Source organism: Patella vulgata, chromosome 6 (assembly GCF_932274485.2).
Source record: "Patella vulgata chromosome 6, xgPatVulg1.2, whole genome shotgun sequence".
Classification (NCBI taxonomy): Eukaryota; Metazoa; Mollusca; class Gastropoda; family Patellidae; genus Patella; species Patella vulgata.
Genome location: NC_065884.2, coordinates 57,555,702 through 57,656,904, shown reverse-complemented (window position 1 = coordinate 57,656,904; position 101,203 = coordinate 57,555,702). Strand labels below are relative to the sequence as shown.

Genomic DNA, 101,203 nt, shown 5'->3' with positions numbered 1-101,203 from the left:
TGAGTAAAACGACGAAGCCCATTAAATTTCAGAAATTTCCGTTAATTACATCTAGAGTTATGACCCTTGTTTCACTTTGTTGAACCTTGTGAATGTTCGAATGAATAAAGTTATCCGATCTGTATGAAATTTATATGCATACTTCCAGAGTTAAGGTCCTTGTTTCAGTTTGTAGAACCTTATGAACCTTGAATTAATGACAAAAATCATAATCTGATCTGAATGAAATTGTCTTGTAAATACCACCAATTACCCACAAAAAAATAAATATGCGACAACCCTTGTCGACGGCTCCGTTGATTTAACTGCTGTGGGTGTATGTTTTGTTGCCTGGCAACCTATCTTATTTCAATAACTCATTTCTAAGAAGTTGCAGGATTCCCTGGAGAAAACGCCACAAGGTCGGGCCTTATGTATAAAATTAGACCACTCAGCCAATCACCCTCACAAGTTTGAACCATAATGTCTTAAAACATGGAATGCATTAATTGACCTATCTGAAAGCAGGTTGTTAATGACCTTTAGAGCACACTACTCACACCAATGATATCCCCTAGCAAATAAAGATATAGAACAAATCTCTTTAGCCCTTATTTCTCTTACCTGGATGCAGATTCAGAGACCAGCTGCCACCTACTTTTGCATTTTCATAATCCAATGCCTCTTCCCGGCACCCTCGTTTGTAAATATTGTAATCACTGGTCATATATGAGACCATGGTGATCAGTTGGTTAAAGCAGTGCTTCCCATGTGGGGTAGCTGATATTAGAGTCACAATAATAGAAATGGTCATCTTGCTGTGGGTTCATGTACCATGTTATTGTTGGGGCTTTATATTGGAAGTTGTGGTACATGTCCCATATCCTAAAGACCCCAATATGGGAAATTTGACTGAACAAAGTAAATACAGATGTGGGGTTCTCTGAGAAGAAAAGTTGGGAAACACTGAGCACTGGATTCCCTAATAGAAAATGGTCTAGGTTCAAGAAGGAAGACAATGAAATGAGAATGTTTTGACATTTTTATTGCATCTAAAATTCATTTGATTCAATAACAACAAATAATAATAACATAACTGTACATGTAATATATTCATATCCTTGTAGCACAGAACAAGTTATACCACTTATACATTTTATTACACAATAACTTAACATTGTAACATAACATCTGCTACTTGGGACTTCATTCACAAAAATTTAAATCTTTTGAAATTGATTGCTCACCTATATTATCAAGAATACTATTCTTAAAATAAACACAACAGTTCTATGAATAACAATTACTATATTTCTATAGTTGTTGAAACGTAGCTTTATAGAAATATAGTAATTGTTATCCATAGAACTGTTGTGTTTATTTTAATGTGTTCAATTACTAAATGCCATTCAAACAGTATATGAATACTATTCTTACTATGGTTTTGAAAATGTTCTTTCATTATAGTATAAATGTGCTAACTTACTATGGTTTAACTTTTGAAGAGTGCTATGCTTACTATAGCTTAAAGAAGGCTATACTTACTATGGTTTTAAGAGTGCTATGTTTATTTTGGTTTTAAAAATGCTATACTTACTATGGCTTGAAGAATACTGTACTTATTATGGTTTTAAGAGTGCTATGTTTATTTGGGTTTTAAGAATGCCAAAAGATTGCTATAGGTACTATGGTTTTAAGAGTGCTACATTTATTATGGTTTCGAGAGTGTCTGCTATAATTTTATGAGTGCTATGGTTACTACAGTTTTAAGTATACTATCTTACTATGATTACAACTTACTGTGATTTTAAGAATGCTTATAGTTTTAAGAGTACAGTTTTAAGAATACTTACTTACAATCAATTTTAGAAGATTTCAAAGTTTGTGAAATAAGGACTCCAGTAAATTAATAAGCTGGTTTAGCGGGACAAGATGAATTAAGGGTTTTAATATGGGAATAGAACACCTTTGAACAATCATGGAACTACTTACTCAGATAAGTGTTTTATAAGGTAATCAAATATAAATTTAACACTGTACAAAATCTTGCAGCGTTTGTACAAGCTTGAATTAAGAGAGAATTCAGATTAAGCAGGAGCAGCACCATAGAAACTCAGCACTATAGTAAAATACAAAAGTACAACAAACATTTGTTAGCTATTTGAACTTCAAAATGAGAAACATACACGGTCTGATGTATAATAACAAGCTAAACACAGCATCATTTATACACATGGTAAGGTAATGGGTTATCGTCAAACTAATTTCACCTAGTTTTCTTGTTGAAGCTATCAAAATTATCACTCAATTACATAGGCTACTTGTATGTCACAAACTATCTATAAATGACAATAGCTGCTATATATTCTAGTCCTACAGTCCTAATTAATCCCACATCAATATCCTCTTTAAATTTATCAGTCTATCAATATAGAAAGATATTGATATATTTTTTGTATTTCTAGCTGAGGTCCATTGCGTGATGCACCATACAGTTGCATCCATGTAAGTTCAGTTTGGATTTTTATTAAGCCTAGGGTATTATGTACCCTTAATACAAAACTTACATCTACAGGCATGTAAGTTTAATTTCGGCTTTGAACAAGGGTACAATGTACCCTACAATATACAGAACTTACATATGCTTGTTTTTTTAATATTAAACATATCTTAAATACAGTCAGTAATAAAGTAATTGTTGAACTACAATAAACAAACAAACAAATAGATATATGATTATATTAATATATCACTCAACACAAATATAAGTTATAATAATAGCACAAAATGTATTGGAAATAATGAATGCCCTTTTATCAATCTTAATACAATGATACTGAAGTTAAAACAAACACAATAGGCTACATATCAATTTCATTCTACATCTAGTCTTAAAGATAATGTTGATTATGTTCAATGATAGTCTACTTCGCATCAATAGTTTGTTAACAAACTTGTCATAGTAATTAGTGTGTAGATGTCACTGATTACTAATCATTGAGCCTCAGCACTAATTACTGTGTTGTCGAGAACAATGATTACCACTAATTACTGTGTTGTCAAGATGATTGCTTTGGACTGATTAATCTGAAGAAATCACTCACCAGTACTATTTAATATGCGACTGAAACTGCTCAGCATTAATTACTGGGCATATAAATTAAATCAGCAATAAAATTTTAAAGACTGGACCTAGATTTACCCAAAGTTAACCAAGCTTATTTTGCTAAACTTCAAGTTGTTGTCTTTAATATCTATAGATCGTCTATATTCTATTTCAATCATACTGGTAAAAATTAATCAAATTAAAAGAATTACCTTTAATTATCTAAGAAAACTACAAAACTAAAACAATACTGATAGGATAATAAATACTACATTTAATACCATAATGAGTCAGACATTTTTAATGTATAATTCACAATAAATAATATCATTATTATATGTTTATGGTTACTACAACTACACTAGGGTTTAACGTCTGCTTCCATACAGGGTGATATTTCAGACAACATAGCCTATGTGAATCTTTCTTGCATTTCGTCTACTTCAACCTTCTTGCAAATAAACTGGTAAAATTAGAAATCATCATAATAAATGCCCTTTATAAAATTTTAAGATAAGGAGGAATTCATAAATAGATTTGGAGCTGCTGTGGATCAGTGTCTAAGGCGCTAGCTCACTAAGCAGGAAGTCTGCAGTTTGATTTTGGTGTTGGTCCTGAAAGTTACTCAGGATTTCCAGCATGATTTCCACTTGTCAGTGGTGCAGGACAGAGGGCCTGGAAAGGACACCGTGTAGCTGTTCGGATGCGACAAAAAGCTGAAATCCAGTGTACATGTGTGTATGTAAATGAAGCCTTGACAGTTGTCCAGACAAAATTTCACTCATAGCACACTGTATGGCATACGTCTGTCTTCATTAGCCCAGTGGGTGCAGAAAAGTAGGACGTTAAACCCCATTTCATTTCATACATAGATTAAATATTTATCTGTAGTGCCTTATCATTACTCACATCTGAAAGCCAACAATGAGGCATATTTTGATTGTATGATTTTGATTATGAGATATACATTAAGCAATATTCATTCACAGCATTTTAACAGAGCCAAAATTTTCCTTAAACATTTCAATTTGCTGCCCGTCTGAATTGATAATATATATAGCAAACACAACTAGGCAGTTTACAGTCTGTATTTGTTACGAAAAAAAAGGGGAACATTTTCATTTTCATTTTTAATTTAATTTAATTCTTTTTTGATTTTCATTCAATTTTTATAAATATATCTCTCTAGATCAGACTCGGTGTTTGTCAAAACATACACAGGTGAAAGAAAGTTTTTGTTTCCTAATGGAAATAATAATTTTGTTGTACTACTGAAATATTTCTGGCCATTGTGAACTTCGTGCTGGACACATGTTTAAAATATTGATAAAAACACTGAAAACAGACATCAGCTATGGGTCAAGGTGACAGGCACCAGAGGAAATGTGCCTGAAAATGTCTAAATTTGGGTCTGACGAAATCTGTTATATGTGCCTTATTTCAATATGTATGACAAGTTCCATGTTTCACAAATTTAAGATTGTTTTAAAACCAGGCTTAACAAACTTGCAATACAAATAATAATGACCCACAAACATTATTCTCAGAATTGATCTCCGTTCTTATTTCTGTGATTTGTCAATAAATAGTTAGAGTTAAACAAATAAATAATAACAAACACACACTACTATAAATTATCTAATGAATTTAAACCACAGACATCATTAGGCAGATCAAACGAACCCTGGCTACCCATATGTTGTAATTTACCTCGTGTTCTAACATTTACTTCACCACGTAAAAACTGTTCTAATTTATCGACACATGCGTCTTGATAATCATGAATCCACCTGAAACAAAAACATAGGCTACAATGACAGATAGTAAATAATGAAATGGTAAAAAAAGTAACAGAATTAGGAAATGGGTTCAATCATAGTTCTTTCAGCAATATGAAGAAAACCGGAGAACTAGGGGTATTAGTGATCATCTAATTGGAAATGTACACAGTGTTGAAGTTGATGAGATGAAGAATCTATTTGGGAGCCGTGGTGGCTCAGTGAGTAAGAAGTTAACTCATTAACCTGGAGGTCCCATGCTCGATCCTGGTGTTGACCGAGAAAGTTCATTGGCATATTCCGGCATGGTTCTCCCTTGTCAGTGATGCAGGACAGATTGCCTGGCAAGGGACAAAGTATAGTCGTTTAGATGTGATGTAGAAATGAGGTCCTGTGTACACATCGGTGTGCACGTAAAAGAACCCTTGGTAATTGGAAAACGATATAAGAGTAGACTGTAGCGCTGCTGTCTGAGCAAAATTTCCCTCTTAGGACCCTGTATGGCGTAAGCCGATCTGCATTAGATCAGTTGGAGTAGAACAGTAGGACGTTAAACCCCATTTCATTTCTGATGAACCTATTGATTTTCACCGATTTCCAACAATTATCAGCAACAGGATGACAGGTGAGAACCATGTCCATGTAGTTGTGCTGGCAACTATTATTTCATATGATTGGCTTGCTTGGTTCCCTCAAAGAATGCGGATGAAATGATCACTAAATCAATCAGCAGTCGTTAGCAACTGCAGTTTCTCAATACGATTATTCATTAAATTGTTAAATATTCAGACCAATGCAAACTAGTCTAACATTTATAGAGTATAACTTCTACATAAAGTACCCCAGTACGTTTTATAAGCTGTGTGGGAAAGTTATCCATAGGTAACAGACTTGGGAGGAAAATCATTCCCTGTATCTTATCAGTTCAACTGTTTTATAATAACACAGTTATGCTGTATGGGAGACTATTCCGTAAGTAATGGCCTTGGGCGGTAGGAAGATCATTCCCTGTATCTTATCAGTTCAACTGTTTTATAATAACACAGTTATGCTGTATGGGAGACTATTCCGTAAGTAATGGCCTTGGGCGGTAGGAAGATCATTCCCCATATCTTATCAGCTGAACTGTTTTTCTAACTAATCTTAAGAATGTCAAAAGATGATCTTAAAATATGAGTAAGTGTATAAAATCAAACCAAATGGATTACATTAAATTCTCCCTTAGCAAATACTATTTATATTATCAAAATTTATACCTAATTCCATTAAAAAACACAATATTTTTCATGTCTGCTGGTAATTTATCTGCTGGTGGCCAATCAAAATTGTCCATTAATGGTATGATATTACAACCTCCTTCTATAGCTGCTGCTATTTCCTATAAAATAAATAATCAAACTGATAGACACAACAGAAATTTATATAAGAGTTATCTCCCCTTTAATGTGCTTTCTTGAAAGTCTAATCTGACCCATTAAAACATCCTTCCATCTTATGTGAGTATACTGTAAAAACTTGTATCTCTCTCAACCAGGACTCCCCCTTGTCAGTGATGCAGGACGGAGGGCCTGACAAGGACAGCTGTCTAGTCCCTCAGATGGTACGAAAAACCGAGGTCCCGTGTATACGTTTGAATGCACGTAAAAGATCCCTTGGCAGTTGGAATTCGATATAAGAGTAGGCGATAATGTCGCTGCCCGGGCAAAAATTTCCCTCATAACACACTGTATGGCGTATGCCCGTCTTCATTAGCCCAGTAAAGGAGCAAAACAGTAGGACGTTAAACCCCATTTCATTTCATTTCTCAACCAGGACAGTTGCGCTAAACATTATCAGACTATTTTTCATTACCGGGTATTTGTTTTAAACTTGTGTCATGCAAATGAATTCTGGTAATTTTGAAAACTCAGTAGATTGAAAGCCACCTCATATTTAACAAGCAATCAAATGACTCGAACTTAATTATCCCAAATTTTACAGATAACCCTTTAAACTGAATAAAACACAGCATTAAATCAAAAAGTCTCAAGCAGATTTTTACAATTTGACTGGATGTTGGAAATCGCTTGTTTTGATCAATATTTGTAATAAATACATGAAAGTACGTACCTTATGTACCCAATCTTTACTCTCCTGATCATCAATACATCGATCTAGAGCATTAGGTGTTAATACAAGTAGAAAGTTTTTAGCTAGTTTAATACTCTTTAATAAATTCTCATCAAATTTACCAGCTGATAATCTCTCTATATCAATAAACACAGAAAAACCTCGTAACTGTAGATGAACTTTTAATAAACTGAAAGTAGAGAAATTACTTAGTAATTGATATGAAACTGAAAGTAGACAAATTACTAAATATTAGTAATCGATATGAAACTGAAAGTAGACAAATTACTACATATAAGTGCCTTTAACACTGCCCTGCCTGCTGTGGTGATCTCTCTTCATGCAAGGGGCTTGGACGAGAGAAAATGCTCCAGTAAAACTATTCTTCTACAAATACCAACTGTCAAGGATTCTTTTATGTACAGTACAGAACCTGAGGGCCATCCAAACAACTAGACACTATTCCTTGCAGGCCCTCTGTCATGCACCACCGACAAGGGGGAACCATGCTAGAAAATCCTGAGGAACTTTCTTTGTATTGAAGCCAAGACCTAGTTAGTGAGCAAGCACCTTACTCACTGAGCCACTGCAACTCCTGGAATATTATAGAAGAGATATACCATACCTGGCTAATTGAGAACCGTTTGATCTTCTATAACTAATGAAACAATCAATTGTCTTCATGACAGATTCTAATCCATCAGTAATATCACCAGCTATTTCTGTCATACCATCACACTTTTTTTTAAGTTCTGTATAAAAAACCCAAAACACAATATTACTACAATTAATACACAAAAGTACAAGTAATTAATGGAAATTACTGAAAACTCATCAATGTAAATATCATATAAATTTCAAAGCAATCGGATGATAAATATAATCTGCACAGTGGTTACAATAAATTGTGGATGATGGATGGATGGATGGATGGATGGATGGATGGAAAGAAATGGGGTTCAATGTTCACTCGACACAAACCAGGCCATTTCGGGACTAACACATGGTTCAACTTTATTTCAATAATTCGCTAAGTGTAGGGGTCTTTAGCAGTGGGAGGAAAACAGAGAACCGGGAGAAAACCCACGAGGTTGGACAGGGGACTCTACTCCTTGTCACATACAACCGGGAATCGAAACCATGCCAGTTGACACAATGACAGACCTTATGATACAGCGCGCACGTGCTAACCATTTGGCCATCCAACCTCCCCACTTAGTTTTCTATGTATGCTGATTCTTTCTAGAATACCAGATACCACTTCTCATTTGAGTAGCATTGATAAATCTAACGATTTTTAAACCACTAGACGGGTCATTCTGTTAGTGCATCCCTGACAAGGCAAAACCATGTTGGAAAGTATTGATGAACTTTCTCAGGCAATACCTTGATCAAATCTGTGAACCTCTGGTTAGCAGGGGGGTTGGGTGGTCTACTGGTTAAATGTGTGAACGTGAAACCATAAGGTCTGTCATTGAGTCAATTGTCGTGGTTTCGATTCCCCACCTGTACGTGACAAGGAGTAGGGTCACCTGTCCAACCTCATGGGTATATCTTTGTGAATTTGATTTCAGATACCATAATCGAGTTAATGGTAAAGATGAACGCTGGATAAAGTGACTGTTTATCATTGAATAAATATCATTATTTATCGACTATGACTCAAGTTTTCTTGAAAATAATTCCAAAATTTCCAAACTTACTTCTAACTTTTTCTAGAAGTTTCATCCTATGGACACCATTATAGATACCACAGTCGTATCTGAGATGATCATCCGTTAAGAACTGTAATGATTGACGATCTACACCACAGCTTAACATACTGTACGTATGCTGGGCAAACTCAGGTGATATTTCTTCTAACCATTCAGCTAGCTTATACGGATCACATGACGTGTAATCAGCAGTAATTTTTAAATCTTTCAACTCTCTTAAAAATCTGAAAAGATTTCATTTAAATCATTATATTTATTTGATATGTAAATTCACCAAAACATATATATATGTAAATGGCATGAATATATGTATCAAGCTTACACGCATAGTTCAATTAAAACAGTCCAAATTTCCTTCATACTACCCTATAGTCCTCCAGTGGTGATTTCATATTGCCCTATTCTACAGTGGAGATTTCATATTGCCCTATACTCCTCACATTGTGGATTTATACTGCTTTATACTCCCCACATTGGGGATTTCAAACTACCTATACTCCTACAGTGCAGATTTCATATTGCCCTATACTCCCCATATTATGGATTTCATACTGCTCTATACTCCCAAATTTCATATTGCCCTGTACTCCCCACATTGTGGATTTCATATTGCCCTATACTCCCAAATTGGTAATTTCACATTGCCCTATACTCTTATAGTGGAGATTTCATACTGCCCTACATTCATACAGTGAAGATTTCATACTGCCTTACTCTTATTATAGTGATAATTTCAAACAGCCATTACAATGATGATTTCAAGTAACCTAGCTACCTTTTTTGTGCTATTCTACAAGTCATATCTAAACTTTCTGCTAATTCTAGATCTGTTAGTTGTAATAAAATATCACCATCAACATGACAATCTTCGAACCTTTCACAATATTCACCATAACCAACCTGAAATTACACCCAAAACAAGTAACATACAAAAAAACCTAGAAAGAGAGAATGGAAACAAAATCAACCATACATTAGGCTTTCGCTTATGTATGACTAAAAGTAGGATGGAGGAAATTTGAATGAAATACATTCAATAAAGTAGGAAAGCATATTTCAAGTGTGACTGAATACATGAAAATGATTTGACCCTTTGTAAAAGATAGTTTGCCAGGCAATGAAACATACACCTGCAGTAACTACATGTAATTAAGAAGTCACCTGTGCTGTCCACAAAGGTCGCAAAAGAGAGAGAGAGAAATGGGGTTTAACATCCACTCGACACAGACTAGGTTATTTCGGGACTAACATGGTTTTAATTTTATTTCAATAATTCGCTTGTGCGTAGGGGTCTTTAGCATTGGGAGGAAACTGGAGGACCCGGAGAAAACCCACGAGGTTGGACAGGCGACCCTACTCCTTGTCACGTACAACCAGGGATTCGAAAGAGAGAGAGAAATGGGGTTTAACGTCCACTCGACACAAACTAGGTCATTTCGGAATTAACACATGGTTCAATTTTATTTCAATAATTCGCTTGCGCGTAGGGGTCTTTGGCAGTGGGAGGAAACCAGAGGACCCAGAAATAACCCACGCGGTTGGACAGACGACCCTACTCCTTGTCACGTACAACCGGGGAATCAAAACCCTGCCAGTTGACTCAATGACAGACGGTATGATACAGCGCGCCTGTACTAACCATTTGGCCATCCACCCACCCCCCGGGGATTCGAAACCCCGCCAGTTGACTCAATGACAGGTCTTATGATACAGCACGCACGTGCTAACCATTCAGCCATCCAACCCCCCTCACAAAGGTCGCATATTTATTCTTTTGTAGGTAATGGGAGCATCTACAAAAACTGCTAGGGTTTTTCATCTGAATCATCTCATGAACATAAACACAGTGTATGAATTGAAAGTCTATTGGTTGATAATTTTAGCCTCTCGAGTGTCCATAACCAATTGTGGATGATGGAGGAGGGTTACCACAAAATACTACCATATTTCAATGTGGGTGTATAATAAGCAACTCACTAGTGAGGCTGATCTCATCTACCTCAATACAGCAATATATTGATGAAACTTATTAATTAACAAACTTAGTTTGAGCATTCTATACCTGGATACCAAGCTTGAACATTCTACTTTAATAAGAAGCAGAGTTATTGTTTTCCAAAAGGTGTAACGGACAGAGAGACAGACGGATGTACGAACCAATTTAAATAGTTCCCTGCTTTCTCTGAAAGGCATAGGACAAAAATATATGACAACAGCCAATTAATATCTTTAATTAAATTGTAACCACCATGTCTATCACTGTCAGTATGTTTACCTGTACTGGGAAGCCATATGTCAATCAGTGTCAACGTATTTAAAACACTATGTTAGTTGTTCAATAACAGATCAAGGTTATACTATGACAAGGGAGATAATTCAATCATTGGCACATATTTATTTTGCCTCAGGGGGTAGACAGGTACATGAGTATGATATACTGTACAGGCACACAGTGATTGTTTTTATTTGACTTTTAGTCAGAGTGTAATAAGAGGACATCTATTTTCAGTAATAGCATCAATAATAGCATAACACAGATAAACAAAACATTGTTTCAGATCTGGTGCCAATTGTGCTAAGTTACTTAAACCAAATAAATTGAATAGGGTTAACTTGTTATGCAGTCTGCACAATTTTGCTGTCAAAAATTGTATGTATTTTCCCTTCATACGAACAGGTAAAAAACTGAGCTCCTGTGTACACATTGGCATGCACGTAAAAGAATTAACCCTTGACAGTTGGAATTCGATATATAAGAGTAGGCAGGCCATATCCGGGCAAATTTTTCTTTATAACACTATGCATGGCTATGCCTACTTTTATTAGCCCAGTCAGTGCAGAATTGTAGGACATTAAACCCTATTTCATTTCATTTCTTCATGAACAATCTACTCATATTCTCCAAGTGCAACAAAAGACATTCTCAGAAATTTGGCTTGGAATAATTTCACAGGAAAACAATTTCAGCCTGATGAAGATCTTGCTGGTAGCGCAAGGAATAATTTTTGACTAGATAGTTACATTGCCAGTGTTGAAATTAGATTATATATGTATATTGTGGTTAAATGGTTTTTTCTAGTAATTATTACTGACTGTTGATGACAGTTAACACTTAACACTAGACAGGCCTTATCAGGCTGATGTTGCCAGAACTTGGCTTGTGTGTACAGCTATTATAGCCTTAAGTGATTTCAAGATATTCAGCAAATCCTCATTTAGAATGCTTTGCTCAAACCAGGCCAGTGTTCCGATTTTCGATAATTAGGCAGGTCTATTGTTATTAGGGTTTCACACTGCGTAGCCAGTGTGAAACACTAATGTCAACATTTTTTGTCACCGTATTTTTCCTTGGCCCCCATTGGGTAATACGTTTTTCAGTCCTGGATTAATTATTTATTGTTCGATTTCTATAAAACAAAGTTCATATGTTCCGCGGTCCAAAATGTCATTTTTTTTGTTACCGGTACATTTTCCTTTCGATAGCGAAAGTAACATAAATTTAGCAAAAACTGCAATTTTGAGAGTTCGGTACCACTTTTTGAAAGCAAATTTTATTTTTTTCAAATCTGCTATGACTGAAAGAGTTTGCCCTGTTAATGCGCAAAAATCATCGCGCTCAGTTTTTTAAATTTTTATTTCGTTTTCGGATCATTTCGATTTAAAGGTGAAAAAAGATGAAAAAATGAGCTATTCACAACCCATTCAGGCTTTTCATATTTTAAAATATTTCTTCGCAACTTTCATAAACTAGTAGCAATAATCCATACGAAGAGAATGTATGTGAAAATTAATTTGTAGTATGAACAGTTGCCGAGAAATGGGCAATTTTGTATGAGTCGCTTTTTACGCTAGTTTGCCTCAATGTCACCGGAAATGACGTAATTTGGGCAAAAATTGTATTTATAACCTTCAAAACCAGTAATTTATTCAAATGAGTCCTATTTGTTACTTGTTTAAAATTTTGATATTTGATTCCAATCAACTAATAGAATGAACCCAAACGATCATATAGATATCACAAAATGGTTACTAACTTGTTCAGTTGCGGAGAAATAGACGATTTTCAACAGGTAACTTTTCAAGGTTTTTGGTCCATAAAGTGTCAATTATCATTCGATTTTCATAAAATTCCCCGTGTGTGATACCTAATGCCATTTACGATTTCATACAAGTAATTTAACACTTTTACTTTTACCGGAAGTAACGTCATAGTGGCAAAAACTGTATTTTTAGCCTTCAAAACAGATATTTTATTCAAATCAGTCTGATTTGTATTGTTTTTAAAATTATGATATTTGATTCCAATCAACAAATAGATTAAACCCACGCGACCATACAGATACCAAAAATGGACGATTTTCTACAGGTCACTTTTCAAGGTTTTTGTTCTATAAAAGTGGCAAATATTATTTGATTTACATAAAAAATTTCACCATGTGATGCCTTATGCCATCTATGATTTCATAAAACTAATTTAGAATTTTCATTATCACCGGAAGTAATGTAATTTTGTCAGGATCACTTACATGTAACAAATGTATACAATGAATTGATATTGCCGGATTTGGTTGATTCTGCGTACATTTTATTTGATGTGTGAAATGCTTACATGGAAACCTGTTTAAAAGTTTCATCGGTACAGGAAGTGACATGTGTTCAAGGGTAACGGGGCACCGGTGAAACCCGTCATTACTGCGTCGCAGTTCTAGTTTTGAATATGATTTTATATTAATTTAATCTATATATTTATTACTGTCTGTTAGTTCATCTGTTCGGGGTTGGTGGCTACACTAGTGCTGCCCCAAGGCAACTCAAGCCAGGGAGTGACATAGGCTTGATAGCATAGCGCTGCCACCTCCGGTTTCCTAGTAGTTATAATACTTCCTACTCTAATGTGCAACGCCATAGCCTATTAATATATACATGTATTCTTTAGCTGAGAGAGAGATAGATTGGTTCAACGTCTACTCGACACAAACTAGGGAATTTCGGGAATAACATATGGTTCAATTTTATTTCAACTATTCACTTGCGTGTAGGGGTCTTTACCAGTGGGAGGAAACCGGAGGACCCGGAAAAAACCCACGAGGTTGGACAGGTGACCCTACTCCTTGTCACATACAACTGGGGAATCGAAACCACATCAGCTGATTCAATGACAGACCCTATGCTACAACGCGCATGCACTAACCATTCGGCCATCCAACCCCCCAAGCTGAAAAAGATAATGTCTCTTTAACATGTAAATTACCTGTGCAACCCAGTGAGAGACATCTTCAACTGACCATAATGGAACTTGTTTAGAAAGTTTTTTCGGAACTTCTTCACCCATTATTTTAAGGGCTTGTGCTGCCAGCCTGGAAGCTGTACAATTAGGAGAACTGGCAAGTTGTTTTAAAGGCTCTATCACACCAATATCATACAAAATCTGAAGAAAACACAGAGTCAAATAAGAGGACACTACAGACTAGGACTGTTGAAATCCATCTAGTTAGGGTTATTGACCAGGAGCCCAGAGGGTCAACCTAGCTTAAAAATGTACCAATTTTCTCCTATATGGTATCAATGTATGTATATCTGGTTACCCCTAACAGACACGCCCCAAAATGTCACACCCCCAACTAGGCTAGCTTTGCAGGCACTGTTCCCGTGTTCTAAAAAATTAGATTTTTAGCCAGGATGCGTAGGATACTAATACCTTGCACGTATGGAAGAGGCGATAAACTGCGATTGCAAGAAATTGATTTTTGGGCAAAATACATTTTATGGGGCTAAAAATGCGTTTTTGAAAAATAAAATTGTTCCTACAACCACAGTTTATCGCCTTTTCCATATGTGCTAGGTATCAGTATTCTACGCATCCTGGCACAATTTTTAATTTTTGGGACCACAGGAACAGTGCCGATTAATCTGTCATAGTTGGGGGTCGTGTTATTTTGGGCATGTCTGTTAGGGGCAACCCACCGCAAAAACTGTCTGGCAATGGTCATTCATGATTCCTGTGGTGGTACTGAACAACTCCAAAGCTGTTTTAGGTGGTGCAGACTTGAGCTAATCTAGCCTAGCTTTGGTCTGGAAATTAGATAACTCTTGTCAGGGATACTCCATCACTACAAATGGCAATTAAAAAGCTCTGTCAGGTGTACCCCACCACTAGAAATGTCTGTCAGAGTGTTTTTGTAATACCTGAAGATGTACGGTACATTGCTGTGCGATTTTCATGTGGTACACTTTTGAGCTAATCTAGACTAGTTGGGGGGCATGGCATTTTGGGCGTGGAATACCACACCCACCACCAGAAACCCGGCAGACTTACATTCTGATGATACCAGATATACATACATTGATACCATATAGGAGAAAATTGGTACACTTTTCAGCTAGGTTAACCCCCTGGGCTCCTGCTCTATTAGGGTGGGGGTTAGAAAATAAAAAACTTGGTTGGCCAAAATGTCCGATATTCCTCACCAGATTCATTCATAATGCTTAAAGATACATTATGGAAGATAAGATAAAGAGCTGGCAGTTCTCACTTTAATAGTTAAAAACTAGATAATGTAAAGGCAATTTGCTGAAAATTTCAGTCAAATTGATCCACTATGAACCGAGAATTAGGCGATTGAAATTTTGGCCTAGCCTCGATCTGTACAATAAACCAGCGGCTGCCAGGCAGGATACGCCCACATTTTCGAGAGATGGATAGAAAACAAGCTAAAACGAAAGTGATTTTTCCTATAATCAAGGGCCATAATTCAGGAAATTACAATTCGATATGCGCAAATATCGAAAGGAACCAAGATCTTTGGGTTATAAACTTACATTTCAAGTTTCAACAAAATCGGATAAAAATTGTGACCTCTATAGGGTCCACAACCTTGATATACCATATTTTTACGCTATTTGAGAACGGACGGCGGCCATTTTGTCTGTCAGTTTTGGGGCGATTTTCACGAAATTCGAACTCAACCGTCCTTAGGGTTAAACGGTGATATAATAATACGTTTTTTTTAAATCGGATAAAAATTATGACCTCTATAGGGTCACAAGCCAAAAACGCGTTTTTGCGTACAATCAGGGGCCATAATTCAGGAAGTTACGGTCCGATATGCGCAAATATCGAAAGGAACCGAGATCTTTGGGTTATAAACTTACATTTAAAGTTTCAACAAAATCGGATAAAAATTGTGACCTCTACAGTGTTCACAAGCCAAAAACGTGATTTTTCGTACAATCAGGGGCCATAATCCATGAAGTTATGGTCCGATAGATGCCAATATAGAAAGGAACCGAGATCTTAAGGTGATAAACCTATATTTCAATTGTGGACGGACGGACGGACAGGGGCGACGACAATATACGTTCACATGAAAATGTGGGCGTATAAAACCATAGTCTCGATCATCCATTTCATGATTAAATTATGAATGGAAATCGAGAGTTGATTATGGTCTGGATCAGTTAATTAATGTCTAATTAATAATTTAGATAACATTTCAGGCCTAAAGAAAGACCTGCAATTGGCAGATTTAGCTCTTGCATAATGTATGTTTAAAGGATTTCCTCAAATTACAATTAGTCCGGCAGAACTATGACTGAACCTGGAAATTGTATACAAAGTTTTTTTTATGATTGATTTAGTAGTCTAGGGTGTCCTCTTTCAGAATCTGCTGGTTGAACCTCAGTCACCCTTGAGCATTTTGAGAAATTAAAGATGGCGTCCAAGATGGCCGCCACATCAAATAATTCCCTATACCTCCAATAGTATTTATTCTAGGACTAGGTTGATAATTTTGGTGTCTAACCGTATGTTTCTGGGGTCAAGGAATACACTGAAATTGTTTATTATGTTGTGGGGTGATTAGATGATAGTAAAATCAAACATGCCAGACAATATGGCCCTTTAACTCGTTAGCGGCGGTTGGGGGCGATTATTTCACCAAACCAAACTATATCTGGAGACAAACTATATATTTCTGGACATAGGAGCATGTGAGTGATGGGATAACACCACATACATCCCTATCAGGGGCTCCAGAGTCACATGGGTCGGTCCTGAAAAGGGAGACACAAGCTGTTTGTTGAATATTTAAAAAACCAAATTCTACATGCAAAACAGGAACATAACCTCCACAAAACTAGGTAATATCCAGTTTAATCCTTTCGTCGTGTTTCTGTTTGCAACCTGTGACAGCAAAAGCGCAAAATACTGTATATTCTGTGCCATCCCTAGTGCAGCTACAAGCACACATACTACATGAGCTGTCACTCTTGTATCCACATCTAATGAGCCACATGACAGACTCCGGAGCAAGTTGTCCAGTTGTAATGTTCTCAATTTAGTATCCTTCTCCCAACAAAACTGTTCCAGATCAAGTTCCGGTGGATTACGATCTTCCAGTGAACACCACACAATAGCTTGGTGATGAGCTCTTTTTGCGTTCTCTGCAAATGTATCATTCGTTGAGCAAGACTACATGGTTTGGGTGGGGAATAATGACGATGCATTTACAGTTTTAGATGTCCAAGCCCTCCAGCGTGTTTCAGACAACTCTGTCCATAACAAGCTGACATAAATAGAGTGGCCTGTATAAGCAATGATTCTATTGGAGTGTCTTTTACTCCGACGAGTGAGAAAGAATACAATCAAGCTCTAACCACTTTCAAAGCTGTTCCTTTCCCCACGACGTAGCCACATGTAACCATGTCACATCCAGTAAGAGCATGAGCTGGCAGGATTTCAATGATAATTCATGTGAGTTTCTCCGTAGTATGACCAATGTCAACGGTTGTTCTTTCCTCAATTGGCAATTCCACTGTAAGCTTGTTATGGACAGAGCTCTTGCAAATCTATGACTTAAACACACTGGGGTATAGGCATCCAAAACTGGAAATGTATCGTCATCATCTCCACCTAAACCATGTAGTCTAGCTCCAACCAATGATGCATTTGTAGTGAACGCCAAAAAAAGGGTTCGCAAAGCTACTGTGTGGCGTTCACTAGAAGATCCGAATCCGCCGGAACTTGATCCAGAACTGTGCTTGTGCTGTCACAGGTTGCAGCCAGAAACACGACTAAAGGATTAAACAGAATATTACCTAGTTTTGTGGAGGTTATGTTCCTGTTTTGCAGGTAGAATTTTTTTTTTTTTTAAATGTTCAACAAACAGCTTGTGTCTCCCTTTTCAGGACCGACCCATGTGACTCTGGAGCCCCTGATAGGGATGTATGTGGTGTTATCCTATCACTCACATGCTCCTATGTCCAGAAATATATATTCCTTGACCCCAGAAACATATGGTTAGACACCAAAATTATCATCCTAGAATAAATACTATGGGAGCTATAGGGGATTATTTGATGTGGCGGCTGTCTTGGACGCCATCTTGAATTTCTCAAAACGCTCAAGGAGGCCAAGGTTCACCCATCAGATTCTGAAAGAGGACACCCTAGGCTACTAAAATCAATCATAAAAAAAACTTTGTATACACTTTCCAGGTTCACTCGAAATATTGGGTTTGGCAACCGGAATAAATGGGATATCCATTGATATAAGTGGGTTTAGATAATGTTTCAGTTCAAATACTTTAGCCTTTGGTAATTAACTGATGAGCCATCATTTAACAGTGCTTTTACAGTTATTTGACAAGTATGTAACAATAAATGCTAATACTGCTGGCCTAGTTAGCTGGTGTCCTATTTTGTCCCTGAGAAGTTTGGAGTTCAAAGGGTAGCACATCAAATAACCTTGAATCTACTTACATCTCTTCTTTCTTGCTCTGCTTTGATTCCTGCCTCCATCGCAAAATGGAAGGCAGCCAGCGTCTGGGCTTCCTCTCGTTTACTGGATAAAACTGGCACTAGTCTTTTTAACCAGCCCGTTGATCGACCATGACGATGTGTTATATCCATTTGTGCAAATTCGTCTGGACTATGACTCTCGATAAATGGAAGAACTAGTTCCAAAGTCCCAGAATTTAACACGGACATTTCTATTTCTTTATTCGCAACAAGCACTGCTAAAGCTAAACATGCGTAATATCGTACACTGTCATCGTCACTGAAAGCAAGGGGAAATAACCACTCTGGTACTTTACGCTTTGTCATTTCCTGTTGATTTTCAGAGCCTCCATACAAGGCAAGATTAGATAATGCTATTGCACAATGTCGCAGAATCATTATATCACTACAACGACACCAATGAATGATCACGTCCAAACCGCCTAAATAAATAACACGTGAGCACGTTTCTTCTGAGGTTTTGAATAAACTTTCCAAAATGCCTGTTGTAGTCTCTGCTATTCCATTGTCAGATTTTGTATCGACTGTCATTTTCACCACAGTTTCTAATCCTGTATCTGCAACTTGAATACGATTCCCTGTTGTCAACGTCTGCTCCAAAAGCAAAGCAGACGCTTGTAATAATTCCCTGTTTGTCGAGGCACAGTTGTTCACAATAATTTCAAAAGCGTGTTCCTCACGTAAAATATCGCACAGACCATATGCTACCTCACGACCATATATAGGCATGGACCATGCCTGCTCCATTAACGTGTTCATCTCCTGCATAGCTATAATCTGCTCCGGCACAGATCCCATTTGTAGCTGTCGGATTTTCTGTTTCAAGGAATGTGCATAAATCTGGAAACTAGATTTAACAGATGCTTTTGATTTCGACATTTCTTGTATTTTCGTCGTCTTTGTGACTTTTATTGACGATGATGATGATGATGTGCTGACCTCTTTAGTAGTTGTCACCCCTTTATAATTATAACCAATATCATTAACGTCACCACTCCCGTTACTGGACGTGCTATCGTTAGATATTGAACGCTGACTAGCATAAATATGAGATAAATCTCCAGTCTGAAGTTCTTCATCTTGCGGAATTGGTTCCAGAGTTCTTCCAGAGTAAACCTGCTTCATGCTTGTTGTACTTTCACAATGCTGAACCTTTTCATATGGTTCAGCTCTTGATAGATCAAAATACACTTTCGTACATTCAGATACATTGTGACCACTGTGAGCAGCCTCAAAATCACGTAGACTGGTAGGAAAATCGAAGGCGCCATCGCATTCTGAATTCCAGGGCAGAGTTGCCTCAGACTGAGAACGTTCTAAAGCTTTATAAGGATCATTTTTACTACTAATATTGTCTTTTTCTTCCTCATAGAACGAAACCTCTGAGTTAATTCGTCTGACAGTGGCGCCCTCTCCACGAATGTCCGCTTCCTTCCTCGGTAATTCCACTTCTGCCATATCTGGATTTTCTTTACTCACTTTTTCATAAACAACATTTTCTTTCTTGTTGCCAAATCTATTCTGACCTGAAATGACAAAGAAAATCAAATTTATTTAATGTCTTAATACATTCATCATGTGATCTGCAGAATACCACATATCTTATCTCTGGAAATACACAGACCAAGATCTAGTCTGAATGACTGACATTACTCTCGACCATTTCCAATTTTCATTAAAATCACTATTTTTCAAATTAATAAAATACAAATAAAACCATCCTTAGTAAATCAAGAGTCACATTAACTGATTTTAGATTAAGGTATTAGGGTTTGTTAAAGACTTAAGTGAAAAGTGGAACATGCCCTTAAGTCAGTTACTAAATGGGATTTAAATAATTTAGTCAAGAGTATGTATGACTGTAATTTTTTATGGTGGGTTTTGTCGGAATACAGATGGTCTAGTACAGTGGTTCTAAAACAGACTGCATGGAGAAAGATAGGTTGCAAGGTAACAAAACATATGACCACAGCAGCTAAATTGTCCGAGCAGTCGACAAGGGTTGTCACATATTTATGAGGTAATAGGAGCATTTACAAGACACTGATATCGATTTCATACACATCGAATGTTCGCAAGTTTCAACAAAGTGAAATAAGGGACATAATTGTAGAAGTTATAAACAGATATTGCTTAAATTCAAAAGGCTTCTTCGTTTTACTAATCTCAATAATGCTTTTAAATCTAATACAGTTCAGATGATGACTTTTGTCATTTGAGCTTCACAAGGCGTTCAACAAAGTGAAACAAGGGCCATAACTCCAGAATTAATTAACAGAAATTGCTGAAATTCAATAGTCTTATTCGTTTTACTGATCTAAATAATGCAAATAACTTTCATACATATCGGAGGATAACTTTTGTCGATTGAGTGTTCACAAGGTTCAACAAAGAAAAACAAGGGCCATGACTATAGAAGTAATTAATTGAAATTGTTAAAATTCAATAGCCTTCTTTGATTTAGTGATCTAAATAATACATAAAAATTTCATACAGATCGGATGATAACATTTGTCCATAGAGCGCTCACAAGGTTTAACAAATTGAAACAAGGGACATAATTCTAGAAGTTATTAACGGAAATTGATGAAATTTAACAGGCCTTATCATTTTATTAATTCAAATAATACAGATCGGATGATAACTTAAGTTGTTAGAGTGTTCACAAGGTTCAACAAAGTAAAACAAGGGCCATAACTCTAGAAGTTATAAACGGAAATTGCAAAGATGGAAATTGTTGAAATTTGTATTTATTTTTAATAACATTATTGTCTGTGATACTTGTTTTTATTTATGTATATAAATATATTTATGTGATATTGGTTTAATTTGTCTCGTCAAAATCACCATGTGTTTGGCACCATATAGCCTGGTTAGAGCTGACATGCCATTAAATTCCATTCATTTCATTTCATTTCCTTCATCTCACTAATGTAAACAACATATATAAATTTCAAACTGATCAGATAATAAATGTAGTCTGTAGAGTGTTCACAATAAATCAAAGTAAAATTCATTATAAAGTTGTTCGTATTCGGACAATGAATTTCAGTTGTTGATGAATGAGTCACATTAAATGACTTCAGATTAAGGTGGCCCATATTAGGGTTAATAAAAGATTTATGTGAAAAGTAGTGGCATGCGCTACAAGTCTCAACGCCCCATACATGTATATGGAACATCTCATTGAACGAGTAAAAGCAGATAAGGAGATTCTCAGAGATTTATAAAATGTTCCAAGGGTTCAGCGAGTGGGGAAAAAGGATTGGCAGTTGGCACCACTGTTCTAGTATAAAGTGATCATTATAAATAGATGATTGATTTGAGAGCACTCTTAAAATGTCACAACTTGTAAACCCTGCGGTGCAGATATTATGTTCAAGTTAAAACATAATGTCTGTTTACACACAAATTATTGTGTTATGAAATACTTCGATCAATACTGAACCTAACTAACACATTGATTGTTAATTATCAAAATGATGATCTAATAATGCTACAAGAATTAGTTACTCATAATATATGTACCTACAAGTAATAATGGGCATCATGCTAGAACCAGGACATGCTCAGTTTTTCATGAAAATCCTATACCACTCACAATCGATGAAATGTTTTCTGTAGGTCTATCCTACAGGGCCCTCACAAGCCTATGTGGTCCCTAAGGGCAAAAGTATCAGTGATGCCGCCCCCCCCCCCACACCACCTCTCCCACCTCTCCCACCTGCATACTGTCACTGCTTTGTTCAGTGCCTGCGCTCAGTTGACTTTTTATGATTAAAGAAACTTTTTATACTTTTAACACTTTATCTAAATAACTATGTATTAAATCAAATCATGTAAAAATTTTATGTTAATTTCCCCTTGAACTCTCCATTTGATCGAAAAAACCTGTATCTTGGAAAAATCCTAATTCTGCCCTTTCTATTTGCTTAAATATGAACTGGTTTACACAGGTTTAGGGAAATCAAAGGCCGGTGATTTGCTATCTCAGACTCCAAGGAGGCTAGTCCATAAAAATTTAAAGGGATCTTCCTTTGAATATTTCTGGTATTTGCCAGCCTCCCCTAAGAAGTGGCGCCCCAGGAATATGCCCCTCTCACCTCCACCTATGTGAGGGCCCTGATTTCAACAGTTTGTATTAAATGTTTCGTTTTACGTTTTTGTTGGGGAGGCAGTTAGTTAAATAGAGAGAGAGAGAGAGAGAGAGAGAGATGGGGTTTAACTTCCACTCGACTCAAACTAGGTCATTTCGGTACTAACATATGGTTAAATTTCATTTTTATAATTCACTTGCGCATAGGGGTCTTTAGCACAATTGGAGGTAACCGGAGGACCCGGAAAAAACCCACGAGGTTGGACAGGCGACCCTACTCCTTGTCACGTACAACTGGGGAATTGAAACCACACCAGTTGACCCAATGACAGACCTTATGATTCAGCCATCCAACCCCACTAGTTAAATATTTAACTCATACAATTCTATACTATTTGTATATTCTTCCATATAAACATTTTTTCCTTAAGGCAAAGAGTAAGATACTGGTATGTAATTATTGAAGAGTGTAAACCTCACTAGCTGGCAGCTGGATCTAATTTTTAATTAGTTTACAAATATATAAGAACCAAACAACATAATTCAATTGAAAACAATCGCTTCCCTTCTACCACGCCCCCGTTATCCAACAATTACATGTAAAATGTCTCATACAATATTCATTTTATTTTATCAACAGTTCTTAAAGATACCTTCCCACGTACTTTCCATTTACATGTACACCAAATATGCCATACTTTTATTGGAAATAATTACCATTTAAATACTTTCATGGGAATATATATTTAAATTATTTAAGAAAGATGAGAATGATTGATATTTCATGAGTAAATCTAAAAACTAGAAATAATTTTTTTTTTTATTTTGATATGCATGTTCGTCTCACTAATGTAAATGTAGTCCTTAGATTTTCTCTGGGTCCTCCGGTTTCCTCCCACTGCTAAAGACCCCTACGCGCTAGCGAATTATGGAAAAAAAATTGAACCATATGTTAGTCCTGAAATGACCTAGTTTGTGTCGAGTGGACGTTAAACCCCATTTCTCTCTCTCTCTCACAATCTTATTAATTCTTTGTCACCACAGTATTCAGGTATATAAACCAATTGTCAGTCTGTGTCTCACCGTATGCTATATGTTTAACTCACTCAGTTTTTCTTTTGGCTTGCAGAAATCTGCTGCCAAGAACTAGTTTATGTCTACAGGCATGCCAAATATTGGTGGTTACAGCGAATGTTGATTTTACTATTCGAATATCTCAAGTCATTATTCAAATGATATTCAAATATCTCAAGTCATTATTTAAATCCTATTCGAATAAAGCTTTGGTCCATTTTTGATGCATTTTCTGATGTGTAAAAAATCTGTCAAATCAAGATATTTTTATTATGTGTTTATTTCCTAACATTAGCTGATTTCATGGAATCAATATTAGTAAATATTTCATGGGAGACAAAAAACAGATCAACTTCCGTTTTAATTGACATGGAATAACGAATAGTAAACAATCAGTTTAAACAGCTTTAAAACTATTCAAATATGAATATTTATGTATTTGTGTGAGCATTATCAAATATCATATAGTATACATGTAACTTTTAGATGTTTACTGGAATTGGGGTGAATGTCTTGTCTAGACACAATATTTCCATTATTTTGAGACTAACATGGGTTCAATATCTTGTCTACACAATACTTCCATTATTTTAAGACTAACATATAGGTTAATGTCTTGTCTACACAATACTTCCATTATTTTAAGACTAACATATAGGTTTAATATCTTGTCTACACAATACTTCCATTATTTTAAGACTAACATATAGGTTTGATGTCTTGTCTACACAATACTTCCATTATGTTAAGACTAACATATAGGTTTAATGTCTTGTGTAGACAATACTTTCATAATTTCAAGACTAACATATGGTTTTAATGTCTTGTCTACACAATACTTCCATTATTTTGAGACTAACATATAGAAGTTTTATTTTTCGGGTTATGTATGCAATGGGAGGTGGAAGAATTTTGCCTGAACAGTGCTTGACTAGACACAATACTTCCATTATTTTGAGACTAACATATAGGTTTAATGTCTTGTGTACACAATACTTCCATTAAGACTAACATATGGAAGTTTTATTTCTCAGGTTATGTATACAATGGGAGTTGGACGAATTTTTGAACAGTGCTTGACTACCCCTCCAGCTCCTGTGATACCTACACCTTTAGACAGATGTTTATACTCAAAAGATGACAGATCATCTAGCCACCTAATCTCCAAGCCCTTATATCAGTCAAGTATGAAAGAATATGATAATATCAAGAGTAAGAAGATGATATTCTATGGTTATATTGATCATATATTGATCTGGGTTTATCATAATCTCGATGTCGATCAGTAAAATTATTTTCTACTTGATGAATTTATAAACAGTTTGTCTTTCATCTGGTTCCATCATCTTCTATAATAATCAATAAAATATCTTTTATCTCGGATAAAAACTCTTGTCAATATTACATTCCATAATTTATATATAGTTTTCAATATGGAAAGAATTTTCATATTATTGATTAAAGCTTTGGAAAGATTTCGTGGTTCATTAAAAAAATATTAAGCACAAGAATACCAAAAACAAGAATTGTTTGCAACTTGACAACTGGAAAATTGTTTAAATTGTATTATTGAAAAGGCTTTGACTTGGCTTCTCTAGGAGTTTTATTGTGTGTGAAATAGCTTTATTTAACGTCCGCTTCCATCAAAGTGATATCACCGACAATGGATTTCATGTTCTTATCTTTACTTATATATAGGTCATTTGAAAATTTTTGTTCCATTTGTCGACCCTGGCATTCGACTACCGAGTCCAGTGCAGCTTTCTAGATACAAAATGTCAAAAGATAAAACAAATATGCAAATGATCAAATAAGGTGAGTGAATAGTAATAATATGGATGGCATATTTCAAAGGAATTTCATTGTAATAATTAAATATCCCATATTACTAGACATCTTACTGATTTCCTCATTGTGATTTAATATGTCTTAAATTCACCACCATAGAATTGACACTTTCCGTTTCAAGGTATAGTTTTTAACGGCTATCAACTAGTTCACAAGGAACAAATGCAGAATCAATGTGATTTCACCTTGGCAGAGTAATCACACCTCCCCAAAATCAAATGCACTATCAAGGTGATCACCCCTTCCTAAAATTAAATGCAGAATCAAGGTAATCACCTCTTCCCAAAATCAAATCCAGAATCAATGTGATTTCGCCTCCACAAAATCCAAGGCAGAGTCAAGGTGATCACCCCTCCCAAGCTTCTGTCTGGGTAGTTAGTATACACAAGTCAATTTTGACTTTCATAGTGCACCCGCTATATATTTTGGAGTGTGAACAGACCTTTTTCAAAATTTCGATATCGTTATCCCTAGTATTATATTGTCAAGAATAAAGGACAAGTCAAATAGAAAATGGAAATCTTTTACTTTGAGTCTGCCATCTTCCAATCCAAAGTTGGCAAGCCGTTAAAGAAAAGACTAGACAGGGTAATTTAATTAGCATTCAGTAACATTGACAAGTTATATATATACAACAACTTTGATCAATATTGTACACAACTAAGAGAAATAAGCATGAATACAATGGGCATAAAAAAATCTATAAAGTTAAATAAATGTACCTACAGATGGTTAAAAATACGTATAAAATTGACGTAGTTGCCGTCAATATAAACGTTGCCACAATGACTTGATCTTCAAGAACTGTCACGAAAAGCTCTGCCAGGAATGCCAACATTCTTGAATGCCGTCATGAATACAAGTACGAACTGTGGGTATGTAAAATACCAGCCTGTAACACAGTCAGCTGACGCTATTTCCGTCAATATCTCACACAGAAAAATCCAACACGCAGGTTTACACACACACACACAGTACACAGTTCTGGTAGAATGGCACAGAATACAAACTCCAGGTAAAAACCCTTGAGAGGCTAACACCTATTGTTCCGACAGTGTGTAATCCGATCGAACTTGATCTCTTTGATTCTACTGGCAAGCAGACAGCTTAGAGTCAGTTTAAAGTGTTGAGTGTATCAAGAATAGTGTGTGTTGAGTTGAGGTAATCTACAGTACGATGTAGGATAATATTAAATATATGTATGTATGTAAGTAATTATGTAAACAGCAGTTACAGTATTAATATGTACTATGTTATATATACAGTATATTACATATACACTATATTAACAATATAGGTTAAAGATAGGTTATTATAATATTCAAGGAAACATGTGTGATATATTAAGGATTTCTGATAATTTGAATGTAAAAATTGGTGGGGACTGCTCGGAAAAATGTGTGATGCATTAAAGATACATTGTCCTGAAAGTATTTATCGGGTGGTTATTTCGAATAAAAGTATGGTAAATTTGGTATATATGGAAAGCATAGACACCCAATCTTACTTGGAAAATACTGGATTACCAGAAAAACACCCATGGGGCAAACACTGGGCAAAAATGTCAGGGTATCACTAACTGGCAACCTGACTCTTGTCTGCCAGCTTATTGTGTACTAGTTTGACTGAGCGTTTGTTATTTTTTGATCAAATCAAATGGTTAGACGGTTTTGGGAACATTGAGGGGTGTTAATGTACAAAAGACTCTGCAACTAAACGGCCAAAAAAGATGTTGACAGAAAATAATTAAGAATTTACTTAGGCCTCAATATGTATGATAAATTGACAGTAAGTAATGACAAATACATTTTGAAAAATGAACCCTCCCTCAATGAACTGAGGTGGCAGACATGGTGTCTAACAACAGTTTATTTATAGCCTGAGGTATCTCCCCGCGAAAACAAAGTTTGGAGAGGGATTTGAAACAAATTTTTGATAGATTAATTAGTTTGATTATGTTTTTAGTCTGAATATATCATCAAATCACACAGTTTGTACCTAGCAAACAAAATAATAAAACACCTCCTTCAATATTATACTACAGGTGGCTCAGTGGGAAAGGTGTTGACTCACAAACCAGGAGATCCTGGTTTTGGTCCTCCAGATTTTAGAGTGTGGTTTTCCCTTGTCATTGGTGCAGAGTAGAGGGCCTGGAACTGAACAGCATCTAGTAATTCAGATGGGACAGAAAATAGAGGACCCATGAGCACATATGAGAACACTTGACTGTATGAATTTGATATAAAAGATGCAGAAACACAGCTGTCTGAACAAAATTTCCCTTGTTCCTCACTGCATGGATGCCCATTTTCATTATACATGTACCAATTGTTGTAGAAATTAGGCTAGCATGTAATATGGGGGTCTTCGATTGTCAATTACATGACAGTTGAAAGAATGGCATATGGCCCATAAATGTGCACAATTAATATCTATCAGAAAACTTTTATTCCAGGAAAAATACACTAAACAGTTTCACAACAAACATGCCCCTCATCCATACATTTGTTACATTTTTATGTTGCAGCTTCATGAAAATATCAGGAGATTTTATCAGTCATACACATAAAATGTTATTATATTGACATTAAAAAAAACAAAACAATTTGCATTATAATATATACATATTTAAACTAATTACTGATAGTGTAACATTTCAATGTTTCCCACCTCCACCATCATTTGTGTCCTATAAACATAAAAAAATACTTTGCATTACCAGAAACATGTTTAAACTAGTTACCAATAATCTAAAAATTTAATATGTCTCCCACCTTCACCATCATGTTACCATGGTAACAGTTGTGTCCTATGCCAAGTGATCTATTAGATAAGGCACCATTAGGTGCAACAGCTAAACAGATTATAAACATTCATGAGATATACCTTGCTGCTGTTTTATTCCTACTCGCATGTATTTCTTTCATCTTCCTAATGCAAACACGTAAGTTATACCTATGATAAATATTCTATGGGTTGGGATTCATAGCAATTTCAGAAATAAACATTGTCCTGTGTTGCATAATTTTCATGCTGTGTTTTATTCCTGCAGAATATTTTTTTTCCTTTTTTTTAGTTTTATCAAAATCTGACTTTTGAATACTGTTACCATACTCATGTATCCTAACCAATAGGTTGCCATGCAACAAAACTAAGCTAAATAATAGGTTGCCAGGCAACAAAACTAAGCTAAATAATCCAAGCAAACCATTGTGGTTTTCATGTATCTTTAGGTAAATAAAAAGAAAAATCTATATACTGTCAGAAATGATGCATTCACAAGGTTCTATTACATATATTTAAGGCATTCACAAGTTTTATACAAATTCAGGAGACATAACTCTAGATTAAATAACATTATTCAAATTCAATTGGCTGCCTTGCTCCAGTAATCTGATACACATAAATTATAAGAAAATCCAGTTCTCACTTTTGTCAAAAGAACATTCACAAGATTCTATAAATTGAACAAGGGTAATAACTCTATATTTAATAGAATTAACAATGCATATAAATTTTAAGCAGATTCAATGATAACTATTCATCATAAAGCTGATTATAAAACAAAATGATTTACCACCAGTAAATATTCAGTTGATGTGACATTAAAACACCAATCCTTAGTTTACTTTCCTTAATAATGTATAGAACGGATTACACAGTACACTTGAATTGTACATTAATGATAAATGTCAGATAGAACATTAGCCAGCCTTAATTCAATTCTCTTTTAATTTCAGATGATAATCAACCTGTCGTAGATTGTTATAGCTTTAATGCTAGACATGTGTTCAGACTACCACAATGCCTACAGCCTAGATTTAGTCGATCTACAAGATATCATTAAATTACAAAATCCTCTTGCCTCTAATCTCGTCTTCAGGCTGTAGCTACCGTGTACGTTTGATGATTGTATCTCGATTGTACGAACATGACCATTAAATTGCAAAATCATTTTCTTGCCGCTAATCTGGTCTTGAGGCTATAGCTATGGTTATATGGATGTAGATTAGATCATAACAGAAACTACATTAATTTATATCTGTACATGTTTTTAGGAGATTTTTCTATCAGTAACTATATTGTCTCCTTGGGATTAATTACTATCAATTTGTAGGAAATCTAAATCTCGAGAGCTTGTGGCTGTTCCAACAAATCTGTCCATACTCTCCCTGAGGAATCAGACGTCCTCAACCCATATGCCAAATTTAGGATATTATCACCATTTATATAAATAATTCAATGAAAATAAATGGTGTTTAAAGCACTGTCAAACGCTAAAAGCTTCCATTGTTTGATTTGAAACAAATATTGAAACATACGGTTTGTACAAATACTTAAATAATCGAAGTGGAATAGTTATTGACAGCTGTTCGTTTGATATTTGTTTTTGTTATTTGATGTCATCTAATGAAAAATTAAAATTTAAAAGTTTGAATATAATCAATATTGCATGTTCCATATCAAATATTTAATCATTGATTCAGTGAAATCTACCAATCCAATATTTCAAAATACCTGAACTGAACTGTTATGATCAGGTAGATATATATCTGTCTGCCTCTAAAATTTTCATTTTACAGATAGAGCAATCCTATTCCTGCCTCCTACTTCTGCCTAATTTTTTGAAACAACAAAAATTTGATATGTAGGTTATTGTACCACAGCACAGTAGATCAAGTTAATATAATCATATTGAGGTTACTGTACTATAACACATTAGATCAACCTAATTCAATACTTTATTTGGACTTAATGCTAGGTTCCCCACTATCAGTATCACGATTCGTGCTGCGATTGGAATACTTTATTTTGACTTAATGCTAGGTTCCCCACTATCAGTATCACGATTCGTGCTGCGATTGGAATACTTTATTTTGACTTAATGCTAGGTTCCCCACTATCAGTATCACGATTCGTGCTGCGATTGAAATACTTTATTTTGACTTAATGCTAGGTTCCCCACTATCAGTATCATGATTCGTGCTGCGATTGGAATACTTTATTTTGACTTAATGCTAGGTTCCCCACTATCAGTATCATGATTCGTGCTGCGATTGGAATACTTTATTTTGACTTAATGCTAGGTTCTCACTATCATGATTCGTGTTGCGATATCTTGATTTGTGCTGCAATTTGAATCATGGTTTTAGTCGCGGAGTAATCGTGGTGATCCAATCAGGTCTTAGCATAGCATATAATGAGGGACCGATAGGAACAACTCTATCATAACACATCACGCAACAGTGGGACCTTAGCATAAATGTACATTATGCAAGAGACAAATGCAGTTCTTTCTTTAGGCCTTAAATGTTATATAAATTATTAATTAGACATTTATTGACATGAAAAAACCCTAATCAACTCATGATGCCATCAGATTTTTCTGATAATAAGTAGATTAGAACAGTTCAGTCATTTAATGATTTAATTTAAAAATAGAGAAGCTAGACTAAGCTTCGAACAACCAGTATGGTGGTTACAATTTATGCACAAATCTTGTCAAATCTTCAAAGGCTAATATCTTTGAATGGAATTTTCAATATATTCATTTTGCATTGTCTATATTTGAACTATTATTGTAAGAATGGCCAGCTCTGTATCTACATCTTACATAATGTATCTTGAAATCAAAGAGATTTCGCTTCTTTACAACAAATGGAGTTTAGCTTTACTCCATCATATTTCCTCACATATTTTCAAAGACCAATTATAGTAATTTTGATCAGTTTTTAACATTTTCACACTGGAGTTCACGTAAAAATACCCTTGAAAGTTAGAATTAGATGAACAGAAGGTGAGTAAAATTATCTTCCCTGGCATTTCACACAGGAATATAGTGATTTTTATCAGTTTGTAACATTTTCACACTGTAGCGCACGTAACAAAACCCTTGCAATGCACAGGTGAATATAGACAAAAATAACAGTGTGTTAGTGTCAAAATGATCAGAGTAAAGTTAAACTCCATTCCTTTCTTATAATCCATGTGATAAATCTTATAGCTATTGCTTCAGTGTAATATGGAATGTGAGCTGTTTCGTACTTAAGTTCAATCATACCTCACATGGTTAATTTCCAGAGAACAAGAGAACTTTTACATGCACTTAAGCTTAACCCTACTCCTTTTGCACCCTGGCTTGGGACCGGCAGAATGGGTTCAATAATCAACACCAGATTAAATATTTAACAGTCGTTTTTTAAACTGCTTTAACAATCGCCGATCAATCATATTTAATAATCACACCTCAACAGAACGGGTTCAATAATCAACACCAGATTAAAAACAACAAAAAGGCATGTAAAAGTGTTTGTTTTTTTTTTAATCGTTTATTATTTCAGTTTATTTCAACAACATATATGTTTATTTCAGTTTATTTGAACTTATTTCAACATATAGAAAAAAAGTACAAATCAATTTAAGGTATAAATCACGTGTGCGTTCTAATTCTGGTTCGGCAGCCATTTTTATAAATTTTGTGTAGCAATTTGATTTTATCACATCAGTTAATTATGTTTCACCTTTATTTAAATTTATTTCAACAACATATAGGAAAAGGTATGAATCAATTTGAGATACAAATCACGTGTGTGTTCTATTTCTGGCTCGGCAGCCATTTTTATAAATTTCACGTAGTAGTAGGATTTTATCAAATCGATTATGTTTCACCTTTATTTCAATTTCTTTCAACTAATTTTAATTTATTTCAACAACATATAGGAAAAGGTATGAAGTGAGGTACAATAAACTAAGAACGAAACAGCCAGGTTATGAAACAGCTTGCACCCATAATATGAACTAAATGTTACATACTGTCAAACTCTGCACATTATTTTGAGACTAGCTTTTAGCAAATTTTTCTTTTTACGAGAACCCACCTCATAAAAATAACGAAAAAGTTGAGTTCATGGCGTAGACACATTGTAGGCCCAGACAAGTATATAGAAAAACACACTACACCATGTGTGTTGGTCACATTAATCTGGTATTATGGTACCTATTTCATAATCACATTAAACAGGTTCCATTTCATAATCAGATTACATGATCCTTACACATCAAAAATTAATACCATTATCATTAAAGTGTCATTAAAGCCTATTATTGATGTCATAAATTCTTATCTCTACACCTGCAGCTAGCCACAATAGTTAATCCACACGACAGCTGCAATCATTGTGGAGTATTGGCTTATTTCCTGAAATTGGAAATAACAGGTTGCTTTTTGTCTCAAGGCTGTATTTAGCATTCATTACAACTACAATATATTTCTGTTTTTTTTACTGATATTTGTATACCAATCTACATATTTATTAGTAAAAAAAATTATAGTAATGCTGCATCAGACAAATTGCTACTCAGTAATTAAGTCATAGTTGCTTTGGTTGCTTTGGAAACAGAGATGAATGCTTTCCTTAACACCCTGAGAAATTACCAATAACGAAATTATCAATACTTGAAAATCCCATGTTTAAAGCGTAATCACTATAAAATTTGATGTTTAAAAACACCCAGTTCACAGATTTTCAAAATTATCTTTCCGGTGAGTGAAGAATACCTGCTCATGTACAAAGGTGTGAACATGTCTTTCATTCAATTTAGAGTTGTGAAAATAACCCAGATGATTATCATGGCATGTAATTTGATGACATATGACTAGCATTTGTTTCTGTTTGGTACTACATGTACCAAAACACGTCAGTACTGCCTTGAGAGTCTAGATTTTTTTTTTAAAGTATTGGATGTGTAGGTAGCCTATACTGTTTTTAGTATATTCTTTATTGAATTATATTTGGGTGGAATTTGATATTTATCATAAAATTCTTCACACTTGTTACAATGATTGTAGACAATTTGAGAAATTACAACATCGTGCTAAATATAATTATTTTCAATATAAAAAATAATATCAAATTGTCCCTTTAAAAGTTTTTTTCATTTATAGTTTATAGTTTAAGTTCCTCTATTTCTGAGCAAAAACAATTAAAGATGAAACAAATCATTGTGTCTTGTCATTTATTTTGATGGAATACTTTCTAGCCTGAAAACTTGGCACCATTTTTCATCTCAACAAAAAGATGATTGATGATATATGTGGCACTACATCTGTCACGGAATGGATTCAAGAATAATTTGCTTTAGAAATCATCAACAACATTAACTGTGGTATAAAGAAATGGAATGAAAAGGGGTTTAGTGTCTTACTTTTGTGCAGCAACTGGGCTAATGAATACACAAGACTATAGATAAGCCTATTTGAAATGTTGCTCAGCAATAAATGACATGACCGGACTAATGACAACAATGCTTACAATCTAATTAGAATACAGATCTGTATTTCGTTTCGTTTTTTATACTTTCGATGGCCTCCTACATGAAGATCTGACCTGTTGTAGTGGAAGGTCGTGTCAGGGGTCATACAAGTGGCTTTTGACCCTATGACGTGACACATTGATGTTACTAGTGGATTACCCACAGTTCCGTGCAAAACATGCCTAAAGCTCGCCATAACAGACTGTTTCTTTGGGTAATCCCTCACACCATTCAGAACACGTCAATGATCACAACTCTTCCAGATCCTAGTGTAGTAAAGAAAGGTAAAACGAAATTTTGAACTTAAAAACGAAACGAAATAGGATCTGTGTTTTAATGAGATTGCAGTGCTTATAATAATAAACAGAAATGGTATTCTATAGAATTTTATGGTATTTCCAGTTCCATTACTAAATGCCACTGAAACAATGCGCCATGCAGTGTGCTATTTTATCCTGACAATGGCGCTACTGCCTACCCTTTTTGGGGGGATTTTTAACATGTTACTAAAGGAATAAACAGAACCTCCATTTTCCATATGATCCAAGTATGATGCTATTTCCTACACTATTGAAACAGAGAAACCAGGCTGGATAATCCTGACGAATAAACAGAACAAAGGTTTTCCATATAATCCAATTGACTAGACGCTATTTCTGGCAGGGTCCTATAATCCTATACACTATTGAAACAGAGAAATCAGACTGGATAATCCTGAGAAATGTTCTCGGCTACCATTGTGATCAATGGTTAAAAAGTACCATGTTCACTACCATAATGGTAATTTTTGTTTCTATCATTAGGTGAGAAATACAAGGGGAAAGTTTGGACTGACAGCAGCATTTCCACTAATTCTTCTTCAGGCTCTGCTAATGTTTTCAAACATTCTTCGTCCTACTGGAACAGATTAAACATATACTCTCTTTGAACCAGCATTTTCCATTTGATTTTAAAAGTTCTTGGGACCCAAGACTTGGGTATAATTTCTGACCATTGAATTTTAACATGGTCAAAACGATGACCAGTCAGAATCCTGACAGCACTTGTTTGTCTGTATCATATCAGGTCATGGAGAAACTATGTACTCTAGATAGGAATGTGGAAAACACATTAACTCAGGTACATTCACCAGTGATAGTAACAGATTTAACGGATTTCACTGACAACTGATTGAATAAACATAAACCTACATATCAAAACATACTTATATATTTCTGTCAGAGAGAGAGCGAGAGAGAGAGAGAGAGAGAGAGAGGGGGAGAGGTCATTTTGAGACTGCTTTGCATGCCAGGGTGTTTGGAAACTGGAGGAAACCAGAGAACTCTGAGAAAGCATAGATAACAAGCTTTATAAGTAATGTTGGAATCAGACCAGTCAGTCATCCAACCTTCCTCATGGTTTTAGTGAAAATGAAAAATGTACAAAATAAATTATTAGTTAACATTTTAATAACATTTTTGAAGTTTTAGTTCAGGAAGAAACAGGTTAATCAGTTTTTGCACATTTTCTCATTATTTTCATAGGTTAACCCAGGCTAAAATGTACTCAGATTTATCTAAATATACACAATAGACAATCTCCCAGCTTGCACTCATTGTTCAGGTTTGTTTTGCAAAGATGTGGATCATTACAGAATATCAATAGATCATAGATACAGATCAATGTTGACCTGTAACAGATTATTTGTTCAAAAATTTATTGTTAGTAAAAAACTTTCTATAATAAAAGTAAATTTTTACCTTCAAGCACCAAACTACTAGATATATGTATACCAATAATATTTCAAGGCTAACATCTACAAATATTCCACTTTTAGAAATTGTCCAAATTCAGAAGCTCAAAGCTAGATATCATCTCTTTGAAAATGTCAACAAGGATTGGCATTAACCAAATACCCTAAAACGTCTATCTATCTGTTGACATTCAGATGCCCAAATACAACCCACTCTCTACTTAACCCTCGTTATAATAAGAAAGCTTTTGGGGGCAAAATGTTTCAGAAATTCTTGTATCTCTATGATATTGACATAAATCAATTGTAATTCAATGATGTAGTTCTCTCTTTATTTATTTATTGATGATTTATTCTGAATAAACAAAACTGGAAATAACTCACTATTCATCATCACTAACGAGCAAACATTTTCACTTGTTCATTTTCTGATCGTTAAACGTTTTTTGGTAAAACACATACAGTATCATCGTACTAAATAAATACTGACTGTGGGGCTGTATTTTTGGTCATTTTTGTATCAAAAAAATCCTAGAAAGAAGTAGTAATACTGTTGTGACAGTTGAGAGAGAGAGAGAGAGAGAGAGAGAGAGAGATGGGTTAACCTCCACTTGAAACAAAGTATGTTTTAGGTCTTTTGCAGTAGGATGAAGCCAGAGGACCTGGAGAAAACTCATGAGGTTGGACAAGCGACTCTACTCCTTGTCACAGGGAATCGAAACCACACCACTTGACTCAATAACAAGACCTTGTGAACTAATGTGCATGAGTTTAACCATTCGGCCACAAGACAGCTTTTCTCTGATATTTCAATTTTTCTTGTTCATTAAAAATATTGTATACAATGGCGAACATTTTAATATTTCGTTGAAATAACAGTGCCTCTTTAAAATAAATTTGATGAATTATAAAATAAACAATAGTTTATTGTTAGATGGCTAACTGACAACTTCTTTGTTAACCTAAATAAAATTCCTACTGAAATTAGTGAAGTGTAGCTTGATTGGCTCTCGGAATATTGACAAATGTCATTGTGTAAGTTGACGGTCGTGGATAACATGACAAGCTGTATGGATAGACATTTAAACAGTTGAGATATAATTCATTTTATCTATTATATAACAAAATAATTCAATTAAAGGGAAAAGGTTGGGGGAAGTACCCTTGATAATAATTAATATGTTTCCTTTTTGTCTGTCTCTATAAAATAACAGGCAGATGATAATAAATATATTTCCTTAAAACCAACAGTCACTCTTTCTAGAGAAGTAGGGGGGTGGCCAAATGGTTAACAGGCATGTGTTGGATCAGAAGGTCTGTCATTGAGTCATGTGGTGTGGTTTTGATTCCCTGCTTGTACGTGACAAGCAGTAGGGTTGCCTTCCAACCTTGTGGGTTTTCTCCGGGTTTACTCCCACTGCTAAAGACACTCCCCTCTCCCTTTAAGTGCAAGCGAATTATTGAAATAAAATTTAATCATACATTAGTCCTGAAATGAACTGGTTTGTGTTGAGTGAAGTTAAACCCCCATCTCTCTCTCTCTTTTCTCTCTCTCTAAGTCCAGGCTGAACAACATTATGATTTATCTTTGAATTTGACAAATAGCTGAGAGTTGTGAATCTTTTAAAACTGCAAAAAATCTAGAAATACCTAAATAAGAAAATGTTCATGCCAATTTACACAAGTATCAGCAGACACAGGGTTTTACATTCAGCCACTGTCAGGGCAGAATTTCCCCTCATAGCACACTGTATGCCATATGCCAATCTTCATTAGCCCAGTCAGAGCAGAACAATAGGACGTTAAACCCCATTTCATTACATATTTTAAAATCCACTGTATTCAAATTTTATGTACAGTACAAAATTTGATAGCTCTATAATAGAGTAAGAAATTGAATTATTTGGCCTATTCTCTAATTCTACACAATAACTCATTGATTTCTTTTACGCATGATTTAATTTAGTAATTTTATTAGGAATCTATAGAATTCTATTTGAATGATTAAAGGGTTAGTGATGGAGGCTGTATCTTTAAGTGTAGTGATGTACAAACCTAATGGCTCTCTGCTTTATCATTTCTCCAATTTTATTATGACTAAAATAGAACTACATATTGATCGGTAGACCGGGGTTACATACTTTTTTCATCACCGAATACTCTGATAATGTTCTGTCAGGAAGTGATTAAAGTGATAAAAAATCTCCATCAAATTACTGCACTGTTGTGCTCCCACCTAGACAGAAAAGTATTCCTGCCTTATCAGTGTGGCATCAGGAACCAAATTACAAATTTTAACTTCCAGACTAATAAAGAAATCTTAAAGGATATTACTTACACAATCAACCAGCCGTCTGCATCGAAAGTGCTTGACAGAGAACAGTGCCAGTCAATTTTTATACCAAAGAATTCTGTTAGTCTTTCAACTAGAGAATTCTTTAAGTCTTTAAACTAGAGGATTTTGTAGTCTTTAAATAAGAGAATTCTGTTAGTCTTTAAATTAGAACATTCTGTAACTAGAGAATTCTCTAAGTCCTTAAACTAGAGAATTCTCTTAGTCCTTAAACTAGAGAATTCTCTTAAACTGGAGAATTCTGTTAGTCTTGATACTAGAGAATTCTGCTACTAAGTATTGATTAGTTTATCAGATAACCTGGACTACATTTAATGTTGCATGATCAAAGGATAATGGCAAAAGGGAACCATAAATCAATTTTACTTCATTGGGTTAATGAAGATGGGCATACACCATGCAATGTGGTGTTAAGGACAGTAAAGCTACAGCCTACTCTTATTTTGTATTCCAACTGTCAAGGGTTTACGTGCACAAGACCTCCATTTTTCATCCCATCCAAATAACTTTACAATGTTCCTTGTCAGGCCCTCTGTCCTGCACCACTGACAAGGAGGAATCTCACCAGAAAATCTTGATGAACTTCCTCTTTAAACACCGGCAGCAAACACTCAACCTTCAGGTTACCGAGCCAATGTCTTACTCCCTAAGCCATCACGGCTCCCTTGTGCCTTATATGTTGAAACATTAGTTAATGGAAGACAGTGGTGTGCATAATCGTGTAGTATTTTCCCCACTTGACGATGTGAAAATGTTTATAGGCCGACACTTATCAGAGTAGCAAATCACAACAAGAAACAAACAAATTATAGCCTACCAAAGAATCATAATAAACACGAATAACAAGGTTTAAACATATGGAGTGTTTTATTTCAAAGGAAATTCAAAGGTTGAATAGCAGGAACTTAAGGATAGCCAAGATACTTAACCAATCAGCCCAGCTGGTTTAGATAACAGTAAGAGCCACTTACAACCTATTCGAATGTTTGGATAAGAATTATACTGTCACAAATTACTACCATTACCTATCCAGTTGAATCTTTGATACAGACAGGCCCCAGATGAACGGTTAATACACCCACTTATACTAATTAGACTGGTCGATGGTTCTATTGACAGTCTGTGTCCCTATTGGCTTGTTGGTCACTGATTATTGATCTCTTGAGAGATCACCAGAGAGAATAAGTAGCCACTAGTTCAGGTCTGATTCTATCACGAATACCAACTGCTGTCAACTACATCACTAAAGTTTAAAGAAATTCCATTATTTGGATTTCTTGTTAAATTGTGCTGATTGCTTTTTAACGACTTTAGGTCTTATTTACTGAATGTCAATAACAATTTACAAATCCATTCAAAATATTTCCATTAATTTCTATGCCTGTCTCAACCACAGTGAATTCTTTCAATCTAATAGTTTCACTGAAAGAATTTATAACTGTTTTTCCCAAGAAAACTTCAACTTGCAGGCGATGTTTCCTCTAAGCTATGGACCTGTCTGCAAGCTATGGACCTGTCTGCCAAAAATTTCGGGGGATCATGTGGCTAAGTGGGTAAGACGCTAGCTCGCTAGCCTGCAGGTCGGGTGTTCGATCCCTGCATTGGCCGAGAAAGTTCATCCAGATTTTCCGGTGTGGTTCTCCCTTGTCAGTGATGTAGGACGGAGGGGCTGACAAGGAAAGCTGTCTAGTCGTTCGGATGGGACGAAAAAACAAGGTCCCGTGTACACATTGGCGTGCACGTAAAAGATCCCTTGGCAGTTGGAATTCGATATAAGAGTAGGCCGTAGTGCTGCTGTCCGGGCAAAATTTCCCTCATAGCACACTGTATGGCGTATGCCCGTCTTCATTAGCCCAGGTTAGGAGCAGAAAAGTAGGACGTTAAACTCCATTTCATTTCATTTCATTTCCAAAAATATTCTGGTTCTTAGTTATTACCGCATGACTTGAAAGGGGTTATTATAGTGTATCAAAATTATCTTAAATTGTACAAATATCTTGCGCACATTGCGCGCACTAAAAATTATAAACTGTCTGGCCAAATATTTACCAAGTTTTGGTCAATTAGAAGTCAGTTAAACTTTATCTAACTTTCACTGATAAAAACGCTCAAATATATTGCAAGTTATTTTCCAAAAAATTTAATTTTAGCAGGTTTTAGATTTAACTGATCATACCTTAGAAACTGTTCAGATGCAAACAGCTGCTACTTCCAATAAATTAAAATTCTTTTTACCTGGTTTCAATTTCAGTTCCTTCTGCCTCCTAGTATACAGGCAAGATCTATAAACATGTTCACTGGTATTTCATTCACTTTGTTTGAAATAATGTGACATGTTAGGTTTAAATTCCTGTGATGCTCAGTTTGTTCTAAACTTTGACACATACCATACCATCAGGTTGTCAAATTGTCAAAATTGTTGACTTTAAATTAATAGTATAGGTCAAAGGTTAAAGTTCATTAGTGTAGTACAGTACTCCATATAAGGGTACTCAGAAACAATGGTAAACATAAACCAAGGCCAGTCTTATCAGGATAATACTAATTGATGTAAATTACAATAATGATTGACAGATAAGATTGAGATAATATTCTATTTACTTGCAGAAACATTATGCAATACAGCCGAAAAAAATCTTGAATTGATGTAATAATAAAATAAAACCAAGTACGAACAATGCAAACCATTAGACAAAATTCGAAGTCCTAAAAAAACGGTATAGGCAAAATAGTGTAATAAGGCAAAATAGTGTAATCAGCATATGGACTGTTCACCGTGTACAAAATACAGACAAACAGTGGTAACAGGTGTCCGGAAGAGTAAGCTTACCCTGCCTGGCGCCACACCCGCCATAGCTGCATCCAATTTATTAGGCGAAATCTCGGTAAAATAGCGTGATTGGCCAATGAACTATCGGTATGCAAAATGCACGTGATGAACAGTGTTAACGATGTAGTAGACAGACATTATCAGGGCAAATGTGCAAATGTGCAAATAAAATAAACATATAGGGATATTTTAGCACGAAGAGCCATATTTCATTCTAAATACTATTGATCAGTGAAATATATTCATCCAGGATTTGCAAATGGGCCGAGAGGCGGGGTGGATTCGACATGCAAAAGTGCAATTCTGTACATTCAATATAAACTCTTCCAAAAAAGTAGGGGATATTGGAATGCAAATACCTATGCAGGTTGTGATATAATCAATAGTCATGGACACTTGACATGCTTTGAGAGTATGTTCAAAGATGAAGAACTTATTGCCCCAACAGAACCACTGAACTTCATGTGCGACACGCAATAGCGCCATACACGTGGGAGGGGTTCATTGCCAAATTTGACACTTCAAGGAAGGGTTGATGAAAACTGCCGCTTGCTGGTTTATCCTATGCATGTTTGCTTTCCTATCGCTTCTTGCATAAGATTTACTGTTTAGCATATCTTTGCTTTAGTGTGTTACGTTTAATTTGATCGGGAGATGTGTTCGTCGACTTCAACATCAACTGACAACACTGCAAGAACTGGTCGTGGCATTGCAAGAGGAGTAGGTCAGATTGCCCCGAATCGTGATTGGACGGTTGATTAGGAGCATGCCACAACGAATTGCTGAATGTCTGAGGATTGGTGGAGCAATTACTCATTATTGAGACAAAAATCAAAAACGTCCATTTACACTTTTCACAGTGTATCCCTTTGCGAGTGAAATGGGGCCGTCAAATAAGCTACCCATGATGAACTGTTTATGTTCATGTGTAGGCAATTGGCCAGTTATTAACATACACTGGTTACCTCTAATAAAAACAACAGTGCATTTCTGTAGTTTTGTATTGTTTCTAAATATCCCCTACTTTTTTGGAAGAGTATATGTTAAGTCAGTAGAAGTATGGTTATCAACCATTCTCCCATGTGGGTTGTTCATGCACTTTATCTGCCTTGACCTGGTCATTATCACATGATTTGAACCCCTGCTTGTATTTTATTCAGAAGTATTTAGTTACAGAAATTAGATATTTCATTTACATACATATCACTAATTCACTCTATCCAGTGGCGGATTAAGCTCCACCAAGGCCTGAGGCGGCAGTTGCTGGAGGGCCTATTTAGTTTTTAAAGTTAGAGCAAAGGTAGTTGCTAACATTAAAAACGGGATTCGTTACTGAGGTTATAATATTATTAAAATATTAGTTATAACTAATTTGTCGTACAAAATGCTTTGACAGCAGAAACGTCAACCGAAACCAACTGTACATACACCTATTTTCAAGGATAATATTTTCTCATGATGGGGTGTTAATTTACATCGAAATTAGCACAAGATCTTTTGCTAGATATTTTTTCTTAAGCCAAAGTCGTTTGATATTGGTAATGTAACTTTATATGCCCATAAATGTTGTCACGTGGGTACAATATATTAAGCAAGACATAACCGAAAACTTACAAGGATTTAACGTACATTGTAGGCCTACATTTAAAAAATAAGATCAGATCTCCAAACAATAGGACCTATTCAAAATGGCATGGGCCTAATTAATTTCGGGTCAGGGCCTATGTTGATTCCCGTTGGGCCTAAACCCCACCCCCCTAACATTCATTGTCTATGCGTTTTTAATCATATCAGACAAGTCTAACAAAATTTTTTTTACAAAATCTTTGGGCCTGAGGCTGCAGCCTCATCAGCCTCATCGATAATCCGCTACTGACTCTATCACATCATGAAAAACAGTGTATAGTAAAGAGAGCCGTTATTAGTGTGGTTTGTAAAGAAAGACAACTCTGTATATGGGCATGCCTTTAAAAACAAGAATGATGGACCAGGATGGACCAGGAACCGAGCATGACATCATCACAGCCGTATTTGGAATTGTGACTTCATATAAAAAATTAAGTATGTTAATCAATGTGCAAATGCCAATGGAAGAAACATGCCTAGTTGTGTGTCGATCTTAGTTGTTGTTTTCCGAAAAGTGTTGCTCCCAAGAGTATGTCACTGCTAGTATTATATATTCATGTTTCATCCAGAAAATGGTAGACTACCATACAGAAATGTTAACAATATTCTGCCACCTTTCATAACATTGTTTTGTCAAGTTCTTGTAACTAGCTACCATTGTACTAGATTTATTGGCTTTTAGATCAACAGTAAAATAAATGCCATCAAGCTAACATACCAATCTAACATAAACTAGACATTAATGGAAGCTGCCACCAATAACTAACTAATCTTCAATCTAGAATCCTTATTAGTAGTATTCATTCCAAAACTACTCGCATTTAAGTACAGCTTAATACCCAATTGTCTCTGAAATCAATTAAGACAAGCCCTAGACACAACAAGACCTTGACAGGACAAGACCTAGACATAACAAGACCACGACAAGATAAGACTTTGACAAAACAGAGGGAAGTGTCCAATCAACAATTAAACAATTTATTTCTGAACTATTTCCCCCTATATTTGGTGTAGTGTGTGAGGAGGACCTGATGGCTGAGATCCATGTAATGAAAAGGTTAACTAAACATCAGTTTTTAAAGTACCAGGTATTTCTTATTTTGAAGCATTTATTAAGATGTATAGGATGCTTTAGAAAGAGACAGATTACATTGGCTTATACATGACACCTGTGACAGGACTTGAATTTCAGAAGCTCAAGCTATTGTATTCACAACATTTCACACCCATACTTTCTTTTCCTTTCCCAAAACTACAATTTTTAAATCAGGAATTACTGTTTCTAAACACATGTCAATTTTCTTGGTTCTTGTTCAGAAAAATCTTCATAAAAAGTCTAAGGTTCCTCCAAGTCAAGTATGATCGACATGAAACCTAGCATCATCTGGTTCTTGCATATGAAGAGGTTTTTTTTGATGTCATAATTCCAAAATAGCATACAGAACTCAAGGCAAAAAAACCCAATAACCTTGAAAAAATGATAAAATCAATCTGTGCCAGTCTGAACTAAAATCATTCTACTCCAATGATAACAAAAACATCACCAAATTAATTCTGCTTCAAGGCAAATTTGTTTCTACCCTATTTTTTTTTGTTTTTTTGTTATTCTAGCCATCATGTTAATCAAGCTTAGGGCCAATAAAAAGGTCAAAACAGATTTCCTCAATCAAACTTTTCTGCCAGCCAAATTTATTCCATAAAGCTTCTATTCATAAAATGTCCGACTCCATCTAGAACAATCCTGTGATTTTTAGCGAGCTTCCTCAATTTGAGAAATTGAGATCATGATTGGTTCATTTCAGTCATAAACAACCTGTCCACAAGAAGGGAACGGAAGAGAAGACGCAAAAAAAATAGTGGAATGTATTAGTAGATATGAGATTTCTCTTGGAACTGGTTCTGCTGTAGAGATGTGACATTCTGACAATTTGACTCAATGGCATGCGTTAAACCATTCAGCCAATAACTTTAACTTAGCATGAGCGTGCTGTATCATGAAGTCTGTCCTTGAGTCAACTGGCGTGGTTTTGAATCCCCGGTTGTACGTGACAAGGAGTAGGGTCGCCTGTCCAACCTTGTGGGTTTTCCCCACATCCTCCGGTTTCCTCCCACTGCTAAAGACCCCTACGCGCAAGTGAATTATTAAATAAAATTAAACCATATGTTAGTCCCGAGTGGACGATAAACACCATTTCTCTCTCTCTCTCTTTAACTGTATATATATAAGTAGATATCAGATTTCTCTTGTAACTGGTTCCACTGTAGAGATGTGACATTATACTCCTTGGAATCAAAACCCTGCCACCTGACTCGATGACAGACCTTATGATCTAAAGTGAATGTGTTAATCTATTCGGCCAATACTTTATGTGTATAAGTAGACTTAAAGATACATTGTCCCAAAAGTATTCATCGGGTGGTTATTTCCAATAAAAGTATGGCAAATGTGGTATATATGGAAAGTATAGACACCCAATCTTACTAGACAAATTCTGGACTACCCGAAAAACACCCACGGAGCAATCACTGGGTATCACTAACTTGCAACTCGACTGTTGTCTGCTAGGTTAATTTTATTGAAGGGTGAATGGGCCAATTTGGCCCACTGAAGTGAGGTGGTCTCGGCAAGTGCAGGCAAGTGCAGGTACGGTTAAATTTTCATATTGTAAATGCCAGTCGGGTCTCAGTAGGATTACTGTGCATGCGCCAAATGAACCTTAACCTTTCCTGTCATCAGTTCTGACAAAATGGCTGCCCTAACTAAATAAACCGCCATAATTGTTTTCATCTGGGTAATTGGCATAGGGACTGAAATTAATTTTCTGTGAAGAATTCCACATTTGGTGTGCCTGGCATGGTTCTGAAACCGGTTATTGTAGAGTAATGTAAACGGGTCAATTTCTTAAAATTTATTGCTGCCTAGTACCGTGCCGAGAACGGCACGCTTATCGCGACCAAGTGTAAACGGGGCTATAGTATCTGGACATGTTTGTTATTTGCCCTGGATCTATTTACAACATTAAGAGAGGACTTAAGAATTCGGCTTCCATCAATACAGAAGAGCCATTAATAATACAATAAATAAATAAATAAGTTTGAATGAAAAGGTTTAAAGTTCATCCTTTGAGAATAAAGTCAGACACATTTATTTAAGATTTAATCAGCTGACAGTTAAACTTCAAGTCAGTTCCTGTTGTCCCTGTGATATATATCTACAGTACTTAACCTTTGAACTTTGAAGAACTTTAACAAGAGTAAAGATCAAATCAACAATGTGCATAGTTCAATTTATGTCACTATTTTTGGAATCCACTTAGCCAATTATTTATATCTATTGTCTATAACCTTTTTTCTTTTCTGATCTAAAAATATATAGGGAAAGATAAAGAAATGGGGTTTAATGTCCACTCGAGACAAACCAGGTTATTTTGGAACTAACATGGTATAATCTTATTTTAATGATTCGCTTTTAATAAGTCTTTAACTGAAGTAGGAAACCAGAGCAACCAAAGAAAACCCTTTAGGTTAGGCAAGTGACCTTACTCCTTGTCAGGTACATGCTTGGGATCGAAATCACTCCACTTGAATCAATGACAGACCTTATGATCTAAAGCACATGTTAGACCACTCCACCACCGATATCAAAATCTAAGTCGATAAATTAGAAATATCCAAGGCTACGAAATTACCAATGATAATCGAGATGGGTATAGTAGTTATACACTCACTAAAGTCAATATATTTTGGAATTTTAAATATTGTTCACCATATCTTGATGTCCGTTTGGGCATATTCCTGGTCGGAAGTTTGGAAAATGGCACAGCACATATCTTGAATACATCAAACCAAACCAATTCAACACTTTATTTTCACCCAAATCAAAGAAGCTTTGTTTCATTAAATCACCCTTTAAGCTAAATCTCTATTTGACAATTAGAAGTGGACACAAATTGGTCTAAATCTCCATTTGGCAATTAGAAATGGACACAAATGGGTCGCAACACATATAATAATGTAATAAGAATGTATATAAACTGATTTACATTCAATGGTTTCTGTTTTTACTGAAATTTCTTATCAGTTATGTTCAGTGAAATATGCGGAAAGTCAAATTGAATGGCTTCTTTGGCGTCTGGTTATTCCATCTTTTCTCTCTTCTCTCTCCTCTCTCTCTCTCAGAAGTAGATCGAAAAATATACTAGATGTTTCATAGTAGAAATAAAATATAAATTATTTAGTGGAGAAGACTTATAAATACGGTAAACCTCAAATACTAATTTATTTTCTCCTAGTGCAGCGAGTCTCCTTGGGTTACTATATACAACAAGTGTCCACATGGTTTATGGGTTTGATCAGATGATTAATTTCTGTTACTGTGGAGACATTTTCTCAAATTACAATTTTTATCCCTTGCAGGCCAAATTACTGGTTGCTAGCTGAAATATATTTCAGCTGTATCATGTTAGTAGTTTAAAGAAGCTAAATCGCTAATATTTGGGACCTAGAAATTAACACAAATGGGTCGCAACGCATATAATAATGTAACATGAATGTATATAAACTGATTTACATGCGATCCTTTCTTTTTTTTTCTCTAATTTCAAATCAGTTATCTTCAGCGAGTGACAATCTCTAGCGTCTGGTTATTCCAGTCTACATTGAGGGAGATTCGATAATGAGCTGGCAGTTCTCACTATAATAGTTAAAAACTAGATAATGTAAAGGCAATTGCTGAAAATTTCATTCAAATTGATCCACTATGAACTGAGAAATAAGCTATTGAAATTTCCACCTAGCCTCAATCATCATTACTAAAGTCAGTACGATAAACAGCATAGTCTCGATTATCCATTTAATCGTTAAATTGTGAAGGAAAGTTATGCAGTAAATCGGCTCATAATCCACTAAAGATCGCAGGCTAGCGATGCCATCTAGAGTTGATTATGGTCTGGATAGGTTAATTAATGTCTAATTAATAATATAGATAACATTTCAAGCCTAAAGAAAGAGCTGCACTGCAATAGACAGATTTAGCTCTTGCATAATGTATGTTTAATTTTGTTTCTTTCGATTGCATTTTAAAACACAGTTTATATATACATTTACATGTATAGATTACAGCCATTGAAAAAAAAAATAACAAACTTGAATGACTTTGAGTTTCGGTATTGTTAGTGACACTTGAGAATCTGGACACATTCAACCATTGAATAATAAACTAGGTATGACTGCCTAGGGCCTCAAGATCCAGGGGGCCTCTAGCCAATGTGTATATTATTTTTGACAATGCCATAAACCTTTCTTACACCCATCACCACCCTTGGCTTTGCTCTATTTTTTTTTTTTTTAAATTCACGTTTTCGCCTGCCTCTTGGAATCCTGCACTGATGCAAGATTTCATTTATCTCTAAAAACGTCCTTTGAAAGATTTTAATTTTGCTACCTTGTTTTAAAATACTGACTACTATTAATAAATCAATAATATTACCTTTCTGATATATTTGTTTTTCAATGGTTACTCCATAACTTGTTTTAATCTTTCTTCCCATCTTCAAGTCTAATCCATAACTCATCAATGAATCAATTATATAACTTTCTAATATATTTGGTTTAGAATGTTACCATCTTCTAGTCTAATCCATAACTCAAAACATCCATCAATCAATTTACCTTTCTGATATATTTGATTTTGAATTTTAGTATCTTGCCATCTTTGCCATCTTCTAGTCTATTCCATAACTCAAAACAAAGTGTCTATCTCACTATTGTACTATAGTAGTTATATACCGGTACAAACAAAGTTGGAATGGTACCAATATGCAGCCATTTGACACACCTTTCTAATATGTTTGTTTTTTAATTTTAGTAGCTGCCATCTTCTAGTCTATTCCTTAACTCAAAACAAAGTGTCTATTATACTATTGCACTAGTAGTTATATAAATAAAGTTGGGATGGTACCAATATACACCCATGTGACACACCGTTATTTATAATCTTTCCTGTAAGTTATTATGGCAGATCAACTACTTGTCAATATGGTGAACATCTTATCTATGTAAATATCTATTTGTCCTGGTTTGTATTAGTTTCAGACAGAAGCAAACAAACTTGGTCATTATATGGAATACACAGAAACTCAATATCAACACCAATAAATGATGGTGATTCCATAATACTGAATCATACAATAAACTCTTCCATTCTTCCTTTTCAGGAACTTGCAGGGGCTGTAGCAGTAATCAAGCACAGATCTAGGATATTTGAGGGGGAGGGGGGAATAAAATGGGGTTTAACATTCTACTTTTCTGTACCAACTTGGCTATTGAAGACGAGCATATGCCATACAATTTGCTATGAGAGTAATTTTGCTATAGCAGTAATCAAGCACAGATCTAGGATATTTTGCGGGGAAGGGAAATAAAATGGGGTTTAACATTCTACTTTTCTGCACCGACTTGGCTATTGAGAAATGTACTATGAGAAATTTTGATTGACAGTGGCACTCTGGTTCACTCTTATTTCGAACTCCACTGACAAGGGGAAACCATGGCGGTAAATTCTGAAGAACTTTCTCGGCCGACAACCGGGAACAAAACCATAATCTCCTGGTTAGCGAACCTGTTAAATTCTGTTTTTCTGGTTTTAATTAGTGAAGTTACTCATAACAACTAATTTCCACTTACATTTGTTTGTTTTTCTCAGTTTGTCACCAGTTGAAAAGTAAATCCAATTAAATCTTAGAACTGGTTTTAATCAATGGGTCTAAATCTTTAAAAATAACAAGATGCTCAACTCACTATTTTCCACTGAAATGAGGGAAAGAGAGACAGAGAAAGAAATCGGGTTAAAAGTCCACTCGACACAAACTAGGTCATTTCGGAACTATCATATGGTTCAATTTTATTTCAATAATTCACTTGCGCGTAGGGGTCTTTAGCAGTGGGAGAAACTAAAGGACCCGGAGAAAACCCACAAGGTTGGACAGGCGACCCTACTCCTTGTCATGTACCATGCCAGTTGACTCATTAACAGACCTTATGATACAACGCGCATGTGCTAACCATACGGCCATCCAACCCCCCTCAAATAAAAGAGAGAGAGAGAGAGAGATGAGAGAGAGAGAGAGAGAGAGAGAGAGAGAGAGGGTTTAACATCCACTCAACACAAACTAGGTCATTTCGGGACTAACATATGTTTTAATTTTATTTCAATAATTCACTTGAGCGTAGGGATCTTTAGGAGTGGGAGGAAACTGGAGGACCCGGAGAAACCCCACAAGGTTGGACAGGCGACCCTACTCCTTGTCACGTACAACCGGGGAATCAAAACCACACCAGTTGACTCAATAACAGACCTTATGATACAGTGCGCATGTGCTAACCATTCGGCCATCCCTCAAATAAAAGACATTGTGCTATTAGAAGATAAAAACACACACAAGACAATGATTTATCCTACGAAGCCTTATGGTAGATGAGGTTAGATGAAAAATAATTCTTTTATTAAGCATAAATCTAAATGAGTTATTTGGTCGTGTGGACTTTCTTGACAACATCATTCATTTTTTCGGACATTTTCTTCTTTGATTTTCTTGAACAGTAAAAATAACTCCATAAAACAATAAACATCTATACGATTTTGACATGTTTTATTTATTTTTATTGGATGGTTGCAGCCACAGGCAATATGGAGGATAGCTGGACAAATTTCTACAAATTATTTGTCAAGACAGAATTTGTTCCTTCTGAATAATTTGATTTAATGCTGAAAGCAACCAACCAAACGTAGGAATTGCCTCTGTCCTCTGTAAGAAAACCAATAATATAACTGATCTTGAGACGATATTTTAAAATGTCAGCAGACAGAAATAGAAACATTTCATCTGGATAACTCAATTACTGAAAAAATCTTTATCTCGTAAATCAAACTCTCTGGATAAGTCCGATAAGTACGCCTGACTTACTTTGCAAAAATATGTCAAATCTTATAATTGCCTCATTGACTACACTATACCACTTATAACTAATATATACATAGGTATTTCACGTAGGGGAGCTACGGTGGCTCAGTGAGTAAGATGTTGGCTCGCTAACTTGAAGATCCCGTGTCCTAGCCTCGTGTGGGCTGAAAAAGTTCATCAGGATTTTCCAGCACAGTCCCCCTTGTCATTGACGCAAGACAGGGTCCTGGCAAGGGACAACTTACAGTCGTTTAGATGGGATCAAAAACAGAGATCCCATGTACACATTGGCATGCATGTAAAATAATCCAAGGCAGTTGGAATATGCTCACCTTCATTAGCCCAGTCCGAGCAGAAAAGTAGGACATTAAACCATTGGCATGCACGTAAAAGTCTTAATTAGCCCAGTCAGAGTAGAAAAGTGCAACATTAATCCTAATTTTATTTCAAATAGCTTACAGATACCATGTATCTGTTGTACTATGGTATTTAAATAAATATCCCAGTGATTCTGTTTATATGGCTGAAGTCCTCTTTCCTAACCCCAAACCATCGAGCCACCCATCTGCTTTCCTAGGTGCCTATTACTGTACTATGTTCTATAGTAATTTTTCAAAGTACATACGCTCTCCTGCATGCATCCTCACCATCTCTTCATCTTAAAAATTATTATAAACTAACTGTTTATCCCTCTAGTACTATTTTTATAGTACATGATTCTCCGGTTGTACGTGACAAGGAGTAGGGTCGCCTGTCCAACCTTGTGGGTTTTCTCCGGGTCCTCCGGTTTCCACCCACTGCTAAAGACCCCTACGCGCAAGCGAATTATTGAAATAAAATTAAACTATATGTTAGTCCCGAAATGACCTAGTTTGTGTCAAGTGCACGTTAAACCCCATTTCTCTCTCTCTCTCTCGCTTTATGAAATGATATGAAATGGGGTTTAACGTCCTACTGTTCTGCTCCTAACCTGGGCTAATGAAGACGGGCATACGCCATACAGTGTGCTATGAGGGAAATTTTGCCCAGGCAGCTGTGCTACGGCCTACTCTTAGCTAGACTAATGAAGACGGGCATACGCCATACAGTGTGCTATGAGGGAAATTTTGCCCAGGCAGCGGTGCTACGGCCTACTCTTATATCGAATTCCAACTGCCAGGGGATCTTTTACGTGCACGCCAATGTGTACACGGGACCTCGGTTTTTCGTCCCATCCAAACGACTAGACAGCTGTCCTTGTCAGGCCCTCCGTCCTGCATCACTGACAAGGGGAAACCACGCCGGAAAATCGGGATGAACTTTCTCGGCCAATGCAGGGATCGAACACCCGACCTCCAGGCTAGCGAGCCAGCGTCTTACGCACTTAGCCACGTGATCCCCTCTCGCTTTATAGTACATACCATATTTTCCTTTTCACCCTTGTCGTCTCCCGAAATCTTGTGGCTTTTAGTACCAATTTAAGTAATTAACAAATATTTGTTTCAACTCCCTGCTTTGTGACCCTAGCTTCTGTTATTATTTCTTGAAACACCTCACTCCCCCCTACTTTAAAGTATCCCTGCTATGACTGACAAAATTTGTATTAATATTTAACAAAGTCAGTAAGGTATCAATAAAATGGATGATAAAATTTGTGGAATGTCAAATGTTTGGAATCTCGGATGACTAGAATAATAAATAGAATATATTTTGTATATACAATTATAGCTCGGATCACCTTACTGTATAGATCTAAAACAGATAGTATCAAAGATGATTTGACACCCAAAACTGATTGGAGAACTTCTGGGATTTATTTCACGAATAGATAAATTATTACATTTATTGACACAAGGTCAGAAAATAAATAATCTGTCAGTAAATAAACCACATATTGAGATGATATAAATATGTAGAAGTTGGAATCATAAATACGGCAATTAAATGTTCTTCAGATTGACGTGGATGATTAGAATTCGTACAAACATGTATTGTAGGTGGATTGATATACTGATAGAAGAAATATACAGTTGATATTTCAAACATATATCTAGACCACTGGATATGAGTTCTAGGATTTTATTCATACAGATGTTTCTTTAGCTAAAAAACATATATATTCTTTGACTGGCATTTAGTAATTGAACATATTAACACAAGGTACAATTTTTATGGAAACACAATCACTGAGTTTAATACTAAGCAACGTTTCGACAAGGATACTCTCGTCTTTATCATTTGCTTGATAAAAACAAGAGTATCCTCGTCGAAACGTCCTTAGCATTAAACTCAGTAATTGTGTATCCATAAAATTGTACCTTGTGTTAAAAACCATATACTTCATGTAAAATACTTTTCTTTGACTTACAGCTAAAAAACATAGAAGTAATGTAAAATAATCTAGTTTATAATGACTAGCTATTTGATTTGGGGTCAAATAAAATTAATGATTTCATTGAATTTTACATTTTGATATGTTTTATAGGATGATGAACTACATCAGTAGTTTTAAAACCTGTCCTGCAAGATTGGTTGATCATAGAGCTAGCATTGACGACTTTGTTGCTAGTCGGGTTGTTATAAGACTGTCGAACAAGCCATCGTTTATGTTTTGAATTTAATTCCATCTCATTAAAATAAGATCTTTATTTCATTCCATACTTTCAATGATTCTCGGACAACACTCAATGTAGTGTAGTTGAAATGTAAAAAATATAAATCACAAAAATAAACAAGAAAATTATAAAACCACATTAATATTTATCAGTCTCATCGTTGAAACATTACATACACCTGGATATGTACTGGTACTTAAAAAGATATATTTAATATTTAATAATTTAAACTTATCAAAATTAAATTAAACCTTCCCTAATTTCTCTTAGCTTACACTAAATCTACTGTTAACAACATAAAACAAAAAAAATACATCTTACAAATCATAAAATTCAATTCATACTTTTTAGTTTGCTATCATCGTTAAGAATATTAATTTCAATTAGCTTAATTAGCTAAAATTCAAACCTATTAAGATTAGATGTTAACTTCCCTCATTTCTGTTAGCGTACAATAAGTGTAGTGTATATGTAAACATAAGATGCAGAAGTACAGTCTAATTAATAATTAGCCTAATATCTTTTAGTCTCTTATCACTGTTAAAACTTTAATAACATAATGTCGGTACTTAGAACCAATTAAATAAAGAGATGAAAAGACTACACCATAAATAACAGGAAGATGTAAAGTATATTGTAAAACGTGTTTAAGAGCATGTTTTCCCATCTGCTTCCTAGTGCATCCATGTTATAATATAAATAACCTGTAGACAACATGTGTGTAAGTTGTATATATATATATATACCAGTAGTTTTATATTTACACCTGTAATGTTTATTGATATTCATGTTTAAACCACAGGTTAGTCTGATAAATACACATCATATTTCCTGATTTCTAAAGTTACCTGGTGTATGCACTTTAATGTCCAACAAATACGACACATCCTCTGAAATTATTTTGACATGTATTATTCCTATATCTATGTTTTCACTGCCTGTAACTTATTACATGCAATGACTTATCAGAAATGTTGTTTCACCTGTTACATGTAACAAGGTATTACTGATGTTTCAAACACAATTATAACTCATTCAAGAATCATTAGATGACCTTTGACACTGTGTACAAATTCTGTCCAGACTATAACAGTTAGGACAATATTAGCTGGAATGATTGTGAATTGTGATTAAGAGTATAGCCATATTTTCCAATCATGCTTTTTTATTAAATCATCAAAAATCTAAGTGTTGAGTACAACCAGAAACCTTTCAATTCCTTTTATCTGCAATTCAATTTACTGTTCCACAATTCATCAAACAAAAGGATGTTGTGTCAAGAATACTGAATATGATCAACTGTTCTCTTGATATTTGGGAGACACAGTGATTCAGTGATTATGTCAATGGCACCCTAACATGGGATCCCAGATTGGGTCATGGTCAACTGTTCTCTTGGTATTTGGGAGACACAGTGATTCAGTGATTATGTCAATGGCACCCTAACATGGGATCCCAGATTGGGTCAAGGTGTTGGCCAAGAATGTTCTGGATTTTCAAGCCTGGTTTCCACTGTTACAGGATAGAGGGCTTGACAAAGAATATCATTGCATGGGATTAAAAACTGAGGATCTGTGTACATCATTGGCAGCACGCTAAAGATCCACATACCGTTGGAATGGGAAATGGGCTGTAGGGTTGTTGTCAGGGGAAAAATTTCATGTAATGCTCGCAGCATGGCATATGTTCATCTTTATTAGCCTGGTTCGTGCAGAAGAGCAAGACATTAAACCCCATTTCATTTCTTATCTTATAGTATTCAAATGATAGAAATAATGTTCTAATGACAATAGGGGGAGAAAGAGAAATGGCGTTTAACGTTCACTAGACACAAACTAGGTCATTTTAGGACTAACATATGGTTCAATTTTATTTCCATAATTTGCTTGTGCTTAGGGGTCTTTAGCAGTGGGGGGAAACCGGAGGACACTGAGAAAACCCACGAGGTTGGACATGTGACCCTACTCCTAGTCACATACAACCGGGGAAACAAAACCATGCCAGTTGACTCAATGACAAACCTTATGATACAATGCATATGTGCTAACCATTCAGCCACCCACCCCCGCTCCCCCCAAATGACAATCAGCACTCACAAAAACATTCCATTGCACTTACAGAACAGGTACTTACCAATAATTGAATGGAGATTCCTAATCACTGACCAATTAAATCTTGACCTATTAACTTAAACATGTTGTGTATGTGTAACATGTATTATGATACATGTAGTTATAACATTAATGTTAATCCTCTCACAAAATCATACAACCATGTTTACACATGAGCTGGAAAACTGATAAAATATTTAATCCTCTTTAAACGTCATCATCATATCTGCTAAAGACCTAAGTGAACCATATGTTAGTCCCTGTGTTAAGTGGACCTCTCTCTCTCTCCCTCTGTCTAAGCCATGAGATTATCTACTGTCATTCATTTTTTGTATCTTTTTTGATTAGAATTTAGATAATCAATCCAAGTACATTTTAGCATGGAGTAAGCTGTGAAAAATTAGCTACTTTCTGCAAAAATGAAAATAACGATCAGTCACTTTAAATAAAGTTGTTGCTTTCCATATCATATGTCATGAAAGATCACTTCTTGAGAGAAACTAGGAGATAATGAAATCTTATTATCGAATAGAGAAAAATGTCTTATTTCATTTACTTCCCTCCAGGCAGAAATCAACTTTTTTCATTGAAAGAATGTGTTCACATCACTAGAAGCAAGATAAGAATGGCACAAGTCCAATTTATATCAACACAGAATTCATGTATTTTATAAAAAAAAACATATTCAATGCTGACTGGTAATAGAATGAATGAATGGAAGAATAAATGAATGAATTATTTGAGAAAACAGTTACTGTAATAATAAATCGGTGTATTCAGTTGAATGAATGAATGAAAATACATTTTGTTCTGCTCCCGACACCGTAAGTGTAAGAACTTTTTTATATAAAATTCTGAGGAAAAAAGCATCAAAAGAGACTATTAGAATGAAATGTAACTAAGAGAGATCCACATCATGTCAGTTTAAAAAGAATATATTACAGATCCGAGCTAAAAACAAACATAATATTAATTTAACCCATTCAATCTGAACAGCTAGACCAATGTGTCGTTTGATCAGTTTCCTTTTGTCTAGTCTTTAAACTCTATTTTTGAGTATATTCTTACTTGTGTCTAGTCTTAAACTCTATATCTGAATATATTCTTACTATGTCTAGTCTTAAACTCTATTTTTCAGTATATTCTGACTAATGTCTAGTCTTAAACTCTATTTTTCAGTATATTCTGACTCGTGTCTAGTCTTAAACTCTATTTGTGAATATATTCTGACTCATGTCTAGTCTTAAATTCTATTTTTGAATATATTCTGACTTATGTCTAGTCTTAAGTTCTATGTTTGAATATATTCTGACTTATGTCTAATCTTTTACTCTAATTTTGAATATATTCTGACTTATGTCTAGTCTTAAACTCTTAAGTCGTTGTGTCCCTTGTGTACAGTAACAGAAATTGAAAATCATTGGTTTATTGCAGATGGTGTTCAACAAATAAGAGTTGTTTAAGAAAAGGGTTGTTGGACAAAACCAATGTTTATTGTATACAAACATTACAATGTGTTAGAAGACTCGAAGTGGTAAATATTTTCTCGATTAACACATTTTTTTCTTTCTATTTAATCTAGGTTTATTAACTCTTTTTAAAAAAATGACCTCCTTGAATGCTACACACATCATTTTCATTATATAATTGTTGCTCTTGGCATTAGTTAAAGCCATATACAGTGCACTCTGTCAAATACGACATCGTATGGGATCGTTACAATATGACGGATTACGCAGAGTGTCGGAATACCCAATTTTCTCAAAACCGGAAATATTGTAACTTCGAAAACCGGAAGTATTATTATAATGTAGCTTCGAACATAGAACTTCGAATCACCAGAATGTTATTCCCTTTAAAAATGATAAACCTTTCTGTACATTCAAAATTGTATTACATTAATTTATATTTCATTTAACATGCTTAGGCATTTTGAATAGGTCAAGTCTGTCGTTAATTTATCTTCTTCGCCGTCTTCAGTTGATCGAACTCTTGTCTTTGCTATCACGTGTTCCTTGATAATGGGCGTACTCGATTGTACGTTCCGGAATTGAATTCTCTCAATCCCAAAAATAGTGACAATTGGATGAAAATGGGTACACTCGGGCTACAACGCACGCGTCAACTGGATATATAAATATCTCATCCAACCATGCAACCGAAACCTGTTCGTCGTGTTTAATTACATCACAATTCTACTCACACCACCTCCGTCGTAGGGACTGACAGAACTGTGACGTTACTGAATTCCGCGTCACTCGATTGCAATTCACTCGATTGCAATTCTGTCAATTTGGGACGTTCCGAACTGTGAATCGAGCATCCCCAGGTCGTCGTCACATGGTTCGAAGAAATCCGTAGAGTGACCAAACTTATAGGTTATTCAGGTTCAATCGGCATGCGCAACGAATGTTTCCAACAGGTGCTATGAATATTTTTACGACTGAATTCGGGGGAAAACTCGTGGATAATCTTGAGTATTTGTCACAACTGTCGTACAAGAGATTAAACTTTATCAAAGTAATCAACAAAGACCCACGGTAGCGAGTTTTAATCTAACAGATAATTGATTGATGATTGCTTGTTAATATTTTGTGGCTTCACACCCATCCAGTTTTAATCTCACGGATAATTGATCGGTAAGTGTTTGCTTCACACCCAACGATTGAAGGCCGGATTATACGGTGTCGATTCAATGGAAATCGTATGACGGGGCGGCTGATTGATGTCGTAATCCGGAACGTACAGAGGTCGAATTACCCAGAGATTTTTTGGCTGAAGTAATAAGGAAATAAATCGGGACATGAAAATGGTGTCGGATGTGACAGAGTGCCCGGAATGATCAGAGGTCGGATGTGACAGAGTGCACTGTATTTAGTAGATTCAGTATTTCTTTGAGATTAAAACGAAATGGGGTTTAGCGTCCTACATTTCTGCACCAACTGGGTTAATAAAGACTGGACCACGCCGTGCAGTGTGGTATGAGGGAAATTTTGTTGTTTATTGCCAGCAATGTCTATGTTCAGTTTGTTTGTTTTGTCCGCAAGTTTGTTTTATGGGTTTTGGTTGTGTGTAGTGCAGTCCTCTCGCACTTTGTATAGTAAAGATTTTGTTTTTCCATTCGATAGAGGAGCCTTTTTTTAAGACATGAAATTAATGGATATACTGAAATGGTTAGATCTATTTCACATGGCCACCTGCAGATTTGGTCATTGGTCACGAGATGTAAACAGAGCTAGTGCAAACCCTAACCCAAGACATAACCCTAAGCCTTACCCTAACCCTAACCCACAATCCTTGGCAACAATCACATGCTATAACCCTGTTTACATCTCGTGACCTTGGGGAAACCTGCAGGTGGACAAGTGAAATAGATCTAAATGTACTGAAATACCTCAACTCCATCTTGGGATCTGCTCTTCACAGTAAGAATTTCTTCTAGACAATGGTAACAATCTAAATATGATTGGCTCCGATGACCTTTAAGAGTTGTTCCAAATTTTGATTAATCGTGATCAATGTGTTTATCATAAGTTAATGCATCTCAGGTATGTCACACCTATGACATTAATAAAGTAAAAGTAGAGTGAATACAGGTTAAGGTAAATGTTGTCAGAATATCAAGGTAACGCTATATTACATGTGGGGAAAAGGTGAGGTAAGCTGCCAACATCAACAAAAACATCAACTAGTCAGGTAAGTGATACAAACTGGGTGAACAGAAGGTTTACCCATATTCAATTTATGTATAGTATAAGATACAGAAAAACATAGAATTGTTTACTGTAGTAGTACCTTGAATGAAATGGAATTTACTTAGGTTATTTTGAGACTAACATCAAACCTAGATATATGGCACATGTCACAGACAATGTCAGGCAGCACGGGCCCCTTTAAAGTAAGAACCTCCTTACTCACTGCATCAATGTGGCTCCCTTTGAAATAAGAACATATTGATGGCTCTGGTTATTTTCATTCTCATAGTAAGTTTTTCATGGCTACTGAACTAATTTTGAGCATTCTCTATTTCATGTCAATTAAACCTTATCATAACCAACAGTTCATCTTTTTATCTACCATGCAGTAATAATAAAAATTCCATCTACTATTCAAAAATAAATAAACCAATCGCAATCTGAAAATACTCTTCAAATAATCTAACTACCATGTTCATCACTTGAATGGAGGGGGGGTGGATGGCCAAATTGTTAACATGTGCACTCTGTATTGATCATAAGGTCTGTCATTGAGTCAACTGGCGTGGTTTCGATTCCCTGGTTGTAAGTGACAAGGAATAGGGTCGCCTGTCCAACCTTGTGGGTTTCCTCCCACTGCTAAAGATCCCTACGTGCAAGCAAATTATTGAAATAAAATTGAACCATTTGTTAGTATCGAAATGACCTAGTTTGTGTCGAGTGGACGTTAAACCCCATTTCTCTCTCTCTCTCTCTCTCTCTCTCTCTCTCTCTCTCATCACTTGAATACCAGTCGAAAAATAGATAAGAATACTCGAATAAAAGTCATTTGATGTTCCCACTATTTATTTTCATGCAAACATTGATGAATCACCTTAGACTTGACATAACAGATTACAGCTTAATAAAACTATACAATCTGCTCATAGTTTATATCTGTATTTCAGTCAAAAATACAAAAAATACAACAGAGGTGACCAAAAATAACTTACACATTGACAGAAAATACCATCAATATTTAATCTGAAGATTGATAAATGGCATAAAAATCTACGAAAATCCAAATATAGTATAGTTCCCATCTGGTTTACAATGCCTAAGATTTGTCATGTTGTCCATATGTTTTACTTGTGGGTTTAAAGCTAATTATTGTTGTGTGTGGTGTGGTCCTACTGTAGCTATGAACTTCTCATATTGCCAAATCAATGGGATCAGTATCAGGGGTTCTAGAAAGAGTAAGCATACCCCTCAGTTCTTGATGCATGGCATTCATTCATCACAAATTAAATCTTTATCAGCTATATTTTGGACTTACACTAAAACAATCACTACATAGGAAGTGTCATCAGTGGTTGTAGAAACTGTACGTACACCCCTTCTTGGTGCATGGCATTCATCACTATAATTAAAGCTATTCCGCTTGTGTGTGACAAGGAGTAGGGTTGCCTGTCCATCCTCATGGGTTTTCTTCAGGCCCTATGGTTTCCACCCACAGCTTAAGGCCCCTACACACAAGCAAATTATTAAAATAAAATTGAACCATATTATGTTAGTTACGAAATGACCTAATTTGTGTCGATTGAACTTAACCCCATTTCTCTCACTTTATCTGCTATATTTTGGATTTAAAGATAGGTTCTCAGAAAAGTATTTATCGGGTGATTATTTCCAATAAAAGTATGGCAATTTTGGTATACATGGAAAGTAGAGATATCCAATCTTACTAGAAAAATACTGGATTCCCTGAAAAACACTTATGGAGCGTATACAGGACAAAAATGTCAGGGTTCCCCTAATCGACAGCCCAACGATTAGGAATATCTGCACACGTGATGTCAAAGGTTGCACGCGGAGATTGAGCGCTTGATGTACATGTTGATAAACTTTATAAAGAGTTAGACGTACAACACTTTCTGAGATAAAAATCACGGAAAAAGACGCGGGCAGTGGATAATCCGAGAATTTAATTAGGATTTGATATTTGTAATAAATAGTCAGCAATTAAAGACAACATTGTCTTGTGTATGCAATGAATTCTCCTCTTTTTATCGTTTTTTTATAGCAAGGGTATTCCTTGACAATTACAATGTTTTGAGAAGGAATTGAAGAAAATTTATGATAAATTAATTAGTTTGAATATGTTTTTAGGCCAAATATATCATCAAATCACCCAGTTTGTACGCAGGAATGTATCTTTAAAACCAAAACGTTTGACCAATTTTGGCCCTGCAGTTGTGACCTTTATAAACTATTAGCCTAAACGAGAACCAATCCACTGTTATAAACTTGTAAAAAATCGAACAACCTGCTGGGATCTGAATGTCAGAATCAACAGCTTCCTATTGATCATATATCTTTCAACTCATGGCCAGGAATATCCCCGTCACTAACAAATTATTTATCTTGCAATCAACAACTCTTTACCAATTCACATAACAATTTCATTCAATAATTCAAAGGTCAACCATTTCTTGCGACATTTACATTAAATACAGAAAAATTCAGCCATTTTACAATACAGTGCACATAAACCTGCAGCCGAGCTGTTGCAGCTGGCCCATAAAATAAATAAAGTGAATTGTTTTTCTGTTTGTGACGTTTAATCACTAAAAATTATGATTTAATTCTTAAAATTACATTAAAGATACATTACGTAATATTTAGTCCAAAATAGATAATGTAAAATGAATAATTTGAATATTTCATTCAAATTGCTCTATTGCGAGCGAAGATATTAGCCTTTGAAGGTTTGACAAGATGTGTGGAATAATTTCAACCATTGTACTGGTTGTTCGAAGCTAAGTCTCTCTCCTCCATTTTTAGCTTAAATCAAAATATGTGTGAACTGTTCTAATCTATTTAATATCTGAAAAATCTGATGCCATCGAGAGTTGATTATGGCCTGGATAATACATTCCAGGCCTAAAGAAAGACCTGCAATAGGCAGATTTAGCTCTTGCATAATGTATGTTTAATGTTAGGAGGCTCAAGATCTGTCACTGCCTGCCATGTGTGTGTACGCACTCATAATTAGACACTTAAGGTTGTATTATGTATTTTTTTTATAAATCTATTTTCAGCTTCAAATAAGATATCTTCTGACATAATACTATTGTTAAAGGCAAAAGTACGACTCCCAGGAAATTTTCATCAATATATTTAAAACAGAATAGTTGCAGCTCTGAAATTACCTCATGTATGTACGCACTAACCTTCTTATTAATTAATACATGAATCGATCACCGTATGTGTGGTCCTAGTTGAATAATTATTTTCATGGAAGTATTTTATCTGTGCTGCGTGCATCATGGGGAGATGAAGTACTAATGATAAAATTCTTTTGGGTTTTTTTTTTTATCAGCTGATGAATGGTTGTATAAATTATTTACAATGCATGGCTTATAAATGTATTTATACACATAGAATTATTCTTGTTGCACATATAATACAAACATCACAAACATCCATGCTATACACTGGGAGATAACTGGTGCATTATGTTTTGCTTTATCTAGCTAGAAGATAATATATACATGTCACTTCCTTTATAAATGTGTGTATTTGTCTTCTAACTCTGATTGTCTAATGGAAATGTGAAAAAATTGTAATTTTATATTTTTCAGTTCAAATTTAAAATGTGACATAATATGAAGATCTCCTATAATTGTTTTTTTTTTTTTTTTTGCTTTGTTCTAATAAAAAATAATTTTTATTTGTAATAAACTGGGCTAAAGTTAAAACTGACATAAATATTTTGGTACATTCAAAGTATTTATATTGAATTCACCTAAATTGTATGTGAAGTTAAAGGAGCTAAATCGCTAACATTTGGGACCTAGAAATTCACAAAAGTGGGTCGCAACGCATATAATACTGTAATATGAATGTATATAAACTGATTTACATATAATGGTTTCCGTTTTTACTCCAATTTCAAATCAGTTATGTTCGGCGAAATAAGTCAGCAATCTCAATCGAGTGCAAATTTCTAGCGTCTAGTTATTCTAGTCTACATAACTCCATTTGATTTGGTGCAATGTGTCTAGCCTCGTCCCTCGAGTCTCTCAATACAACTGGGGCTGAAGCGCATTATGGTACACGATTCGTGTACCAATGTTAAAAAAATTATTTTATCTTAAATATCGGATATCAGAAGCTCATCTTTTCCCGGTAAGTTTACATCATCAATGTTGATTTAAATTGACCAATAATTCGTGTTTTCGATGTCGAAGATTTTGGAGGATTTTGAGTACGGACTTAGGTCCTTTAATTAATACACACTTGTTGTAAGCCTTACTTGTGTATTATACAGCATGTGTTATTTATGTATATTCATGGAATTCTTTGGGGATTCACTTTTATTCCACAGTAGGCCGATGTATATTTACTTTTCATATAGAAATACACTTGTATTCCACATTAAGACAATGTAATATTCTTTTTATTAATTATTTCAATAAAGGCTATGAAACATTGTATGCAGCAAGTCATAGAACGTATATGGTTTATTGAATTATTAATACATAATGCATTGTAGAATATTCATGGATAATGAGTGGGCTTTATTGATATTATCTTATTTTGTTCATCTCTCCCAAAACTTAAATAAAATTCACAAACTAGTATCATACTTTTTATATTATTGTAATTAGGGACATTATTTTTTAAATTAAAATAGGCTACACAGAAAATCAGGGGAAAAATGTATGATAGTAAAAATCTTTTTTTTTCCCTTTTCATTAACAAATCAGTTATCATGTGCCCCCCAAAATTTTGGGAATCATTTGTGCAGATAATACAACATACAGTACACATAATAAAAATCTAATAAGAATACATAAAATGAAAATTAAAGTGGAATTATCACCAAGAAAATAACTCTAATTAAATTTTGAAAAATTTATCTAATAAAATAACCTTATAGGGCTTATATACAAGAATAATTACCATAAGTTCAAGAACTGTCCTACTTACACTGGAGTATTTTACACAAGCACATTTTAAACTCCCTTAAAACCACTAACAAATGTGTGTATAAGTTGTAGGCTAAACACTGGCAGTTATTTAGCATCTTCATCTCAGTGATTGTTGGACAGATTTCTTGCAAGTGTTGCATATAATGAAATTTGAACATCAATGCTGTGATATCACATTGGGAAATTATTTTTTGGTAAACATTGAAGACCTTTATGCATTTATTGTTGTATAGCCATATATTATTATTGTGGTCTGTATCCTGCTACTAAGGATACATGATTTATCTCCCTTACATATTGCCTGTTGTAAGACTGGATAACTTGTATGTTTAGGAGTGAGCTCCCCTGAGGGAAAGTGAATAAACATGTGCCTAGTAAAGAAGTCTTTTGTTTCTATAATTGTGTTCCAATGAAAATATATGAATACGTGTGGGTTTGACAATACACAACATGGTGGAGATGCCAAAAAGTTCCCCAACATAAGTATTTGACGCTGATTTTTATTGGATGGCTGATTTTCACTCCGATTTTCATGGATTGAATTGAGATTAATTGTGTTCCATTAGGTACCAGTGATTTCTGTGTGAGAAATGTCAGACTTTCAAACTACTAATTAGTGGTTGAGACTATTTCGAAGATCAACTTGAAAACTTAGTAACTACAATAGTTTACTCTAGCTAACATTAGCTGATTGGATTTTATTATTACTTGTGATTTGTCGCAGCATTATTCTTAGTATAGTATGCCTACTATAGCCACCATAGATAGGTCTAACCTACAGTAGAGTGGAGTAACATTTTAAATGTAGTGCAGTGGCCTTTTATTTCAACTTGTGTTGATCTCCTGTATACAGCAACTCGATCATAACCATTAATACAGATAATCTGATTGAGTGATTAGCTAAGTTTTTCAACATTGCTTGTAACTGAATTGTTTAACTTTGACAGTCCTCCATTGGATATGTGTTTGACCGTTTTAAGCAGTGTGTAAAGGACTTGTGGAAGCCGTCCATTTCAAAGAACAGTTCCAATTGTTTTTTTTACCAGCCAGGACATTCATTGCAATTTCACTGTAACCTACATGTGATTACAGACTTTAAAATTTGTTCTTTTGTAAATTCTAGCTAAATAACAAATATTATATATATAATAGACAGTTTTGTATTGTTTTCATTTGAACTATTAATTGGGTTCCTCGATTTATTTCATCTATGACATTTACAAACCTAATAATTAGTAATATTGTCAGATAATTTTTATATCAAGTGTAACACTTTTGATAGGTCATTTTTTTGGATTTTCATTCTAGTAATTCCATTTTTGTGAAACTGTTAAAGTTTCTAAATATATATACATGTAATTGGTAAATACTGTTACTATTACTATTTAAATCACATGATTAATCATTTTTTTGCCTTTCAGCTTCCTACCATCCTTTTGACGTTGATCAATTTACGTAAACTTTAGTTAGTTATTCATTATGGAGAAAATGATCGATCGATTCGATGGCAATATTATTGATAGGGACAATGCTAGGGCCCACACGTTAAGCTTTGAGGACTATCTATATCAAACGGACATATCGCCCGAGGATGGAGATTTGGAACATGTAGTTCGCCTTTTTAAACAGTCACTGAAGGGTTCTGCTCGGTTATGGGTTGAAAACCGTGATTTCGATTCATATGCTAGTCTAAAAGAACAGTTTATCAATAAGTTTTCTCCTACCAAGACTACTCTGGGTTTGTTTTCGCAATATTCTAGCTTACAGTATGACTGTTCTCTTTCTCCAATTGATAATCTAGAGAGGATTACAAAACTAGCTTCACAGTTGGATTATAATGCTTCTCAAATCCGAGATAAGTTTATATCAGTTCTACCTAATAATTGTAAGCAGTCAGTCATCATGGTCAGTTCTGATGACACACCAGTAGAGATCCTTGCTGCTAAGGCCCAGCGATACTTTGATGTCAGTTCCAGTGTTCCCTCTTCAACAGTGAAAGAAGTATCCTTCAGTATGTCTGAATTACAGGATGAGGTCTCAAATTTAACATTGGATTTGAGTACTCCTTCCCCATACACCGATAGTTCTGTCAGGAAGGTCCAGTCAGACCGTCGACTATATATATCCCCATTAACAGATAGAAACGTTTCTCAATCTAGGTCTCATCGCTCTCAATCACCACATAATTCTCGTTCATTTTATAGGACTCAATCACCTCTTAGGGATCACTCTACTTTCCGCAATAGATCACCGTATCCTTATAATTCTCAATCTAGGTTTCATCGCTCTCAATCACCACATAATTCTCGTTCATTTTATAGGACTCAATCACCTCTTAGGGATCAATCTACTTTCCGCAATAGATCACCGTATCCTTATAATTCTCGTTCATCATATAGAACACAATTTCCTTCTAAGCATCGGTCTGAAACTCAATCTCCTCATCCATCCAGACCACGTGTCATATTTTGTGATTATTGTCTTTATCCTGGCCATACTTGGCAGTTTTGTTACGTTCGTCAAGAGCATCTTTCTCATCGACAGTTGTCACAGAATGAGCCTACCCATCCAAATGGTCCTACCATATCTCGTCAGGATTTTTGAATTCGGGAACATTTGATAATCATGCTCCACAAATGTTCCCCAATTCCAATTTTGTAACAAAAGCCATTTCTGCAAATGCGGACCAAGACGTTATTGTTCAGTTAAATCGTTCTAACTTTTGTAAAGGTGTTTTACCTGATAAGAAATCAGTTATTATTTTGTTTGACAGTGGTGCATCCAAGTCTTTAGTATCACAGTCTGTTATTAACTCATCTTCATATCTGTCAAGTCTTTCTGTACATACGTTGGAAAATAGTTTAAATTTTCGTATGGGTAATGGTCAAATATTGACTTGCTTTTCGTTCATGATGGTTAAAATTTTTATACAAGGCTCTTGTTTTAATGTTAAAGTTCATATTGCCCCACATTTAGTTGGTATTGATTTAATCTTTGGTCAAGAAACCCTGTCAGAGTTAAAAGGGTCTTTACAATTTGATACAAATCAATTTCATTGCAAGTCTAAGGAAGTATCATTTACTCCGACCCACAGTGTTTATATTCGCCCTGGCCATACACGTTATGTAACCTTATATGGTAACGTGCCATCTATATACCGGAATCGTGAAGTTCTTCTTAAGAAAGTGTCAAAGGCACCATCTTCCTCGTTTATATTAGCAACATTGCAACGCAATAAAACCATCGTACCTATATCTAATCCCGGTAAGAAGACTCTTCATCTTAGACCTTCTCATCATTTATTTTATTTTAACACTGACAATCTCTTTTTATGTGATTCATCAGATTTTGTGCACCATTCACAACAAATTTCTCATCATTCTCAGAGTACTCTTTCACCTCATAAACCTGAGTTAGAGATTCTTAAGCAGACTATCAATTTGTCTGACGGTTGTATCTTGTCGCCTACTCAGAGAGAGGAGTTTCTGGAGCTTCTAACTAAACATAAGGATGCCTTTAGTTTGTACGGCGAGATAGGTCACTGTCCAAATTTAGAAGTAGATATAGAAGTCACTGATTCGCGTCCATTTTATATTCGTCCATATCACACAAATGAAAGCGATAAACAAGTTATTGATGCAGAACTTGAAAAATTAGTCAAGCAAGGTATTATAGCCGAGGGTCATCAATCTTATACCTCTCCGATATTGGTATTGCCCAAGAAAGGCAGCACTGAGAAACGCGTTGTCGTCGATTTTCGTCATTTAAACAACCGCATTAAAAGGTATAATCATCCCTTCCCTTTACTGGCTTCAACATTACAGCGGATAGGTAATGCCTCTCCCAAAGTTCTCAGTTGTTTGGATTTAAAATCTGCCTTTTTCTCTTTGCCCCTTGCCCCTCATGCCCAACAATATACTGGAATCTCATCATATCATGGCGGTCGACATTTCTATTTTAAAAGGCTAACCCAGGGCCTAAGTGTCTCGCCTGCCATTTTCCAGACAAAAATGGATAAAATCCTATCTGAAGTTCCTGACAGCCGCCATTACTGCATTGCACACCATGATGATATTATTATCTTTAGTAAAGATGCCCAGGATCATAGTAAGCATCTTCAGTCAGTCTTCAAAGCCCTGATAGATAATGGTTTAAAGATTTCCCCTGGTAAATGCTCATTCTTCAGGCGTGAGGTCGTCTATATGGGCCACGTCATAAAGGTAAATGATGATGGACTTGTAATTCTGAAGGCTTTAGCAGATCGTTGTCAGTCTATTCAGCATCTCATCCGTCCTAAGTCCAGTAAAGAGGTACGTCGATTCATAGGAGCTGTAAACTACGTATCCAATTTTCTTCCTAGATTACAAGAAGTAATGCAACCTCTCCATAGCATTTCATCAAAAAAGTCCAAGTTTGCATGGTCCAATGTACATGAAGAGGCCTTTCAGAAAGTTAAATCTCTGTTAACTACACCACCAGTCTTGTATCTTCCAACGGCAACAGGTCATCTTACTCTCTATAGCGATACAAGCCGTTCTGCAACTGGCTCATATTTGACACAAGTCATTAATGGCAAGGAAAGGATCTTAGGTTATTACTCAAAGAAATTACCTCCAGCATGTGCCAATTACAGTGTCACTGAACTAGAAATGTTTGGTTTGCTAATAAACATCACCCATTTTCAGTACCTTCTCCAAGGAGTAGAATTCACTGCTGTCGTGGATCATTCTGCCATTGTACACATTCTCAGTTCTAAGAAAGAACCTTGTACTCAACGCCTTAAGAGGATTATCATCAAGCTTTCGCAATATTCCTTCCAAACATGTTATAAAAAAGGTACAGAGATGGTATTAGCTGATTTTTTGTCCAGGAGCTCCACTGATACTCATGATTGTGAAATTGATCAAGTGGTCCCCACAGCCTTTGCCTTTTCAGACTTTGCTTTTCCCATTCTCTCGCCAGTTAATCGACCTGTTACTCGTCGATATGCAAAGGAACAACAAATACCTATCCCAGATCTGTTTCCCAAATCTAAAGCTTCCTCAACTGTTTGCATACCATCTTCAGTATCTCAAGAAGATATACCTCCAACCACTCCTACGTCTGATTTCAACCCAGATTCAGAATCATTTGATAACCAGTCTCAGGCACAGATCCCACATAAGAATGTTTCCAACCAGGTTATCAACCCCGCTAAACCATCAAAGCCCCCTTCTTCGACTAACGTGCCCACTCACCAAAATACAACCTATTTGGGTAAACACAGACCAGTAGTATCCACAACAGAAACTCGTCCCGAGGAGCGTCTTGTTGACAAACCTGAGGATGGAATCGATGATTCAATTCCGATAGACTTGTGTATTCCTCCCAAACCCCTACTTCACAATTGTGAAAAGGTTGTTTCTTCTCATTTTCCAAAGCAAGCTGAACTGACCAAACTCTATAATGTTATTAAGCGTAAGATAATCAGAGATTACAACTTACCTTTTGATCAGAATAAACTTCGCTTAGAACAGGAAACATCTCCTTATTTCAAACAAGTTTATGACTATCTGGCACATGATATCTTGCCTAGCAATCGTAAAGCTGCTAAACGTTTAAAACTACAGTCAGAGGAGTATATTTTAGCAGAACAGCTTTTATTTCGCCTCCTGGTACATGATGATGATCGCTTTACTCTTCAGTTAGCCGTTCCGGAATCAATGTGTAATGGCTTAATCCATCAGTATCATGATAGCCAGTTATGCAATCATCAAGGTGTTGTTCGTACCTATTTAACCCTACGGAAGTTATTCTATTTTCCAAACATGTTTCAGCGAATTACACAGTATGTCAATACATGTTCAACCTGCCAACAATTCAAGCCCAAAACTGATACAGCCAGAGTTTTTCATCCTCGAATCCCTGAGGAATATAATGTTTTCAGCAAATTAAGCATTGATTTTAAGTCTATGCCCACATCAGTTTCTGGTTTCAAACATCTTCTTGTTGTATGCGATGAGATAACACGTTTTGTTATTTGTGTTCCTACAAAGTCTGTCGATGCAGAAACAGTTTGCGAAGCTTTAATTCAGAAGGTTGTTTGCCTATTTGGTCCTCCATCAGTTATCATATCTGATGCTGCTTCAAGTTTCACTGGAAAACTAGTGTCTTCACTCTGCACAGCCCTTGGTATTAGTCAGAAAGTGATTAGTGTTGCCAATCATGGTAGCCTTCTAGTCGAACGACACATCAGGTCAATTTCAGACTTCTTAAAGGTCAACTTAAATCAATATGGAACCGATTGGGTCAGATACGTGTCTACGTGCTGCTATGCATACAACTCCTTTTCTTCATCACGATTAGGTAGTTTTTGTCCTTACGAATTAGTGTTTGGTCGTAAACCGAAAAATCTTACTCATCTCAATTGGCAATTTGATGGCATTTGTCGCTCCTATTCGGATTATATTTCCCAATTGAAGGACAGATTTGATCATATGTCGAAGACCATAATGGATCTCCAGAAACGTCAGCAGGAATCACAAAACATAAGTGTTGCTCATAATCTGAGTAAGAATCCTGTTTACGGATTGGGTCAGCTGGTTTATGTTCTCAAGCCTTCGTCTTCCAGCTTAACCTCAAATTCACGAAAAATCAAGGCCGATTGGTGTGGTCCTTTGGTTGTCCATCAGGTACTCGATCGAACCCATTACGTTCTTGCCACATTGGATGGCAGGGTGCTTCCGGATGTCTATTCTATTAATAGACTAAAGCCATGTTTTGTACGGTCGCCTAATTTTCAAACTAAAATTACCCATATTGATCAACTGCAAAAGGAGCTGGGTAATGTTCCAGCCAATAATGCTCATACCCTTACTGAAATTAATCCTTTATGTTTAATTACTGATGAGAATGATATTGTACTACATTCATTCAATGAGACTGTAATCCCTTATAATAGGATCACAAAACCAGTTAATTTACACCAGTATGTACATAATAGTGGTGATAACCATCATCTTGCTACTGTTGGGACTTTGTCTAATTATCAGTTCACTAAACAATGTCACGTTTTACAAAATGTTTCTAATGTGTCTACCATGGAGTTAAAGAAAGCACGGTTCAAGTGTGGTTCCCTACAAGTTTTAGTTACCATACCGCATACCGAGGCAAGTCATAAGTCTTCTTGGATCCCTGTAAATTCTTGCCCTACATTATTTGCCATTGTCAATAACCTTGTTCATGATAATAAGCTCCAAGTTACAGGTAGCATTAGTAAATATCGATTGATTAACATGTAATACTGTTATTGTAGTGTTCATTCAGAAACCCAGCTGTATATCAACCTAAACACTGTAGATATCTACAACATGTGTTTTAGTACACTAATGGGGTTCGGAGCATTGTGAATGTTCACTTTAATAGCTTCCATATCGTATATGTAAATATATTGTTTGAGTTATAATATGTACCATAGTTTTAGTTTTGCTTTTCTTAAAATCATAGTTTAATCATAGTTCACAGTTTGTCCAACCAGTTGTACTTTGACTTCAAAAACTGCGTTTTTGATTTCAGTCGGGGGGATGTTGTATAGCCATATATTATTATTGTGGTCTGTATCCTGCTACTAAGGATACATGATTTATCTCCCTTACATATTGCCTGTTGTAAGACTGGATAACTTGTATGTTTAGGAGTGAGCTCCCCTGAGGGAAAGTGAATAAACATGTGCCTAGTAAAGAAGTCTTTTGTTTCTATAATTGTGTTCCAATGAAAATATATGAATACGTGTGGGTTTGACAATACACAACATTATGTATCCCTCTTTATCTTCATTTTTCTAAAATTTATCCAAACCTAAACAAGCTTTTAACTCACACATAAAATAATCATTTGACAATTTACAAAGTGGAAGAGATTTAGTTTTATTTGGGTTTAATGACAATTAAAAACCTATTAGATCTGGTAACTAAAAACTGTTTGTGGTACCTAATCTACATGTATTATTCTGTTGTTGTTTTTAATTTCTGATTCAATAAATTATTTCCAAAAAAAACAAGAAAATAAATAAGTTGTCAATTAGGCTTATATTGGGTAAATAAATACACGTGCTAATTTGGACATCAAAGACCGTCGATTTAACTCACACCAATATCAAGGTTTATAATGACATGTAATGATGTATGGAATCGAATAACAGATCCGAGTCAGACAAAATAAAATTATTCCATGGCATTTTATTGATTACTTCTTACAAAAGCAAAATGGCTAATTATCCCCTTGCCTTTCCGATACAAGGCAGAAATGCCGATGGTCCTAGTTTAATAGACCTAATAAAAATTTTTTGCACTTACCTTTTAAAAAGAAGAATAGATTTTCAACACATCGTGGTATATGGATATGTCTTAGAACCGCAATAGGCGTGTTGAAGCAATTCATAGCCTGCGCCTCATAGCCATTGGTCTGTTTATGTTTATGGTCTATGCTTATTTCCATATAGGGGTAAAGGGTGCTGGCGCAACACCTTGGAATTGATCGATTAAAAGGGATTTATGTCTTTAACAACAGATATACAATAAATTAAATTTTTCGGACATAATAAAAATAAAGATTGAAAATAGTTAATTGATTTTCATTTATAATTTCACTGAAAGTAATATTACCCCCTATGAATAATGGTATCCCCTGACATCCCATATTATATCGTTCTTTGATCGAAGCATGGCGCAAGGGAAACTAAAGGCAAAAGTTCAAGTGCCCGGAAAGGGAAAACAGAAGTCACTGAGACCAACAAAGAATCACGTCTTACGGAAAGGTCTATGGTTTTTCTAATTAGATAATATAATGTTAGTAATTATCAAAAGAAGTAAATGACAACGAATTCGTCAAATTGTTTGACTTTTACCTCAATTTATGAGATTCGTAAACACATGGACTTTTGAGGGAATTTTTACGGACCGGTGGTGGATTACAGACCGACTTTGTTATAACAAAACAAACTTTTATATACTGTTACGATGCTAAATTGCATCTATTTCTATGTCTTATAGTAGCAATGCAAAAGCTTTTTTATATTTTTGAATCTGACTAAAACTGAATATTTACTAGCATTCTAGCCCCCTTCCCATTTAAGAAACAAAAAAAAAATTAAAAATCGGTCAAGAAATAAAAAAGTTATTGCACTTTTAAAACCCCAAATTGATGGATGTCAGTATACACTTTTTTTTTAAAATATGCCAAAAAAGTGACCGAAGACCATTTCTCAGCAACTATTGAAGATATTGGCATCAAATTTTCAGGAAATATCCTTCCGACCATTAACTATCTATTGGAATTTTTATAGTTGGGCTATATAATTTATTTGTTTTGATATGGGGTCTGCAACATGGATAAACAACCCAAATTTGGTTAATTTGCGTTGAAGACTTTTTAAAGATAGAATTCACATATGATCGACCTCAAATTTCGGGTATTGCTTTATGCCGGCAGAATTAATCCAACTTCCTAGACGGCTCCTCGATTTGAGGGTATCTAGGGATCTTAAATGTTCGCCGCTAATCCATACGTACGACCTTGTTTTTCATTCAACTTATCATTGTCAGGTTCTCTGATCCGCAAAACAAAGTGAATTCTGGGGATGGAGCACTGGACATCCCATACTCATCTAGCCCATTCTCTTTTCTGGCAACAGGCAGCCACGGTAGCTCAGTGGGTAGGACATTGGCTCACTCAACTTGATGTGCCGTGTTCAATTTCTGCATTAGCTGAGCAAGTTCATTGTGTTATACACACCAGCCTCCCCCCATGTGCGCATAAAAGAAACCTCGACAGTTGGAATTCGAAATAAGATTAGGCTGTTGCGCCGCTGTTTTGGCAAAGTTTCCCCTCATAGCACACTATAATGGCGTGTTCCCCCCACCCACGCCTCCGCCCTCTTCATTACCCCAGTAGGAGTAGAACATTAAACCCCATTTCATTTTCTTGTATCAGATTCCATGTGGCTGTCATTTGATCACCAATAAACGAGAAAGTAATCCAAAAGATAATTTTTAAAAAAATTTAATTTTAGGGAAATGTTATTGGAATAAATAAAATATTGTAACAATACAAGAGAAAGAATTCAAACCGTGCAAAAGACTTTATACCCCTAAAAAAGTGCACGTGAAAATCATGCCTCAGAATCAGCCCACTGTTAGTGTTAGCAAAAGGGAAACTTGGTTTGACACGTTCACAATAACAAGAAAGCTGCCGTGGTCTGCACCCACATCGGGTGGAGTTATCTTTTCTTTTTTTCCACATGATTTGTTTTCCCGAGCTCTGGCACTAGTTCCAACGGTTGGTGAATGAAATACAGGTCAATATAACTAGAAAAGGGGTCATTTTATGAGAAAATACGTTTACTTCCAGTGACGAGCGTTGTTTTTGCCTTTATCTGATAATTTTATTTTTTCAAAATATAAAAAATCAGTCGTAAATACGTTTCTGAATGTCCAACCCACGCTCGACACAAACTCTATTTTCTCCACTTCACGAAAAGTAAAAAGTCATCGGTGTTGGTGGTCATACACCTTCCCGAAGTCGCGGAACAAAAACGACAGATTTTACGGTCAGATTTTTTGAGTGATAAAAATAGTATCAGTGGCGCCCCTAGCGAGCTTTTGCATTGCTACTTATAGGGATTAAATAAGAGTTTAATGTTCATTACAATATTATACTTTGTACTAACAAATTTAGTCAGATGCTTTCACTAGCTATTTGATACCTACTGTCTGAACCATCGTAAATTTACGGATTTCTTCGATTATGAACAAACTTCTTAACTTTAGTTATTATAAACTTACCTGTGTGTTTGAAATCATTTCCCATTAAATATAATCCATTACCCAACTAATTATCCCAATGAATAAAAAAATGTTCTCCTGATTATTCTAGGGGGTGGGGGGTGGGTTGATGGCCGAATGGTTAGTGCATGCACGTTGTATCATAAGGTCTGTCATTGAGTCAACTGGCGTGTGGTTTTGATTCCCCGGTTGTATGTGACTAGGAGTAGGGTCACCTGTCGAACCTTGGTTTTCTCCAGGTCTTCAGATTTCCTTCCACTGCTAGACCCCTACGCACAAGCGAATTATTGAACCATATGTTAGTCCTGAATGTCCTTGTTTGTGTCAAGTGGACAGTCAATCCCATCTCTCTCTCTCTCTCTCTCTCTCTCCCAGCAACTGAACATTCACTGGGGTGAGTTCAAATTTTGATAGAGCAAATTATGACTGTGTTGGGCACCCTACTAATGGAGAGTTGAGGGTTATTTTGTCCCAAGTGCAATTGATATTATTCATAGATATACTATCTAAAAATAAAACCATATCCTCTACTTCCTACCACAAGTGTTCTAGAAGTGTCTCCAATAAATGACCAAGAATTTTTTAAAATTCTTTGAAGATACTTTGAAATAGGCAAAGGAAGATGAACAAATGATCATTATTTATCATGTAATGTATTTAGAATCTGTTCATCAAGGATAGAGTTAGGTAAGCCATAGGGCCAACTTATGGTTCATTACACAAAATATTACTACAGAATGATAAAAATCAAGTAAAGGGCAGGTTACTAGATCAGAAGTAATATTTTCAAAATTGCTTATCGGTTTTGTATTCACATTTAGTCCATCAAAAGGTTTATTGAAAAATACAATTATGTACAGAGAAGAAGAATTATCCAGGCTAGGTTTATTTGTATTGTTCATAATGAAAATGTGATAATTTGTTTTATACTACCTAATAGTTTTTACTACCATAAATGAACATAATGCTTGAGTGAAATCGCTATGTGGTGAAAAATACCAAATACTATTGTTTTGTCTCCTTTTGCTTTTTTTTACCAACGATTTTGGGTAAAATAATAAGTTGAATTGTGGATGCTATTATCAAATTACGATTATATTTTAAAAAAATATAAAAAACATATTCCACATTGTCAGTTTGATGGAAAGTTTTGATTTCAATGTCGACCATCTCATGAAATAGTCCTGTTCCTTATGTCTTTCTTTATTAGCCAGTTGGTGCAGAAAAGTAGGATGTTAAACTGCATTTCATTTCATTTTGCTCCCCTTGCACTACCTCGGGAGATGGAGTAAGCAGAGCATTTTTGGAGCATTACTCTTGCTTTTGTACATTAAATCAAGAAAAATTTGAGACACTTGAGAAGATTCTGTAATTTCTGTATTTGTATCAACTTTGTATCGAGCTATATTAATAAAAGAAATGCATTCATATAAAACATTAATAAACATGAGGCATCTTGCACAAATGTGACTGAAATAGAAATAGGTCTCTTTCAGTGTGGGTACATGTACATGATTTGAAAGAATAATTATATACTGTTATTCAGAATGAGTGTAAGTTATTCATCACATGTCTTTCAGTTCAAATGTTATTGTCATTTGGTTTGGGTTGTGGGGTCATGTTAAAAACTTGCACATTTGGCAAAAGAATTTCACAATCATTACGAAATAATATTGAGTCAGCATTTTTAGAGCATTTTGTGCGTTTGTAGTCATTAATCACTTCTGATGTGCTAAACACAATTTACTTGGGTGAGATTTATTTCATTGTGTTCAATTGAGCTCAAGTCATTACCGTAACTTAAAAGTTATATCAACTTATTTTTGCAGGACATTTCACAATTAAACCAAAGAAGGGAAAAGAACTTGAAACATTCAAATTGAGAAAGGTAAATGGAAATTATTTTTTAAGAAAATAACTTCATTTGTTTCTTCTAACAAGGCTGCTGTTCATAATTTTGAATTTTAGAGTGGAGTCTATGAATGCAAGATGGCTGCAGTAGTCATGTGGGTTGGTCACTGAATTCATGTGGGCCAAGAAGAGCTTTCTTGCAAGGAATGTGTGTTATGGAAATCAGATGAAATACAAATTGTTGTGCTCATAAAAAAAATACCTTGTTTGTTGGTATTTACTGTCAAGCTAATATACCTATTCTTATATACGTGTAGATTCTCTAGTTGTCTCCCTTTATTAAAAAAGACCTGTTGGTAGACAAATTATTGAAATAATGAAATACATACTGATATTAATCTTAAAATCAGAATGCTTGTATTTATGAATCCTTCTTTTGTTTTCAGAATTTAGAACGAGCTATTAATACAAACATTGAACATGATGTGTCTATGAAGGCCTCATCAATACAACCTCAAAGCTTCAAACTTATTAAGAAAGGTGAAAGCAGTGGGTCTAAAAAATAAAAAATAAATGATCAAATAAGGTTGGCTTTTTGTTATTTTTTTCTAAACTAGAAATTGGGAATTTGATGTAATACCTATGCTAAGTTTTGCAAGAACAAGGGATCTCGGGCATACAATTGATCAGTACTTTCAAATTGTGTTGCCTTATTTGGTCATTGAATAGACTTTTATCTATATATTGCTACAAGAGATTTCAAAATAAGGTTTTGAAACGTATGCATTCTGTGAAAAGCTGCATTTTTGCTAGAACATTCAGTCAACTTAGAAAAAGGGGAAGCCATCTTCTTCCTGTAACTCTCAGTACTTCTTGTACAAGTAAGTGTTTTGTAATTTTATTAAAATCGGAATGGGTTTAACCCTTTACCAGCTGGATAACCCAAAATTACTGCTTCCTCTAGCGTCTCTAATTAATTTGTCCTGTGGGAGTCACTGATCCATTTTTTGTTTGTTGGGAATTGGGTAATGCATTGTGTATCTGAAGTCTGTTACCATAGTTATTGAAGTATATGACACAAATGTATATGACATCTAGGTTTGTGTACCTGGGGACCCGAGACAAGAAAAATACAAAATTAAGACCCTTTGTTTCCCCTTTTGGACGAAAAAATTGATTATGAAAACAACTCTTAAAATCCTAGTTGTCTGTGATTGATTCCGATTTTATGCCTAATTTTGCAGAAAACCACAAGTTGCTTTATAATAATTCTAGGAAATCACGTTTTCATAGCATACTTTTTAAAAAAAAGGGCATTTGATATTGTTGAGTGCTGAAAGCCTTTATCTTTGTCCTCGGAAGAATTCACAAAAATAAAAAGTGTCTGTGTTGAGAACCTGAGTTGGCTCTTTGCCAGGGGCTAAGTCAAGAGGAAGCAATGACATATTTTTTGTCTTGGTTTTGAGTTTTTGCGGACCCCCTCTCAAATGGGAAAATCATGTGGTTTCAATGCAATTTTAAATGCTGTAATCATGATCAAACTATGCTCAAACCGTCTCGAGCACATACCAATTGTTCCACACAACCCAAAATTTCTTCACTTGCCACGATATAGATATTGAACTTTTGTGCCTCACCACGTCCCATATGTCCACCTTAAACCAGCAGCCACCATTGATTACCCTACCCGCTAATAAGAGACTGAGATTACATGATCTGTACACCGCCATTACATGTCACAGACAACAATAATTAAGTTTAAAGATGCATTATATAAGAGTTAAATCTGCCTATTGCAGTCTTTATTTTGGCTTCAAATGTTATATAAACTCTTATTTAGACATTTATCAACATGATAAGCCTATCAGATGACAAAATTTAAATAGATTAGGACATCTTCCAACATTCGTAACTTCGCTAAGAATAAAATAATTTGAATGGAAATTTTCAATATATTCATTTTTAATTATCTATTTTTGAACTGTTATAACAAACACGACCAGCACTTTACCTAAATCTTACATAATGCATCTTTAACAGTTAGGAGAATTTGGTGGACTGATTCTGAAATCACGCCCCAAATATTGTTTTGTTTACAGATTTAACAATGCCTAGCCATAAATCTCATCCTAAAATATCCTGTCTGTATGGACCAACCAATACATACATGATATCCACTCCTGTAGGAGAATTACAATTGGTGAGCTGTCCAAAAGGTCTTCATTCACTCGGACAACATTCAGATTTAAATGATGAAAACTTCAGACCAGACTACAGGTTGGTTTAACTTATACTACCAGCAATAGTAATTTCACGTCCGGATAAAATTGTATTACTACAGGAAGGCTAATTCAAGTGTTATTGTTTGTGACCAGGAGTAGGGTCGCTTGCATGAGGTCGTGGGTCTTAACTGAGTTCTTAGGTTTTCTCCCACTGGTAAAACCCCTATGCACAAACATTATTGATAAAAATGTACCAGATATTTGTCCTAAAATGACTTAGTTTGTTTTGAGTAGTCTATATGGTCATTGATTCATCATCTTAGGCATCACTGGACTGTCATAGATGCCAGATGTGGTTTTGATCCTACTATTGAGGAGTAAGGTCACTTACATTATAACTATGTGGGGTTTTAGCTAAAATGGCACAACTCTTTGAGTTTGTGTATAGTACTTGTACATTCAGTTATCCATCCAGTACGATAGAGATGTAAAAAAACACTGCAATCAAATGTCAGAATATAGAAAAAAGGGAAGTAACTTGTTTAATACACAAGAATATGAATGTATTTTTGTTTACAAATATATTGTAGTGTACCAGTAGAAGTATTGTCACAGTTATATCAAGACAACGGTTATGTATATAAACCTGCCATGCAGTGTGTTGATTGGTTAAAAGATTATTTTAATAAATCATCGGAACCTGGTACAGTCCCTCTTCCACCAGCATGTTTATCAATTTCTAAAAAAGGTAAGACCAAAATAATTTTAAATTATGCTGATATTTTCCTGTTAATTATGAATTCAGCATTTACTGTTGATCTAATTCCAAATCATGGGAGGAGGGGAGGCCGAATGGTTAGCACGTGCATGCCGTTTGGTCTGTCATTGAGTCAACTGGCAGGGTTTCGATTCCACCGGTTGTACGTGACAAGGAGTAGGGTCGCCTGTCCAACCTCGTGGGTTTTCTCTGGGTCCTCCGTTTCCTCTCGCTGCTAAATACCCCTACGCGCAAGTGAATTATTGAAATGAAATTGAACCATGTGTTAGTCCCAAAATGACCTAGTTTGTGTCGGTTGGACGTTAAACCCCATTTCTCTCTCTCTACAAATCATGGAAATAGTAAATATTTTGAAACTTTGATTCGTACTTGTCCTTGTATAATTTCACATATCTTTTGAAAGTATGGACGAAGCATATGACCAGAAGATATCAGATTATTACTGTTAAATGTCACGACTTGAAAGTGATGAACACATTTCATCCTTATTCTTTGATGTAACTTGATAAATTCTGACATACTTGAATTTATACCCGAGACATCCAGCCAGGCTGAATGGTTATCTCAGAAAATAGTAGAGGGTATTTATTTCCCATTCAGATTTCCGACTGGATAATCGTTGTGTGCTTGAAATAAGTTACATATCGGCCATCTATTTTATTCATTTAATGGCCACATCTGTATGTATATGCCAATTCATTTTTATAGTCCGATAATTTTTGGTAATTCTTGGCATTTGGGAATAAATTTTTAATAAAATTATCTATCCATTTTTTTTTCTAGGTTCATTCACATCTAAAGTATGGCAGACACTTCCTCAACTTGTTCCGTTTGGTCAGTCCATTTCCTATGGCAGATTGGCTGAGTTATGTGATAATCCCAAAGCTTGTCGAGCTGTTGGACACGCCATGTCAGAAAATCCTCTTATGTTGATCATGCCTTGTCATAGAGTTATTCAAACTGGGGGAAATTTAGGAAACTACCATAAAGGAACTCGGAACTCCATCAAAGTTTGGCTTCTAAAACATGAAGGCAACATACATTAGAATCATTGCGATATAATCAATTCTTTCATCACCATAGATCTATTGAGCAAAGTGTTATTTTATATTCTGTATATAAATGAATAGTATCTTTAAAGGGCAATCAAGTATATAGAAAGCTCACATCTTTGTTTAATCATCCTTGCTAATGGTACAGAGATTGTGCAGATTAATTTGATTTTATTTTACCGGTAACATTAAAATGAGGCGAAAGTCACAATTCTTCGTTTATGATAATCATATATGAACAAAAATGTCGAAATAGGTTAAAAGTAGAAAACAAATTTAGTTTGCTTTATTTGTCAAATATTAACTTTAACCTTCCGTTTTATATCATTAAAAATATATTTTTAACCTATTTTAACATTTTGGTTCATATCGTATAAGACTTTCGACTCAAAATTAATTTTGCAATCACAGGTCACATATTGCCAAGACTAGATAGTTTGCTTACAGTAGTTAATAGTTTAAATTAGAACACATTCCATGAGACGTCTTACAGCATATCAGTTGTATGTACATTCCCTGTATTAAAATAGGGCCATATGAATATATCTTTAGCGGCTTTGTAATATATTTGCAGCTGAAAAACAACTAGTATTTGTGATTCTGCTGATTTGACATATTCCCTGCTTCGGGTATTCCCTCCTGGTTAGAGTCGCCATACCTCTACTATTATCCATTAAAATTAAATATTGGTCCATTTCAATCAATATTGATGTTATTGTTAAGAAACATCTTAAAATCAGTGGTTTCGAATCCCTGGTTGTACGTGACAAGGAGTAGTGTCGCCTCTCCAACCTCATGGGTTTTCTCTGGGTCCTCCCACTGCTAAAGACCCCTACGCGCAAGCGAATTATTGAAATAAAATTAAACCATATGTTAGTCCCGAAATGACATAGTTTGTGTCGAGTGGACGTTTAACCCCATTTCTCTCTCTCTCTCTCTTAAAATCAGCGATCAATGTCATTTTCTATAATCCAGAGTACCATTTCTAATGAGGAGCGTTAATATGTGGTTTTTGACCTGTCATCAATTTTTAGGTTCCAATGGATATAGGTGTAGCTCCTTTAAATCATCAAAGAATTATACAACTGGTACAACTTTAGAGATTACAGTATTACTGTTATATAACCTATATTGTGTTACAGAGGTTTTTCTCTGAACATAAAACATTTATCCCTGCTTCACTGGAACAGAAATTTCAGCATTTGTTAAGTGTTAATTTGTTTTCAATGCTTTGTTGTAATCCAGATTAATAAATAAAACCTGTATGCTGTCATCTTTAGATTTATTGCTTTATTATATGTCATAATTTTTTTCTCTCATAATTAATGTGTAATTTACATAAATCATCATAAATAAAATAATCCATGTTTCAAATACATTTAATGTACAATTTTGCATGTATTTTGTTTAATAATGTTGAAATACATTTAAAAAACTTTCATTCGAATATTGAATGTCGTTTAGTTTATAAAAATGTTTAATAAGTAAACAATCCACATTGAGATTATAACATAAAATGAATAATTTCATATTTATGTATGAGAACTTAGATTAAAGATGCATTATATAAGATTTAAACAACAAGCTTAATAGTTTATAAATAGATGATGAAAAATGAATATATTGAAATTCAGAACAATTTATGAATGTTTGCAGTTTTGACAAGAATAGCTTTGTCTCGAAAAAGTCTTCTCGAAAAAGTCTTCCATTTTGGTGTTAACCTATTAAATGGCGCATGTGTTCTAATCCAACTAATATTGCATGGCCTAGAGAGTTGATTATGAGCTTGTCATGTTAATAAATATTTAAATAATAGTTTATATAACCTTTGAAGCCAGCTTAAAGACCTGCATTAGGCAGATTGAGCTTTTACATAATACATCTTTAATAATGCTTCAAGTACATAAATTCAGAAAATGAGTAGTGATTGTTGAATGATCTGTAATTGTTAATTAGTATTTTGTTCATTCCTTGTTACTGAATATTTACCCATAAAAAGCACAGATTACAAATAAAGCTTTTTAATTAATTCATTTTGATTTGTTCTAGATGGATTTTTTTAAGTGACTTAATTTGTGTGCCAGATATTTACTGCATTTTAAAGATCAGCAAGTTGGGATTTTGTAATTTCTTAAGGAACTGACAATAAACCTGCTCTGCTACCCTCAACAATTGAGTGACATGAACGATAATTTGGTGATGCATGGCACAAATTGAATAGCGTTTCTCTTTACAAGTCAAGGTTTTCTTCTTAGCTGCACAATCCCAGCGATCTTGGAAAACTAATCTAAAAAACAGACCTGTTGAGGTTTGTTTACAAGAATTGTGAACAAACGGGAATGAACACCATATTCTCCCACATGAAATGTTTGCATTCTCATCTGATTTTAGGTTAGTTTCAGCATTTCAGTAACATCTTAATATGGAACTGTATCATAGTCAAATCTAATGATGATGTAATTATTGATTTCACTGTTGTCAAAGTCAAAGATGTAATAGTTGTTGAAGATGAACAATCCCCAACTTCTTGGTTTCACCGCCCAGTAAATAAGACACGATTGCTCATGAACTTGGCATTGAAAATTGTACTTTTCACAATCTGCATTATTCTTCTTTTATTTTTAATACTTTGTAACATTTATTTTTAAATACACATATATATATCGATGTGAATAAGTCACATGTACAAGATTTCATATTGTCATAATGTCTTTAGCTGCTATTCTGGTAACTAAGGCATCTAGAGGTGACCAGGAAAATTCTGCATCAGTTAATTTATAAATCTGCAAAAAAAAAAATAATAACTCAACTACTTATACTAAATCTAAAACAACTGACCTTAGAATGTTTATAAGGTTTCAGTAACAGGGACAGAAATTCTACTAAAAGAAAACATTCTGTGAATCTATATTTCAACAGGGATCCTATTTGGGACCAACTCGACAATCCTGGCAAGATTAGTAGAGGCTTTACAAGGTTTTGGCAACAAGGGCAGTAACCCTAAAATTGTTGTGGAACTGAATTGGATCAGTGACAGGGGTATTAGAGGTTCTCCTTAGAACTTGCTGAACACCCTCAACAAGTTTCAAAATTAAAATCTGAAGTGTAGAGTTTTTACAAGCTTTCAGTAACAAAGACAGTAACTCTATGAAAAATAGTTGCATGACTTTGATAATGTTCTTTCTCAGGACATTCTGAACAACTCCAGCAAGTTTGGAAAAAAAATATCAAAACCCATGAAGCCTTGCCGTGAAAAATTATCCCCAGCTGAACAATTTCAACAAGTTTGAAATGAAAATCTTAAAAACTCTGACCTGTAGAACATGGGTTTCAGCATGAAAGCATGTGAATGCAAATTTTCTATTTCCATCCAACCAACCATATATTTCATATATACAGTATACTTACATCCAAAAGAATTATATCAAGAAAGGGGGGTTGGATGGCCGAATGGTTAGCATGTGCGCGCTGTATCATAAGGCCTGTCATTGAGTCAACTGGTATGTTTTCGATTCCCCAGTTGTACGTGACAAGGAGTTGAGTCGTCTGTCCAACCTTGTGGGTTTTCTCTGAGACCTCCGGTTTCCTCCCACTGCTAAAGACCCCTACGCACAAGCGAATTATTGAAATGAAATTAACCCATGTTAGTCCTGAAATGACCTAGTTTGTGTCGAGTGGACGTTAAACCCCATTTCTCTCTATATATATATATCAAGAAAAAATTGTTTACACCCCATCATTATTTGTAAAGTCTAATGAACTAAGTTTGAATTTACATATCTTTTCCACATGGTTTTTAGTAGTCTACAGTTTTTTTCTAGACATCAGTATATTTGGACATACCTTTTTTATATTGTTTAAATCTGACAGTTGCTTAACTTCATCTACATCAACCTGTTGACCTTTGACCGTGTTTTGTATAGCCTTCAATGTTTGACCTGTTTTATCATCTACAACAGCTATAAACACACTCTGATCTGTGTCACCTGCACCAAATTTACGAAAGGAATCTGAAATCTGAACATCAAAATTCATAATATAATGAAAGAGCTCAGTTTCGGAAAGTATAAAATTATGTTAATGGGATCAAAACTTGGTGATGGTGTCAACCTAGATATGTTAGAATTTTATCAAATCTGGAAGTCACTTATGCATTTTTATGACATTTTTTCACAGCCTGATTGTACTCAACTTGATTATTTAACCTATAATTAGGAAAACAAAATCAAAATATCAACATTCTTTGAATGGCATTTAGTAACTGGGACATAATCAAATAATATCGCCTGCACCCTATGCAGAATGTTGACAAATTGTTATTTCATTATACATATATCTTTGTAAATATCGAACAGAATTTCACTATTTATGGAATGATATAATTCCTTTCAAAGATTCAACTGGGGGAAAGTTAAACACCATTCTATTTGATATTTAATTCATAAAAATTTCAGTTTTTTAAAGCCTTAAATTGTCTATTTGTTGGGAGTGATCTGTAGGCTGAGAATAGGAGCTACATGTCATAACTCTTGACGGGAAGCTGATGTTCACATGAAAGTTTAAGTCTAGGAAGATCAGACATGGGTCCGCCTGCATCAATGAAAGAACATCAGGGAATAAAATATCATTTTGTATTAAAAGCAACCTACATTTTTTGATGGTGATAAATTAAATAAGATCTCAGAGTGTACATTTTTAGTCATCATTTTACCAACTTTATTTTGATGCACAGCCTTATTAGCAGCTACTATAACCTGAAATGGGTCAACTATCTGAAATGGAAAATATCATATCAAATGTTCATTTAGTACAAATGCTGGATAAAATGATTATTTATTAAATAAATGATTATTTATTAAATAAATGATTATTTATTAAATAAATGATTATTTATTAAATAAATAAATAATTAATAAAATAAAATAAATGATTATTTATTAAATAAATGATTATTTATTAAATAAATAAATAATTAATAAAATAAAATAAATGATTATTTATTAAATAAATGATTATTTATTTGATTGAAATTAACTTTTTCAAACTTTGTTCGAAATATATTTTGTCTTGGACTTTTAATGTAAATGCAACGGCACAGAAAACTGACATTTTAAAATGCAAAAAAGAATACTCATTATGACATTGCATCAGCATCATTCATAGACCTAGACCTATTGTAACATAAATTCCTAAGTTATACTCTAACCTTTATTCTAAATCTAATGCATTGAACATTTTCGTTTCAAGAGACCTTATTTTATTAAAAAAAAAAGACTGATGCCAAATTATGGACTATGAAGGATACCGTAGTCAATCCGTAATTTTACTTTCTAAACAATATTTCACCACGACCATGCAACTTTATTGATATTCACAATCCAGTAAACAGAACTAAGGCTAACCATAGATGTTTTTAATATTGCTGCTTCAAATGTTCCATTCATTACACACTGTCTAATCTCTTTCACATTTTCGACATTTCTAAATAAAGCTAAAGTTATTGTTGAATCGGGGAAAAGTTCATTCACAATCACTTTGGCCGCCATGTTCGTGGGAGCAGTTATTGCCTTTCTTGCTAAACAAAACAAAATAGATATAGAGGAATTGTGTAATTCAATTAGACATATCATTATAATTAGTATAAAGTATGAAAAGCAACAACATATCAGAATATAATTTGGGTGATATGGTTGCACACATTTTGATGTTTTACATTTGGTAACATAACTGGCCCCAATCTCTTGTCAGCGAAGTTATTTTTGGTTTTGCGGGGTGAAAACATGAGTTGGAAAAGAAACCCTTACCGTTTTCTCCAGCAGGTGAGGAAATACGGTGTTGGAGTAGTAGCAGCCAGCACAGTGGCTGTTGTAGGAATTTGTATATATGTGAACAAGAAGAATGATTTTAAAGTATTTGCCTCGTGGACCAATTTGTCAGAACAATTAGAGTACCCCAAAATAAAATGGGATAACAATTGGGACAGGTAAATTTATTAGCGAAACGACTTGTTTCCTTCCACGATTTTTGCTTTTAAGAATACAGCTTAGTTGCACGAAAGACTTACCATGGGGACCAAATATATTATTATCAGTGTCTCAGAGTCACCCTTTGTAGATTGTATGGTAAAATAAGCTTTTGCATTTAGTAAATAATTTCCAAGGCCTGCAAATTCATTGTTAGCCAGATTCAGTGTTGATTAAGTTCATAATTAAGATTATAGATCTTTACCTATATAATTTATTTATTTTATATTCCAGGAGAGATCCCAAATTACTTGTAAAACCTATGAAAGATGAGAATAATAATGATGTGAATGATGAGGATGTGAAGAAACAGACACCAACAGCAACAAGACATATAATATTAATACGTCATGGACAGTATAATCTCAATGGGGAAACTGATGAAGAAAAATATCTTACTGACCTAGGTGATTACTGTTCTAAACCGAGAATTTGACTAATTATCCTCCTTTTTTCTAAGAAAGCAGGGCTTATTAAAATGGGTTTGTCGCTCAGTCAAACTTTTTGGAACACACTAACTCTTCTTCTGACACCATAACTTTGATCCTAATGGACTAAAAAAGGTAGAATGTTCAATCTTGGGCCCACCTCCCTCTCCCTATCCAAAAATTGCTGGATCAGTATCAGAACTTCTCCGGATTATATATCTGTTTTAATATGTTTAATGTTATTTTTATCTTTATTTTGTTTAGGTCGAAAACAAGCTGATTTAACTGGAGGTAGATTAAAAGAGTTAGACTTCCCCTACACTAGACTTGTATCCTCAACGATGACCCGAGCCATAGAAACATGTGATTTAATCCATAAGTTTTTACCTGATTTAACTGTTGAAAGGAACGATTTATTAAGAGAAGGAGCTCCTATACCTCCAGAACCACCTGTCGGCCATTGGAGACCAGAAGTCTATGTGAGATTAATAGAATATAGGTTTTATTAGGATCTTAAAAGATGGGGTTATTTATGTTATAATGATGTTTTTGTGTTTAATACTATAACACATACGGGTTAGGTTTAGTCAGTGTATTCCAACATCCAATTTGTGATAGGCGGGGTGGGTGACCATTCTGATGTATATTTTGGTGCTACCCGAATACCTTATGTAGGATAGACTAAATCCTTTTTACTATTCAAAACTCTGATTCATTGCTCAATGTGATGTAAATTCTGACAAATATTTTAGTGCTACCGGATAGACTAAAACCTTTTTACCATTCATGACTGATTCATTTCTCGATTTGATTGTTCTCTGAAACACTACTATTTGGGGACCAGTTATTGACTCACAGTGTTTATTGTTTATGGATGTTGGTCAGATTTTCTGGCAGGGCTCGCGCCGTCGGTCGCAATTTGCAAAATAACCTTGAAAATGATGAATTAAAATTTACTTTGACAATAGTCCTTGTAATAATCTTTTAGTTTATTGATGATTGTATTTGTGTGAAATATGATGTTTTTCTGAAATTACTACTGATAAAAGAATAGCATACATGCACATTTACGACAATCAATGACCTTCAGTTTGAAAAATAACCCTGGAAAAATTTTCCTTCTTGCAGCACTTTCAAATTGCAATTTAGCTGTGGACAAAATCCCAAATATATTAATGTTATTATAGTGTGGAACAAATTCGTAGGCTTTCTTTATATAAAACTCAGACAGTGCCATTTCTTATTTATATTCAGCAGTTTCATCGAGATGGTCAAAGAATTGAAGCAGCCTTCAGACAATTTATTCACCGTGCTACACCAGAACAAAAAACCGATAGTTATGAGATTATAGTCTGTCATGCTAATGTTATTAGATATTTTGTTTGCAGGTTTGTACATGTATTTGATATATTCTGTCTGTTAAAACTATTCCTACACAGATTGGTGAAAGAAAAAGTGAATCTGTAGCAAAATTGTCTCCCCCTGATGTGTCAGGGGACATAATTCTGATATGAAATTATTGTTTTCTTTCAATGCTTTCTCATAATGCCATAATATTTGAATAAAAATATTTGAACATGTACTTTACTTTATGTCATGCCTGACATTGGTGTAAGTATTATGGTTTCAATCTGATTATACTCAACAACAATTAGGGTATTAATAGGGTTGCCCAATGAACTTAAATGTTTCTCGGTGGTCTCTGCCCCCACCCCCAAATTATTGAAATAATGATATAAAAAACTATACATGTATGTTAGTGTTAGTTCTTAAAGTAGCCAAGTCTTTGACTCGATATCATCCACAGTCTTTAACATTGCAAACAGTGTTTGCAGCAAACACCACTTATTGGTCAAATTAAATCAACATTGATGTTATCTCTTGAAAAAATGGGCTTCTGATATCCAATAAAAGTTTAAACTTGGCACACGAATCGCATGCCATAATGCTTTTGTGTGCCATTTGTAATGCAGGGACTCGATGAACAAAGCTAAACATATCTCACAAGGGAAGACTACGAGAGTAGACTGGAATAACCAGTCACCAAAGACTCACATTAAATTTGCACAGCAAAAACAGAAATGAGTGAATGTAAATCAGTTTTTATACATTCATATTACATTATTATATGTGTTGCAACCCATTTGTGTCCATTTCTAGATGCCAAATATTAGTGATTTAGCTCCTTTAAATAAACTAGTCTGTGTTGAGAAGACTTAAAATCCCATCTCTCTTTTAATTGTTTTCAAAGCAAACAATACACACAACAAAATGGTTATGATTCAATGAATTAATCTTTAACTATTTACTTTTCAGAGCTTTACAATTCCCTCCAGATGGTTGGCTACGTTTATCTTTAGCTCATGCCAGTTTAACATGGATAACGGTACGGCCTAGCGGTCGTGTTAGTTTACGTTGCTACGGTGATTCTGGGTTTATGGAACCAAATAAAGTAACCTATTCTTGATGATTGTAGTATTAGAATGAATTTTTTGTACTGATAAATTTACTGATTATTAAATTTATACCAGTTTTCAACTAATATTAACTTATTATTCCAACAAGACATACAGAAATTAGAAGAAAATGCAAGAAATTGAATTGTAAATAAAAAAAAAGTGACAATATTAGAATTCAAGTCTCTGATTCTACAGAAATGCTTATACAAATGGTGTGCACTGCATTAAAAGCATAATAAGCCAGATCGTTAGCATATATTTCAAAAGTGTCTGCAAGCAAGAATAATACTACATCTGGCATCTAGCTGCTGTGGCATCAAGTTTTTCTTCAAAACAACAGTTGGTTATTGTTGTTTGTTCATTTTGCCAAACCCAACTACAATTTAGCATGTAATTATAAATGACATGGACACAAACATCTCTTAAATTTGAAGAGGTTATGCTGTAACTAGTCAGACATTTTCATTTAACGTGAAAACATCACAAAGGTAGAGCCAAATATGCCATTGTAAAATAAACTCATCCTGTTGTCCATATAGTAATAATAATAATAGTTTATTTTTATATAGTGTTCTACACAATTCGTTTCAGAACCGCTTTACAAGAGTTAAAAATTGGGTGATAGACATAATCACAAAATCAAATAAAAATATAATGTATAAGATACCTATATAAATGATAATAAAATAAAATAAAATGAGATATAAGTTAAAACGTTAAATGAAAATGATGAGAGATAAAGTGAGATATTTAAGTTAAAACATTAATTATTATAAAAGCCATCCAATTATTATAAGGTACAAAGTGAAAATTTTAGGGTAAAAGTTGCCTGCTGAATAAATGGGTTTTAAGACCACGCTTAAATGAACTTAGTTCCCTTTGCTGACGAAGATGTTGTGGGAGGTTATTCCATAGGTATGGCGCTATGGTTGAAAAGGCTCGCCATCCGTAATTTTTATTGGTGTGTTTGGTGTCTGTTCTTACGAGAGCGTAGAGTTCGGAATTATCAGATCTTAAGCCTGACCTTCCAGGAGTGTACAATTGAATCAGATCACGCAAATATACAGGTGCCTGATTAGATAAACACTTGTGAACTAATAATATAATTTTGAATTTTAAGCCAGTGAAGGTCATAAATGATAGGAGTGATACTCTCTCTACAGTTTACTTGTGCTACTAAACGAGCTGCCGAATTTTGAATTGATTGTAGTCTGTCTAGTTGATAGTTGGGGATGCCAATAAGTAAGCTGTTGCAGTAGTCCAATTTACTAGTTACAAATGCATGAATAAGTTTCTCAGTTTCTAGGCGATTTAGTAGTGACCGAATTTTAGCAATTTTGTACAGTGAGTAAAATGCAGATCGGCACAGTTGTTTACTTGTGATTTCATGTGACCGTTGTCGTCAAATAGAATGCCTAGGTTTCGTACTGAAAACCATGGGCTTATATACACCTCACCCATTTTCATAGTTTCCAGGTTTTCGGCTTCTTTCTTGAAGGAAGATTTAAAATGTGTGTAGGCCTACATGTACATGTCAGTGCTTTTAAACGTACGTTAACTATGAGTGAACTTCCATGGCTGAATCATTAAATCGGGGGAAAACACCCGCTTGATCAATTTAACTGATAATTTTTGCAGTTATTTCCCTGCTTTGGGTTGTGTAATAATGTTCAATCTTATTTTAAAGAAGTTATAGGCATTAATAAACAAAATGAGTTTTCAAGATGAAACTATAAGGGCACCAATCTTAGCTCAAAGCAAGCACATAGAAATATCTTTCAATGTTTTTAGCGACATTCATGTAGCCATGGTTTAACTATCTACTGCACCACACCCTATTATAAGGTAGGCCTACTGTCGCTTGACAGGTAGGTGCTTATTTTAATTTTTTTCTCCCATTTACATAAATTTTTAAATTTAGATTTTGTCTAGCTCACGTACAAGGTAGCTGAAAGGGTTCGACAATTAGTATTAACATAGTTTTAATGCACGAAGGTACATTTAAAAAAAAAAATTCTGAAAATTGGGCAGTTTTAATCCACAAATGACATAAAAAACGAGATAAAATCGAAAATCTTGCATGCTGGACCTTCTTACAAAACGACAATTCATTTTTCAAGAACGGAATGCAAAGCATGTGTTAGCTGTCATATTTTTCGTAAATGTTACCGATGGCTTCAGCTGTCAAAGTTGCCGGTTATATATGGTGTGTTTAAATTACACATACGCCCACCTTTGAACCGGCCGCTGTGTTCACGGGAGCAGTTATTGCCCGTTGACTTTCGTATCTCCATATCTGCGGTCAAAAATATTAGGGTTGACAATGGGTAGGTAAGCCTACCATGACGTTTATGATTAAAATATGTTACAAAAAAAAAAAAAAAAAAAAAAAATATCAATGAATGTAACTTGGGCGATTGATGTTTATATTTTGGTGTGTGACATTTGGAAACTTAGTAAATGAACTGCTCCCGATCATCCTAACTATAGTCTAGTTATTTTTAGCGTGAAAACATGAGTTGGAAAAGAAACCGTTACCGTTTACTCCAGCACGTGAGGAAATACGGTGTTGGCGTAGCAGCCAGCACAGTGGCTGTTGTAGGAATTTGTATATACGTGAACAAGAAGAATGATTTTAAAGTATTTGCCTCGTGGACCAATTCGTCAGAACAATTAGAGTACCCCAAAATAAAATGGGATAACAATTGGGACAGGTAATTTATCAATCAGCCTGTGACAGTACTGACGGCCTTAGCCGTCCCAGTACTTGGTATTGGTAGCCGGGGGCTAGGTGGGTAGATGCTGGTTCGCTAGCCTGAGGTCGATCCCAGCATTGGCCGAGAAAGTTTATCCAGATTTTCCAGGGTGGTTCCCCCTTGTCAGTGCTACAGGACGGATGGCCTGAAGGACAGCTGTCTAGTCGTTCTGATGGGACGAAAACCCGAGGTCCTGTGTATACACTCTGTTGTGCACGTAAAAAATCCCTTGACAGTTGAAATTCGATAGTAGTATTAGTAGGCAGTAATGCTGCTGTCCGGGCAAAACAAACAAATAAGTTTTTTGAAATCTTTACTTATAAGCTTATTATAATCTGGAAGCATGCAATTTACCCAATAGCCTACTACCAAATATCACGATATAGGCTAACTCCCAGAATTAGCAAAAATTGTATTGGAAACTTAAAACCAGGAATATCTATTAAATTAATCCATTTCATATTTCAGGAGAAACTTAAAATTACTTGAAAAATCTGCATTCATTATATTTCAGGAGAGATCCCAAATTACTTGTAAAACCTGTGAAAGATGAGAATAATAATGATGTGAATGATGAGGATGTGAAGAAACAAACACCAACAGCAACAAGACATATAATATTAATACGACATGGACAGTATAATCTCCATGCGAAAACCCAGAAAGAAAAATATCTCACTGACCTAGGTAATAAACTTGTTTAGTTTGCCTCTTCATGGTACATCTATATCTATTTTTATTTCAATAATTTAATGGAGTTTTTAGCAGGTGGAGAAAACTGGAAAACCAAGAGATAGCCCACAATGTTAGGCAAGTGAGTCGTGACCCCATTTCTCAATCAGGCCAGATAACTATATCATAAAGTGTGAATTAATTACAACCTTATGGTCTAAAGTGTATCAGTTAGAAAAGGCCTTTCTTAAAGGTCAGTGATTAAGGTGCCCTTTTCACTAACCGTTGTTAGCCGAGAAATTTCTCCTGGATTTTCTTGCATGGTGTCTCCTTGGTGTAGGACAGAGGGCCAGGCAAGGAACAATGTCTAGTTGTTCAGAAGGTACACCCCCCCCCCCCCCAAAGTCTTGTGTACATATTGCATGGCGTGCACATAAAAGAATGGCATATGCTCGTCTTCATTCCAGTCAGTACAGAAAAGTAGAATGGTATAAATCCCCATTTTATTTCATGTGATTTCTTAGAGGCCTATCCAAGTACTTATGATGTATATTTCAAAAAAGTATTTGAAATCTGCAATCGTTCCAAACATCCTGCTTTTTTATGCCAATTGGGCTAAATAAAATTGAAATAAAAATACACCATATATTAGTCCTGAAATGACCTGGTTTGTGTTTGACCTTTGGACCATAAACCTCTTTTCTCCCTAGACATTTGCAAAAACATTTTCAGCTATAAATGGTTCAACAGTCAACAGCAATCAAAAACTTATGATATTTGTTGCCAAGATCAAATTGTCCCTTGATTGGACTATATGCAGGTTTACTTATATTGTTATTTAAAAATTGTCTTTCAGGTATTTTAGGTCCATATGTAACAGTTTCAGCTATCCAAATTTAGAACTTGCTATCATAAATGACTTAAATGAATATGTATGTACTGTGTTTTGGATTTAATTGATATAATTCATAACTTAAATAAATTACGTGGTAAATTAAAAAATATTTATTCATAATTTGTTTTTCTCATGTACTGTAGGTCGAACACAATCTGATTTAACTGGAGCAAGATTAAGAGATTTAAACTTTCCTTACACCAGACTAGTATCATCTATGAAGACCCGAGCCGTAGAAACATGTGATTTGATTCATAAGTTTTTACCTGATTTAACTGTTGAAAGAAGCGATTTATTAAATGAAGGTTTTCCTATACCTCCAGAACCACCTGGTGATTGGAGACCAAGAGATTATGTAAGATAATAGATTTAATTAATCCTCCTGTACTATTTTAGTGTAAAGACTGTTGTTCTAATTGTATGTAATTAAGTACATTTATTACTTTATATATACATGTAAGTAGATTCCAATGTAAACCTCAAATGAAAATGAAATGGGGTTTAATGTCCTATCGTTCTGCACAGATTTGGCTAATGAAGACATGCATTTCCCATACAATATGCTACTATGGAAGGATAACGTTGCCAATATTATTTCAATGTTCACTGTACAAACTGCATATGTCAGCAATTCAAAATACCTATTTTAGTTTTACAAATTGCAATTTCCATTCCTCCACAATACCATTGTTACAGTGTTAAAATACAAAGTACACTTTTCAATAATACAAATACAGTATAATAGTTATTTTGCACATTACACTTCTCCGTTCTGTATTTTGCATAAGAGACAAATGCATAATAGAACTTGGCATATTAGAACATATACCTTATATGGGATCTACGACGAAGCTCATTTGCATACGGAATAAAGTCCGGACTAGGACAGAAATTAATAATTTACGCGATTCGAATCCTCGGTTGTACGTGACAAGGAGTAGGGTCACCTGTCCAACCTCGTGGGTTTTCTCCGGGTCCTCCGGTTTCCTCCCACTGCTAAAGACCCCTACGTGCAAGCGAATTATTGAAATAAAATTAAACCATATGTTAGTCCAAAAATGACCTAGTTTGTGTCGAGTGGACGTTAAACCCCATTTCTCTTTCTCTCGTAGTGTTGATTGTAGTGTGTAATGAACTCACTATTGAAAGAATAGCATCCATTTACAGTAAACATGGTGTTCTGGTGCAGTCATTTTGTGTCATAGAATAAGTGTTGGGCACCTATCAAAAGCCCAGCTTGGGCATGGGCCAAATGTTTAGGGGGCAGCGCCAGCGTGGTTCATAGCAAAAAGAGAAAAAAAAACTAATAAATTCCAGATAAAAGTTCCACTCATCAGTTTAACGGCATGATGGGTGGAGACTGGGTAAGTCTGCTATCCCTCAACCTTCTCTGTAATTGGTAGAAAACCGTGATGTAGGCGACCACTCGTATGCTAATTGTGAGCAGTTTCAAAAGGATATAAAATAATTTTTTTGTAACGGTAGGGGCCGGGCCGCGATTCTACTCTGGTCCAGGGCCCCGCACCGTTTAGGCTGTACTTTGAACCTATCTCTTGAGTTCCTTATTTATTTAATTTTATTTTGTATTGTTTCTTTGCTTTCTATAAGTATCTTCAGAATATACCTTTTTCATTTATATTCAGCTTTTTTATCAACATGGTCCAAGAATTGAAGCAGCCTTCAGACAGTTTATTCACCGTGCTACACCAGAACAAAAAACAGATAGTTATGAGATTATTGTCTGTCATGGTATGGTTATTGGTTATTTTGTTTGCAGGTTTGTATTTGATTCATTCTGTCTGTAAGCACGATCTGTAACAGTTTCAGTGGTAACTTCTCTCTCATTTCCATCTCTGTTAAATGCATGTCTCTGTTGCTATAAATAGACATACTACATACTTTGGTATTGAAATAAGGTGAACTCATTATCTGTCTTAGTTCTATCTATAAATTAAACATACATTATGCAAGAGCAAAATCTGCCTATTGCAGGTCTTTCTTTAGGCCTGAAATGTTATAAAAACTATTAATTAGACATTAATTAACTTATCCAGACCATAATGAACTCTAGATGGTTATGCTAGCCTGCGATATTTGTTGGATTATAGTCCGATTTGCTGCAAAACTTTCCTTCGTGATTAACGATTAAATGGATAATCGAGACTATTAGGTTTGTCTTACCGACTTCAGTAATGATGATCGAGGCTAAGCGGAACTTTCATCCGCTTAGTTCTCGGTTCATATTGGATCAATTTGTCTGAAATTTTCAGAAAATTGCCTTTACATTATGTAGTTTTTAACTATTATAGTGAGAACTACCAACTTGTTACCGAATCTCCCATAATGTATCTTTAAAATGGGGGGTTTAACATCATACTTTTGCACTGATTAGGCTAATGAAGACAGGCATATACTACACAGTGTGCTATAAGGGAAATATTACCCGGACAGCGGCACAACAGTCCACTCTTACTTCGAATTTACACTGTCTTGCCCATGTGTACACGGAACCTTGGATTTTCATCACATCTGAATGACTAGACAATGTTCCTTGTCTGGCCCACCACCCTGCACCACTGGCAAGGGGGAATCGTGCCCGAAAATCTTGAGGATCTTTCTCAGCCAACACTGGGACGATCCTGAGATCTTCTGGTCTTTCTCACTGAGTAATGTCGGCTTCCTAGTTCTATCTATGACACTAGAAAAAAATCATTGAACATCGAATTATTCTAAAACTTCATGTTTGGCTAATCAATCCGGATATATAGCATTTTTTTAAAAAATAGATTTCAATACATATTTCACGTAAAATGCACCACATAAATGTATAGATGGCATATCAGACATCAGACAACTATGCCATTGCACAAAATCTGTTTATTCACCCATCTGTCATTTGTCATTGACACTTGTTTTAAGCCGAAAAAGATATAATAATCCATATACCTGCTATTTAAATAAATAAAAAAAAAAAATTGAATTTTTGAGTTTATATCAGCTATGTAATAGTTATATTGTCAATGCATAATTTATTTTTCAGAGCTTTACAATTCCCTCCAGATGGTTGGCTACGTTTTACTTCCTCTTTAGCTCATGCAAGTTTAACATGGCTAACAGTGCGACCTAGTGGCCGTGTTAGTTTACGTTGCTATGGTGATACTGGGTTTATGGAACCAAATCAAATAACCTACTAATGATGATTGTGGAATTGTAACCCTTTTTTTATTGAGAAATTAACCGATCATTTACTGGAGTCGTACTTCTTTGATTTAGGTCTAAAACTAAATATCATTAATATCTTAAAGTGGTTTTAATCTGCACTGTAAATTTGAAATGTCGACAGATCCACACCCTTTAAAACAAATCAACACATCAAATATAATTACATGTATATCAATAATTTTGTTGTTGCTCTAAACGATGTTTGTTTGTTGAAGTTTTTGACAAGAAATAGCCTTAATTGATGGATAGAAACTTGGCCCACAGTTCATACTTTCCATGGTCAAGTACCATTGCCATAATAAACAAAGTCCTGATTGTCAGTCCATTTATTGCCAATCCATTTATTGCCAATCCATTTATTGCCTATCTTGGGCCAACCTGTCTGGATATCATCCTAGGTTGAAGCTAGCCTTAATTTATGTAAGCTTATGGCAATCATTGTCTAATCCACTCGATATAAAAGCCATCTGATGGTGTAGAGAGTTGATTATGGGCTTGCCATATGAATAAATCTCTAAATAATAATTTATATAACAATTAAAGCCACCCTGCAAAAGTAATTTTAGTAATTTTTATCTGATATTTTGTTTTATCTGGACTATTCTAGTCTATTAGTTACTAATGTTTTTATACGCCCACATTTTCATGTTTATATATTTATATACCAAGTTTTATAAAGATCTATATATTTGATAGTATTGATGTCATATCCAATGGTAACTGAATGTTTTGTACAGCATATTAGTTTTATAAGTATTGTATAATAATTATTGCCTGTGACAGAATTAAAGTCTAAATTTATGTTGTGTTTTTAACGAAAGACGGTATTATGACTTAATATCCATTATGAAAGAGTAGAATTCAGATATTCATGGCGTTTTTGGTGGCTTTCATATTTCTACCACCGACCTCCAATTTGTTATTTCAAATGAAAGAAATATTGAGAATTTTAATGCCTCTGGGAACTGGAGGTACCGATTTTTAAAGCATCACCAACTTCCTGTAAGAAGGCGAAAACACATCTCACAGAAATTCCCGAGTCTTGCAGAATTCCAGAAATTGACCATCAACCTCCGGAAAACAGAGGATTATGATATGCCGCAAATAGGAAATGCTGACCACACCCGCTTACCCGCCACCCGCTCTTAGACCGTGAACATTCGTATAGAGAGAGGAGTTTTACATAGGCTAAGCCTGTTCCTCAATCCCATTCAGATATCCTGGATAAAAAATATTGTTTAAAAAAGAACAAAAAAAAAAAAACCCCAAAACCTTCACACCACTGGTAATGAAAAGAATCGGTTTACTGTAATGTTAACATATGCCGCCGATTGAGGCAAATTAACACCCTATCTCATGTTTAATTGGAGAACTACCAAAGAACATGAAATTCACAAAATTGTTCTTATTGCGTTTCCAGGGGAAAAGATAAATAGACGAAGAATCAACTATCGAATGGTAGAAAGCGGGCTGGCTGACGCGTCCAGTTGGGTTATTAAAACCTTGGGCTGTCCGTATATACAGTCTATGTTACAACCATGGAGGTGTATATACACCTCTATGGTTACAACAGAGAGTCGTATTGGATGCAATGAGCGGCAACGGAACCGACCAGGTAAAGAACGTGTTCAAGTCAAAAAAAATACAGATCTCGCCATTATTCCTGACAAAATGGGCGACCTTCGGTTATAATTTTTTCACGACTAGTGGTCGGAACTAGAAACCGAACGCGAATGGTCCGGACCATCGTCTGTTCAAAGATGGCTGCCCCCAGGGACATGGTGATGTCATTTTACTTTGCTTTAGACCTCGAGCATAACCCTGAAAAAAACTTAACCCCAAGGAAGGTCTATACATCTCTCCATGGAGGATAACGAATCGCTGTGTTACATAGTTTCATAAACAAAAATTACTTTCATGAAGTTAAACGAATCAAACTAATTTTAGAGACGACAAAATTCCTTGTAACTTGACTTTACTTTTTGCATAGCGCAAATATTGCAATAATGCGTAATTTTTAGATTTACATAGATTCAGACATAACACACGAGACAAAAATATCTGCTCATAGAAGTAGCAACCATTTAAAATACATTCAAGCTTTCTTAAAATCATATACTTAACAAAAATAGATTCTTTCTACATATTCTACACTTTCGTTTTCTTGACACCGCCTTCTTGGAACTACTCCAACCATGCTACAATAGCATGGTTCAGTATTTTCGGACTATGGTCCGGTCTAAATGAAATTCGGATTCAGTTAGTTCGACCATAGTCAAGAAATCACGATAACCGAAGGTCGCCCTAAATTCCGATGGAGAACATACTTACACCAATGGCGGACATCAGAACCCAGAATTAGATGTAATTACAGGATGGACACTAAAAACATGGAAGATTAGTAAGAAGTGCTCAATTGATTTCGAACGCGATGGATGGCACAAAGGGCGAAATTTTATTTTATGGATTTTGCGCCTCGCCTAACCCCTAAATTTATTCCAGAAAAAGGTGACATATTATATGCCGACAACAGTATACAAATTTGGGGAATGAATATATTCCAAAAAAATGAAGCCGAAGAAGAGTTTGGAGGTTTTTATCACCGCAGATCTTGACTAAATGATCCAAACTTAAAAGGCAAGTCGCCAACTCTGTATCATTCACAGGCTTCGACATTGCGAACACGACTTATTGGGCTTCTGATATTCAATATTTAAGACAAAATGAAAATTTTAAAATTGGCACATGCAAGAATCGCGTGCCAGAATGCTTTCGAGTGCCATTTTTAATGAAGCGACTCGATGAACGAGGCCCGGCATTTTAAGGCATTATCCCTCCCAGTACATATCAAAACAGTTGTCCAAGGGCCACCCATACATTTATTTAAAGATGTACAGTGCAAAAATTAATGTCTTACTAATTTATGAAATGATCATTTTATAGCAGGATTATCAAATCTCCCAGCTGTTTAAGACCCCCCCCCCCCAACCCAGTATACCCCAGACCACTCTATAAAGGCAAAACAGTTGTGCGAAGGCTTCTTGTCTACGATATCACCTTAGGTGGAAGTGGACGTAAAACTCTAGGAATGAACGAACGCAAAGGCTTCCTATACATTCATTTAGAGATGTACAGTGCTAGACATCTAGAAATTAATGTTTACTTAACTACAAGATGACCACAATTTATATCACCATTATCACATTTCGACAAATTTTACACATTGGAGACAGCCCCCCCCCCACCCTATGTTCATCACCCAGAATCGAAATCGACGCAAATAAAAAGAGACTAGAAAAACATGGTCTTTTAAATTCTTCAAAATCGCAGAGTAATTATTTATGGTCAGTTTATGCAAGTCAGTAAGTTTTGTGTTCTTTTTATAACAAAAGAACAGTAAACCCCCGCCAATCAGATCGCCTTAGAATTGTGTAAAGAATGCAATACTTTAATGTCAAAGGTCAAACATTTCTATAGTTTGAAAAAAATTTGCATCTTCACTTAGAAGAATGTTAAATTTGACGTCAAGCAGATTAAATTTGTATGACGTTGCGACAAAATGAAAGTTCTTTGCTGAATGAAGTGTCTGTGAATGTCGGACATGTAACCAATGTTTAAAACTGATCAATATTTGTTTGCTCTGAGATTAAACTTATGAAAGTATTTGATTGTACACAAACTTGTCTTTGGCGACCATCGGATTCTTTGAGAACATGGCAGAGGAGTTTATTTTTTTTGCCCACATGTAGACAATAGATTTCTACCAACTTACATGTGTATCAATTCACTCTCACTGTTTTCTGCTATTGCATGACAAATGTTTGTGGGTCTAGAATTGAAGACAGGCGTATTCGGGAAAACCCCTCTGAAAATTAAGCTACAACCCGTGTCACGTGAATAATGTAATCAAATAATTGTGACATGGTGGGTTCTTTATGGTTATTTTATAAAGATTGTGATTTTGATGACATGATAATTTCGCAACATTCGACATTACCAGCAGACGATATGAGCAAGTCAGTGCCACCTACATATATACAAGTGTTGGGTAAAATCTTTTGATAGGACCCTTTTAAATCCGATTGAATCAAAGTCTTTTTTTTTACTTTTAAGTATTTAAATAATTACTTGGTGTGTAAATTTTAGCTTGGATTAACCACACAAAGAAATAGACATTGTCCGAAGAATGCAAATATTATAGACCGAGCAATGGAATAAACAATGAATTTTTGGTCTAAGACCTGCTATGTTCGCAGATTGTCTCCCTTGAAAGGTAGAGTTTCTGCACGACATGTTCGTTATACTAATCAATAAATTGACTGAGGAGGTAA

At 35.1% G+C, this 101,203-nt stretch overlaps 5 protein-coding genes across 13 annotated transcripts; 3 read left to right on the top strand and 2 right to left on the bottom strand.

The window, feature by feature from the left end:
* Window positions 1–1,007: 1,007 nt before the first annotated feature.
* LOC126825037 (NAD(+) hydrolase SARM1) lies at window positions 1,008–72,145 on the bottom strand. 5 transcript variants are annotated; one of them, XM_050554457.2, is made up of 10 exons: window positions 26,230–26,618; window positions 18,447–20,011; window positions 13,939–14,115; window positions 9,463–9,587; window positions 8,676–8,911; window positions 7,598–7,724; window positions 6,973–7,162; window positions 6,120–6,241; window positions 4,796–4,875; window positions 1,008–3,548 (listed from the first exon to the last, which is right to left on the bottom strand). In XM_050554457.2, exons 1-10 carry the CDS (start codon window positions 26,339–26,341, stop codon window positions 3,529–3,531), a joined length of 2,754 nt encoding a protein of 917 aa, XP_050410414.1. In that variant the 5' UTR covers window positions 26,342–26,618; the 3' UTR covers window positions 1,008–3,528. The 5 variants fall into 5 exon arrangements, with proteins under 5 accessions (XP_050410414.1, XP_050410412.1, XP_050410413.1 ...); XM_050554455.2 differs by lacking the exon at window positions 26,230–26,618 and adding an exon at window positions 72,028–72,145 and having other exon boundaries at window positions 1,008–4,875; XM_050554456.2 differs by lacking the exon at window positions 26,230–26,618 and adding an exon at window positions 47,846–48,100 and having other exon boundaries at window positions 1,008–4,875.
* A 213-nt stretch (window positions 72,146–72,358) lies between these two features.
* On the top strand, window positions 72,359–82,450 carry LOC126825035 (methylated-DNA--protein-cysteine methyltransferase). 3 transcript variants are annotated; one of them, XM_050554450.2, is made up of 6 exons: window positions 72,359–72,488; window positions 76,344–76,402; window positions 76,812–76,905; window positions 78,465–78,642; window positions 79,178–79,335; window positions 80,149–82,450. In XM_050554450.2, the coding sequence occupies exons 1-6, from the start codon at window positions 72,395–72,397 to the stop codon at window positions 80,409–80,411; spliced, it is 846 nt and encodes a 281-aa protein (XP_050410407.1). In that variant the 5' UTR covers window positions 72,359–72,394; the 3' UTR covers window positions 80,412–82,450. The 3 variants fall into 3 exon arrangements, with proteins under 3 accessions (XP_050410407.1, XP_050410409.1, XP_050410408.1); XM_050554452.2 differs by lacking the exons at window positions 72,359–72,488; window positions 76,344–76,402 and having other exon boundaries at window positions 76,812–76,951; XM_050554451.2 differs by lacking the exons at window positions 72,359–72,488; window positions 76,344–76,402; window positions 76,812–76,905 and adding an exon at window positions 76,935–77,246.
* Window positions 82,451–83,017: 567 nt separating this feature from the next.
* Window positions 83,018–85,995, bottom strand: LOC126825036 (EKC/KEOPS complex subunit TPRKB). Its single transcript, XM_050554453.2, has 4 exons — window positions 85,820–85,995; window positions 85,067–85,189; window positions 84,261–84,434; window positions 83,018–83,200 (listed from the first exon to the last, which is right to left on the bottom strand). The coding sequence occupies exons 1-4, from the start codon at window positions 85,961–85,963 to the stop codon at window positions 83,111–83,113; spliced, it is 531 nt and encodes a 176-aa protein (XP_050410410.1). The 5' UTR covers window positions 85,964–85,995; the 3' UTR covers window positions 83,018–83,110.
* Window positions 85,995–89,406, top strand: LOC126825034 (serine/threonine-protein phosphatase PGAM5, mitochondrial). 3 transcript variants are annotated; one of them, XM_050554448.2, is made up of 5 exons: window positions 85,995–86,400; window positions 86,675–86,847; window positions 87,133–87,347; window positions 88,126–88,256; window positions 89,185–89,406. In XM_050554448.2, the coding sequence occupies exons 1-5, from the start codon at window positions 86,198–86,200 to the stop codon at window positions 89,333–89,335; spliced, it is 873 nt and encodes a 290-aa protein (XP_050410405.1). In that variant the 5' UTR covers window positions 85,995–86,197; the 3' UTR covers window positions 89,336–89,406. The 3 variants fall into 3 exon arrangements, with proteins under 3 accessions (XP_050410405.1, XP_055957718.1, XP_050410402.1); XM_056101743.1 differs by having other exon boundaries at window positions 86,015–86,236; window positions 88,123–88,256; XM_050554445.2 differs by having other exon boundaries at window positions 86,017–86,400; window positions 88,123–88,256.
* A 2,053-nt stretch (window positions 89,407–91,459) lies between these two features.
* LOC130010379 (serine/threonine-protein phosphatase PGAM5, mitochondrial-like) lies at window positions 91,460–97,571 on the top strand. The gene is made up of 5 exons (XM_050554449.2): window positions 91,460–92,041; window positions 92,598–92,770; window positions 93,794–94,005; window positions 95,294–95,427; window positions 96,691–97,571. Exons 1-5 carry the CDS (start codon window positions 91,842–91,844, stop codon window positions 96,842–96,844), a joined length of 873 nt encoding a protein of 290 aa, XP_050410406.1. The 5' UTR covers window positions 91,460–91,841; the 3' UTR covers window positions 96,845–97,571.
* The last annotated feature ends 3,632 nt before the right edge of the window (window positions 97,572–101,203 follow it).

Bases quoted from the DNA above. Each gene is read 5' to 3' on its own strand.
- LOC126825037 (XM_050554454.2), bottom strand. From the start codon at position 26,341: ATGTTGGCATTCCTGGCAGAGCTTTTCGTGACAGTTCTTGAAGATCAA. The intron at 20,012-26,229 runs GTAGGTACATTT...TTGTCATTTCAG, and splicing joins ATACGTATTTTTAACCATCT to GTCAGAATAGATTTGGCAAC. The intron at 7,163-7,597 runs GTATGGTATATC...CTCTACTTTCAG, and splicing joins AACGGTTCTCAATTAGCCAG to TTTATTAAAAGTTCATCTAC.
- LOC126825036 (XM_050554453.2), bottom strand. From the start codon at position 85,963: ATGGCGGCCAAAGTGATTGTGAATGAACTTTTCCCCGATTCAACAATA. The intron at 85,190-85,819 runs GTTAGCCTTAGT...TTTCCATTTCAG, and splicing joins CAATATTAAAAACATCTATG to ATAGTTGACCCATTTCAGGT. The intron at 84,435-85,066 runs GTAGGTTGCTTT...TTTGATGTTCAG, and splicing joins ATTTATCACCATCAAAAAAT to ATTTCAGATTCCTTTCGTAA.
- LOC130010379 (XM_050554449.2), top strand. From the start codon at position 91,842: ATGAGTTGGAAAAGAAACCGTTACCGTTTACTCCAGCACGTGAGGAAA. The intron at 92,042-92,597 runs GTAATTTATCAA...ATTATATTTCAG, and splicing joins TGGGATAACAATTGGGACAG to GAGAGATCCCAAATTACTTG. The intron at 95,428-96,690 runs GTTTGTATTTGA...TTTATTTTTCAG, and splicing joins ATTGGTTATTTTGTTTGCAG to AGCTTTACAATTCCCTCCAG.
- LOC126825034 (XM_050554445.2), top strand. From the start codon at position 86,198: ATGAGTTGGAAAAGAAACCCTTACCGTTTTCTCCAGCAGGTGAGGAAA. The intron at 86,848-87,132 runs GTGATTACTGTT...TATTTTGTTTAG, and splicing joins AAAATATCTTACTGACCTAG to GTCGAAAACAAGCTGATTTA. The intron at 88,257-89,184 runs GTTTGTACATGT...TTTACTTTTCAG, and splicing joins ATTAGATATTTTGTTTGCAG to AGCTTTACAATTCCCTCCAG.
- LOC126825035 (XM_050554450.2), top strand. From the start codon at position 72,395: ATGGCGCAAGGGAAACTAAAGGCAAAAGTTCAAGTGCCCGGAAAGGGA. The intron at 76,403-76,811 runs GTAAATGGAAAT...TTTTGTTTTCAG, and splicing joins AAACATTCAAATTGAGAAAG to AATTTAGAACGAGCTATTAA. The intron at 79,336-80,148 runs GTAAGACCAAAA...TTTTTTTTCTAG, and splicing joins TTTATCAATTTCTAAAAAAG to GTTCATTCACATCTAAAGTA.